Raw genomic sequence first — 140,871 nt, 5'->3', positions numbered from 1 at the left:
AGCAAAAGAGTGCATGAGGAAAGTAGTCAACACAGGTCCAGAAAGAGAAAGAGAGAGAGAAAGAAAAAGAAGAGAGCAGGCATTTTGAGGGGAAAACACTGACTGGAAGGAATTGAAAATAAAAACTCTTCTATATCAGAGAAACAGGACTTTATACATCTGTACATCTGTGGCAGATAAAAAGACTTGACTTAGACTTAGACTTGACTCCACCCTAGCTCATTTTCCTAGGTTAAACAACCCACACAAAACTGAGTCCCAGCTAGTTGGAGTTCCTTACATTGCTTATATTCTATAGTTCCTTGCTTGCATTGGACCAGTGGTGCTTATTTGGATTGCATGTCCTCAGGACATTTTCTGACTTACAAACATGGTAAAGCATGTTGCTGTCCATGTCCCAAAACCATAGCACAACCAGGTAAGGTAAGGGAACACACAGTAAAGAAGGACAGGCCATGGGTTTCAGTGGTCTGGAAGCTGGAGCGCTTGCCCCATGAGGAGATGCTGAGGGAACTGAGCAGGAGAAGGGAAAGCTCCAGGCTGTATAATGTATATCCTATATTGGGTTTGCCTGGCAAGGTTTTGGCGACATGATTGGCTTCTGTGAGAAGCTGCTGGAAGCTTCCCGTGTCCGACAGAGCCAATGCCAGCTGGATCCAAGAAGGACCTGCCACTGATCAAGGCTGAGCCCATCAACAATGGTTGTATCTTCTCTGGGATAACATATTTTAGAAGGGGACAAGTTGCTGAATGACAGCAATTGCAGCCAGAGCAGAGGAGCGGGAATGTGTGAGAGCAACAACTCTGCAGACACCCAGGTCAGTGAAGGAGGAGGGCAGGAGCTGCTCCAGGCACTGGAACAGAGATTCCCCTGCAGCCCATGGTGCAGACAGTGGTGAGGCAGGCTGTGCCCCTGCAGCCCATGGAGGTCCATGCTGGAGCAGATTCCACCTGCAGCCCATGGAGGTCCATGGTGGAGCAGAGGGATGCCCAAAGGAGGCTGTGACCTGTGGGAAGCCTGCGCTGGAGCAGCTCCTGGCGGGACCTATGGTCCCATGGAGAGAGGAGCCCACACTGGGGCAGGTTTGGTGGCAGGAGCAGTGACATCCCCAGGAAACCCATGCTGGAGCAGCCTGTTCCTGAAGGATTCCTGCCATGGAAGGGCCCCACACTGGAGCAGTTCATGAAGAATTGCAGCCCATGAGAAAGACTCGTGGGAGAAGTTAATGGAAAACTGTCTCCTGTGTGAGGGACCCCACGCTGGAGCAGGGGAAGTTCTCCCCTGAGGAGGGAGGAGCAACAGAGACAACCTGTGATGAACTGACCACAGCCGCCATTCCACATCTCCTGTGCTGCTGGGGGGGGAGGAGGTAGAGAAAATCAGGAGTAAAGTTGAGCCTAGGAAGAAGGGAGCAGGGGGGGAAGATGTTTTAAGATTTGGTTTTGTTTCTTATTATCCTACTCTGATTTGATTGCTAATAAATTAAACCCATTTCCCCAAGTTGTGTCAGTTTTGCCTTTGACAGTAGTTGCTGAGCAATATCCCTGTACTTAATCCGTGAGTCTTTTACTGTATTTTTCTCCCCTGTCCGTTTGAGGAGGGAAGTGATAGAGCAGCCAAGGTTAACCCACCACACTCCCCATACCTGCAAGGTGGCTACTGAAACAGGACAGAGTTAGCTGCTCACAGTAAGGCATTGCAGGGGAACAAGAGGCAATGGACATAAACTGAAGTAACAGTGACTCAGACTGGATATAGGACAAACTATTTTCATTGTGGGGACAATCAGGCATTTCAACAGATTTTATAGAGAGGGTGTGGAGTCTCACTCCTTGGAAGTTTTCAAGACCAGACTCTGTAAAGTCCAGAGTAACCTTGTCTGATCTCATAGCTGCTCCTAGAGACTAATTTTAATTAGGCTAGAGACTGTCTTAATTATTCTATGATCCTAAACCCAGACATCTGCTCTCAAAGGTGTCACAGTCTAGTAGGGGTTGGTAAGTATGACACAGTTCCCCCACAGCTGTTTGCAGGGGTTAGATAGGGGCTCACTCACAGAGCCCCGGTAGATTGTGATCTACTTTAAAAGGAAAGTAGAATTTCCTGTCTAGAGGAAATCTTTACATAAGGTTGATATTACTGGAAAAGGAAGCTAGTCAGCAACTTGTCAGCCATGACAAGCACGTCAGACCTTCTAGATGACATTGTGGGGCAATGTACAGATCTAGAGGGAGGATCTATTAAAGACATAAGTGTGTGCTAACCTCATAGGTAGGAAAAGGTTCATTCTGGCAACAATATGTTAAATGATGAAAATGGAAGTCTAATGAAAGAGAGCAGACAGCTATCAAATTGCCCATCCTTTTGTGTTGTTGGGCAGGTCCACCACCATGACAGGTTTCTTAGAGGAACTTCTGTTGGTTTGTCAAGCTATATCTTGGTGGATTACACCCTTCTTGGTGGATGAAAGCTTTGTGTGAAGACTTGCTTAAGTTTAAAGTGTAAAATAATCCAGCAAGACAAGGCAAATGTGCAAGGATGTTTGTTTCAAGTGAAATGATTGAATGTCTTAACAAATCTCAAGGATTTTGATTGAGATTAAGTGAGTGAGACTGAGTCTCTGAGAGAGACCGTAACCTGCTCTAACTTGTGTGCCCAGACCAGCCAGATGTCAGGTGGAGGTGACTTGTCTCCACAGACAAGCTGTTCAAGAGGAGGTATTCAATAAAGAACTTGAGAGAGAACTTTTCTTTCACAATTTTACGTGAAACGTCAGTGTAAGATTTACCATCTACAACATCTAATGCCAAGGAGTTCCAAAGCTTAATTGCATCTCAGATGAAGAACCACTTCTGTGTACTATTATTTGAATCACCACCTGCTAGATTCAGTTCCTAGTTTTAGTGCTGGAAGAGACAGTGGTAAAAATGTCCCTATTCACCTTCACCTTATCACAGATGGTTTTATAAATGCCTGCCATATTCCCTTCAATAACTTCTTTTTGTTTTGTTTTGGGTTTTGGTTTGTTTTTTTGAGGTTAAAGGGTCCTTGTCTTCATAGTTGTTCCTCACAGAGGAGCTGTTCTGTTCTTTTGAACATCCTTGTTGCCCTTCTCAGCACCTTTCCACTTCTGCTGCAGCCTTTGTGAGCCCTGTGGCAGGCTGCTCAAAGGATACACAATGTTGATGAGTTGAATTGAGTAGGTGTAGATCTCACTTGCAAAGAGCAATAGTCAGTTCAGATTGTCTTGTCTTTTCTCATCCCTGGTTAGAGGATGGTATTTTAAGGCCAGTCATTCACACTTCTCTTAACCTCTGCAGTTCTTCACAGTCAAGCCTCATCTTTCCTAACTTGAATAATCTTATTTCTCCAATATATTTGTTATTTTATTATTATTCATCCGTGGTGAATAAGTCAAACAGTGCAAGCCCCAGCACTGGTGTCTTACAACTCCACCGTGAAAACCAAGCATCTGCCTTCATTCTCTGTCCTATCTTGTAGGCACTTTTTATCCAGATAGGCACCTTTTATTTCAGTTTCTTTCAGCACCATTGGTGGAAAGCCCGTTTGGAAATTCACATGGGCCACTGTTCATGTGCTTGTTGGCTCCTTCAAAGAAGGACTGTGAGACACAGCATCCATTTATAAAAGCTATAATGACTCTTCCCCAGTAATTAGATGTGACTGCATGGCAATTGATTTTTCTCCTTTATTATAGCTTATAATTTTTTCAGCACAGACATCAAGCTCCCTGGTCTGAAATCCCTCAAGAGCCTTCTCTCAAACTCTGTCTGCAAGTGAGCTTTTAAAAGCAGTTTTAGGCAAATGTTTTTACACCACAGTTAGTGAGGTCATTCACCCTTCAGCTGCTTTCTGACCTCTGGGGTAGGAGCTATGGGGTTTCAGACACCGTTTAGTTCATCGTGCTGCTCCACAGCCATCCCTACCACCATATGATCAGAGAACACCCTTTGATTAAAGGAGTTAAGAGAGAGTTTCGGCTGTGGAAATCTCTCAGGCTTTCCTGCCATGAACACCAGTGCAAGAAATCTGTTCAGTGTTTTGCCCACCATCATCTTTTCTCTATTTTCTGGGTGGTCTTTCCTTACATATGAGCCCAAGCAGCAGAGTTCTAAACTGGCAGCAAAGATCATTGAGAGCAGAAAATAGGTTGGGGTTTTCAAGGGGATTTTTTTGTTGGTGGGTGGATTTAAGCACTGAAGTAAGAATCCTCTATGGTGGTGTTACTGACACTAAGCTGAGAGTCTCACATTTGACATAATGGATACTATAGTCAAGATCTCAGAGACCTGAAATGAGATGTGTACATACGCAGTCTTTGGAAAGACGAAGCTGTGGGAACAAAGCATTTCTCCGCAGAGCTCTGAAGGTACTGTTTTGACTGCCCTTTTACCATTAAAAGGTAATTGCTTTAAGCTAAAAGAGAGGGGAGATTGAGATGAGATCTTAGGAAGAAGTTCTTCCCTGTGAGGGTGCTGAGGCACTGGCACAGGGTGCCCAGAGAAGCTGTGGCTGCCGCATCCCTAGCGGTGCTCAGGGCCAGGTTGGACGGGGCTTGGAGCAACCTGGTCAAGTGGAAGGTGTCCCTGCCCATGTCAGGGGGTTGGAATTGGATGATCTTTAAGGTCCCTTCCAACCCAAACCAGCCTGTGAATCTATGATTCCTTCACTGAAAAAGAAAGCTAAGAGTAAAGCAGGTTGGTATCAAGGAGCTGAAACTGGTTGGATTATCCTTGTCGGTCAATGTCTGAGAGCCACAGGCCATGTTCTTTGTGTTTGGCTCTAAAAGAACCTCAAGTACTCATTGCTCTAGGTGAAAGCTGCTGAGGGGACTCAAGTCAGCAACTGTGTAAGGAGGCAATGGTACCACAATCCTTCTCTTCACGATGAGACACTGACTTGAGATCCTGAGGGAACTTTCTGTTTGGTAACTGACCTTATGTGGCCCAGAAGGTGGAGGAAGCATCTTTTTACCTCTCAGTGAAGATCAATATAAGCCCCTGAAGGCCATCTGCCAAGACCATGGTCTTCTCCAGCAGGGACAGAAAAGAGCAATTCAAACTTACAGATCCTGTCTAGGCCGATGTTTCTTTCTGATTTTAGGTAGAAAATGAATTTGCTGCCAATATTCTTGCCCTGGGAGGGGGGGCAGGGGGAATGACATAGACAAGACACATGCATGTGCACATGTGTGCACACAGACACACACACACCTCTGAGCAACTGCTGCAGGGGAGGAGAAACTAGAAGGAAGAAAAAACACCACTGCAGGAGAAAGAGGTATAGGTGTGAGATGGGGGCAATGTTGGCTGCTGCTACTGTGTGATGGATGAGGAGAATGTGATGCTGGAAGGTGGTCAGACAACCTCAAAACCACAGTTGAAAAGAATGCACTGTCCTCCCCTCCCACAGCTCCCTTCCTGTGGCCGCCCCACTTGAACAACAGTCACGTCAGAGGGATTGGAACTAGACGATCTTAAGGTCCTTTCCAACCCTAACTGTTCTATGATTAAATTCTGTGTGCCTCCTCATGGTACTTGGGAACTGCCCAGGGCCCTGACTGGTGTGGGGTGCTGGACTGAGACAAGCCAGAGATCGGGCCCAAGGTGGGCATCTCTCTCCAGAGGCAGCAAAAGAGGTGGCAGGCCCGGAGACCCCACAGGGCCTGCAAAACCCATGGGGATTTGGGTGAGCACATACTCACCCACCTCTACTGTACTTGCATACAGGATCCAGAACAGGCAGCGTGCCCTGAGGTGATGTGTGCCTGGCATCTCATTGTATGGTCCTGGGCTTCTTGTCTCTTGATACTATCTCACCTATAGACACTGCCTCCTAGCACTGCAAAAAGGAGCACAGTATGGTGGGACAGAGGGTTACGCACAGGGCTGAGAAATGAGGTGGAAAAAGACAGCAAGAAAAAGCTTGCTGAGCATGCCACAAGGTCAGTGTTTCTGAGAGAGACTTGTGTTTTAAACCCTGGACCTCTTTGGGGCTGCCCTTGGGATGCAGAGAGAGAATGTGACACTGGGGTGCAAAGCAGAGCAGCTGAAAACACAAACTGCATGATCTTGCTTAGTAAATCTGAAACCAAAAGGAAATAACAAAGAGTGCACCGAACCTCAAAACCACCCAACTTTGCTTTAGAAATTGAAGGTACATTTTATCATAAATGTGGATGCTTTTTATTTGCTGTAGGTGATATTTAAGCCCCACTTTTCACCTTTTTTTTCTAACCAAGGAATTAGATTATTGTGATAATTTATTGTGATGATTAGAACTGTGAAGACATTCAAGACTTAGGATGGCTGTTTTTTAATGAGAGATAGATGACATCAAAGCTGAGACCTCCATATTTAACTCACGAGGTCTGGTCACACTGCTGCTGCACACTGCTGCTGCCTATTCCCTAGAGGTGTCATCCCCCTTCATCTCCTGAGGGCCCCATGGAACAGGACTTCCATAGTGGGCACTTTGACAAGTAAGCTCTGCAGTCTGCCCATGCTTTTAGTATCACAGGATCCTAAAAACAGGATCCTCTGAGTAAATACTGAGACTTGCCTTGCACTTCTAGGTTCACCAGGCAACTGAAAGAGGTGTAAAGGGTTTCCCAAGGGCCCCATTGTCAGGTCTGGCAGCACACGTGCAGCTTCTCATGGAGACCAGTGCCCAGTGCCCCCACACCATCCAGCTCTCCAGGTGTTTCCATCTCACTTACCTCTGTGCTGGTGAAGAGCCAAAGGTGCATGCAGGCTTGCTCGATAGCGACTGCTGTCACTGCAGAGCTGTTGATCCAAGCACCAAAACTGAAAGCAGCTGGAATCAAAACAGGACCAGGTGGGCTCTTTGGCTACTTGTTCATCCAAATCACAGCCATCCTCTGCCTCACCATATCTAGTTCTACATCTGTCATGCTGCAGCTCATCTCCTCGCCTTTCTCACTTCCTGATGCACTTCTGGCTGGCCACAGAGAATGAACCTTGCTACCCAAAGCTGATTAAGATAAAACCCATCCTATGAAAACAAACGTAATCATGAAAGAAGCAACACCCAGATGTCCTTGCAAATGAGGAGACCTGCCCAGGGTCATAGTGCTGAACACTTGCTTGTCTTTGCTCCCATGCTAACACAGTGACCCCCAGGACTGACAGGGGAAAACTAAAACATCCCCCTCCCCAGAATACTGCTAAACAGGAGGTAGAAGTGAAATACGGGAAGTGAGAGCAAAGCTGATTTAGCTATCAGGCAGTGCAAAGGCTCAGGGTCCTGTCAGTCCCATGGGCTTGGGTGCTGTGGGACTGAGCTCCTGCCAGCTGAGCACAGCTGGCTTGTGGCAGGGACCCCAACAGAACTGAGCTCTGAAGAGGTGTCAGTGCCTGTGGCAGGCAAAGGCACGTTTGCCACAAATATCAGTCCCTGTAGTTTAAAGCTACAGGAGGCACGGTGCTAGGAAAGTACAAGGGCTGATTTAGCAGGACATCTGTGACCTAGCACTGCCAGGCATGTTGGGAAGGGATCTGCCCTTCTGCAGAGCCCATCTGGCATTCTGTTGCTTCAAGTCCTATTTCTACATTGCTAGTCCCAGCATACTTGGAAGAAGACAGAGGTCATGGGGACACTCCTAATCCTAACAGTAGTCCTTGCCAGAAGCAGCTGCCTTGAGAAGAAGGTGCTGTGCCTGTGGGATCCCGCTTTCTCTGCAGCCCTTGACCAACCCCTCCGCCTGCTGGCTGCTGCTGCTGCTGTTTGACTTTCTCACTGCCTGCTTCCCTTGTTCTGCCAACACTGCCTCCTCATTCAGGGAATGACACGCCAAGGGATATATGTTCCTGCTGCTCATAAGTCCTTGGAGGGTACAATAGCACCCAAACCACTGATCTCACCCTGCTCCTTTTTAGTGCTTCTCTTTTTTAACCGGACCCACCCTTTTTCATTTCCTAGTTGCTGGGATCTTTGTTCTCACAGCTTTTTGGGTCTCTCCAGTTCCTGTAGAGGCTTTGGTGTTGATAAAGGCTTGCAGATATACTGGGGAGGGGGGAGGTGTCCTCCCTTTGCAAAAGGAGTCTCTGATAGCCTCTATGGGAAGTTTCCCCTCCTCTGCGACCCTCACCCCTCACACATGTGCACACACCTGCCTGAGCCTGGCTTTTCCATGTGTGCCAGAAAAGGAGAACGTGGTGGCACTTAGCCCATGAGCCCCAGAGCATCCCTCATCCAGGTTCACTCACCTCACCAGGTCTCAGTGCATCAGCCCACGAACTCCATCTCTCCATGCCAAGGTGGGCTTACACCTCTGCCCCTCACTGTCCCTTGGAGGCTCAGCTCTTGGTGAAGAGCAGTGCAACCCCTGGCATTTCCTCACTGCTGAGTCGGTAGCAGGTAAGACCAGATTACTGGGGCGTGTGTCGGAGGCTACACCCTGATGCTGCAGATCCCAACATGCCTGCTGCCCTGGAGAGCTGACTCCAGAAAGCAGGAACAAGGACCCAACAGATCTAGGGATGCAGGTTGCTGGGAAGGCAAGGAGAGAGGTGGAAAGCATGCTACAACAGAGGGGCTGCTCAGGTTTGAAAGGATGACTGATAAACCCTAGTACTCTTCATATCTCTTTGTGCAGGGAAATGTGGAAGAGCACAGCAAAGGGGGGTCATGGTGGAAGAGCACCTGGCCAAGCAGACTTCCCTGCAGGTGCTCCTCCAGGACCCCAGGGGCTGCGAGGGCCTGGCGGGGCTGGTGAAAGAGCAGGTCCACGTTTGCCAGAGGGAGGTGGAAGCCATGGATGAAGTGAGGTGAGGCACGGAGCTGGCCATTGAGGAGTGCCAGCACCAGTTCCACTCCCAGTGGTGGAACTGCTCCACGCTGCAGGGGCTGCAGGTCTTCGGCAAGGTGGCCATCCAAGGTCAGTGACGGGGAGGCAGTGCAGGGGGTCCCTTCAGTATGTCCACGAGGTCTCCTTGACACACTGTCTCTTTTCCTGGGCTAGTGTACCCAGAGTGGCCAGTACCCTCCTCCACATACTATCATAGCTGTCAACATGCAGCAAATGGAACCAAATGCATATGTTATTACAAATATTAGTATTCTGGCTAAACTGCTTCCTCATTTGGCCAGATTTGGCTTTTTGGTCCCATATGGACTATTGTGGATACCAGCTGGTGCAGACTGACCAACCCAGCCCTTTGGAGTAGTAGCTCAAATCAAACCTTTTGCTCTGCAGTCCGTTTTTGTTGCAGGCCAGAAAAAAGGGTCTGCCTATGCCCCCGAACAGCACTGAACAGATTTTGCATGTGTTTGGGTGGGAAGAGCCATGAAAGAAGCTATGAGCAAGAATCTGGCTCCTAGACACAAGGCAGCAGGGTCCTCCCTGAAAAACCCCTCTGTGTGGGAGGCTCAGCCCCTGGCATCCCCCACCACGGTTCCTCTTTCACTTCTGGTGGCTGCTGAGTTGTCTTCCACAATAGGACACCTGGCCCAGGAATTGAGAGTGGTGTCAAAGGGTCCCGAAGGACCCCACAGAGCCGTCTACCTTAGTGGTCCAGAGCTTTAGGAACAGCATCACCAGGCAAGCGTCCTTACAGTGTCTCCATCAGAATACATCTTTCCTGTATGCAATCACAACCTCTTTTCCCCTGCAGCGTGTCCCATCAGTGCCTTCCCCCTCCGCAGACTGGTGGCATGTCTTCCCCCGCTGCAGGCACACGAGAGTCTGCTTTCATCCACGCCATTGCCGGGGCCGGCGTTGCCTTTGCTGTCACTCGTGCCTGCAGCCGCGGGGAGCTGGAGAGGTGTGGCTGCGACCGCAAGGTCCGAGGAGTCAGCCCCGAAGGTGGAGGCTGGTGACAGGGAGGGAGGGCAGAGGAGAAGGTCCATGTAGGAGACCCTCACCAGGGGAGGGGTCACCTCCCTTTTCCACAGCTCTCAGCCCTTTGGTTGCTCCTCCCAGCTCATGGCTGCTTTCCCTTTGCAGGTTTCCAATGGTCAGGCTGCTCTGATGACCTGCCTTACGGGATTACTTTCTCTCAAGCCTTTGTAGACAACCCAGAGAGGAGCCGCGGTGCCTCCTCCAGCCGAACGCTCATGAAGCTGCACAACAATGAGGCTGGGAGGAAGGTAAGGGCAGGAACAAGGGCTGGGGAACAAGCCTGGCTTCAGGGGCTTCTTCCTGGCTAGGTGGAGCTCGGTCCCGCCCCCTTACCTTGAGGAGCAGCTCGGGACAGCCGTGGGTCCCTAGAGCAGGTCTGTGTCCTGCTGCCTTTTCCCAGCCCAGCACTGCGCTGCTCACACCGAGCTGGCTTCTCTCCTGTGTGTATGTGGGTCCCAGCCTCACTAACCCACCTCTGTGCAGTCTCCTTTTCCTCACAGACCTCAGCTGTGGTTTACCTTTCTTGGCCTTTTTTTGCAAAGGAAATGAGTTTCTCCATCCTGCTCTGCAGGGCTTCCCTGCTCCTTCAGTCCCTCCTGAATAAAACCACCATCTTCTGCAGGGGACAGTGTTAGATCTGGTACTCTGAATGTCCTCTGGCTCTGAGCAGATCTGTTCCCATCCCCACAACCCCATGGATCACAGCAGGTCCCCATCTCTTCCTCTGCATCAGGGGTTTCTTTTACATGCCCATCCTGTTTCCATAGAGGGGAGCCTCTTCTCTTTCAAACTGGCCTGGCTTAAAGAAACTTTTTTACTCCCTTGCCTTGCCTTGCCTTCCTCTGATCCCTTCCCTTCACACTCCATGGAGTTGTGTAGGTACAGTGGCTGCTGGCACTAGCAGCCATAGGAACTATGGGTCAGGGTGTCCCAGGTCTGACTGGCAGCTGCCTCCTGCTCCTCAGGCTCTCCTGGCCCACATGAAGGTGGAGTGCAAGTGCCATGGCATGTTGGGCTCCTGTGAGGTGCGCACATGCTGGAAGGTGATGCCTCCCTTCCGCAAGGTGGGCAACGTCCTCAAGGAGAAGTTTGTGGGGGCGACAGAAGTTTACCCCAAACGGGTTGGTTCCCACAAGCTCCTGGTGCCCAAGAGCTCTTGCTTCAAGCCCTACACAGCTCACGACTTGGTCTACCTGTTGGCCAGCCCAGACTTCTGTTACTGGGACACCCTGCGCAGGGCCTTTGGCACCTCAGGCCGCCAATGCAACCAGAGCTCAGCGGCCATGGATGGCTGTGAGCTCCTGTGCTGCGGCAGGGGCTTCCGCACGACCCAGGCTGAGGTGGTGGAGCGCTGCAGCTGCGAGTTCTGCTGGTGCTGCACCATCAAGTGCAAGCAGTGCCGGCACCTCATGGAGGTGCACCGCTGCTGCTGAGGGACAGCCTGGGAAGGGACATGGGGAGCAGGGGAAGGCGTGGGGAGACACACAGCCTGGAGGGAGCGGAGGAGATGTGGGGTTCTGCTGTCGTGACAGAGAGGAGGCCCTGGATCCAGGGGTGCCACCAGCTTCCCTGTGCTCCCAGCATGGCACCACCTTGCCAGGCTCGTTGGGCTTTTTGTTGTTTGAATTGTTTTTCCAGGTGGAGGGTGGGAGAATGCAGGCCCAATAAACCCTTCAGCTTGAAAAATAAACCATCTGCAATGGAAAGCCAAAGGTGTATGTCAGCTCCTTCCTGAGGCTGCATTTGGGACCTGAGGGTACCTGGCTCTGCTCCTTCTCATGGGCTGGGAGGAGAAAAGGCCATGATGGAGTCCTCATGCTCAGGGGGATACCTGGGCTACAGCAAGTGAGAAACACCATAGTGCAGAGCAGGGGGCCATAGGGACCCACCTTGGACATCAGAGGGGTCACTGAGTGGTGCAATAGAGCAGTGGCACCAGAGAGAAGGGAGTGAGTTAGGTTTATGGAAACAACGGGCTCTTTATACATCATTGGGAGATCTACAAACTGGTATAGACCTGCAGGGAGGGAGGGAGGCAAGAGGTGGGTGGGATGTCAGACAAGGATGCTTGGGCCAGACTCTAAATCCAGGTTCCCAGGGCTGATGCCTTCTCCAATGCTCAGCTGCTCCTTTGGCTGGAGAAAAATGTTTCCAGGAGGTGCCACAGTGAAATGCTGTTGAGTGAGGCTCTCCTTATGGTGTGCTGCTGTCACTGGCACAGAGCAGATGCTCAGAGGGTGAAATCTGGCCATAACCAGCAAGGGGGCTGGGAAGAGCTGTCCAAGTCTATCCATGTTACTATGTCCCACCACAGCCCCAAAGAGCCTGATGGAGCCCTGCGCTTCCTGCATATGTCACCGCTACCACGCATCACCCCCTGGAGAGGTCGAGGAACCTCTGATGCCACAGCTCCACTTCCTCCTCTCCTTCCTTCTCACTCAGCACCCGGTATGTCTTGTTCCTGTGGCAGCTGCGGCGAAACACCTGCAAGGACAGCCTGAGTTCATGGGACTGATACCACTGCCCATCCCTCCCCCAGGAAAAGAGGATACCTGTGATGGATGGCATCTGGAGGCTGGGATGATGGGGGCACCAGGGGGAAGAGGGGAAAACCAGTTGGGAAGCAGGATGAGAGGCTGGTAGCTAAATGTGTGTTTAGCTGAGATATGGGCTAGTGCTCTGTGCTGCTCTTGTGTATTTGGGTTTTGTTACCACCTAGGAAGCACCCAGTAGATGAGGGAGACCTTCCCCTGAAGGGATAGACAGGGATACCCTGACAGATGGGGTCTCCCCACAGCTCCTCTGTCTCAACATTAGTGTCTGTCTCTGATGCCATCTCTTACAGCATCTGTGCAAATCCCATGGTGTCAATTACACGCCAGCTGCGCTTGGGTGACTATTTGTCACCCCCTCCAAACACATACAATTCTGTCCTGCTGGAGGGAAAAGCAGTGTGCCTGTGAATGCTGCAGGGACTTGGGCTGGCTGTGGAGGGAGCAGTGATGGAGAAGGCTGTGTAAAGGGAAGTTCAGGCTGCTTCTTACCCTCTGGTTTTTGAGGTTCTGCTGGAGACACTGATGGCTTTTGAACCCACAGTAGCTAGGGTGCTGTATTCCATCTGAGTCACAGATCTGGGGGGAGATGTGCATGAATGCCAGAGGAAGAAGAGGAGAAAGAGGGATGGGAGCATCCACTGGGCACCCACCTGGTTTGGGACATCTCCATCTTTGAAGGCACTGTACTCTGCCTTCAGCCAGAGGGCCACACGAGCGTCCTCACAGCCATGAGTGGCCATCCGGCTGCACCAGTACTCTGCCCTCAGCCCTCTGAAAACCTCCATGCCATAGTACTCCGAGGTCTCTGGGAAGCTGGTCTGCAAAAATGGGATAAAGAGAGCTATGCTTCCTCCTCTCCCCACCACCCAGCCTAGGCTTCTCCTCAGAGGCCAGCAGGACATGCAGCATGCTCAGTACCTGGTTGCTTGCAGCCTGGTGCTGGGCTGAGATCTGAGGGTTGATGTAAGGGGAGAAGCTGCCTGTCTCGCAATGAACACGGTTCAGGGTATGGATGTTTTGACATTGCTCCCTCTTCAGTGAGCAGAAAGCGCAGTCAGGACACAGGTCCATGTGATGCCGTCCAAGGCTGTCACACACCTAGGGTGGATGCAGTCAGGAGGTCAGCAGGGAAAAAGGAGACTGAGGAGCTCCCATGTCTCTGGCTTGGAGCTTGCCTCCCTGGTCACCAGGTCAGCTTCTCCCAGGAGGTGGCACCTGAAAGACCAGTGCTGATGAGCTCTGGCTGCCAGAGCAGTATGGTCAGCACTGCAGGGAGCCCTGCACACAGAGAGAGTCAAGGTGGACATCAACGTCTTTACCGAATCTCCAAACCCAAAGACTCTGTCTTCCATCTCCTTCCAAGCCTGAGCGATCACTGATGAGAGACAGTTTCCCTCCAGCATTGCATAGCACAGGATCAACACTGCCTCATCCGTCTTCAGGGCTAAAAGGCTGACAGAGGAAAGGACAGAGGAAGTCAAGTCTCGTCTCTTGTCACAAGCTGAAGAGAGACCTTTAGTTAAAAACTGAAGGAGGAAAAACAACCCCAAAGCATAGCAAAAAAAAAAACCCTTCCCAAAGAAACCTGGGACTCTTGACCAAGCTGCGCAGAGAAATGTGGGTATCTGCAGAATATGTGCACATGGAATGGGTTGCCCAAAGAAGTTGTGAATGCTCCATCCCTGGCGGTGTTCAAGGCCAGGTTGGACAAAGCCTTGGGTGACATGGTTTAGTGTGAGGTGTCCCTGCCCATGGCAGGGGGTTGAAACTGGATGATCTTAAGGTCCTTTCCAAGCCAAACCATTCTATGAATCTATGATTCTATGGTTCAGGAGTATGTGAGAGGGACTGGACAAGGAGCACAGCTTAAGAAACCTTCCCATGAGGTCCTTTTTTGTCCATGTGGGTGTACACCAAGGAAGTGTTAGAGGTCTGCTGAGTGTTGACCACGGAGCAGCTTCATTTGGGTCTGGAGTATGTAACTTATTAAGCCTCCCTCCTGCTTGAACCAATACATTTTTCAGAAAGGGGAAAAAATTGGTAACAATGAATTAACTGTTCATCCAAACCAACATGGGAAGCTAAAAGCAGAAGATTTAATGCCAGCAGGATAAGGACAATATTTCACATTTCTTAGGAACAGTAGAAATTGTAGACATGGTAAAATGGTGCCAGTTATCAGTAATGAAGCGTAAGAGGTAAAAATGCTCATTCAATATTTGTCTTCTGTGTCTGGAAACAAAGCCAGTGATAAATGAAGCAACCGGTTTAGTTTCTGATCTGGCAGAAAGTAAGAACAGCAATTACTTATGTTAAAATACTCTTAAAATCCATACATGGGTTAACCTGTATGGAGAAGTTTTCCTGAGAGTAGCTTAAACTTTCTGGAGACCTTCAGATTAGCATTAGATTTCCCAAGGCCTGGAAAACTTTCACCGAGTGAGAAGCTAAAAAAGCTTTACTTGGCTGAGCAAAGACACTAGTGGGTGGCCATTCAGGCAGTCAGTCGGTACTTCTACCAAGGTGGGGATCATCTGGAAGGCTCTTTTCGTTAGCAGATGGAACAGCAATGACTTTTGGTGACTAGAATTTAGGATGAGATTCATTCAAACCAGAAATTAGCTGCATTTTCCTGTCACAAAGGGTATGTACCATGGGAGCAACTGATGGGGTGGTTTCTCCACAGCTTGGAGACTTCAGAAAGGTACCCTAAATTTCTCTTAGTAGAAGGGCCACATGATACTGTTTTTTCTTCAGGGCTCATCAGGCAGGGCTCTCCATCCTGTACTGAGCAGGAAGGCCAGGGTGAATGATCAGAGTCGTAGTCAGGCCTGAAGGCTATAAGAGGTCAGCCTCCCCACTGTTAAGCCCTTGTAGTTATGTGGTGTGTGAAGAAATGGAGATGTAAGGAATGACTAGAACATGTGAGATATGTGGGAGTCATACACTGCGTGTACAGGAGCATAGAGATGTTTGGCATTTGCATTGAGTTTGAGTGTGCACTCATATAGGAGAACATGAGTGAGCATTAGGGTTACTAAGAAGTTTTGTGCACCTTCTTAGTGTGCACCTCCTTTTGTGCATACCTGCCATGCACCGTGGATGAAGGAGCTCACAGCATGTGCTCTGTACTTGCAGTGGGTCAGAAACAAGTGATGCTGTATCCAAACACTTCACACTAACCAGCAGCAAATGAGCGTGTCAGAATCTCTGAAAGCATCTCTCTCTACTAAAAGAGAACCTTGAAAGTCTTAGTCACAGAAAATATGAATATTAGTTTTTTCTTTAAAAAAGACATTGCAGTCAAGCTTGTTTTATCACAGTGCAGCAGATGCTGCTCTAAGCCTGCATCCAGGCAAGCAAAGACATTACTTCAGCACACCATCCTGTACTGTGCTGTGGACAGGCTGCAAGTGGTATTCTGTAGATACCGACATGTGAATAAATTACTGTGCTTCCAGCCCACAGCATGTCAACTGCATTCACTGGAAAAGTGAGGACAGCTGAATACCTGGAAATCTACATATCCCAACCCTGTGCATCTCTGACTGCAATGCACCACAGTGTGACCAAATTGGTCAGAGGTTTGTGAAAGAAAGTTCTGAGTTCAGAGGGGACAATAAAATGCAAACTGAGGAGAGCAGTGACACACACCAACTCTTTCAGGCCAAGTTGAAAAGAATTAAAATGTGCCAGTAAAAAACAGAAACAAAGCCCCCATATCTTGTGTCCTTCCACAGCCTATGAGATCCTTTATGTTCATTCCTCCATTCCATGGCTCCACGTGATACTTTTAATCTAGGGGGTATTTTTGTTCCCTCTGTATTCAGACCATTTAAGATACCAAGAAGAACAGGAAGTTTTACATTTAGACCAAAAAGTCTGTGCTGATCCCACACTAAAATCCTGTCTAAGCTCATTCAGTTCAACCCTCTCAGCATTTTTCTGTGACTGGGAGCTGAACATCACTGAGAGAAGAACCAGTGACAGCCTCCAAGGCACACGTAGCATTTCTCTTCTGTAAAGAATTGCTCTTTGTGTGTGGATTACCTGACACTGACAGTTTCTCTCTTTAAGCAGTTGTCACCCAGGAGAACACGTGCTCAGTCCATTTTGCTGATAAATCTGTGACAGCCAAAGGGAGTCCCTGCCACCACTCAGATGCTTGCCTGCTTAGGTGCGGTTGGATCTTTACCTTCAAGATAAGGTAAACTGGCTGAGACGTCTTGATGGGACTCACACATTTCAGTTAATGACCCTGATATTATTCCCCAAACTTCTCTGAAAGAATTTACCGACAAACATGTCACTAATGGCTATTGTTCCACTACTTGCTTGTTATTCCAATGGCATATTGTGGTTCGATTGCTTCTTCATCACAGCAGGATGATCGGGCCAGTAAAGCGAGAGGCATATTAACAGTGATTAAAGTGATATGAATGGCTCTGGTGTTGTCATCACTGAGGTATTAAAAAAAAGGAGAAAAACTGTCCAGCTTGCTGTACTTTTTAAAAAATAGCAAACAAATAACAACCTGAGGCATAGAAAGCAATTCCCAGTAAAAGGGTTTAACAGCCTTTGCTTTCTCCAATACACGTACTGGTCCAAGAAGTGCAGCCCAAACAAGACACAAATAGATTACAGGCAAAAGAGGCATAAAAGGGAACTTTTCTATAAAGAGCACTTCCATAAGTAGCAATGAAACATCTGCTGAGTGTTGATGACCTACTTGTTCAGAACAGATGCCAAGTCAGATGTGGGCAGGAGCCTCTGCTGCACAGCAAACTAGATTTGTAGACCACGTTTGGTATGATCAGCTCTTGCATTCCTACTCACTACCTACTGACACTTTGCTGTTGGCCCTATATGCAGATGCATACAGAATTGTGTCTGTAACATCCACTCACCCACCCAGGAAACTGAGTTATGCCATCAGGTTAAGGTTACCAAAAAATTCTGTTGCCCTCTCTGCCGCATCCTCCTCTATCTCTGTTCTCCATCTCTGCTGTGAGGCTTTCTGGCCTCCTCAAGGTTGCAAAATCAGCAGCTGGTTTACCACCTCTGGGTGAGTGAGATGCATCTGTATCATCCCCAAGTGACAGCCCATTCCTGAAAGCAGCTGAGAAGTGTCAGGAGAATGGGTCCCATCCCACATCACCAGACCCAAGGAGAGGTCCTGGGCTCCTCCCTTGCTTGTGGGCACCTGCAATCCACAATGCCGTGGCACTAGCTACACTCCAGGACTGTCCCTGGTTTCTCTCCTGGCAATGCCCAGCACCCTGGCACTGATCTTCGGTGTATCCAGCCACTCTCCCACTGCTGCTGCCTTATGGCAGTGCTGAGGCTTTGTGTCCCATCACAGTGGTATTATAGACAAATGGTATGGACCCTGCAGAGTATAACAGCACTGCTGTGGGTCCCCTGCACTCGTTGACATGGTGCTGAGTATGTCTGTGGATGTGCAGAACTTTCACCATTCATCAGGGAAAGTCATAGGTCTAAAGCAATTTTCTAATGCAAGTCCCTCCCTAGCTTAGTACCTCTGCACATTGGTGGCCTAACCTGGAAAAAGCCCAACAGTTACTTGGAGGCAATGTTTCAAAGGGAATGTGAAAAAATGTAGTTAAGAAGAATCCGTGGGCCAAGATCAGTCATTGCTCAAAGGCAAAAAGAGAAGAAATCAGGTAAAATCCTGTCTTGCTCTAACATTTCAAGACATGGAGTGACACACATGGAGCCTACTTCAGCATATCTCTGAAAAGTGCTAGCTAACAACATCCACCTTTTCCTCATCATGATGACAAGGATTTGGGCCATTAACTTTCAGCTGCTGAACCTCTCCAATATTGGCTGGCTGTGTGAGATGGAGTGAATACCTGAGGCAAGCAAGAAAGAAAAGGAGCAAGCAGCAGCTCTCTAGCACTTTGTAACCTCTGATTTAGGGCAGTTGCTGCAAGAAACTAAAACCACTAAGGAAATAGCCATTTTTAGCATTTTCAGAAACCAAAGAGATCTTGGCCTGCATACCAAGAAGATAGGCAGGCTGGCTAGGTACCTGACAGATCAAACCCAGAAAGTAACCTGACACAGGAGCTATTGGGAGAATGGGGATGTAAACACATCTCTCCTGCTGAGCTGTTCATATTGCAGTCCTTTACCTCTGTCCCTGAGACACTGAGAGGCCCCTGCTTTGAGAATCCCAGAAGCTTGGGAGCATTTGAATTTCATCTAGCCTGGTGGTGAGAGGCAAACCTGCCTTGTTACAGCTCCCCTTTCACAGTTAGTTGTGCACAGTAGCAGTAGTGAGACACTAAATTGGTCCCTGGACTCACTGAATGGTCAAAAGATACCACTACATAATCCCCAAGTCACAGCTAGTTCCTGAAGCAGCTGAGAAATGTGAGGGGAATGGGTCCCATCCTGCACCACCAGAAAAAAGGGGAAAAAATGAATTGCAGACAGGTGATGCTAAGTCAAAAAGAGTGTTTTTTTTTTCTGGGGATGGTATTTTTAATGAATGGTCTGATCTTAAAGCTGCTGGGGATGAAGTACGTAAGCGCCACAAGAACTGCTTGGAGGGGTAAAACAGGAGGAGGAGGGTGCAGCCACTGGGAGGGCTCAGCTCAGCCTTGTTGAGGGAGCTGGGCTCATGAGCATCCACACACCAACAGGATAAGGGCTGTATCCAGGACAGTTGTGACACTGCAAGAGGTGTAGGGGTCATACCAGACAAACAATGCACCAGCAGAAAGCCCTGGGAAAAAGGACAAATGCAATTCTTGTGTGCAAACAGAAGAGAAGGGGAAGGAGGTTGATCTCCTTCTGCATACCCAGCTGCCAAAACCCCTTGCTGAATGGTGCACGCAGAGCTGGGGCGTGTGGATGTTTTGAAAGGGCACTGAAAATTGCCACAGAAAATGAGAGTTGGATGGGCTTTAAAATGGAAGAGCTACAGAGCTCTTTTTAGCAAGGCTGAATCATCCTGTATAGGTAACTTTGTGGAGAGGAAATACTGGGAAATAAATAGTTCATTAATTGTGGGGCAGAAAGCACAATAAGGACTAGAAAGGGAAAGTAAGTGCACTAAGAGACATTTCCCTCCCATAATGATTCACTGCTAGCACAAAGACAACAAAACAGTGCTGCAAATTCCTCACCTTGTTATATTACTGCCTTTGCCCTGTCTCTCTCTAAAGGTCACAGCTGGCTTCATCAGGTACTATGAAAGCTGGTAGAGCTACCAGAGCAGCCGCCACAAGCAGGAATGAGCAAGAAGGGATCTATGTCCTGCTGGACATAAGACCTTCGGGAAGACACTCAGCCCTGGTTTGTGCCTGTCACAGCCGTGTGCACCTTCCGTTAAACCAGGCATTGAATGGCACCTCTGCACAGTGACCAGTCCCACCCAGCACTGCTCCTCTTGCTGGAATGGAAATGCCTCAAAGCATTTTGCCCCTTTTTTAGGTCATGCTTTGAAGTCCCTTTGTGAAGAAGCAGGATGTGGTGAGCAGCAAAGCCGACAGGCATGGTCTATCTTGCCTTTTAATCCTCACTTGGGTTTAAGCTTTGCTTAGCATGATTGATGGGGCTCAGCTGCCAGGTTACAGCCACACAGTCAGCATTAGCATCTTTGAGAAACTCTGCAGCAGCATAGTGAGTGTCATCTGCAATCACAGCAGACCCTCAATAATCCCAATGTAACTAAATCAGAGCAAGGCTCAATCTCAGAGTCAGGGAAAATGAACATGCCCTCAATGAAACGTAATTTTGCCTTGGAGTACATACACAAGAAGTTTGTCAAGCAGTAAATTAGGAATATAATAGGAATAATATTAGGAAGTAGGATGACATAAGTTACAGCTTTGCAGAAGGACAGTTATAGCTTTAACAATAGGATGCAATTCATTTTTACATGCAGAAGTGGGAGCTCTGGTTAACTGTAGTAGCATGCAGTGTGTTTAATAGACCCCACAGATGTACAATCATGCACAAAACGTGTGCTTACAGGAACATCTATAGCCAGCAACAGACTTGAAACAACATGATTTCTCCATGAAAAGCACACCTACACAGCATTTTTGTTTTTCCTCTTGGCAAGGAAAGTAATCTTTGCAACTCAGACAAAGCAAGTGGTCCTCAGCCACAAAGGACTAAATGATCAAAAAGTAAATTTGAATGAAAACAGTAATCCTTTTGCAGGTCTTTTCTGTTTGGACTCACCTCAGCTGCTTGAGAACAGAGGCAAATGGATCCTAGCAGATCAGCTGAGAAGAAATCAAGATGCCTGACAAGCTCCTAGAGCATCCCTAGACCAGAGGATCTAAGAGGGGTGTGTAAAGGGATTGCAGCAAGCTGGACTGACACAGGGCATGCAGCTGCTTTCAAAGCCAGAACCTGGAATCAGAAACTCCTTAAGAAGAGCAATGCGTAGATCCAGAACACAGAGACGTGCTCAAGGAGCAGTAGTGGTCCTGCACAGCCAGGAGCAAGGCTCTGTGCTCCTGGCTTTGGCTTCTATCCCAGGGCTGCTTTTGCTCTACCTGGGACAGAGCACTCTGCAGAGCATTCCTTGAGTCAGACTGTTTTGAGAAACATCTGGTTCACATTGCACAGTGAGATACGTTTACCCCAAGGAAGCTATTTCTGCAGGTCACCCAGATTGCCAGGAGTTGGGAGGAGGATGAGCGCAGGAGGTGATTGCACACTGTAGATGACCACAGGGTGGGGATACACGTGCAGAGGAGCCTTCCTGCCTGCAGGAAACGCCTAAACGCACTGTGTTTAGGATGCAAAGGCAACAGGATTGTCAGGAGCTAGCAGTGCTGGATCGCGCTCTCCCTACTCACTCTGTGCTGGACGGGGGGCTCCCCGGCTACAGTCCTGCTGTGTATGGGACAGCTTGCTCCAGAAAGCCTGCCTGCACTCACCAGCTGAAGGCAGGAGCGTGAATACCATGTACCGGCACGCATTAGGACAGCCCTGCAGGCGTGGCGTGTGGTACCCTGCCAGGCAGGGAGATGGGTCTTCCCCTTACCTGCCACGGGATGCCATTTCCTGCTCCTCCTCCTCAGGGCTGCCTGTTGTGCTCTCTGAGTCTGGCTGGGTGCTGGAGTTCAGAGAAAAGCCCTTCCTGCCCACTTGGGACGCCTCCAAGTCGAGGGCCATGTGGATCAGCTGCCAGATGCCCTTCTGCAGGCGCTGCTCCCAGGCTTGCTCTGGCTGGTGAGGGGATCCCAGCCAGGGAGGCACTGCGGCAGGGGTAGGTGGGACTGGCAGGGTCAGTGGGGGCACAGGCAGCCCCCTGCCTTGCTGGAGTCTCGGCAGCTTTGTTGTGCTCAGGGCAGGGTTCCTCCGTACTGGTTTCTGATTTGACAGTGCATAGGAGTACTTCAGGAGAGTGTCCACGCTGGTGCGAAGCAGGCTGTCAGCAGGCAAGAAAGTCGGCCCTGGAGCTGGGGAGAGAGTGGAACGGGGATGTTGAGCCAGCCAGAAAGCTGCTGTGAGGTGGGAAAACAGCCATGGGATATCAGCAGGAGAGCAATGCCAGCACGGATAAGTGCAGCCATACCTTCTTCTGCAGGGGAGCTTTTGCCCCTTGTCCAGAAGCCCACCACGTGGGTTTGTTCCGTCGGTAGAAGGCTTTTTGGAGATAAATTCAGGCATGAGATTCGCTGAGCAGAGGAGAGAGGGAGAAACATGAGTCCCACTGTGCTATGTTCCCTTCCTCCTCACTCCTTCCATCTCCCGAGAGACACTGCCCCCCACCCATCTGGAATTCTGCACCTCACCTTGATGTAGAACTGGCGTGTGAAGCAGCGGTACTGGGCGAAGTGGCAGAAGGTCTGAAACCACGGTGCCTCCCAGAAGTCAGAGCAGACTGGCCCTGGAGAGAGACAGATGTGGGTAGGATGCAGGCTTATTTGTCCCATTGAGCTGGGTGCAGCAAGAGATGGGGACCCCTGGACAGCTGTTTTCAGAGCAGCTTGTGCTTGAAGCTGTGCCTCCACTTGGAGACCACAGCCTTGTGCTATTGGAGCTCCCAATCCCAGGTGACACATGTACTTTCACTCCAAACTACCCAGCTTTTCAGTTCGCCCTTCTGCCCTTTTTCACATGGTTATCTTCCCTTTTACAGAGACTCAAACCTGCTGTTTCCAGTTCCTGATAAGGACTCTATTATCAGTCCTTGAAGGATTTAAAAAAAGAGAAAAGGCAAGCAGAGATGTGATGGGTTAAAAAGATGACTGGACCGGGCCTAGCAACACCGGAGGAGACAACCTCTTCAGAGCAAAATAGTTTGACATTGATTCCATCTGTGCAGGGGATGGAGCAAAGTCCACAGGGCCAAGATGCCACAGACAAAGTCTGTGCCTGTACACACATGCACCATAGTCTTGACCAGCACTGCTGACACTACTGGCTCAAAAGCTGCAGCTCTTCCTGCAGTGATTGCAGAATAGCTGAGGTCATGCAGGAGAGCTGAAAACCCTGGGAGGTTTGTGGAGGGGGTAATCTTGTGCTCTCTCTGCTCTACGAGTACGCAGCCCAGCTAGCACAGTCAGCCCGTTCCATACACCAAATGACTTAAGTGCTGGCTGAGGCAGAGGAGGTTAGTAGTGAAATTGCACTGCTCCACTCCTCTTAGTGGCTTGTACACCATCTTTTACACCGTATGCGCTTCTTTTGGGCTAAGCATATGGATTCACTAGCAGAAGTAGGATTTCAGGTATCCACCAGGATCCCAGCCCAGAAAAGTGCCCAGATTGTAGGGAACATGCCAGATCCCCACCGTGTCCTTTGGTGATGCTCTGTGGAATCTCTCCAGGATGTGGGGGACATGGACTCAGCCAGTGCAATGCTATTCCACATGAACTGGGAGCTGCAGAGTTACACTCCATCACACAGCAGCTACTTGCAAAGGAACATTGCTGCCATTGGGCAGGGCAGGAAGCCCAATCATTTGCTAACCCCAGTGTTAGCCTGGCTCTCTCAGCATTCCCAGCAGTCCACACCAGGCCAGGTTTTGAGTATTACAGCTCGCTATGTCCTGCCACAAACCATTCCTGTGATGATACAGAAACTTTCCATTTTGGCATGGGGGAAGAAGAAAAGTACATTTTCATTCCAGCGTCTGGGAAGCGAAGAAAAACTTGACACAGATGAAGTTTCCCGTGGGCTCTCTTTGCTGGTCTCTTCATTTCCATGATGGCTCAGCTCTCTCACAGTCTGTTGAACACTGATGACATGGCCTGACGAGCAGCTTGCCTCCTTTAGCACTGATCCCTCTTTTCTCTCAGCTCATCTCCCCTATGGAAATACTTGCCTGGCTTTGAATCCTCTGACTTCCCTGCCTAGAGCAGCCTTTCTCAGCAGTAGCTGCTTGGTTTAATCAATATTATCTTCCGCCTTCTTCCTCTGCTCCTCCTGCCCATGTGTTTGCTGGTTTGCTGCAAACAGCTACAGCTTCTGCTGGGTGTCAGAAAGCCTCTGGGCTTTGTGGCCAGCTCACAGGAGCTCCCAGCGTGGGGGAAAGGAAGGTAATTGGGGCAATTAATTAACAATCGCTAAAGAGATGGAACCAGGCAAGATGTTTGCATGCAATCATCAGGAAAGCATCTTCTGGACTCATCTTCCACAACAATGAGTGTTAAAAGGCTTCATGTAGGCTTCTCTTGTTTAAAACACAAGGTGACTGCTTTCCTCAGCACCACACCTGAAGAAGCTCATGAATATTTGGATATAGACGGCACTGCCATTTTAGCTGTGAGGACACTAGAGACAAAACACATGAGGGCATGTGCTCTGCTGTGTCTGCTCATCCTCTCAGCCCAGCCACAACATACGCTAAAATAGCCCCAAAGCCGGAAAAAAAAGGAACTATGGAGTGTAATAGAGTCTGCAGATGGGGGCATGGGGCTGAGGGATGAAGGAAAAGAAGGCAAAGAGGGCATCCTGCAAAATTTTCACATCTTCTGGAATTCCCAGGTGTTCCTGCTCTTGGCATTTGAATCTCTAAAGGCAGCAGCAGTGGGAATGTGGCTGGATATGCCAAAAAGCAGTGCCAGGGTGAAGAGCATTGCTGGGAGAGGAACCATGGACAGATGGTGCACCGGAACCCTGCGTGCACCTAGTGCCACAGCACTGTAGACTGCAAGTGCCCGCAAGTGAGTGAGGAGCCCAGGACTCATCCCTGGGTCTGGTGATGCAGAGTGGGACCCATTCCCCTGACACAGCTGCAGAAACAAGCAAGAAATAGTTGCCCTTAAGCTGCAGTCCAAATAAGCACAGTTGGCTGATCATTCAGTTCATTGACGTTCATAGCTAAATATAAAGACATATTTTTTATGAGAAAATTGTTCCTATTTTTTTTTTCCTCTGAAGAAAAATACAACAGAAGTAGTCCCAAGTTTTTCAGCTGCACAGATATAATTATGCCACTTAAATTCTCTGATGCAGGGGTGCAGGGGAAGTATCTCTGCAGAGATTTAAAGGGTGCTGTTGCTATGGCGCTTTCTGAACTGGGATGTTTCTTGGCTCCTGAAATGTTCAACACTTGAAAAAGCAGCTTATCAGCTCAAGCTTTCTTAAAGGCCCATGAGAGTCTATACACCAAGCTTCTGTGTTAAACCCCACATCAAGCTGGAAGCAGGCTGTCAGGTTGCAACATGAACTGTTGGGAAGAGATGATGATCTTCAGCAAGCTTCAGAAAACCGTGGCCAGTTGTTTTACCCCACCAGTGGAGATGTGGAGAAGACTAAGAGCTCAATGAAGGGCCAACAAAGTGGCCTTGGCTTTCAGCCCATGACCCGCGAAGAGAGTCCAGGGCAGCTGTGCTTCTTCAGCTGGGTGAAGAGGAGGTGGGAAGTTGCTGCTGAGTTAACAGCAGCCCACAAGGACCTGAAGGAAAGCTACAAGATGACAAAATCAATCTCTTCTTGGTGGTGCCAGACAACACAAGAGGGAAGAAACTGCAAATTCCTGTTTGAGAGGTTAGGAATGCCCATTAGGAAAAGCCTTTTTTTTATTTCAGGAGAGTGTTGAAGCACTGGAAGGGGTGCCCAGAGAGGCCACAAAACCAAACTCCCTTGCACACAGCCAGGGTGCTCAAGTGCTGGGAGTGTCCTGCTCCACACTGGACTTTGGGCTACAGACCCCAAACCAGCTCATTCCATCACCATTATGAACCATCCCTATCCCCTTTCCCTCAATCCTGGGGCATTCTGCGAGGCATAGAAATAGCAGGCGCTGCTCCAGGCAGAGCAATGTCCCTACCGTTGGGAACACTGCCATGGTTCTCCTCCTGGTCCAGCTGCAGGATGATGGGGCTGAGGCAGCCATGTACCTGGCGCAGCTGGCAGGACACCTCCGCCTTCCAGGGGGGCTGCAGGTGGGCAAAGAAGAACTGGTACTCTCTGTCTGACAGGGGGCTGCCTGGAACAGGACGCACTGGAGGGGCGACACAGGACATCAGCGAGGCCAGCAGACCTGGGGGAAAAGCAGGCTGTGCGTAACCCTTCTGCATGGGGACAAGCGGGGAGGGGAAATGGAAAGAGCAGCCTGCTCCTGTCTGTTGGTGGTGAGTGGGGCATGGGGTATCAGCTCCATCACCCCAGTTTGCAGGGCTCTGGGGGAACGAGGAGCCCTGGAGAAAATGAGAAAAAAACCCCCAAAACATCACAAACAACAAAAAACAAAAAGAAAGAAAAAATAAAGTAATTAAAAAAAAAAGAAAAAAAAAGAAATAAAAAAAGAGAAAAAGAGATAAAAAATGACAAAGAAAAAAGAAAAAAAGAGAAAAATAATGAAGGAAAGAGAAAAATAAGAGAAAAGGAAAACCTTTTAAAAGACAAAATAAAGAAAGAGAAAAAGAAAAAAGAGGAAGAGAAAAGAGAGGAAGAGAGGAGAGGGGAAGAGGAGAAGAGAAGAAAAAAGAGGAAAATTTTACAAGGAAAAAATAAATAAAGGGAAAAGGAGAGAAAAAGAGAAGAAACAAGCAAAGAGAAAAAAGAAGAAACAATAAAAATAAGAAAAAAAGGAAAATTTTAACAGAAAACTAAGATAAAAATTAAAATGTTAGAAGTTGGGGAGTTTGATTTGGATAGAGGAGAGAGATTTTTACTTTTGGTTTTGTTTAGCTTGAGGGGTTTTTTGGGTTCTTCCCCTACAGAAGCCTTACTTGCCTGGTGCCTCTGGAGGCACCCACAATGATGCAGGCTCTGCTCCCACCTCTGTGAGCTGCCCACTCCACCACACCACGTGCCTGAGCCCCTCCATGGGGACATCCCTCCATCTTCTCCCTTTTCTCCTTTGCCTTCAGCTGGGTCCTTTCCCACTGCCTTCAGCACCATCTACAGGGATGCTCTGCCCCAGCCCCATGTCCCTCCAGCCACCCTCCTGGGTGAGTCAGAGCCTGTGGTCCCAGTGGGAAGGTCTAGTGGGGCAGGAATGAGGGGTGGCATCAGCAGGGGCTTCCAGCCTCTCTCCAGCGCTGGCTCTGTGGTGGCCCAAGGAAGGTGGGCAGGGAGCAGGCAGGGGCACTTACCCACTAGGCACAGCAGCCTCAGCATGTCTGCCCCAGGCCACAGCACTGAATTCTCCTTGGTGGCCAGGGGCAACAGTGGAATGAGAAGGGGATGGTGATGGAATGAGAAGGGGATGGCGTCAGAATGAGAAGGGGACGACATCACAGCAGGGCTGGGGAAGGGCATGTGGAGGGGAGCTGAAGCACAGGGCTGGAGGGATATGGGCATCCCATGAGGAAGGCAAGCCTTTGTACCACTATGGGGACAAGGCAAGCAAGAGGAATGGGACCCAAGCAGGGAGCTTGCCCCTCTGCTCGCTGACATGGTGGTGGCTGGCAGCAACCTGCAACAGCATCTGAGGCCTGGCCAGGCTACTTCTGTGCTGAGGGTGCCCCAAAAGCAGTACCTTTGGGGTACCTTATATCCCAAAGCCTTTTGTGCTCTTCTGCAGGAGAAAGGTGACAAAATCGCTTCCAACTGCAAGGGATTGAGACACCCCCCCCATGCCTCCCCAGGGATACATCCCAGCACCGGCTTGCTTCGGGACGCAGTGGGAAGCTGGCTTGATCTTTTCTGGGCAGTCGTGCCACTTTCTGGACCCCAGTGAGTCATGGAGCACCCGCTGGTCTCCCTTTGCCTCCAGCACGGGTGCCCTGATCACAGCTCTCTGCATGGTAAAGCTTTCTCAGCAAAAGTGGGAACGGTGCCTGCAAAAGAGGCTTTGGGGCCACCAGTGCAGATGTGCCCAGAACCCCACAGGGCTGATTTTGAGGGACACCTGCACCCATGTGCCCAAGCTGGTTCTTACTGCGGAGACCAAAGCATGGGGCACAGACACAGTGACCCACATGTGCACTCTGTCAGTTGCCACCAACACAGCACTTCCTATGGCTGGGCACTTTGTGATGTGAGAGAGAAAGACACGACCATCACCACCACGGGCAAGCAGCTGTCAGGGAGGTTGGAAAGAAAATGCCTGGCACAGCAGCTACAAGAAGTGCAGCCGTAAGCAGAATGCAGGGCAGCACAGTGGCTTTGTGCAGCCACTGCATCACCCCACAGCCTCCGCTTGGCTGGGAATTGACACCCTTACAGAACCGAAGAGGAGCTGCAGGCAAAGCGAAGAGAGTTTTCACCATATGGCAGGGTGCTGCTGAAGGAGTCACTTCTATCATAAACCCCAGGAGACTGAAGCAGTATGCAGCGCATGCTGCAATACATGCAATGGCGGCAGAGTGCTGTGGATGACCTGGCTGTGATTGCAAGGCTGGCACATCACCGGCCAGTCCCCTGAGTAGCCATACAGGCTACCACGGTGAAAGCTCAAATCACTCCAGTCCATTAAAAAGGTGTCCAGCAACAGCCTGTGTCTTTGCTGGCCCTTGCAAGAGACAAGCTGTGGTTTGCTGTAAGATGTCTTGTTGGAAAGTAATGTGTCTGAGAAGCTTCAAGCCTGACCATTTATCCACAGCATTGAGCTTTAGGATTTTTTTGCAGCTTCTTAGGAAGACAGAGAACAGGAGAGATCACCCAGCCACCTCCTGCCACTCACATTAAACCAGGCAACGCTGCTGGGACTTGCAAATTATAGCCAGTTCCTAGTCTTCCATTGCTTAGCTTGAGATATATTGCTTATTAGCTGATGTTAGACAACTCCAGGTCCTTCAGTTGCCCAGCTCTGTTAATCCCTTCTGCTCCCGAATGACAACAGAGCCCAGGCTGAGTTCTGGTGTCCTGACTTGAGCAGCTTCCTAGGGTTGCTCAGTGCTGACCTCAGTAGCTGATGGAAATACATGATGTAGGGAAGCACACTAATGTGTCATGTCACACAGTGTTATTAATGTCTGGCAGGTGCTGGCTGCACAGTCTGTGTGTACATGTGCCAGAAAGAGATTTATGGCTTATGAAAACAGGAAACAAGAATGAATGGACCAGAGTCCCTGGACATACACTGAGAACTCAAACACAAGGCAGAAGATGAAGGAGCTGTCAGAGCTCGATGCTTGGTTGGTGCTCTAAGTAGCAATGCCTGGGGGAGCTACTGTATATTTGGAAAGAAAGTGGTTAGAGATGTGAGGACAGGTTGGCCACTTAGCACTTCTCATGCACTGTGACATGCCCTGGATTTGGTTCAGGTTGTCCAAATCCTTCAAGGAACTCTTACTGTCAATATACCACATGCATTGAGGAGCTGGTCTGCAGCATGCACCCAGCAGGGTTGGGAGACTGCGAGTGCAGAAGGCACTGCTGTGCTGTGTTGTTCAGCCTGGTTTGTTGCGGGCTATGGGGTACTTGTGTTTTAAGTCACCACAAAGAAAGAAGTAATTTCTGTGGAACAACAGTCCTTTGGACAGGACATATCAGTGCTGCAAGCTATGGGGGAGTCTGTTCCTTTCCGCTGCATCAAGCAATGAGAGGGGCTAGTAGTGCGCAGAACAGGGGTGATGTTAATTCCAGTATTTTCTGGTTCCCAAGGGTTAACTCGGCACCTTTAAGCCTCCATCCCTGATGATGCAGTAGAAGCTGTGTCATTTTTGCACTGAAGCAGTTTTGTACTCTTGTTCTCAGAGCCTCCATGAAATGGAGTTTCCTGCAGATGCTGTTCCTGAGCTGATGTACACAGCTGTAACCCCCAGGCCCACGGTGTACCTGACACCAGCAGCAGGGATGTGTAACAGCAGGATAACAACTCACTGGAGTTGTGTTTTCCATGTTGCTATCTGATTGCTGTGTCACTTCTGAGCTTTGGAAGGACCTGTCTGGTTTGTGAGGGACGATCCTTTGGCAAACAAGCTCCTCTTGCAAGTTAATCTTGGTCTCTTACTGCTGCTGTTTCACAGCAATTCCCACTCTGTGCGTTCCACCACAAACTCCACCATCAGCAGCAATGTCTGAAAACCAGGCCCCTGTGCACTGCCTCGTCCGTGTTCACAGCACAGGCCCCACCAGCAGCAATAAAGTCACAAGAAAAACCAGCTTCAGAGCCAGTGTTCAGCCATCTGCCCCCAAACCAAGCATCCTGATGGGGGAACCTCAAGGAGAAGCAGAAGATGGCAGTAGTGCTAGGCTGACATGTGGGACAATGAAGTCACTGGCTGAGACAGCAGTGCCCCCCCCAGCACCCACAAGAGGTGGATTGAGATGTCCTCCAGTGCTGCATCTGGAGGATGCAGAGCTGCTTCTCAGGAGCGTGCCTGGGCTGTAGACCAGCTGCCACCTGGTACTTAGGGAAGAGTGGACAGCCCAGCCAAGAAACCATCAGAGCCATTGCACAGCAGCTGAGTAAAGGTCCTCTTCCTTTCAGCTCTAGGTCTTTCATGAAGCAGAAACTACTTCAAGAGCCCAATTCTGAACACCTTCATCCTGGTAGCTATGGGCCTGTGTAAAGGGATGTGGGTACCAGCCCACTCAGACAAGGGCTGAGTTCTCCATTTCCACAGACAAAAGCATCAGAGTGTTCCGATTTCAAACAAAATGTTATGAATTGCTGACTTTAATCACAGGTTAAATAGTCCTTATTCCACATTTGTACTTTATTTTGGTAGGTTTACTGTCACTGGCTGAGAGCTATGTGATATGCTGATAAATATAGACTTTACATTAGAATTGGCACTCATTTTAATTTGCTGGATATGTTAATCTATTCACATTTATTCAAGCACTGTACAGTTATAACATGCATTAATTCAGACAATTTACATTTTATTTTGTTAGGAAATAGTGAATGAAGCAATTTTTTACTTGTCATTTAGAAAATTGAATATTTAATTGATTGCAAAACCAGCATTTAAAAATGGTTTCTTGAATTCGTGACACAACCTCTAATGGAGTGGATTCATAAAAGTATGCTCGAATGAACTGCTCTGGTCTTTTTAAGGACTCTTGTTTAGTGCAAGAGCAACCTGATGTAAGCACAAGGTTATCCCTAGTGAGAGCAGGGGCTTGGTCTACAGAGCTCCAGAGAGGTCTCTTCGCACCTAAATCTTTCCATGGTAACTGAATGGGTTCTTCCAATGACTGGATTCTTCAGGCTTTTGAAGTGAGGAGATCTCATGGGGTCAAACTTTCTTTTCTTGCTTGCTGTCGATGTGTAAAAGATAACTCCAGCCTTTTCTCCTCCCAGCCTGGTGTTGAATGAGTTATTCCTTCAATGGCAGCAACCCAAAGCACTGAAATTACATTGTACATCTGCAAAACCAGACTGAAGCGGGCAACTTGCTGAATACTTTCTCACACCAGGCTTTAGGAGCTGAGTGTTTGCCATGGGTTTGCCTGTCCTCAAGATTTGGGCAGAAACATAATTTTTAAACTAACTCTTCCATTTCTTTCATGTGCTTAGAAGAGGAACCATAAATTAGCAGAAATGAAGGTGTTTGGCTATTTTTATAAATGAAATGCATTTTATTTGATAAACCCAGCTATATTTCTTCTAATACTGTATCTGTGAGCTCCACTGAAGAAATGTTCACTTGCCTTTGGAAAGCAAGATGGGACATTTTGTTTCTTTCTATTAGTCCTTAACTGTTGTAATGCTGCAGCCTGCCTTGCCTTTTGCTGCTGCTTTAGAGCAGTGAGGGATTGCACGCACCCCAGATATTCCCACGCAACTTGCCAACGTCTCCACAGTTTGTCCTCCTGCTTCACACGGCAGAGAAAAAGCAGAGCTGTGGTTGATTATACAAAGGAGAATGGCTCAGGAGCTGTCAAACCAGCCAGGTCTGCGTCACACAAGGCCCTTAAGCTTGCTCTGGAGTTTGCATAATCACACTAGGTTGAGTGATTTACTGATGAGCACTTGGTTCATGGCCGCTGTGCCTTGCCCTGCTCCAGGAGATAGGAAACATTAATGTTCCTGTTGCCAGTTTGCCAAAGACTCTTCGCTGTGGCTGTCTCATGGTCTGGGCTCAGCCACCTTAGCGTCCTGCTGTGCTTTAGCTAACAATTCGCTTAGTTAAGAGAATAATTACACACGCTCCATATCCCTCCTTCCTGGGACTGGGAGGAACTGCCACTCATTGCTTAGCAGATGTGTGAGGGGAACAATCCTGCTGCCACCACTTCTCGACCATGTACATCTGCGTATCTTCAATGAGAAACATCCTGGGAGGGCCTGGCCCTATTTTCAGCCAGTATAAGCAAGTTATGTCTTAGGAATGTTATCCTCCTCTGCTGGATCTGGAGATCTTTGGACTGATTTGGCCAGCTCTTGAATCACGCCTTAAGATCTTCAGCAACATCACCTTTTACCTGGAGCTGCTTCTTATCCTAGCTTGTTCTGCCACAGAGTGTGTTGCTACTCAGCATATATCTGACCTGATTTAGGACTGACAGCAGCCCTACTTCGAAGGGAAAGCTGAAACAGACAACCTCCAGGAGTACCTTCCGATTCCAAGATATATGTATTTATATGCAGTAATTGTCTCACAAAATTGATCCCTCAAATTCAAGTGAGCATCACTGAAACACAGCCTATAATTGAGCCTAAAATAGCCTGCTTAAGCACAGAAGCCTTACTCAACCTGTTCAATAAACAGTAAGATACTGGCTACCACATGGCTCTGAGCATAGAGTTAGGTAAATAATACCTTAAGAGCATTTAATGACAGGCTGAATGTTGCTGAGCTAGGGTACTAGTTTAATTACTTGCTGTTCGGAATAAGAAGGTGGTCCCACTGGTGGAGGGCAACAGATGGTGCACATCACACAACGTACACGGTGGTGACAGAGCCCAGGGAACGGAGCTTGCTGAGTGCATCTGTTTGCTAGAAAGGGGAATACTTTGCTGAACAGCAGCATGAGCCACACTTGCCCAGCTTCCTAGGAATGATGCCCACAGTTGGGGCAAACACAGCTGGACAAGATAAACTGGTCACCAGAGTGCATGGTCAATTATTATTAATAAGAGGGTTCAAAGAGGCTGGCAAAAGTCTTCCCCCTTGTCTTCCTGCATGGCTCCAGCTTCCTGAAATCCAGACTTGACTTTACTCATCAACTAGGTTATTTCCAATCACTCTAAAGGGCAATTTTTTCAGCTCCATTTTAGAAAGTGTTTATGTTGTACTGACAGCTGTTCCAGAAATCTGCAAGCTAGCCAGTTCTTTAAAGGACTTCATGATTACTTTAACTTAGTGTATCCCCTCTTTAAGCACTTTGAGTCTAGAAGTAAACTTTTTCAGATCTCATACCACTGCAGTGAGACAGGTAACCATTTACAGTGATCTTAAAAATAAATCAAGTCATTTTTGACTGACCTTTTTTTGCTACTTCTACTCAGTCCAATTTTATTTTGCTATTGACCTGGATTTCCTGCTTGTTTTAGAAAGAAGCAACTTACTTCTCTGTTGTTTCAGTTTCACATCTGGACTGCAGTGGCAGCCTTCTTGACATCCATTGTTCACGACCACCACAGAGTTGGCTCTTTTCCAGCCTTGTAGGCTTTCCTTGGCAGGCCAGAGCCTGACAGGGAGCGGACCATAGATGCCTTCGGGTGGCTTTCACAAGCTGACAAGCGCCATTTACTGAAGACTGCTGATCAAAACGGCCTCTGCCCCAATAGATGCTATTTAAAATCCTCCTTACTGTTTGCCTAGGAAGTGCCTCATCCGCATAGGACACCAGCACCAACACAGAATAAATATTTACAGAACACTTCCCCCTCCTCTCATTAGAAACAATTATGCTGGCTGCAGTTGGTAATGGACATGTGCCATGTTCAATTATACCCAAAACAAAAGGCATTCTAAAAAAAGCGGCTTATGTTAGTAGCCTTGTCGCTTACAGGCTTTGTTCCCAATGGTTTCATTTTTGTACTTTGTAGTTTCTGACTTCTACTGATTTTCTTCCTTTGGTGATTAAAGATTGCACAGATACTGCTCTTATCCCCTCTCTTCCAAGGTTAGCTTTTAACATCCTTTCATTTGCATTTATACTTGTCCGCCATTTAAAAAGTCTCAATTTTTAGTCCAAGTTTCCTCTTCCTATGCCAGAGCATTCCCTCAGCTGCAGTAAATGTGTCCTCAATGCTGCTGGTTGAAGCACCCCCTTTGTTGGACAGAGGCAGGATGCAACAGCAGAATGGCAGGTCAGTGGAGCCTCCTCCCCAACATTTTCTGGCACTGAATCAGAACCCGGCCTAGATGTTCCTTGGGTGTTTCGCATCAAGCCATCATAATGTTCCAATTCTCAGTGTGCCAGGAAGCACTATAGTAACCCTGTGGCCAAGCTCTGGCCTGAAAACAGGAGTATTCTGGTCTAGCTCCCCCCTTTCAGCATCCTACACTGACTGTAGAAGACCCGAGACTTGTATTACTCTGGACAGAGTTAATCCTGCCAAGTAAGCAGCACCTGAATAGGCCATCACCTTCCTGGTGTGGCATGCAGCAGAGCCTTCATTACAGGGCCACCTCTTCAAACACCTCTCTGGCACACAGCTCCTAGAGAACTGTAGCCATTGCATTTGCTACTAGAGGCCATTACAATCCAGGGTCCATCAAAACCAAACCACTTAAGAGGAGTGCTTGCATCTGTTGTCACCCTCTCACTTTGCCCAAAGCCCATTTCCAAGTTCAGACCACATCCTCCATTTGCTGTTAGTTGAGCAGCCATAGGCTTCTCACCTATTTTAAGATGGCACAGTGCCTCCTGTTACAAAGACTGCACTAGACACACAACCAATGTCTTCCAGAATATACTTCCTGTTTCAGGAAGGAAGCCCCAGAAAAATGGTCTAAGACAATCTGGGGACTGGGATCCAGACTGTAGCACCACAGACTGTATGAGCTGTAGCCTTGGTAACAACTTACCTCTATTTTACTGCCGTGCAAAATGGGAAACCGAGCACCTCTCCTCGACATTTCAAAAGCTAAGACTGCCTGAATGCTAACTCACTTGAACAGAAGACTCAACACCAGCTTCTGAGCTGAAGGTTTGGGCATGGTTGCCTTACAAGGTTAGAGTAGCACTGCTCTTTACCTACACAGTCCTCTGACTGGTCTTAATAATGAACCCCTAGAACTTTGGCTTCATGACTGCAAGAAGAAAAATGCTCCATTAGTCCTCATACAAGTTAGCTATGAGGGAAACACTTCATCTTTCAGGTGAAAAGCTCAAACCCTCCTGAATAGCAGAAATGAGCAAGAAGGAGAGATTCAAGCTCATCAGCCTCCAGGCCATGCCAACAGAACCTATAAAGGGGAGCTTCAAGTACAGATCATCTCCTCACAGTCACCAGATCCTACAAAGAGACACTCATCTTCAGTAATTGTTTTGGAGCCTTACATTATCTTGGTAACAGCAGCTGGAGTTTCTCGCACCAAGGTGATACAAGGTGGAAGTTATCAGGATATCTGGAAAACCTATCCATGTTCTTGGATGTGTGTGGTTTGTGCTGCTGGCTTGTTTTCTCAGCTGTACTGCCCAACAGCCACAGTGAGGGTTGGCCTTCTATAACCTCCACCTCTGCTCAATTAAGAGAAGACAACTGATGAAGTAAACACCAACAGAAATGGGAATAAATGTCTACCCTCTTGTGAGGGCACAACTGAAGGGGCAGATATTTTTCACAGGCACTAGAAAGCTTAGTAACCTTTTACAAGTACATTAGGACATTTCCAAGCCTGACTTAGGCAGAATGTCACTTATTAACACTGTTCGGGATTATTAAATGAAAAAGCTGTACCACATTCATAATTTACAATAAAAGCAGAGCTGAGAGAGAAGGAATAACTGAAGAGACTAATTGCTGCAATTTTTTCTGGAGGTGACAGCAAGGCAAACAAGAGTATTTGTTTTAATGAACTTTATTTAACTCCGTATTATACAAGTGGGATCTGAATCCCCAAACTTCCCATCATCAACATAACGGAGAAGCACCACTGCACAATAAGGAAGGCAGAATTTTGGAGCTGGAAGACAGGCTAGATCAAGCCGATTCTCCCTGTGGGGTCAGAAATTCTTCCTTCTTCACACAATGTGATTCCCAGACCAGCAGGTTTTACCCCAGGAATAACAGAGACAAAGCTAGTTCTAAACACTCTCTCTTCCTCCTCCTCTCCCCAACAAAAGAGGCTGCTCAATGTCAGTAGTGGAATGGTTAAAGATAGGGAGTACATTAGGTTTGCAGTTTCTCAACCAGCCCACTAGATTAAGAAGTGGTCTGGCTACTCCCTCTCTCCTGAAAAAAATCCAGGAAAATCAAAGACCTAAAATGCTGAAGACTTACCTCCTTTCCTTCCCTCATCCCATAGCCTTGTTCTCTAAGCAGAGAGCAGGCAATGAACTCTGAGGAGGCTGAAGGAAAGCCAAGGGATTCAGGGGCTACCTGAATCCCTGGGAATCTGGTGGCTACCCTGGTGCCCTCATTCATTCCCTTTGAGGCTCAGAGACCTGTCTGGAATAGTACAGAGAGGGCCTCTCTTAGGGATTCAGAAGCACCCAGGGATACAGAACACAGAAGCCACTGTGAGGGTACACACCATTCCAGGGAGGGCCCAAACCAGAAACAGGGCAAGACTCCCCCCAGCCAAGGCCTCCAGGGCTGGGGGAGCTGGGACGAGGCCCTGACAGGGGGAAGAAAGCTCTTGCAGCAGGACTGAGGGCTCATGGGATTTTACTTCTTCTTCCTCTCCTGGGAACAGCGAGGGCAGAACCTGATAGAAAGGTAAGTAAAAGCCTTTAGGCTTTTACAGTATGACATGAACTTCGAACATACAGTCCCAAAGGACCTTTTCCAAGGTCCCTGACAAAGCCTCTCCCTTCTGCCACCCAGGACCTCCCCTTCCCAAAGACCCATGTGCTCTCCATGTTGCTTGTTCACTCACCATTTTCCTCTAGGTTTTGTTGTCAGACCCACACAGGCAAAATGAAACCATTCAATGGAACACTGTTGGAATAGCGAGCAGTCAGTTAAAGAACCATTTTCTTCTGAAATCATTGCTTCTGGGCTACCAGAATTTCCCAACATTAGATCACAGACTCTTAAATCCCTAGCAGTGATCAGGGAATGAAGACTCAAACCCAACCTATACATTGTTAGCAAGAACTGCCCTTTTCCCTTTCTAAGTGTGGGGGCAAGAAAATAACCTATCATTTCAAGGAAAACTTGAACAGGCACTTAACAAGTCCTGGTAAACCACCCCTCCACCCTTCTACACCACCTGAGGTAAGCCCTCTTCTTGTCACTGCTTGCTGTTATCAGGCCCTGCCCAAGCAGGACGAGACTTTCTGTGCAAGACTCTCTCCACCTCCTTCTCCTCCATTTACACCAGGAGCAGGCTCTTACATCTGGGTTGTCGCAGCCAATCATCTCCCCATAGGAGACCTGGTGGCAGAGGCAGTAAGTAGGCTCATTGGGGTCGACCGGCATATCCAATACATCCGAAGGGTGCACATTTCCAAAGGTGACTGAAGGCATCCCATACTCTGTGCTACTGTAGACAGGAATAAAGTAGGTCAGCAAAATAACTGGCTTTGTGTCCCTTCATTTCTCCCAAGACAATGCCCTCGTTTGCTAGACACAGTTCATACACCCAAGTTCACTGAAGTGACCTGCTTTCCCCTTCATGCCACACTCCCCTGAAAGAATGAAAAGGTCTCCTTCATCCTGCTTCCCAAAAATGGACAGGGGACACACTGTCTAGGCTGGGTGTGGGCCAGATCCTTCACAGGGAGGTTGGCTAGGCCTCCTTGGTCTGATTTGTAGTGCTGCTCCTCATTCCCACAAATCTCTTAAAACACTTACGTGCGGACAAGCTTCAGTTTCTTTTGGGCAGCTTTTGGTGCTTCCTCATCAGAATTTTTCCCTTTAGAGCGAGCACGGGCAGCTTTCTTCTCTTTTTGGGCTCGGCCCTCTGGTAAGAAGAAACAAAGGTGGTTCATCTGCCACCCTACGAAAATAGACACCTGATAGTAACAACCTCTCCATCACTAAAATACACTCCCACTTCAGAGCGTATATTGGCTTTGGGCCATGCACCCCATCTTAATTTTATCTAGTGGCCTTGAATATGCTCACACACAAGAAGAGCCCAGGTCACCATCTTTTTACCTGTCCTTCAGATTCCAGCGTAACAGTCTTTGATCTGTACCACTCCAGTGCCTGCCTTCATCCCCACCACTTCCATAGTCACTTGGCTGCCTCCTGTATCAATCTGCAGCCCAGTGGTGGTACTCACTCTTCTTGCCCTTGCTGGAAGAACTGTCATAGTCACTCGACTCTATCTGCTTCTCCTTCAGGTCTGCTTCGAAGCGAGCGAGATCTGTGTCCAGCCGACGGATGTGCTTATCAACCTGCAAAGATGAGAGTGACCACGAGTTACCACAGAACACAGCCCAAGAGGGCAAAGAGGAGAAGGCACAGGGCTTGCACTAAAAAGCTGAGAAGCAAGAGTGGGTACGGCCTAAAAAGAGATCAGAGCCTTCCAAGACTGGGGTCTTTAGCACAGCCTTTCACATGGTAAACACTAGACACTTCCCTCCATACCATCTCATAGGTCTGCATAGCCAGCTGAACCTTGTCGTCCCCAAACTCCTTGCATTTCCCATAGGCCTCCTGGATTTGCTTGAGAAGCCCCAGTTTTTCCTCCGAAGACAAAGTCCGTGCATTGCTGATATACTCTGTGGCCAACTTATCGATCTCCGACTTGAGGTCTGAAACAAGTTCACCATTAAATACCTAAGTACACACATATGCCCACATACTACAGCCCTCCATTAAGAGAGGCTGAAGGATCAGAGCAGCTGTAGGCTTCCTCCCCTGCCTTGAGATCTCCACCGATCAAGGCAAAGAAAGGAAAAACTGGCCAAGCTGCATCCTTCCTGTCTCACCAACAAAATCATCTCTAAGCCTCACCTTCCGTCCTCTGATCCAGGTCTCGCATGAGCTGGAAGTTTCTCTGCAATTCAAATGGCAGGTTCTCAATACCTGCAGGGAAAGGAGGATACACGGAGAAGTCACGTTCCTGTCCATGATGCGAAGGCAGGAACAAAGCTAACTGATATAACAACACATACTCTACTTCGGTGATTCCCAACACCCTTTCCTGGTGCACATTAGTATGCTTCCCTTTGTTGTCAACTCTAAAGGAGACAGATTATAAAAACATGATATATTTAATCCAGGAGCATAGTTCTATAATAAGTATAACGGAAAACTGCTGTCAAGCATAAAGGCCTACATTAGGAAAGCAGAAAATCAGAATTTGTAAAGTCAGTCACTATAATACAGAATCATAGAATCCCAGACTGGTTTGGGTTGGGAGGGACCTTAAAGTTCATCCAATTCCAACCCCCTGCCACAGGCAGGGACACCTTCCACTAGACCAGGTTGCTCCATGCCATGTCCAGCCTGGCCTTGAATACTGACAGGCATGGGGTACCCAGAGCTTCTCTGGGCACCCTGTGCCAGTGCCTCAGCACCCTCACAGGGAAGAACTTCTGCTTAAGAGCTCATCTCAACCTTCCCTCTGTCAGGTTAAAGCCACTCCCTTGTCCTGTCCCTACAGGCCCTTGTTCAAAGCCCCCCTCAAGGTTTCTTGTAGCCCATTTAGGCACTGGGAGCTCTAAGATCTCCCCAGAGCCTTCTCTTCTCCAGGCTGAAAAAGCCCAATGTATCCATCCGAGAATTCCATTCAATAATGGAAAAAATAGTACAGCAGCTGGTAAATAATGCTATTTAGTTATTTCTATACAGGGATGTACAAATTGAAGTTGACTGAATGCTAATTCACTGAAAAGTGAGTCCATTTTAGTGCATCCATTTTACATATGGGGACAGAGACACTTTGTGAAGAGCTAAAGAACAAGTTTGAGACAGGACAAGGAGCGGTGAGCAGCAGTTTTAACCCTCTGTCACATGTTCCTTGTTTTGCCTTCTGCACTGTAATCTCAGTGTGGGCTGTCCAACACCTGGAAGGATGCTACACATTGTGAATAATACATGTTTTTAGGGCTCCGAATGAGCAACATGAAGTTGATAGTCAGTTAATTTTCAGTGTACTATGCTACTCATGCCCTAGGCATCACCAGATGCTCAACTGACAAAGCTGAAAAAATCAATTCTCATTTTTCCATGCCTGTCTAATTAAAGCAAGATCTGGTGTCACTGCATTGACCTCAAGTCCAAGCTTGATTATTGTCACCTTTATACCTAATTTAAAAAAAATAAAATACAGAAAGGTTGGGGAAAAAGCTCTTCAGAAACATAAGCATGTCTGCTTCCTGAACCCACTCTCGAATACATAGGGAGTGTGAACGACAGTGTGTCTACCCAGCATCAAAACCATCTAAAACATCATTCCCAGCGGCAGTCTCTACTGTCCCTGCCACATGTTTCTACAGCAGAGGCACCTCCCTGAAAGGTCTGCATGCAAGTGGCAGGTTGTAACATGTACTACACACGGCCATGAGGTAAAACCAACTGTGGGCCTCACTCTGCTCAGAACCTGGTCCTTTAACTTCTTTTTTGCACAAACGGAACATACGAAATTACATACAGAATCCTTCTAAGTAACGAAGCTATTACTTCAACAGAGCTCTGTTGCCATTTCTAATGTAAAGATCTTAGCAATGCTCAGATAGCAGGTGTCCTCAAGCACACAATCACACAGCACATACACGTCGGCCCCTACATTCAAGGACAGTTAACAGCAAAATCAAAAAATGAGGAAGTGGCAAACTGAAGGCTGTGCATTCCCAAATACGATACTTCCATGTTTGTCCATGATGGACTTTACACAAGGTGCAACCGGCTGACTACCAGATCACATCCCTACGGCTCAAAAACACATCTCAGAAGACAACAGGGACACAGTGCTGAAGATTATCATTGCTTACAAAGGGAGCTTATGGCAAGGATGAAATTCAGTTTGGGAATCTCAAGACCATGCCTTTTTTCTTTCCTGCAATCCCCAGTCTTGTTAACTCCAAACCTCAGTGTATACAGCAAATGAAACATGTATCATACTGCAGCATGCTACTTTCCATTCCTCTCCAAAGCACCCCCTGCAGAAGACAAGACAGGTATTCTCTAGAGAAAAAACAGTTTCTCTTCTTGCACTGTACACAGTATGTCAAGTTTACACTGAGTTTATCAATCCTGGAAGATCCCAACTTCTAAATTCTTGACTTTGTAGTTTTAGAGAAGGATTAATGTAATTTCTTCTAAAAAGGAAAATCAGTAAAAGCACAAATTCTGCTGGGTGTAGTCAGTTTTCCCTCAGCCAGGCTAGAAACCTTTAGATAGTGAGTACCCGAGCCGGCACAAAAACCAGGAGGATGCTATTGTCCGAGCAGAACCACCCTACATGAGGTTATGGCCACATTTCACAGTGATCTTTTCACAGCAGAAACGTGGGCAGGACTTTGTTTCTGTGCCAGAACCTGAAAGGGACCAGAGAGGTTGGATGATCTTTATAGTCCTTTCCAACCCTAACCATTCTATGATTCTATGCTCTAGCTTTTCCAGCTATTAGTGTAAAAAATCTGCCACCAGCACATGCCCTCATCTGGGAAGCCTCTGTCTTCCCCTTTCCTCTACGTGCCTGGTCTCATCTTTTCAGCGCATGTCATCGATCCTTCAGAGCACGTGCCACCTATCCCAGTGCCTCCAGCCTGGTTACCTGCCTCCCACATGCAGAGCCCCCTGCTCTCAGCGGCTCTCGGCAGCACCAGAGAGGCTTCACCCAGCTCAGGCTCTGGCCTAGTAGACACTGAGCACAGACACAGTCAAACATGTATGAGCACTGATCTTCCAGACGCTCATTAGTTGGGCAAGGTTTCCACAGGGACTGATGAGACAAACGCCTGTCATTTGAATTCTTTCTCTGCTAAACCCAGCAAAACGATTTCCTAAAACTGCAGCAAAATGTTCCACCTGCAACTCTATTATTGGACCAATGTTCTGTAATTGCTTCATCAGTAAACTGGGAGAAAATGAAACAAGTGACAGTACAGTGACTTTACAATCAGAAATGGTATAAAGACACTTTATCTATTCAACTGAAAGAGGGAGGAAGCTGAGTGCACAACTACAAATTATGATCTGGAGAGTGTGGCAAGAACAAAAAGCACAGCAACATAAAGCTTCAGCTAAGCAAGTTTTAACTGAGCAACAAACTATTTGTATTGTATATAGTTTTGTCTAACTACGGGAAAGTTTTCTGCTATCTGCAGCTCAACTCAAAAGCTCTTACATACCCTTACACAGAAGGGATGCTCTCCATCACAGAATTCTATTATAGTAGTCAGAACACTTGCTGGAACTGCTTGGCTTGTGCTGTGCTGGACATCACCATCCTCACAGTCCCATTAAAAAAAACAAAGCAAACCTAAGAGTTAAGTTTCCATTTCCTCATTACTACCAGTGCAACACTTTCCTCAGTCTTTTTCAAAACATTCTTGTTACTTATGGAATTTTGCTTCCTCCTCTTCTTTTACAGTGAATATGCTCTTCTTACTGTAAGATGCACCTGAAATTTTAATGACTAAATACTATCTATCATAAAATACCCAAATAATTCTCACATTCTGAAATGGATCACAGTAAAGGAAAACGACCCTCGAGGCCTCCTTGATCACTACAGCAGGCAGCAGTCACTTTGTGCCAGACAGGCAACAACCCCACAGAAAATTAAAGAAATTCGAGGGCCTCTTTTTACATGCAATGGCAGCCAGAGAGGAAGAGGACGACGGTGAAGATGTACAGCGAAGAAAGTGGCTGGCAGCTTGGTCCAAAGCGTGGGCTGGCATCAATGCAACTGTGTCCATGTGTCCAGGTCCACACAGCCACGTGCAGCCCCACTGTGCCACACTCATTCCTTCCACGGCACGATTAGCCTGAAAATCATCAGCACAGGTCTCTCACTAAGGTTCTTCCTATTTCTTCCTTTTCTTACCCTGTTTTAAGTTGACACAAGCTAAAGTCTCTCTATGTACCTTCACCTTTCCTTTCCTGAATTCTTAACCCTTCACTACTCCCTTTCTTTTTTAATCTATTTTATTCTTTATCACTCCTTCCCTCATTCATTTCTCTGCAGGCATCCATACCCACGCTGCCTTGTCCCTTAAGAACCACACACTCTCACTCTCCAAAAGTCAGAATCCATCAACACCCTCCTTCCCCTCCAATTACTATCATTTTATCTATTTCTTTATAGAAACACATGTAGGGTGTCAAGTGTAGGCAACTGATACTTAAACTTCAGCTCCTTAACTCTGATGTCAACTCTGACACACAACACAGAAAGCAAACCCACCCAACCTCATAACTTCCACTCTGCTTCAGCCCTCCACAGCACAGCTGTTACCTCTGCCAGACAGCAGGTTTGTACCGTGACAATGTCCAAATTCCTAAAGAGAGATCCATTACACCAAGAACTATCCAAACACACAGTGCCTTTCCCGAGACATCTGTTCACCAACCGTGTTCAGATGCATGTTGAGATTTATTAAAAAACATGAAAATACATTCTGAAACATAGCCAAGGTTGCTGGGTTCAACAGTACAGATTTCAGCAAACACTTTAAACACCCACTGCTGAAGGCATAAAAATCCTGCTTGTGTCAGGGACTGCCACAATGTTCTTCACCCCCTCAGACAGGGAATCGCCTGGGATCTATCACTGGAAGCACACATGATGGTATTCCATACTTCTCCTAATTTTGTAGCATTTAAAGTATGCTGCAGGACAACTGGCTTACAGCAACCTTCAGGAGCTTCCTTGTTTCCCCATTAGGAGGCAGGATGTCTTTTATACCCCTCCATCTCTCCTTTTAGAGGCTATAACCCTTTTAAACTGCTGCTTCTACTCTGTCCAATGCCCTAAGATAATTATTTCTCTTCCTATGCACTAATATATACCTTTCTCTCTATTCACATATGGCTCAGTCCTACTGCAATATATGTGTCCTAACCTATAACATTATTCTTACAACACCTTTGTAAGGGATACTACTACCCACGTTTTCACAAGCAGAGTACTGAGGTGCATGGTAGACTGATTTAGCCACAGGCACCCAGGAATTCTGTGGCCATGTCATATACCCCAAGTTCTGGGCCACTGCACTGCACACTAGTCTATGAGGTGCATCTGCTTCAGGATCTGTCCAAAGAAACAGGTATCAGTCAGCAAGGACAGTCAATGTACCAGCCACAGAAACCTAATACTCCCCAGAGTGGACCCTTTTCTTGAGGAGGGAGGGCTCCTTTTGTCATCTTATTATTACATTAGTTTAATGCTACAGTATCCAAAGCCAAAACAGTAGACAATGTTGTTAAGTCTCACAAAAAGGATCTTTCTTGCTGTGTTAAAAGATCAACCTTTGATTTCAGAAGCTTGGAGGATTTGGAAGACATGTCAAATGAGACTTGCACCACCCCAGGCATTCCCAGCCTGTCACAGACCTCCAAAGGCAGGGACCACTACTAAAGAGATCACAGGGCTGTTTGCCAAAATGGTCACATCAGATTTGCTGTTGGGCAAGTGAAAAAATGCAGAGGAAATGCAGTATGCTTTGTCTTGTAAAGCCATCCTGTATCAACTCTGATAAAAACACTGGTCAACAGCAAAATCAATTCTAAATGAGCTGCTCATTAACAATAATAAATGTATTCGTTTAGCGTGGGCTATGCCACTCTATGAATCACCAAATTCTCTCCCCTGCATGAGATCTTTTGTAATTTCCCACAGATCATGTATGCTGCATTACACATGCAACTAATCAAAAGTCTCAGGAAGGTGAAAGGCATCTTTCACTATGCTAAAACAACTTAAGACATTTGCATATCTGCAGTATGGCATGAGAAACTGTAGAGGCACGAACAGGAGGGTATGGCTGCATGCTATGCTGCAGAGGGGATGACAGTAATGACATGAGGCAAAGCAAGGGATAAAAGAACTGCTGTGGAATTTGGAATGCAGCCAGGACTGGGAACAAATGAAGGGATAGCCTACAGCAAGTCCTGACATCACACCCATGCCCTCTCATCTTGTATTAAGATGAAATACACATCATACCCTCATTTGATGAGGCTCTACAGAGGAAAACCCAGACAGATGCAGCTATTCCAAAAGAATAATCCTATTTTACAGGGTTAACTAACGTTATCAAGGAATGAAAAGACATTCCCATGTCAGTTGTAGGAGAAAGAAGATGACTTTCAAGAGGGCATATGCTGCTTCTGTTGCTCTGTGCTTATGCTGACAGAAATTTCCTAGTATTGACAAGCCCTGGACTGGTGTAACACTATATGCCTATTGACATACGCAAGTAGAAGGAGCAAAGGAAACCTGATGCCTCCCTAGTCAGTATAAAAAAGGGAAAAAGTCTGAAAGAAAATTACTACACAGTACCATGTTAACTTACCAGCTGAGGACTCCTCATCTAAGTCTGTTGTCTCCATCATCCTCTTCACTGAGGCAGATATGTCCTAGTGTCTGCTCCTGGAACAGGTCCTGACTGGTGGCCTCCAAGACAATGGAATTAATATCAAGCAGCCATCCGAGTAGACAGGCCAGCAACATCCTTCTATTCCTTAAACTCACCAAGGTTACTAGCCCTCTGCTCACTATTCTCCCAAGCATTTAGGTCTAATTTAGACCAAACGTTGGCAGAATCTAGTTTCTCAGAGGTTTGGGGTGGAGGAAGATGAAAACACTTTTTATTGTTTTGTTATCGTTCCTTACCAACATCTTATGCTGACATTTATTCAGTAACAGACCAGTTCAGCCATAGGGAAATTTGAACTTCCTTCCAGTCAGGCACACACTTCCCAACTGGCACAATGTGTACTCCCCATTTAGCAAGGCAAATAAAGCAATAGCCTCATCAGTCCAAGCAGGTCTTATGTTGTGGACAGTGTTAACTGGAACCAGCAGGGAAGGTGCTGTTTGAGAAAGTGCACCCCACAAAAATGACCTTTCCATCCACCTCAGCTATGTGAGCAACTGGGCAGACATCCTCAGCAGTAGAACATAGGTAGGTGAGTGGAGATGTCACTTTGTAATAAATTCAAACACCAGACAGTTGAGGAGAGCTACATGCCTTCATTCGGAGGCCATAAAAAATAAACCTGTGTGTTGTCACTAAGTAAACTTACTTTATTCTAATACCCACTAGGTGGATAAACCTAGAAAGCACAGAGGGTAGAAAATACATGTGGTTGCAGAGCAGTCCTCTGGACTGTAAAGATAATCCCTACACTCGTAGCACATTCGCATATGAATACAGACTTGCAGAAAACTATTTGGGACTGTTTTCTAATATGTGTACTTCAATGGTGCCTAAAGAAGCTCTGCAATCCTTTCAAAAATTCCAAACATGAAGAAAACTCATCATCTGGAAAATCTGTATTAGTCACCCTTCCTTTCTCCCCCTGAAAGCCCCCACTACAGTATTTCTAAACCCAGTATGAGAGCAAAGCACAGTAACTCAAGTTTGAGCAAATACAAATTAATGAGTCTCCAGGCACATTCAAGCTTCTCATCACAAACCACTGTTTCCTTCCTTCTTATTCTTCCTCCATTCCTTTCTACATCTCTAACTCCTTTGCACCCAGTTTTTCCCCTACTAAAGCTGCACTGCTTTCTTGGCATGAGGAAAAGCCTTTTAGTATCTTGCTTTCTCCCCTCAGAAGCAGGCATAAAATGGTTTAGAGACCAGGAGGAGGACAATATTTGAAGGGATGGAAATCTTTTCATGCTTAACTTCAGCCACTGAAGAAAACTGAGGAAAAAGCCTTGCTCAAAGAAAAACACTGAGGAAGAAGGGAAAAAGAAACATTCTTTCTCTTCCCCTTCCCCAAATCCTTTGGCTCAGTATAGTCATTGAAGGGGCAGCTTCACTAGGATGAAGAAAGGAAGGTGATCAGAGTGGACAAGATACGGAGTTCCTGTTTCAGGATGTTCAGCACAGAATATGCATATTTTTCTGCTGCAAAAACATCTGCTAGGAGCATAACACATTTCAGACAGATACGCTTTGCAATTGAAAGCTTAGAGCAAAGGTAACGGCATGTTTAATCCTAGGTCTAAACCCAGTTTCAATTACAGCAATGACATGAAAGCTATTGACATATCAGACCCAAGAACCTGCCAGACACCTTTTACTAAGAGAACTGTTGTTAACTTGGCTATTCCACAAAAATCTCCTGGAAAAGAACTTTAGATGTCCAAAAGAGAGAACTCAGAATTTATGAACTGAGGCTGCATACAGAGCTTTGTCAGGCTGCTTGTGCATTGTGACATTTAGTTTTTAAGTACATAACCACATGAGATTTTCATACAAGGCGTTTCTCATTCCCTAGTGACTGAGCAGTGATTCAAAGTTTTATTTTATTCTCTTTGCTCAGTATAGAGCCACACATACACAGCCCAAAAGCCAAGCTGAAAATTGACCTAGTAATCAGCTTTTCAAGGTGCTTATTATTGTGACATTAGACTGCTTTTTCACAAGCTGCTGTGGAGCAGCCTGCTTCCCTTCCCAATAAAATGAAGGTCAAGAGATTTACTGAGGCAAAGAGATTAAAGCCAAGAAGACCAGCTAATTACAAAGATACCTCTTGAAATGTCTAAAAATGCTCCATAGCCTGACTTTTCAGAATTATCTGCTCAGAGCAGACTTCAGTTGCAGCTATGAACATTCAGCACATCTGCTCCTCTGACTACAAATTTGCACTCGTAATTTGAGGGAAGCAAAGCCCATGCAAAGAGAACCTGTAAAAAGCTGATCCCCCCAAATAAACAAACTCATCAAACTCACTTTGTCAGAGCGTTATTCAACTGCCTCAAACATGAGACCACCTTTTTTTCTTCCTACAATCTTCACTTAATTCATTATACACCTTCCTTTCTTCAAGGATATGAAGAGGTCATACAAACAACTGCCCTCTTTCATCACACACTCCTCATTCATTCCCTGAGCAGATCCAGCCAGTAAACCATATGAAAGAGAATCTCTGTGGGAGGAAAAAGAAAATCAACTGAAAATTGTGTCTGCATTAGCACTATGATACTAAAAGAATTCCATTCCAAGAAGGACATGTAAATATTAGACATTTTTAGAAGAGCTGACCAAAGGTTCTAGTCTATTTGCTTATTTCAATTTTCAGGAATTTTTTGAACATTAGCGAACTACTTTAAAACTGAATTGAATGTTTTTGAAGACTGAAATAATGTTTAAAAAACAAAGGGAAGGAATGAGTGAGGGGGAGGCTGAATGCTGTCAGGCAGGCATGAAAAGAAATGCAAGAGCTGATCTGAGATCACCTCAAAGAATTAAACAAGAGCGACAATTCAGACTAAGTGGTCAGCTTGCCTGACTGGACCTTTTGTAGTAAGAGTAAACATTTCATTAATGAATAATAAAAAATAATAAATAATAATAAAATAATAAAAATAATAAAAAATAACTTTTTTAAGTCATAAGACTACAGCTTGCATCAAATACTCGATGTAGTATCAGAAAGTATGGTGCATAACAAGCTAGAATAAGAAAACAAACATAAGATATACTAAAAAGACTTCAAACTGCTACGTAAGGCTTTGGAATGCATTACAGAGAACTATCAGCAGTGGCTGCACCACTCATGCAAGTCACACAGAAGCAGTTCTTGATCCAACAAAAGAAGAGTTAGGCACTTGGAAGCGAGTTGCAGACTGGAAGAACAAGAATGGAAGTAAGAGACCACTGGGACAGCAAGAGACAGCCTGACTGCAAGCAAATACTTTCCATCAAGTCTTACAGAGGGTAATACATTTAGGAGCAAGCAATACAAGTGATGGATAAAGGATGCTGGACCGTATTTCTAAGAAACAGAAAGACTGTATCATATCAGTATCATGGTAGACAGTTACCTGAATCTGAGCTTCCAGCTGAAACGCAGTAGGCAACAGAGATAAGGGCATAGCCAACAGAAGAACGATAACCTGACTTTAGTTAGTACCATGAAGAAGACTGGTTACTAAAGGAGTGTATGCATTTTCAGAGAGTCAGAACTTCAAGCAGGATATCAGAAGATTAGAGCAGGCTCGGAGAAGAACAACACGTGTTATTAGAAATCTGAAAAAGATGTTATTACAGGCAGCTCTTTTCTTTCTCCCCTCACTCCAAGTTACCAGAAAGAAGGTTCAGATTTCATCAACTGCAATTTACACAGAGAAGAAACTTTTAATAAGGGAACACTTCAACATGGCAGGTAAAAGGCTCTGTAGGTGCAATGAGTAATTATTGGAACTGCAAAAATTAACTACAGTCAAAAATCACAAAACCATGCCAGGAAAGCCTATCAGCAAACTAACTTACTGAATACTGAGAAAGATGTTCTTTGATTCTAAGTATTACAATTCATATGATGTGTTTTTCTGAAAGGAACCTTTTTTTTTTTCCTCAAAGAAGTACTTTTAGATTGTGCACATTACTTAAAAAAAAAAGAAGAAAGATACCTTAAAAATGACAGTCCATACCCCCTTATTAATATCCACACTTCAACAGGGCAAGAATCTCTAGCTCAACTGCAGGACCACACTTTTCAGCTGAGAGAGAAAATTTGACATTTTATTTGCATGCTTCTACTAGAGGGGAACAGAACAGTTTCCACAGGGGTCACTGCTCGTAGCTGAAGAGTGACAATAAAATCCAGAAGTGTCTGACTTTGGTGGGAGCACTCTATCCAGCAAGCTCCTCTACAACTTCCTTTTTCTCTGACTTGGTACCTACTGTACCCCTCCAAACTCAGTGCTGTACATTTCTCATTTCTGCCTAACATCTGCAAGCCCCTGTCTTTCAATCCTTTATCTCCATACTGCAGCTCTTACTCCAAATACACTTGTGCTCACTCAACAGCAAACCCCTGCATCCTCCCTGTACACTTATTCCTCACTCAACTGCATCTTTCTCCTCCTGCCTAGTCCCTGTCCTCCCAACTCTCGGCCATCTTTGCTAAGGAGCCTCAGTCAACTACATTCTTCCACAACAGAATGAGAAGAGCAGACGAATGTATGCTCTTAAACAGCAATCCCTGCTCCTCTCTTAACAATCTGCCTTCTCATCCACCTCTTCTTCCTAGCTTCTGCAGCCTCCTTCCTAGCTTTTGCAGCCTCCTTCCTAGCAGCTCCTAGATCCTTGCCTGTTCACTTCCAGCTTCCTTCAGCTTTCAATGAAATTTATTATTGTTCTTGAACTTTCTTAAATTAATTCTCGAGAGGTTTTTTTTCCTCATGACAAATGGAGCACTGCAGACACAAAGATTGAACCTCCTTGCCTCCATATCAATGCCGTGGTGTCTCTGTGCTGGAGGAAACCGCGTGCAGCAAAGTAACTGAAAGACCAAGCTCCAATGTTTCTAAGCATATACAAATAGATAGCAAGAGATTTAACGTGGCCAGATATGGTGAATTAGAAGACACGTTACCAGAACTACCACACTTTAACCACTGCACCCCATCAACATGATGCCCCCATCTCTAGTGCTGACGGCAGATCAGACGGGAAATATGAAAACAGCATTACTCAAGGCACAGGTTACTACATCTTAAACCGTTAGTTCATTCCTTCAAAAACAATTGCTGTGATTAGCCCACTCAGCTGTTTTAAGAACATAGGGGTAAAACAGTCATCGAAAGTCCTATCCCCAGAGTCTGACAAAGTTTAAGCACCTTAAGGCAGGAAGACGTCAAAGAAGGGCTCCGATAACGCTACAAACTCCGTTAGTGTTTAGAGAGCTCTCCTTCGACCAGCAAAACAGGACTGCATGTGTAAAACCACAGCGCAAGAAGCGAGCGAAACTACCTCCCGACAAACACGAAAGCTGTCTTTGCCTGGATTTCAACAGTCGGGCACTTTATCCCGAGAAAGCCACTGACAGCCGGGCTGCCGCTCCCGAGAGGAGGCGGCTAAGGCAGCGCAGGGCTTCTTCCTCCGGGGACAACCAAACGCTCGCCGCCGGTGTCAGCGGGGCTGGGCTACCATCGGAGCCGCAGCCGAGTCCGTCCCCGCGGCGGAGGAGCAGTCCAGACCACCTCCGCCGTTTCGCAGCGGCCCTGAGTCGCCTCTACGCGGCGGGCGGGGCCTCTCCGCAAGGCTCCAGGACGGGCCGGCCGGGCCAGGCCACCTGCCGCCAGAGGCTCCGAACAGGCCGCGGGCGCTCCGGGGGGGCGCGGCCAGCCCCCGGGCAGAGATCGGACCCCGCAGGGCCCCGCCCCGAGCCGCGGTCCGTCCGTGCCAGGGCGGCCCCAGCCGCGGCCCCCGGCCCCGCCCCCGGCGGCTCTTACTATCCAGGTAGTGCTCCAGGTACATCCCCGCCGCCATCTTGGGCCCACATACACGGGCGCTTCCGGCGGGAGCCGGACGCCGGCGCCCCCCCTTCTCCGGAAGCAGCGCTGCCCGGCTGCGGCCGCCGCTTCCGCCGGCCTGCCCAGGCACTTCCCCGCGTTCCTGCCGCCATTTCGGGTTCTGCTGGGTTGCCCCTTCGCCCGACCGGGTGTGTCCTGCCCGCCCGCCGCCGCCTCAGCAGCACCGGGGGTGACGGAGGCAGGGTGACCTGCGGGAGCAATCCGGGCCGCCCCGCTGCTGGTTGCAGGCGGGAGGCTTAGGAGGGGCGGCCGGGCCGCAGGGCACGGAGGGAGGCAGGGGAGCAGGCCCGGCGGTGCGGGCAGGTAAATACCTGCTGCCTTCATTTCCGCAGTAAAAGAAACGGGCTTCGTCTTTTGGAGGCTACGGAGGTGTCTCCTGGGCACTCCCGGCGGATAATCTGAGAAGGAAGTGCTGTTAGTTTGTTATGGCACTCTTGTCTCCATTCACCATGTAACTCGCCAGCGACGAGAACCTACTGCTGTGCTAGAGAGACTGCCTTTGCTGTAAAATGATTATGGCACAAACTTAACAACTGACAAACTGACGAAACAATGAAGTTAAACTCGTGGCTCCATGTTCTTTTCTCCACCGTGCCAGACCCACTTTCATGACCATCCAGCGTGAGCCACCTCTAGGTTAGAGATCCTCCTGTTCAGGAGTCATTCCTCAGCCTGTCCCTTACTAGTGAGTGCACATGCAGGGTACGGTGTCTGCCAGGTCTCTTCAGGAAGGAGGGTGAGGTCACACCTGATAAAGGAACCGAGACAAAATTACCTTATTTCTTTTTGTCCTTCAGGTCTAGAATATCCAGGATGGTTGTTTCAATAGGTCAGCATTAATTCTGCATCCCATACAGTTTAGGAGGCACTGGGTTGTTTTTTTTTTGGCAAATGTTACATTTCATCCACTTTCCTCCTGCCCGCTCCCCTGCATCTTTCAGTTTTCCCTAACAGACTTTAACGACAGTCATGGCTCAGGACTGGGTGCTGCTAGATTCCAGCCATGAGGAGAAGTGACCAGCCTTGTTTCTTTCCTCCCAAAGGTTTTCCAAAACGCTTATTTATATGGATATGCTGGGATTAAGTCCTCCATTAGCCTGCAATGCAAGACTGAGGTGCTCTTATAAAAACTAATCACAGCTCTTAGAACTACCAACCATCCACCTGTTAAAACTATTTGGTTAATTTAGAGATCCCTTGTGTTCTGAAGATTCTGTGTTTTCCAGTTCTATTCCTATAGCCATTTATATATGACATATGTTTAATGACTCAAAACATATTCCTTACTTATCTCGGTTCCTGTGTGAAGCAGCTGGCTTCAGTTACCAGAACATTATTGTTAAACCACACTTGGTTTTTACTTGTATAAATTGCCTTACACTCTTAATTAAGGAGAAGGATGTGGCTGTTACATTAGAAGAAATCATTCCCTATACCCTGTCACAGTAGTAAATCATAATTCCCCAAATGCATCCTGCTTGAAGCTACCAGGCTGAATGGAGCCTGTGTTAAGAAGCAGGCGTTCTTAGACATCGCCAGTTTGGTTAAGATGCCACCTGGGAATCCCACTTTATTCTCCAAGTCAAAGCTAGGAGGTGTCAAAATACTAGAGCCCTGAAATGCAAAGACAAGCTCCCTTTGGACTTGTTGCCAGTGCTGATAAAGACAGGGAAAAGAGAAGACTCTTGCCTAAAATCTAAATGGTAAACCTTAGTGGTGTACAAACGTGTCTAACTTCCGCTACCACTGTGAAGTAGGAAAACAAAGGGGAGAGGCAGTTTTGTTACCTGTGTGGTCTCATGGCAGTAGAAATTCTTCCAATCCAGCAAAAACTAGTTCCTGAGCTCTGAATTTAGAAAAGTTTGCTATTTTTGCTTGCTTTAGAAAACCAAGGCAGAGGTTCCTGGAGAAATGCATTGCTCAGAGTTCCACAAGCATCCTCACAGATGGAGTGTCTTAGTTCCTATGGCAGTTACTTGGTGAAGGGTGTAGTTTTTAAAGTAAAGACCTCTCCAAGCGCAAGTCCTAGAATGGGCACAGATGATTATGCAAGGAGATGCTTCCCCAACTGGAATATACTCTAGAGGTACATGCCTATTTACGTCTACCCTCCCCAGCCTCTTATACTGACACTTAGGTAACTGTTGTTACAACTTAGTAACAAAGCCACATAATGCCAACCCCAATGGTTATCACACACCACCCCCTCTACCCCGGAGTCTGCTACTTCAATTACATCCTATTGTTAAATGGGCCAATACCTCCTAGTCAGATGAAGAACCTGGCTGACAAGAGGGCCTACTGCCCAGAGGGCAAAGGGAAGCTAAACAGCCTACTGAAGTAGTCTAGAGTAGTGGTTCTCAACCTTTATTGATCTACAGATGCCTTTGTATTTTCCCTTGGAAATGTAAACATCTGCATACCAAATTTAAGCCTTCAGCTTTTGTTACCTTCCAGACCTCTTAAATGTTGTCCAAGGACCACAAGGTGAAGACCAGTACTTGAGAGCGATCCTTATGCAACAGGAGGCCTACAACTTCAGTCTTGTTTTTTCCCCTTTCTGCTGCAGTGGTACACATTCAGCTTTTCTCACTCTTTCAACATTCTCAGTTCAGAGGTCCCTGCTCTTCATTTCCTTCTCTTCAGGAAAGACCAGATGTACCCACACTTAAGTCTCACAAACATCAAACAATTGATCTGCAGCATTTGCCCCCAAGGTGGTAAATCAGCTTCACAAATGAAAAAGGATGCCAAGGGCCCCAGATTATAGCTGTGTCCGCATTCAAAAAACATATCCTAATTCAGGAGCAAAACTAGGCATACACTCTAGTTCTTTGGTGTCATGATTTCTTTTCTTGCAGTTTTTTTTTCATTACATAGACACTACATGAAATTGAAATGTTTGTTGGACCAAGTTACTATATCTCTCTAGTACTTTGGTGTACTACTATACAGAAACAAGAAACCATGCACACAAATGTAATCTGTTGTACCCGAAATGACGATTGAATAGGTACCTATCTTGTAGTTAAGGAAGTGTACAGAGCAATTTCGTTCTATGTTCTGAAATTGCACTAGTAAACTTGGGCAGCTTTCAGGTGCATTACCCGCAAAGTATTAGAAGAAAATCCAAAACATGATATATATCCTTTAGTTGATATAAAGATAAAATAATCAATAAAAATATATAAGACAAGCAGAATCTCATAATTATATTCTATATTGGGAAGAAAGTTGGATGATGTAGACACATCTGTGAAGTAACGAAATATTACCTTGCCAATCTAATGAGTTCTACTCATTAAATAAAACATCCAAGAAGTTGCATAGCTAGAAACTGACAATCAATAACTTTAAAAGAATTATCTGGCAAGCAGATGGAAGCAAGGGGCTTTCTCTTCCAAACAACTTTGGAGCTCTTAATGTGTTGCAGAAGACCAGCAAATACTTTTACTGAAAGTATTTGAAAAGTAAATGGGATCATCCAGGCTGCTGTAAGTCAGTTAACCTAACACTGATTTGGCAAAATCACAGTGTAACTGATACAGGTTGCACTCAGTTAAGAAAAGAAACATAATGCTGCTTTAATTTAGAGAAGAAGATCTAATTCAAAGAACTACACATCCTTGTATGGCAATGTAAGCCTGGTGGCTCAGGATAAGTCTAGGTGTAATGTAGCAAGACTTGTAACTGAGCATTACACAGCCTGGTCATTCACAAAGGAAAACGAAAGGCAATAGAGAAGAACTCCATGATGGAGTCAAGCCTTATTGTGAGACACCTAAACCAGCTCAATTTAATTAAGCCATTTGGAAAGATGAATACAGTGACCTGATCATGGTCTGTAATTCATTACAAAAGAAGAAAGACTTCTTATAGCAGAAGTCTTTAATGTACTGAACAAAGGCATAACAAGACTGTATGGATTAAAAAGAAAAAAAAAAAAAGTAGTAAAATAGAATGACAATTTCAGTGGCAGTGATAACCAACAAAAAAACTCTAACAGGCGACATGATTGACTGACCATAAGGCTTTAAATTATGAAAGTCTTAAATCTTTCTTGAAGATTTAACTGAATTATAGACCAGCAGTACTATCATTAGTCACGGCTGAGATTCAGTTACTGTTTGTGGGTGACTTTTCTAAATGATTTCCAGCCTACATGATGTTTCCTTTTAAAGCAACAATAATTTGCAAAATCCAGCTATGAACAGACAATGGATTCAGTAAAGGACAAGAAGAAAAAGTGCTAACACCTTCCAGCAAAGATGCAAGATGCAACCTAATACAGAACTCCAGAGTCATTGTCAAGTCTTCTTGCAGACAGACACAGAGAAACAAATGGACTGGCATCACAGAGAAAATTCAGGGTCAAAGAATTCAGGGAGCTGAAGAGGAAGGACCATAGGATCTTGTTAGAGAATATTCCACTCTTGTGAGTGGTAGTTAAATAATTGAACCATGGTTGGCTTAAGTGCACAAAGCGGGAAGCTGAAGACTGTGAAACCTGAGGCACCATCTCAATAGGGAAGAATTTTCTATAGATGTTAGATCTTGCATCCCGCAGGTAGAAACTATACTTTATAAACCACCTGAAGCATTCTGAATATGTTAGAATGGCCTTGGGAATTCAATGAGGAAGACTTAATCCAAACTAAGGTAAGTAACAAGGATGACAATAAGGTTTCTTCAATTGTTTCTACACCAGCAACAGGACTCTGGGTAAACAGACAAATAAGAAAGCCTCACTGATGAGAAAAACAAAGAGGCCTGGAATAAACTGGCATTTCTGAAACTCAGTGGGAATGTCCCTTGGGGAGAATATCATTAGCTTCTTCCTGGGCAAAAGTAAAAGCTGTAGGAGCAGCAGCAAACTACACAAACACAAGCAATAACAACTTTGAAATAACTGGTAATACATGAATGGTAGAGCCTTAAATACATACCTATGCTAGGTAGCAGATTCCAAGAAGGGGAAGGATAGCATACATCAGAAAACAACAGATCGAACCAGGGACCAGGAAAGGCAATTTCAAGCACCTTTAACGTACAAAATGAAAAGCCACTGCAAGGAATTTTAACTTGGGAGCCATTCCCCAGGGAATTCAAGCAGTTGGAAAAAACACCTTTCTGACTTTTTAAAAATGTATGTTTCCTAATACAAGACACTGCACCTAAAACAAGTCAATTTTTCAGACTTCAAGGTGATACATACAAGACATCATAGCTTGAGTGACACTGGGAATGTTGTCCTGTTCAAATGGAATATGGACATGCAAAAGAGAGTCACAAGCAGTAATAAACCTATGCTGATTTCCAAGGTGAGCAAAACTATAAACTGAGTTGTCCATGAGAAAAAGAAGTAAGGCAGGAAAAAGTTGAAACTCTTCTGTAAAAAAAAAAAAAAAAAAAGTATTATGTGGCCAAAAAAGCCTTAATTCCACAATCAAAGAGGAAAACTTTTGGTAAAAGCTCATCCTGGGTTCAGTGAGAAAGTGTGTGGGCAAGAAGGAACAATGTAAAAAAAAAAAAAACCCAAACCAAACCTGAAACGTAATATGTGGAAAAGGAGAAGGCCAAGACAGCACCCGACAGAAATAAGCCATTATTAGAATAAAGAAAACTGTTCAGGAAAGCTTTGTGGCTAGGAAAACCACTGGTAATAGCAAAGGGATTTTGGATCTTTCATTTCTTTTTTAAGTAAAAAATAAACAAAGAAATCTTACTAATCGTACTAATCTTACTAATTGTAATAAAAATGCTAGTGACACTTAACAGGGGAAATCTGGTCAACAGACACTTCCAGTTCCACTTCAGAAAGAAACAGGATGTGGCAGTCACCAGTACCTTAGTATCAAAGTAGGAGATTAGACAGCATCTACTAGGGATGTGTATTTTTAAGTCAGCAAAGAAACAAGAATCCTAAAAGAGATCACTAACAAGCTCTCTAGCCCGTTGGTTCTGATTTTAATTGAACTTGGGATATTAGAGAAACACCTTCAGACATTCATGACAGTGCTCCCAAAAGGCAAATGAAATGACTTCCATGTCAAACTTACAGAAAAGCTGTTGAGATGAAGAATTAGTGAATGAAAAATAAAACCTTTGACCCAAAGGTTTTATGAAATACAGATTTTGTAGAAAAAAAACCCCCAAACCCTAATTTCATCCTTAGGTGACATCATTACACATTTGGTTTAACAAAGGGGACTGCATAGGTGCAACATACTTAAATTTTTGTAAGGCATTGACCTAGCACCATAAGTCAGAAAGATTTACTGTACATAATCACATACTAAGAGGATTAAGAAATGCGTAGCCTGCAAGCCTCATAAAGAAGCTAATAAAAAGTTGCACTGAATGATGCTTTTCAAATTAAGGTAGGTCAGATGCAATATAGCATTTTCAACCTGGATCTGAAAGTAAGAAACAACTGATACAGTTTGTGGGTGACAAAACTGGGAGAGCAGTGAGTAACATGGTCCATCAGTAAGCCAGGTTGATTCACACAGACTGGCCTTTGTTAACAGCCTCATGTTAAGTATCTAAGAAATAAAAACTCAGATCATACCTGTAGAAAGGGAGAAAAGCTATCACAGAAAGCTGAGACTTCGGATGATCCAGGGACCACGCCACACAAGCAGCTAATGTGAGCTCCCATATAATGCTGTGAGAAAAGGGCAAAACGTAATCCTCTGCGGACTTAAGGCAAAGGGGCAGGGGGACCCTGGCCATGGCACTGGGGCTTGAACACCCCATTCTGAAAGGGACATTTTTACAAGATACTGAAAAAATTTGACAAGATGTAGAAAGAGAAGACAAGAATAATTCATGGGCTGGAGGAAATCCCTTACAGCGGAAGACTTCAGGAATTCTATCTATTTAGCTTGCCTAAAAAGTGGATTGAGAAGTAACATTATAGTGTTCAAATACCAGTCCAGGGGAAAAAGCCCCACTGTGCTTTAAGGCTCTCTGAATCCACGGGATGGATGTATCCAGAACTAGTTACTGGAAACCAAAGCCAAACAGATCCAAAGGAGAAATTGGGCTTACATATTTCAACAGCAAGAACACAAAGCCTGCAGTAGGCTACCAATGGAAGGGATTCTCTGTGTCCCAGTGCCTCAGAATCAAGACAATGCAATTTGTCAACACATACTTCAAATATACATTAGTTGTTGGGGCTCAATACAGGATAAACAGGTTGAAATGTCACCTGTGAAATTCAGAAGCCAAATCAGACAGCTTCTTCTGGCCAACCCTATTGATCTAACAAAACAACCATTTGCAGCCAACCCTGGTGACTAAATGCAGACAAAAAGGTTTCTGCCACAGGCTCTAGAGGTGCAGAGCACAGAGCTCCTCACTTTCCTTGTGTGAAGTGAGGCTGCCCAAAGGCAGGCTGCCCGCTCAGGACACACAGCAGCAAGATGCTCGTGCAGTGGTCTGGTGCAGGGGGAAGGAACACACGTCACAGGGGCAGGCTGCTCACAGCAGCACCTTCCAGGAGCCTTTTACACCAATTTATTTCTATACAGATGGTTTAAAAAAAGCCCCTATTGGTTGTTCATACAGAAGTCTGGGATTCTGTAGGCTTTGGGTGGGCGACTGATTTTAAATCCCAACAACACATGCTTTTTTTTCCTTTGCTTTCTCATTCTCTTCCGAGTCAGCCTCCATGATCCGAAGGAACTAACAAGTGACACACAAGACTAGTAGTCATGTGCACCAGTTATATATAAAAAAAAAGGGGGGGAGGGGGAGAAGAAGATGAAGAGAAAGGGAAAAACAAACAAAGATTGAAAATAAAAATTCATCAGGATAATGCGTTTTATAAACACAGAGATAGAAACAGTTACAGCAAGGACAGAGCGGGCCAGGGGTGGGGAATAGATATTTATATATATATATATATATATATAAATTCAAGGGGCCTTCAGTTTATTCTTGTTGGCTCCCCCTTCTCATTAGATTGGTCTCTCTGTGGGGATCTTCATCCCCTTCTCTCCACTGTCCACCTTTTGGGGATTCTCTCCCATGACCAGGGTCCAGAAGAGGCCACCACTGCCATGTGAGTCCAGCCCGTCTTGGCAAGAGGGAGCCTGGGAGAGCACTCCACGGGGAGGTGAGCAGGAGAAGCTAGCCTTTCCCTGCCTCCTGCTGGCTCCTTGAAAAGACTGGGCTATTCCTCCTCCTCCTCCTTCCCTTTGGGAACTGGGGCCAGGACAGGGGTATGAGTCAGAACTGCTGTCGTTCTGCCTTTCAAGAAAGGGAGTAGAGAGAAGGGTGATGATTATTTTGGCAGTCTCTTACCCTCCCTCCAGTTGCTTTTTGGTTTGTTGTTGATGCCTGCAGGCTCTTCTGAGTGGGGGTGTGGGGAAGCAGGCAGGAGGGAGAGGAGGAGGAGTACAAGTTGCTAGGACATCATCCACAACGGGCAGGAAGAGCAATGAGCAGGAATCCACATTCCTACGGGCCTTGGCCACCATGCTGCTCGGACAGCTGGGAGAGAGAGGCAGCAGCCAGTTCAGACAGACTCCTCTCTATTGCTCTCCACCACGGGAGGAGAAAGAGTGCAATACTCCACAGCCCTCGGGCAGTGTAGGCATGGTCCAGCCCAGAGATCATGCCTCACCTCTCCCCCCACACTGGTCTCACCTTCCTCTGGGGAGAAGGTTTCTCCCATCCAGTCCTTGGGGCAGGACGAGCAACCCCTCCTCCCTTTCACAAGCAGGAGGGACAGGAATGGATATTTCTCTCTTAGACACTCAAGGAAATCCTCAAAGAACGCCATCCAGCTATGAACCCTTTCACATTCTTCTGTGGCCTGCTGAAAACATGTGTCCAAGCCCCTGTACATACAAGGACCCTCTCTCCATCCCATTCACCATGCGTGTCTCAACAGGCACCCCCCCTTCATACACATCCTACAGTGAGAGAGAAGGCAAAACAGGGGCCTTTCTTTGGGTTTGAAAGGAGGGGCTTTTGCATGAGGAAGTGATCCCAGCACAGGAAAGGGGCTCTTGCACAAGGAAGCATCCTCCTACCGGGCAGGCTGTTGCACAGAAGGAGCACCCCCTTGAGACAGGCTGTTGTTCAAGGGGGTGCCATGAACAGGGTTACACGGCCAGAAACGGCTGTTGCAGGAGGAGAGGCCGGAGACTGTTGCACGAGGAGGGCCGCTGCACAAGCGGTGCCCCTGGGCGCAGGCTATGCACAAGAGGCTTTCTGCTCCCTGGGTTGAGGTCTCTCTAGGAGCTGGAGAGGTGCTCCACTTGGATGGCGCTGGTGCTGACAGTGAGGCAGATGTCCTTGTGATGCTCTGAAGTCTTGTAAGGAGTCAGGTCAAAGGAGCACTGGGGGGGAGGGTTGGGTTGGTTAGTGTCTCCAGAAGGGCCCCCTGCTGCCCCCCCACCCTGCGGCTGGAAGTGCTGCTGCTGCTGAGAGGCTTGGGCTTGCGCCTGAACCACCTGCTGCTGTGGGTCAGGGATGTTGTGTTTCCGCATGTGCTTCATCAGGTATGTCTCCTGCAACAGGAAGAATGACGGTCACAGGAGGGGAGGGTGTTCACCAAAGCCAAACCCAATGGGAAGGCACACAATAGCCCAGGTGGCTGCTCCCGTTGGATCTGGAGGAGCTACTCCCTGGGAAGTATGTCCACTCCTGCTACTCCCCAGAGCAGCAAACACTCACCGAGGTGTAGGCCCGGCTGCAGATGGAGCAGGTGTAGACCTTGGCATGTTTCACTGTGTGCGTAGCCAGGTGTACCTCCAACGAGGCAGCATCCGTGTATGCACGGTGGCAGTTGTGGCACTTGAAAGGTTTGTCTTTGTTGTGCTGCCGTCTGTGGGACTGGGAACCAGCAGCAGGGTGGAAGAAAGAGAAAGCAAGCACAGGAGAGGAAACAAGTATTAGTACTGAAGAAGGCTTTACCTCCAATACCCTCTTCCAGCCAGGCCCCAAGCTCCCTAGGTCTGCTGCCTGGCTCCTACTGCAGGGGACAGAGCTTCTCCCTCCAGCCCACCACATCTTCCCCACAGATGCCCTTTTTTCTCAAGCATATTAGGCATTTGAAGAGCAGAGTCTCCCAACTCCCGACAGCCTCCATCTTCTCAGCAACAACCCCCCCCCCCCCCCAACTTTCTCAGCCTGTTCCTTTTCTCTCTTCTGCCTCACTACACATTTGCTCCCAGCATCTGTCACTGCCCTTTAGGGCAGGATCTGCTTTAATTGCTCACAGTTTACAGCTCTTTGCCATTTGGCACATGCTACAATTCCCCTCCTCCAGGATACTGCAACAAGACACACCACCTCTGCTTCCCTAAATCCCTGAATGTCCTCCATTTCATTGTAAAACAAACAGGAAACCCAATCAGATACCCAGACTTTATTCAGAATGACATTTAGCAAAAGTCTTGCCCCAGCTAGGTTAGAAAACTCTGCACAATAGATGGGAGGAACTTTACCGAGGTCTCACTGCCTTCAAGTCAAGTTTACAATTTTACAGGATGTGACTTCTTTGGGTCACCAGTGCTTCAAAAGCCAGGAATCTCTCCCCTGCCTAGAGCTTCAACAGCTTTTCTGTATTCGTACACTCCTCCCAACTGCCCCCATTTCTCCATCCCCTCTACCACAGGCAAGTAGCCTCCCCTACCACTTGACAGCTACCCCTGCCACCCGCACTGGTGAGCAGGAGAAGCCCAGCCCCTTACCTGCAGGTTGGAAAGCTGGGTGAAAGCCTTTTCACACCCAGGGTGAGCACATTTGTAGGGCCGGTCCCCTGTGTGGATACTGTTGAGAAGGAAGAGCACAAAAGGGAGGCAGTGAGCAGGCAGGTACGGCAGACTGCCAGGGCCTGCTGCTATGATCAAATTTCAGAATCACTCAGGAAAGCAGGGAAGGGGATCACATTGCCTCCAGATGCTGTTCTACCTGGACAAAGAGAGCTCTGCCCAGCTCCTGTGTCCAGCTAGAAGTTAGAGAAGACAGGCAGTCAAGCAGATTTCAGACAGCAACTAGGACTGAGGAGCAAAAGCTTATGAATGCCTGGCCAGCTTGGCATTATGTGCCACCTGAAAATAGGTTGGGAAAGGGTCTGGAGGTCCAGGCTCCCTGCTCCAAGCTCAGGAGGCCCATATGGCCAAGAAGAGTCTGTTCTCTTGCTTCTGCAAGGCCAAGAAAGCAGCTCTGTTCCTTCTCAGGAATAGACACTCCAATGCTTTTCCCTTTACGTTATCAAACTGAGATCACCTACAGCATTCATCTGTCCCTGTCCCCCTGCAATGCCAGAAGAAGCTTCCACACACTCAGTCCAACCCCCGTGGTGCGAGGCTGGGATACCCTATGGCCAATGCCTCTCTTCTCTATGGCTCTCTCTCTCTGTGCCCCCCGCGGTGCAAGACCAAGGATCCCCAGGGCCAGCATGTGCCCACCTCCGCCCTGACGTGGTCAGTGTCTCCTGCGCAGCCTCCACTCCGTCCACTCTGGGGGGGTCACCTCCTTGCGAGGGCGCAGCCGGCCGCGTTCCCCGCCCGCCCCCCGCATGCTTGGCGCGCGTGCTCCACTGGTGCATGCCGGCAGCGCGGGGGGGCCAGGGCCAGGCCCCCAGCCTCCTCTGGCCCTTACCGTGTGTGCTGCTGCAGGTGGGAGAGCTGGCGAAAGGCCTTCTGGCAGTAGCGGCAGGTGTAGGGCTTGGCCCCCGAGTGGATGCGGAGGTGCTGGGCCAGGTAGGATGTGTTGGCGAAGCTCTTGGAGCAGTGAGGACACTTGTGCGGCTTGACAATCGCTGTGTGGAGCTTGGAGTGGATCCTGCCGAAGAGGAGGAGGAGCAGCAGCAGTTGGACATGACCGCCATCTGGCTAGTGCTGATGGAATGAGGGCATAAAGGGGGTGGGACAGCACCACTCTATCTACACAGAGGAACTCCAAACACAGCTTCAAACTCGGTTTCAAACCGTGCTCCTCTTGGATTCAAGAGACCATGGTCTGTCTGCACCGGGGGAGGATCCAGAGAGAGGAACTATAGAGTTTGGACTGAGGGGCATTGGCAGAGCTGTGTGTGGGAAGCCTACAGCTGTAATAGCAGGGGGGCTGCAAGCCTGGACTGAGACGTTTGGCAGAACTACACTGGGGTGACAGGGAACAGTCCTCTTACACCCACTCTCACTTTGCCACAATCAGCCCTACCCTCCATCAGAAAGCATCACTCCGTTGCAGATGCCCCTTAGGGTGAGCAGTGTTAACCTCTGTGCATACCCAGCCCCTCACAGAAAGTGACAAGTCTCACATGTCGGATAGCACTACTGCCCGTTTGTTGTGTATGAGACCTGACCAGCCTGTGGAAAACAAGCTTGGTCTCCCCAGGCAGTCGTCCACTGAGGGTGCTCACAGCATGCTGGGATGACAGCAACATGCAGTGTGGAGGGCCCCCAGCCTCCTCTGGCCCTTACCGTGTGTGCTGCTGCAGGTGGGAGAGCTGGCGAAAGGCCTTCTGGCAGTAGCTGCACGTGTAGGGCTTGGCCCCTGAGTGGATGCGAATGTGCTGGGCCAGGTAGGAGCTGTTGGCGAAGCTCTTGGAGCAGTGAGGACACTTGTGTGGCTTTGTCTCCGTGTGGGACTTGGAGTGGATCTGCATCTCCGACTTGGAGTAGAAGGTCAGCGAACACATCCGGCACCTGGGACCGGGGCGAGGGGAAGAGACAGTGTCACATGGGGGCGAGCCCTGCTATCTATCAACCCTAACTGGACGGGGTCTTCCACACTGAGTGAAAGGATGTTTTCTTGCTATGTGGCTCTGGGGAGGTTTCACCCGGGACACTGTGCTTGGCTGCAAGTACTCCAGTCCCAAGGGGACAAACTTAAGCTAGGAACTGGCAGAAGAAACCAAACAATACCTTGCAGCCAGACAAGTAAAGGTCTTAGAAGAATCAAAGAGGTTAATTTATTAGACCTACAAGGGAGACAGGGCAGCACTTCGGAAATTTTCCAACAGCAGTCTGAAGGGGACAGAATAATAATTCCCAGACAAAAAATCACTTTTTGTTCATCTATGATTTATTTCAGTCAAAAAAAGGTTGGAATACCTGGAAATCCCAGGTTAAGGTTCATTTTCATCATAAAAATTAACTCCATGTACTGCAAAGTCTGCAAAAGCAGTTTTGACCAAATCCACTTAACTCTGCTCCCATTTTTGGAGAAGACACATGAATATTTAAAACACAAAATGCTGACACTAACAACAGTGCTGCTTTCCTAGTGGGTCTCACAAAGATATTCTGGATATCAAATGTGGTATTTCACTGGTCTAATGGGCTTTCATAATTTCAACCTTACTGATGTGATGCAAAATGTTTTGTCTAGGAGTTTAGATCCATCTGTTCTCATAATGATCAGAAGTGTATTTGGTAACACACAAACGCTTTGAACAGGAAGAAGCAGTTGGCATCTATCTGCTACGGATGCTGCTGTTAAAAACTGTTCCTCCATCATTACACCACGCTGTTAAGAGAAGCTTGCACTGTTTTACAATTCAAGATAGTAAAAGCTTTTGTGGTTGATAATATAACAGAGATAGCAGCAGTAGCCAAGTTACTGGACTTTTTCTTATCCCCTTCCTCCCCACCACCCATATGTGTGCCAACCAATGGGCAGAGTTAAAGGTTTCTCTGAACTTAGTTTTTCCATTTGCAGACTTTTCAATTAAACAAGACAAAACTGAACCTGCACTTGGAACTTCCAGGGCCACAACTGAGAGTCTGGCTAACATGAATTCAACCTTCACAGCAGGCTGACTTCAGTTTTTGTCTGGGAATTTCCTCAGGCTTTCAAGTGTTTACAAAACTGCTCAATGACAGAAGTCTCTGCAGGTATTACAAGCCCCAGAGAATTATCCTGCTCTTCCCCATATTCACCTCCTCCCAGGAAGATACTTCATTACATCTGCTATTGTGACTATTTACACTGGAGCCAGAAGCTTTAGGAAGTGTGCAGTCTGATTAGCATGTGTAATGTAGGCAGTATTTATCCAGCACCTACTTTAACTTCCACAGGCCCTTCCGAGCCACAGCTTGATTTTAAGCCATTTAGGTGGAAGCTACGCCTTCCTAGCAAGCACTCTACCACACACTTGCCATAACACTTTCTTTCCATCCATCACTGTTCTTTTACATTCATTATCATCTCTAAGAGTTATTCTCATGTTTCCTACCTTCATCTTTCTCTTGATCCACTTTCAATTGCAAACCCTAACAGAACATGCAAGCTAAATGCATCCTTACTTAGATCCCACCTCACACACACAACAATCCCTTCCAGAATCAACAAAAAGCAGCAATTTAGCTGTTTAGGTCAATGCGAGATGCAAGGAGTAAAAAGGAACACCAGAATCATAAGGAGCTATCTTTAAACACTTGTGCAGTTTGTTCCAGACTTTCTGACATGTTTAAAGCTAGACTTGAATACAGCATATGCATTTTGCAGTTATCAAGTCGTACTTACAGGGTGAGGATTGTATCCTTGAAAGCAGCAACATTAGATAGAACTTTGAGGTGAATACTGAACTGAAAAACAGATCTGAGTGCCCAAGTCAAGTTCCCTGCTAATGCAAGCAATTATGGCATAACCCCATCCATGACTTTTATCAGATTCTTACTTCAGTTACTCTCAGTTGAACTCTGTTCCACAATACCAGTCCTCTGATAAGGAACCATTCAATCGAGCACAAGCTCCCAGTGGGATGCTTTGCTAACACGGCTAACCATACCAAACCAAAGGGGAATAGCAGGGATAGTTTTTGTAAACAGGACTAGTGTGACTATTCTTGCAACAACCTCTCTAGTCCTGAAGTCCAGGTAAGTCCACAAGTATTGAAAAACTCAGACAAATGCAGCAAACTTGCTGGCGTGTGGAAAATCAACTTCACAGTGAAGATTCACTGAGCCCAGCCTATCTAGGTTTGGAGAAAAGCTTGAAAGATAGCGCAGTCAATACCCATATAAATCTATGTAGGGAGAAAAATATCAGTTACTAAGGGCTTGTTTTATGAGCCAAGAAAGATATAATGAGAAACAATAACTGACACTAGAAGCTAAAAAATACAAGAGGAAACAGGATCTTTCCAACCATGAGAATAATGCATTTTTGGAACAATGCTCAGAGGCTATAGGATGGTCTTAATCGCTTGGCCCCTACAATCAGTAGTTTGAAAATCCAACGACCTTTCTGAGAGAAATACCTTTCTGAATGTTTCGCTGTAGTTTAAATACAACGCTGGGCACTTATCTCTTCTGTGCTGTACACGATTATATTTTAAACAGTCTATTCTGGTCTGAAAAATTCATGAACTTTACTATGTCATCAAGTCTAAGTAGTCCCATGCATGAAAACTGTAATGCCATAAAGCCATCTACTTTATGGTCCATAACTTCTTATGCATCCCTTCCTTTATTTATTTGCTTTGTCAGGTATCTGCCTTCAGGTCAGAAACTCCCCAAAATTAATGAAGAGAAATAGACTGAATGTCCTTTTCCATTTTCAGAATAAAAGGATAAAGAAGGTAGTTCAAAACCTCTCCTGCACTTGCACAAAAAAGGAAGATAAATCTGCCCGTTACCAAAAACACCCTCCCCCAGCTCCCCAAACCTGAACTCCTCTTGGCTGAATTCAGCCGCTATCGACATTCTAGTACTGTTTTTCAAACAACATTTAACAAGAAAATCTTGCAAGGACTCATTTTCCAATAATCTAATTAGCATCAGCCCTGAGAGGGCAAGAACCATTATGTAGCATTAACAAATTCATGAGCCTTATAAGTTAAAAAAAGCCCTGGAATACAGCAGAAAGCTGTATTTCAGAGAGTTTCATATTGTGTGGCATCAGGCATTTTCAAGGGAACAAATGATCCATTTAATTAAGGGCTTTGCATTCTGCCTCAGACAACATCAAATATTAAAGGAGAAGATGCAATCAGCCCTCTAGTGGGCAAATATGGATGCAAAAAAAAGTTAAATCCATACAGATAATGAGAACATTGCAGCTGACACTAAGCAGCGTTTCACTATTCTACTTCAGTGAAATCCTCCTGGCTGGGAAGAGGAGAAGTTGGAGTGCTCCTTGCTAAGCATGAGCAAAACGCTGTATGAAATAATTGATTTTTTTCCCCTCTGTTTAATATCCATTTTTAATCTTTTGTCCCCACTGTGCCTCTGAACTACCACTACTTTCACTGTATTCTTTCTGAGAGCAAGTAACAGAAATGACTGCAGCATTCCCATCGACAGTGGGATACAACATTCGTACACCTGCTAGTTATGGCTCTGCAAATTCAGACAGCCTAGGAGAACATAGTCTTAATAACACAGAGGTTCATATAAATAGTTAATTTAGTACCCAGCCATATGCCAGAGATCAAAAGTAACCCCTTCCAATGTTGATAATCCTTCCTTTTTATAGGGAATCTGCAGGGAAATAAAGTGAGATATTCACAGAATGTTCATGTTAGACAGAAACACCCTCAAAAAAATCATGAAATGCCAGTAAAAGGTGGATGTACAATTCTAATTCTGCTCCCATATGAAAGTCATCATGATGACTCATAAAAAAAATGATGCTTATAGCAACTAGACTACAATTCTGTGGCCCACAGTGCCATATTTTTTTCCACTTTTCATGGAATGTTCCGCTTCATTCATCAGATGCTGTTATGAGATAAAATATAATCTGAAATACCAGCTCATAGTAAAATTTGCCCGAAGTGGATTAACAGCATTCTTCAATCAAGTGCTTAATGAATCAGTATCACAGTTGTGAAAACTATATAAGCTTTTACATGGCTTTGAGAATTCAAATTCCTAGTATCTACTGAGATTAGTCTTAGAAGTTAATTGAGCCCCTGCTCCTTCTCTTAGGCTATAAATAAAAGTTTGTATTTGTATTTTTTTAACTCACAAGGGAAAAAAAAAAAGAAACAAATCAGGAAGGTCTGAATTTAAACTAGATGATAAGAGTAAGTTTAAGCTGTAGAAGTCAGCAGTTCATTTAGCAAGGAAAGAAATGTACTACCTTTGCAGTGCAGAGTTAATGAAGTAACTGATACAAGCAGAGCATAATAATGGATGCACAGTTCATGACAAATGCTATTTTAACCCTTACATTCCCTGATTTATTTTGCTTAAAGCTTAAGTTAAACATTTTCTTGCTAGTATTTTCAAAGAGGCAGGGGTAGAGGAGACAGAACTACACATAGCTAGAAAAAATTGGGTAAGACCTAAATAAAGCCAGTGAACATGAAGATGCCAAATGCAAGCACATGAGTTGTACCCTCTGCTTCCACACTTCTCCACCCAGCATCAACTCCTATTCAGAAGCTAACATGTGCTTTCTTTTACCATTTTACACTAATGGCATGTATACTGTCAAATCTATCAGCTACACTCAGAGATCTTAGTCAAACTTGCTTCCACAGTCCTTCAGTTGCTTGGTGGCTTGCTAAGGCTACAGAAAAGCATACTCTCCTGGCAAGGCAGCAAGTGTTTTTAAATGCTCTCACCATACAGCATTTTTCCTGTTCTCAGATTTGAGGGCATTCCTGCGTTTTGTCCATTTGTTCAAATGATCTTAAAAATACCAGACCCAGAATGTTACGGTATTTCAGCATGCCTCACAAGTTGCCTGTCTTCTTTTAATGACTCCATCTAAGCTTTTAACAGATGCATTTACCCTCTTCTGTCACAGTCTTGCTCTGGGAGCTCACATGATGTCACCCCATTCCTAAAAGTCTGTCACAGTCATTGCTTTCCAGGATACTGTTTCCCCATATTCCTTATCTTTATATCAAAGACATTCAACTGCATTCAACAGGCCACTTCTGTCTGACACTGCACTGTGTCCCAACACCTAGGCCTCCATCCCTGACTGCTGGAGAAGTCACAAAGTATTATCCAAAAGGCTGAGTCTTCCATTGGGCTGTATTAAAATACATTTTGCTTGAATAGTTCCAGTGTAGCAACCACATAAAGCTTACACATTTTTTTTAAAGCTATCCACCAGTGTTGCTTCCATCTGTAAATTATCAGCCATGACTTTCTGCTGACCTCCAAATCATTGAACAACATCAAGCCTAAACCCTTGTCTACCAATTTTAGAAATCAGTCACCATTAGCATAAAAGACCAATGAAACAATAAAACACAATAAGGTGTTTCCTAGTAGAGTGATAACATGCAAAAGCTCAACCTAAAGAATACAAAAGGCCCATGAGAAAGCACTAGCAAATTTGGAAATGCCAGAATTAACGTCACCTATGGCACCATAATTCGGCTCCGCAATGCAGATGCATTCTAATACAGCCTTATTGACTGTTTCCACAAAACTGCATCCTTACTGTGTTGCACAGATATTTAACAAGCAAGCATTCAGGTTCCTTAATCTCCACTGTGTGCAGCCTCAAGCCTTGTCGACCACATGCAATTCCAATCTCATGAAGCAGAATCACTTATCTGATGTACCCACCACAGAAATATCAGTGCTCCATAAGCACTCATCTACCCCCACAATGTCCCTGGGATTGACGAAAGGCAGGAATGAAACATAGACATACCCACTAATTCTGAGTGGCCAAACTGATACCTCTGACCACTTCCTTTCCTTTAAAGTAAAATTCATATTATATACATTCAAACCACAGCTCCTATCAATTTCTATGCTACAGCTATGACATGCAATGCTTCTGCGAAGCAAAACAGGGTCTGATGTAACAGAAAACTGTTCAACAATATTTGAGGAGAGATTAGAGTTTCGGGAACACCAAATGTTAATTATTTCAGGATAACTGTGGTCATTTTTAGCCTGTGGCAAATGCAAATCCACTGAAGACTAGACCTAACTCATATTTGCACACGCTTCAAGGCAAGATTATCTGCAGGCCTGAACCACATGGCTGTATGATACCACAGCACATCTGCAGCAGAGGCAAGCGGAATCTACAGTTCTTCAGACTAGCAGTCCAGTAAATGCCCTCCCCAAGATCATACTCCTCAATTCTGCAACCCCATGGTAATGGTTTGTGGATTTTTTTTTTTTTTAAATAAACCACTCATTTCATGTTCTCTGAGTAAATACGCAGGACTGACTGGCCTTCATATGCACACCAACTATGATCACACCATCAAGGATGGTATCAAGTACCTCGACTCAATAGGGCCAAATGAAGGTGTGATCGGATGTGCGGCAAGAGTTTTGAAGTTCTCCCTCCCAGATGAAACTGTAATGGTCTCCCTCATTCCATTGCACACACTCATTCCATTGACATGTGCTAAAATTAAAACTCGTGACTGCAGAACCTTTGCTGTTAATTCCTTCTGCTTGGCACTATGATGAACTGAGAGTGCATGCACACACACAGCTACAACATCCCAGCAGAAGGGAGAGAACTTACCATAACATAAGCTTTTACCTCATTGTACTCTGAAGCATGTGGTCAGTCTTAATTCTGACGTTCTCTAACCTCCAAGCACAGCATTCATATACAAAGCAAAGCATATGTGTACAAACTGCATGTGTGTATATGGATGTGCATGTGCACCTGTGCTCCTTAAAGCCAATTTCAACCAAATCTGGGAAAGGGGTAAGGATCTTAAGAGTCACCATAAGTCTCATAAAAACATACAGCTGAGGAAAGAAGAGAGACCCTCTTGGAGCCCCCTGCTGAGGGAAAGGCTAGTAAGCTCACCCTTGATTAGACATCAGAGAATCCACACAGGAGAGAGCCGCTGGAAACCAGGCTTCATTAGTTCCGCTGCTCACGGAACTACTTGTTAAAAAAAGCAAACAGAAATTCCAACATGTGGCATCGTACTGACACCCACGTTGGTCATCAGCAATCTTAAGATCCACTGCACAGACCTCTGCCACTGAAGCTAGGATGATAAATAATAGCAACGGGAGTTTGTCACCTTTTGCTAGCCTTAAGAGGTGGATGAGGTTCTTTGCCAGAGGAGGTCACATTCTTGTGCTGACATCAGAGACACGGCAAAATTTGGGTTTAATGTTTCTAGGCTTTGGAGGGAATGTGGTCAAACTTCCTGCTTGATACTTCAAACTTAATTCCCCCTTTGCCCTTAGCCTTCCAGCCTGTTGCAATCCCTTCTCCCTCCTGCACTGACACCCAGGCCCAAACTCTTCACCCACATGCACTCTTCATCCTCTACTGCAGTAGCTCTTGCCTATTTCATTCCCTTAATTACCTAACATGTCTCCTCTGCCCCACACTTCTATTTGTCTGTCCATATCCCATACTCTTGCCCCCATCTGTTTTGCTAATTCTAGGTATCTCCTCACTTTTCAGCCCCTAGCAGCTCTGGTTCTCTCTGCAATCACTCTTGGCCCTTTCTAGCTTATCTTTGTGTCGTCCCTCCCTTGCAAACAGGCTCCCCATCACATCCTCTGCTCCATTCCCTACTTTGTAGGCTCTTATGTTTTCTCCCTCCTCCCTTCTGATTCCCATCTCTGCTCTACCCAGTTTCCAGACTTCTGGACTCAATCAGCTTCAGGGTTATCTCAGTCTCGTCCCTACTACATTTGAATCAAGCAGTGTCTTCTCCCACCCTGCCTTTTGCCCATTGGTGGGGGAGGTTACTGTCAACACTGGGTGCAAAAGACTCTGTTCTGAAGCAGGAGAAGGAGCACTTGTGACTGAAGGAAAGGCTTGCTTGGCCCTTCAGCACTAGTCTAGATGATGCTTATTGCTGCAGAGAGAGTATACATGTAGTTCAGCCTCATACAGAAGCTGAGAGAGTTTAGTTTATTTATCTCTTCTGTAGAGATGGATAGTCTGGTCAGTGCCTGGAGTTACACAAGCCTCAAGAAATGTCAAGGAGGATAAAATCTTTGCATTTTTCAACTGCCAAACCATAAAGCATCGAAGAACACACTTAACAGATATTTTCCAAGCTTACAACTTGCCCAAATTCAACCACATTTCACAGATACATGTGGCTTACAAAAGCCATAGCACCAAATTTCAAATCTATTCATAACTACGAGAAGTTCAGCAAACAGCAATGCTAAATGCTGTACAGGGCAGAAAAAACAGGCTTCAAATGAGATATGTATGAGAACATACCCATCTGCTGTATTCAAACCACCCGCTCCCCTTCTGTGCCTAATTTCTTCATAAATCAGGCCTCCATCCAGCTTCTTCACCTTCTACAGCTCAGCTCTGCTTCTTGTTAGGACTTCTGTACACTTTTGTACCCTATACTCATCTCAGAAGCTTCCTATGATCCTCAGCTGCTTATTGTCTCCCGCACCCCCTGCTGTTCCCTCAACCTAGTGAAAGTAGGGAAATGCAGAACAGGGGTGGGGAACATAGCTTGCTGGTTACAGTGAGATGGCAAAGCCCTTCTCAAGCCTACAACCTTTCTGTTGGTATCCTAGGCTCTAAAGCACAGTTTACAAAACTATTCCAGACTGTAAACTGGTATTCATCCTAGTCTTTACAACCTTAATACTGGAACCAAGCAATGCATAAAGACAGCTCTCTTCCTCTTGCAAAGAAGAAACTACTTTGAGAACTGCTTGTCAGAGAGAGAGAACTGGTGATTTGGACCAAAAACGCTGAACCACTTCATCAGCCTTGAAGTCCACTGTTCACACCACACCACAAACTTCTAAAAGTGCACAGGAACAGGCACCACAACAGTACCAAGAACAATACCACTGTCTCCAGGACCTACACTCGCTCTCTTCCTCAGCATCTTTTAAAGTACTGAGGAGAAGCCATGTGCTTCACACTGCCAGCATCTTACTAGAAAGGCTCTTGACGCCGAGCTCATTTTCCACAGAAAAAGCTAATTCTACAAAGATGTCACGGATGATTAACAAATTGCTGACAACAAATCCAGAACACAGCTAAAGTGACATTATTTATGAAGGAAAATGCTTCCCAGGATTGGATTAGACACTGTCCCCTGGAGGTGCAAAGCATTTTTTCAATAGCATAAAGCAAAGCACTGAGGACTCTGCTAGACTAATCCTAAGGCTAGATGTCCATGATCTGCAAGCAACACCACCACTGGTAAGGCAAAAGCTTTGCACCTTTTCTTACAAGAAACCTGGTAACAAAGATTCTTGCACCACTTTCACAGCAGACTACTGATTCACTTCTAGAGATGATACAGAGGCAAAACAGCTGCCACTCACAGGAGCAGGAATCTCTACGTTCAGCAGAGAATAGGATGGGCCGTGATACGTGTATTGCCTCTGTGCTCCAATTCGTTCCAAGCCTGCCTTGCTGTGCTGCCCATTCAAGACCTTGCTGTCTTCACCAGCACACTAGGAGTCAGGAATTATGGCAACCAAGCACTTGCTCAGGCACTCAGGACAGGAGAGTTCACAGAGCTCAAAAAGAAATTTACAAGCAACAAATAATTAAATTTGACAAAATAATTGTGGCTTTAGCAATTGGGTATTAAAAAAAACCCCAACTCATATTGATCGATGTAGTACAACTCCTTCAGGCATCTGACTAGCTTGTCCTCAGTGCATCATCATAAGAATCAGTGAAATCATACAAATGCAGATGTATAAATACCACAAGCAACTCCTCCTCCAGCCTGAGAAGGAAGCAGGAGTAGATAAACCTCACCCAGTCTTAATTTAGCTCGGATATGCCTGCATACTGTAGTAACAGGAACTGCCCAAATCATCCTCTAGAATACAGCAGAAAGCCAGTAGTCCTCAAAGTTTTAACTTGTAAGTCTATTCATACACCTATTATGGAGATACAATTCCCTTGTATTTCACAAAGGTTTTCTCTGCCACAGCTCCAAGAGGAGATAGCATCTTCCTTTATTTTTTTCAACACTCATTTTTAGTTCCAAACTTGCACATAGAAAGCATCAGCTAAAGAAGAGATCCCAAGGAGGGCAAAAGTGGTCTTCCATAAATTTCAGTTTAGCTATCTTGCACCTCAGCACTGCTCAAAGGCTTGCTGAGGATGGTGGCTGGAGAAAGAGGCAGAGGTACCCCGCTCAGACTAAACATGAACACAGGAAATCTTCCTGATTACATGTTCCTAGATATAAACTCATTCGGTTTTTCCCTTTTCATGAGCTGTTACACAGATTAAGCATGTTCATAAAGTTTCTGCTGAGTCACTCCACCTGGTCTTGGGCATTTTTTTCCCCCCAAACTCACAAGTAAACAAGGAGCTATAATTAAAGCTTTGGTTCAGCTTTAATTCTAGTGTTCACTGCCAATTGTGTTCCCTGTAAATACATATTTAACAACCTAATTAGCAACCCAGACTGTAAGCAGCTTGAGTAGTGTGGAATTGTGGCTAAAGCCCAAAATAAATGGTGGGATTACAAATAGCAAGCTACCTAACACTCCCACCCCTCCTCACCATACGCTGATTATATTGTCAAAGTGGAAGAACTGGGACATTGGCTAAGAGAATAAAAAGGATGAGACAAGCTCTGGGTTTGTACTCATTTAACTGTATTGATTTGAAAATGTAAACATTGAAAAAAATGCTATAGTTAAAAATGAAACAATGCCTGGGGTGGATGCACTGATCCTGGGTAGATGCCTTCCTATTGTTATGATTTAATTCCAGAAACTTAACTAAATCTGTATGAAAAAAGAGGGTCTAGGAGGGTCAAAAGGAAACTGAAACAGGATCATGGTAACATAGCAGGGAAGTGAGAAGAGCTAGGGACCATCTTCTATTTCTGTTTCCATCTACAGAATGGCTACTACTTTGGCTCTTCCTGATCTTAATCATCACTCACTAAACACCCATTACTAAATCACCCATTCATGCTCCTGCTTCCCAACTAAGACATACCATTGCATTCCAACCCTAGCACTTGCCTGCTCTGTCCAGCTCCCATCTTCCCTAAAACACAGTCCACACGCTCTGGTTTAAGTATTCCCTCTTGGTTAATCTTTCCCTCTTCTACCACTCACCTGTAAAATCAAGCCACATCCCTCCAAGCTCAGAAACCCAACCTCAGGGCTCAGAACTCTCCCCCCTGTTACCTGATACTTCAGGGCTCCGAAACACTCATACCAAATTCAGAAATACACTTTTTTTTTTTCCCCTGTTCTGTTGGGAATGCTGAAATAGGAGATCACAATGCACACAGAAGCATCACAGTTCACTTGCTGCTCTGTGTGTCTCCAGTTTGTAGTCTTTACACTGGAGAGACGGGAGTCCTCATTCAGGATCACCCAGGGATGCCAGGGGTCTCAGCTGCACAAGCCAGTACTGCATTCTGCAGTACACCAGCCATACTACCTGGCTGTGGCCTCAAGGATATGGTTTAACCTCCATAACATCCTGGTCATTAACTAACCTGGTAACATTAACATCTGGATAGTCAGAAAATCAAGGCTGTCCACTAAGGAGATCTTTAGTTTTGGATCAACCCAACAGCTTGCAAACACTCATGATTAGAAAGAAAAACCTCAACTCTTTCTGCAGCTGAAAGATTCTCTACTCAGGGACACTATGGGGAAAAGACAGCTCTCTCTTCTTCCCCATGTAACCCTCTGAAGGGTAAAATACACCCCCATCCCCATGCAATGCTACTGTCAAGGTTTAAACCTGCTCCCACCTGTACGTCTTGCCATCCTTGTGCTGGTCCTCATCATCCTCGTTTGACAGCACAAAGGGGTCGCTCATCTCTGGCAGCCCCGACTCCTGCAATCGTTTCTTCTTCCGGCCCCGAGGCGGTTTGGGGGCAACTCCCCCACCCCCGCCACCCCCACCACCTTCAGAGAGGGTGGTTGTCCCTTTCTTGGACAGGTCAGGAACCACCTGGAGGGCTGCCTGGGAGCCAGGGGGTAGCGCAGAGACAATCATGGGAGCTGAGATGGGAAAGGTTTGGGCAGAGGCGGCTGTGGTCACTAGGGAACCTGATGGGGAAGTTATCACCAGACCAGGACCTGCAACAAAGGAAGATGGAGGAAGTCAGTTATTACATCTCTATTTATGTCCAACCTCATTATCCCACAGAAGCAAGCTTTATACACCTACTTTTGACTACAATGCAAACGGAAGAGTAGCTTACCCTCCCCAACACATTCCCAGTCTCCAATGCTGGAAGTCAAACTTCCAGAAAGAAGCTGGCTGAGTGCCTAGAGATTCACCACGAATCACAATGAAACCATGCCAAGGCAGTCCATACCATCAGTAAGGCTAGGAATAATCTACAGCCGCAAAATGTTTCTCCAGGACCATGTTTCCCCATCCCAGAGTCTCCTTTGTATGCTGCCAGAGTCCTTGGAGTCCCCTACCTGCTGTCATGAGCCCAGCAGACTGCACTGGTACCACGGTGATGTTCTGAGTCACAGGGGCTTGGCTGTGTGGAGTCAGCTGCTCCGGCTTGGTGTCTGAGTCCATGGAGATACCAGTGGGCAGGGCCACAGAGGTGGGTACTGTCAGCAAGGCAGGGTAGTGGGGGGGAGCCAGGCTGCAGCCCTTCTCTGTGGGCAATAGCTGCTCCTTCATCTTGTTAATAAACATGGTGTTCTCTATCTAAACAGGTGGGAAGGACAACTTTTAGCATACCCTGGCTGAGCAAGAAATGCAACAGAAATGCGTAGCATGCACGAACTTCTAACAGGAAGCAAGACCAGCAACAGAGGCTGGAAGACAAAGATCTTACCTGTCCCGAGACGGTGGGCACTGCTGGCCAGAAGTACGGGGAGGAGTTGAAATGAGATTCTTCCATCCTAGCTGGGCACAGAGGGGAAGAGGAAGGGGGAAGGGAAGAGGAATGGAGGAGAAGGAAGACAGACGGACAGACAGACAGACACACAAAAAGAACATTAAACCCAAAGAGACTCCAATATGGAACTGACTCAGTCTAATGCTGTGACAGTTCCTTCATCTCCCCTGTCTTACTTGAGCAACTTCTCCCCACTTTCGAGCTATCTGCCCAAATCCAAAACTAATTTTCAAGGGAAAATGATGTCTGCTATTCCCACAGGCTTGGGTCCACCTCGAACACCTCTTGCCCAATAGTCCTCCATGCAAAAAAGGGACTGACTACAAACCCAGAACACCACCAGAATTCCCCGATTATCATCCACCCAAGTACATGGCATCAATGATGAAGTCTGTGCATCTGCAACCAGGCAAATACAGCTGAAAACCATTTTTCACTGTCACAGACAGCCTGAGCCCACAAGCAGTGAAAAGTTTGGACTTTGCCTGTCCTTCCACCCCAGCTCAACACTAAGGGCCCAGATGCAGCAAGGGGACATTAGCATTATGTTATACAGGAAGAAAGACAGGCAGAGAGAGGAAAACAGACTTGCCCAAGATAACAAACAGCCACAGCAGAACAAGAAGTCAAACTTAGGTCTCCTAACTTCCAGCTGCTCACCGTGTTGCCCACCCCAGCCCCACTCTCAAAAGCAGCCCAGAAATATCACTTAATACTGCTGACAGGCAAGATCCTCCACTCTCATCCAATTGGATGAGACGAGGCAGTCGGAAAATAACCTGACAACCCTGCTCCTAAGATACCCTCTTTCCAAGTGAGAAGAGGGTATGCTCACATCACGACTCTCTATTGCCCATTTCCATTCCCTTCTTTGGGACAGGATTCTGTAGGATTCTGTCCTCAGTCAAGTGCCTACTGCTTCATCTCAACTCTTTATGCAGCCAGAGGACCAGTCAGACACCAAAAGTTAGCCCTCTCAATACAGAGGCATAATCTCTTTAGGAGCACCTGGCTGAAGAAGCCCTTTAATCCCTAATCCTTACATTCCTCTCTGTGATAGTTATTAGCAGAAAAGTTTGTTGCACTCATGAAAATGCTATTCAAAACCTAAAGAAATGAAAGAAAAAGGAATATTTCCTGAAGCAGAAGACACAGCTATTCCTGAGCAAGCATGGCAAAACTGGTAGGTACAATATGTATGATAAAAAACTATGCTCAGAGAACATCTGGCAGAGCAATCTGCTTAGAGAAAGCAGCCACTGTAGGTTTCTCATGCAGCTACCTGCAAATTGTCCCACTTCTATTCCTGCTCTGATGTGGCAGTAGTCTAATTAATGAGTAAATATTGTTTCTGAAGGGCCCATTTCAATCATCAGATAAGCTGAGGAGCATGCCCCGAGTAGCATGAAACACTTACTTTCCAGAAGTATATTAGGGCAGAATAAATACATGTGGAATTGCTGTGGGGGAGCCAAAATGCAAAGGTAATTTTCCTCTATGTGAAGCAGTATTTAAATGAACTAAATTACCTGATAATTTTGTTTTTATGAATTGCTCATGCAACAGCAAAGCCAAGTATTCCTGCCTCACTCACTCACTCCAAATCAACCCATAAACACACTTGAGGATGAATTATTTACCTTGCATCGGTGGCATGCAGTCAGACTGCTAGCTGCCTGCCTGAATTACTTTGGATTTACACTGCTGTGATTCAATCAGAACTTGGTGGGGCAAGACTCTTACCTTCCTTCCTCTGCTTTCTTTTCTCAGCCAAATTAATTATTAAGTACGCTGCCCACAGCAAGGCCCTGTGTATGTAATGCTTAATTACATGACTTTTTTCTTCCACAGGATGGGCACACATGAAGAGATAACACATTCTTGGCAATCGAGCACCTCCTGAATCAAGAGGGGGTTTTTGCTTGGAATGTCAAGTTTGGGTTTGGGGGTTTTACGGGTTTTGTTTGTTTGGGGTTTTTAGTTATTGAAATAAACAAGCCCTTACTTCCTTTACTTCCACGTCAAAAACATCAAAGCAAACCTGATTCTATAAAAACATAAAGTCTCATATAATCAGATGCATTTTCCAAATAAACTTGTCCAAGACTCCCTTGGATTCAACTGCAAACTTCAGGCACAAAACAAAGATGCCAATTCAAACACAAATCTCACAACAGCTTTCTTATTTAAAGAGTACAAGAAATGAAAGGCAACTCCACTTCCAGTTTCTAAAATCCATACTAGCATACGCCAGGGCACTCAGTGACTGCCTGTGTCCATTAGTCCTCTACCAGAACTTCACAGAACACCTAACTTGTGTTTGCCCAGTTTACAAAGTATGCAAGTAAAAATAAGGCTCTTATTGATTCTCAGAAGATGACTACGTTGTTTTCCTAAGTTAATCCACTTCCCCATCCAAAAATCTTCCTGCTAGAGCAGATATCAGGCCTCAAAACTTTTGGTGTGAAGGGCTGAAGTATGGTGAAGTTATAAGAATGTGGAGGAAAAGGAGAAATGGTGTAAAGGTTGAAGCTTTCATGCAATCTCACTAGCAAGCCAGTCTTCCAAAGGGAGAGAACAAAGGTAAGCTTCCTTCACCAAACGGCTGCCCCGATACCCACAGCCGTCCCTCCCCTACCCCGCCTTTAAGGCTAAAGGATGTTTTGAGAACATGCACCCCTATTTGCAGCCCCCACTTTCACGCTGCTCACACTTACTTTACCAGAACTCTGCACGTAACCCTTCCAATTGCTCTATAACTACCAGACATGGGCTGGAGCTTCAACCCTGTAACACCGCACGTTCCCACTGCAGGGCCTTCATCATCCCAGCTTCCACAAACAGGCCAGAGATGGGACCTTCTTCCTATTCACCAGTCTAGTATCAGACAGATGTCAACGTACCCTCCTGATATAAACCAAAAACACCTTCTATGTACAGACCACAAATGTACATACACCAAATAAACAACCAGAGTCAACCAGAGAACTCACAAGGGACAAGGAATCTGGAGGTTAGATCTCAGAGTACTTCACAGAATCACATACTTAATGTGCTGGACTTATACTTCTTTGCAGGTCATCGCTTTAATCATAAACAGAGATAAAAGCACGTGCAAGTATACAGTGAGGTAGAGGCTGTGTTTCTGGAAGGCACAATCAAGGTTGGACATATAGATTTTTAGAGATTGACTTGCAATGTTTTTTTTTATTATTATTCTCCAGATACCTATCTAGTATTTTCTATTGGATATGGAGTTTTCAGTTGACAAAAGGCACCGAGTATGACACTTGGGAATGATTTACAATGTCATTTTGTGTCTGTCCAAGATCTTTGTTCAATGACAAGGAGCTTTGAGGCTTAATCACTACAAAATACTAAGGATGCTGAAGGCCACACAGGCTGCTAGATCAAATGCAAAAATGCTTCCACGAAGCTCATAAGCACAAAAAAGTTCAAGCGCTGCTACATCTTTAGAACAATGTGTGGATGCACATCAGGCGTATCCCAAACATGCCAAACAAGCTCTGAGCCCCAAACCCGCACACCCGAGCTAGGACAACTTTGGTGCCGTTCCCTGACACATGCATAGCTTTCACCCCAACAGAGCAAGCCTCTGTCTGCCGGGACAGGGGACTGGCAGGGGATGTTCCCTGCACCTCAGCTCCTTCCTGGCAGTCAATCACCCCTCCAGCACCCTGCAGTACAAGCCACTTCAGGCTCCCAAGGCTGGACCTGTGTCCCACCCCACCCCACCATCCCTCTCCCCCCGCAGCACGGCCGGAAGGAGCCCCTGAGGGGGGGGTCAGTTTCTTACCCCTCTCACTCTCCCTCCTCTTGCATTTCTCCTCCTTCCAGGGTCGTCTCTGCAAACAAACCGCCAGGGTTACCGGGCCGCTCGGGACCCTGCATGACAGCGGGCGATGCAACGCCGGGCCCCCTGACCCGCCGGCCGCCTCCGGCTCCCAGAGGAGCGGCCATGGGCGGAGGAAGGCACTCCCCACGGGGACCGGCCAGGATAGGAGAGGGGGGGGCCCAGACCCACCTCCCCCGGCGGGGCCCCACGCACACACGGCGGCAGCGGTAGCCGAGGACAGGGCGCGCCGCCCGGTCACCCACCGCGGCTCGGGGCGGGGCCAGCCCGGAGCGCGGCTCCCCCCGGGAGCGCTCCAGACCCACCGCCGGGACGAGCGAGCGAGCGAGGAGACAGATAGACAGACAGACAGCCCTCCTCCGTTTCCGCTTCCGGATCGCCTCGGCCCCGGAAGTGTCGAAGACCCGTTCCTCCCCGTCCCGCACACACGCCCCCCAGCAGGTTACCGGGCACCACCCCCAGCGACGACCCCGACCCGACTCCAGCAGCGGCAGCGACCTCCTCACCGGAAAGAGGAGCGGCGAGTCCCTTCCGGGTCAGGGGGCGGGGCGCGCCTCAGCTCTTCCTGGGCACCGAGCCGAGCGGAACAGCGTCATCGGTGGCTTCGCTTCAAAAAGAGGCGGAGCGGCGGTAGCCACCGGCCTGGGGCAGGTTCTCCCTCAGCGGGGGGGAAGTGTGCACTGCCGGGACGTCGCGAGCCGGAAACAGGGACCGGGGCGTTCAATCCGGGGGGGTACGACGGGGGGTAAGCTGGCGCGCGCGCTTACCGGAAGCGCGGGGTGGTGGGAGCGTGGGCTGTAAGAAGGGCGGAAGTGGCGGGGTGCGCGGCGGCCCCGAGCCCGGCCGCGAGACCGCTTCCGGCCGGGGCGGCCTTCCCGGCGTGACGTGTGCTGCGCGGAGGGTGTGGCAATGGCACCGCTCATTAATATTAATGAACGCTCATAAATAATTGATTTCATACCGTCGCTTCCCAGCCGCGGCCCACCGCCGTTGCCTACCTGCGGGCGGGTATCGCTCTGGCTCCTAGCTGAGGCAAGCGGAAGGCCGTGCCCGAGGCAGCCGCTCTCTGGTTCGCTCCTCCTGCTCCGCGGCCGAGAGCTGTCGGAAAGCGCCGGCCTGGCCTCGGCGCGGCTCCCAGCCGGCCTGGTGTGCCGATGTGTCTGCGGCTGGGTCCGCAGGCAGTGCAGCGCAAGAGGGAGGCTCTGGGTCCGGCCCGGCGGGATGGAGCGAGTCGGTTGTTGCAGATGAGCTGACCCCAAGCCCGGCTTCCAGCACCTGGGGAGGGCCCGGCCCGCCTGCCTCTTGGTGCTTGCTGGCTCCGGCGCTTCCCTGGCCAAATGCTGAACGTGTTTGTTGTGCTGACCCAACAGAAAAGACTTGACCGAGCTGGTTCTCTGCCAGGGCGGTAAACTGGACCTGCTCAGACGCAGAAGGGAACAGGAGAGCAGGGCCAGGGCCAGGCACGGAGGGGAGCTCGGTAACCTTTCCACAGCCGCAAGCTGGTGGCTCAATACTAGTACACCCCAATGCTAATTCATTTTTAATTCTTCTATTTGTAACCGTTCAGAACTCGACCCCAGAGGGGGCTGCGACTCACCCTTGTTCTCACTCGTTGAGAATTCAGTTTCATAGATTCAACCCACCTCAGTTTTGGCTGGCAGTTTCCTGCTGTCTCCCGTACACTGGCGTTACCAGGCATGTTGCTGTGCAGTGAGAGTTGCTGTGCCTGAAGCAGCAGGCAGACCCTGAGCCTTGGCTGTGGGGCAGGAAAAGGCATGAGGCTGTTCTTGGAGAAGACAGATGTTCTGCAGGATCACCAAGCCATGCTAAATTGGAGGCACCCTACAAAATCCCCAAGCCAAGCTGGCTCTGTCTCTCTTGGACTCTTTAATGTAAAGAGATTTTTTTAGATACCATCTCCTTCATTCCATCATTTGTAGCAGGGCTAACTTTGGCACTGGACCCACCTCCTAGGTCAGGTCAGATTACCTTCCTCACCTATGGTGTTGCTCCCTGGGCATTTGGCTGAGCTGTTTAATTGCTCTGACTTAAGAGAAATCTCCTTTTTTAATCGTTGCATGAGTTTTCTGCCAATTTGGCAAGCTGGAACGGCTTCTCTGAGCCAGCATGAGTAAGAGGGTGGGACCAGGGAGAGCACAACTGGAGCAGCCAGCGGTTAGATCGGCTCCGGTGATCGTGAAACCGCAACATCCGGCGCAGTGGGCAAAGGGAAATGTGGCTGCCGAGAGCCGCAGCGCCCGCCTGTCCCCACAAGGTGCTGGGGTATTGGTCATCCCAGGCAGCACAAAACTTCCTCCTGGGAGGAGCCAGGATTAGCTCTAAGCTCTTCAGCAGGAGTCACATGAAGGCAATTGTTGATTTATTTAAATAAAAGGAGTTGGCAGCCTAATCAGTTTGGAAATTAATTTCCTTGTTAATTTGGGGGTTTTGACTTGCTCATGAATATTCACAAATGCTCATCTCTGTGTTTATGGTGGTTTGTTTTTTTTTTTTTTTCCTCTGTGTAATTTATTTTTGTGATTGTCAGATCACCTCTGAAGGTGACATTTCCCTCCTCGTTCTGCAACGCAGCAAATGTATTCAATCTTATGCCTTGGAAGAGGAACTCTGGCCTGGCACCGATGTCTCTTTTGCCTCTTTGCTCCTGTAGCCTCTCAACACTCCTTTTTCTCTGTGTGCTCTCTAGAAAGAAATGAGACTGAGAGCCTATTCCAAGAAGAGGGCTGGCCTGGCTTGGTAAGCAGGACAGCTTGTCAAGATGCCCTATGCTGGACGAGAAAAAGTGGTGCTGCCAGCTGAGGACTAAGTGCTTGATTTTTTCTTACTGTGCCTAGAGTTTCGTGCTCCCCCTCCCGCCCCACACTGCCAAGCACCCTCCAGCAGCACGTGAGGCAGCATGACTAACATCTGTCAGAGACACTTGATTTCTCTTATCTCCTTAGGAGGAGGCAAAATCAGAGAAAACACGGGTGTCTGTCTGTCTCTGGAGAGTACAGCTGATCTCTTCACCTTCTTTCCCAGCTTTCTTTTGCCTCCCTTTACTGATCCTGCCTGCCCTGCCTCCTCCTGCACACCAGGGAACAGCATCCTGGCCGCCACCACTGATTTCTTCCGGTGAGGTGTGCCTGTGTCCCACGTGTATATATTCAGGGCTTCTGGCATTTTATAACATCTACCAGCTGCACTTAACAGAGGACTGCAGCTGTTATAATCACTGCTGTTGAGGGCATGAGGAGCGGTGTGGGCAGCAGGGGAGTGAAGAGGTGCCCTCCTTACCCTATGCTTGTGCACAAGGGCAAGCGTGGCTGGGCAAGTGGCATGATGCATGCGATGGAGACCCCCATACCCAGTGGCTGCTTCCAGGCTGGCTTATTTCTTCAGATAAAGTCAGCTTTGGTACAGTCTCCACCTATACAACTTGTTCAGATTGTGCCATCGCAGGGCTGGGAGCTGTGCAAGCCATGGGGTTCACCCAGCGACACTGCCAGGCCAGGCTGGGAGCTGGGAAAGGGGTGACTGAGAGAAGTTTACAACTATGTGGCAAGAAAATAAGCCAGCAGCAACATAAAGTAACTACAGGAGGTAACTGAGCCCTGGAGGGGGTGGGTGGTAGGTGGAGGTTAGTGGGGCCTCCCTCTAGGGAGCTGGAGCATGCAAATAGCACCGCTGGGTGCCTGCTTCCTACTGAGGGCACCAGCTCCTGAGAAGCTCAGCTAAGCCCCAAGTTACCATGCCAGTTGCTCTCACAGCCTTTCTAACAAGCTCTTCTATGCATCTCTGACCCAGGAGGGTTGCAAACACACACCTCCACGCTGGCTGCCTGTTCCACCTCCCATCCTTGATACCTCCTCCACAGTCACATCTGACTGTCACGTTCCCACCTCAGCTGTTCCCTTCTTTTTCTGCTCATCTGATTTCTTCCTTTCTCTACTTGCCCACCACCTTAACACAGGGCATCCACCCCTGGACCTTCAATAATGATTACACACCATCCACTCGTGGTGCAGTTGTATTCTCAGCGCTCGAACACCTTTTGTTTGCTGTGTGTAAACTACACTATTCATGGTGGCCATCCCAAAGATAGAGGTGGCACTTTGTGTTGTGGGATCCTGCTTGGCTGGCTCCTAGGGCTGGGAGACCTGGCCTGATGTGTTCAGTAAATTGCATCTGAATTTGCTGGGAGTACCTGACCAGGAGGCAGAGATAGATGGGCTTATAAGGTGTGATGATGTAGTGACACATGTTTTAAGGATGGAGGTTGTTCATTCTTGCCCAAATTTTCATCTGCTTGTGGGACAATATTAGGTTTATCCTGAAGCTGATATTTCAATCTTGTGAGTACATTTCTTAGCAAGGCGTGTTGTCCTCACTCTTTCAGGGAACTGACATCTTTTTGGCAATGGGCTGATTAACTCCCCTGGCAGCACACAGCACACAGCATTTCAGCACATCATTCCTGCCTTTTTTTTCCCGCTGCATGGAAATAGATTGCATCTTGCTTAGTAACTTCTCTGCTTAGTGTTGTTTAAGGTTTGAGAAATACACGGTAACAGAGAGTTGTGCTGCACATGTGTGCTTGCTTGAATCATAGCATTATAGTGCATGAAGCAGAAACCACACACCTGGGATGCACTTTGGAACTGGAAGCATGTGCAGCAATGATCCAATGCTTTTGCACTGAAAGAAGTAGGTCGTGCTGGAACCAGGGACATGGGGGGTCCAGGAACATGGTAACTTGGGATTGATCAGCCTTAGCCACAGGCAGAGTTCATTTGGCCACTGCAGTAAGGACAATTAGTTACCTGACCTTCTGGCCAATGTGCCACGAATACAAATCCTATCGTTTGGAGGGAGGAAATAGTACCAGTGGATGTGTCAAGACAGCCGGAGGGGCTGTGCCTGAGGACCTTCAGCACAGGGCAAAAATCATAGTCACATCAGAAATGCCTGAGGGGAATCTCTCTTGAACGGTCGCAGCCAAAGCACACCACATGTGCACAGGCAAAACTTGCTCCAGTGGGGTGATAGCTTCTCTGTGGCAGTAATGACACAACAGGATTAAACCAAAATGGATTTTATTAGATCACCACAAAAAGCCTCAAGAAGCATTTTGAACATGATTCAGCAGTGAGCCCTTCCAGCAGTGAAGGATCCCTGCAGCCTAGGCTGCATTAGCAAAAGTGTCGTCAGCAGATCAAGGGAAATTATTATTCCCATCCACTTGAGAGGTATAGGGCCCCATCTGGAGGACTACACGCAGGACTGGCTCCTCAGTGTAAGATGGGTGTTGAAGAACTGCAGCATAGCCAGCAGAAGAGCCCCACAGGAGAGGGCTGGGGGAGCTGGGTTTGATGAAGAGAGAAGGTCAAGGGGGAACCTAATTGCTGTCTGCTCCTACCTAAAGGAGAGTTGCAGAGAAGACGAAGCTCACCAGCTCACCTCCATATCTGTGTTTGTTCAAAACTGGCTGAGGAAACTGCAGTTTTGGGAGCAAAGATTTGCAGCATATCCATCAAATTCAGGGTAAGCATGCCAGGGCTGGAAAAAGGGAGCCGTATTTCAGGAAGAGAGAAAACAAAGTACTTTGGGCAGCTGCAAACCCATTAGTCTAGTCTCAATAGAGCATAAGGTTAAGAACAAATTACAGAAGGAAAACAAAATTAAAGCTACAGCAGTAAGTGGAAAATGGAATCAAATGTGGAATGGGTTTATCAACAAAAGCACTGTGTGCCCTTAACTTGATCCTTTTCTTTACCTCCTTTCCCTTACCTGGATGAAAAAAAAAGAACTCAGAAATCTAATCTAGCTGGATTTCACTAGGGCATTTAATACAGTAAAGGCTGGAAGGCAGCTGGACCAGCTGAAGGGAAAGGAATTAGTAGGAGAAATTTAGGTGCGTAAAATGCAGGGAAAGGCAGATGATGTGTGGAATCTGAAGGGAACTGCCACCATGGAGGAATGTTACTGGCCTTGGGAATATTCTGTTTGCAGTAATGGCTCTAGCTCAGCAAAAAGCAGCGTGAAAAAGAAGTTTGCTGATTAAATGCATTTAGAAGAATTACAGTTGGGAGCGGGGAAGTGTGAGGTCCTGTTCTTCGTTCCTGCTAGCAGGCATGTCTTTCACACAGAGATTCACTGGCTAGAAATGACAGAAGGAAAGACAGATCTGGGTGCATTTATCATTCACAAGATGATTATAAAGCTCTGATGCGATCACAAGGACAACAGCCTTAAAGAGATCATTACGTTAATCTTATTTAGGATGCTATATACAATTTGTCATCCATATTTGGAAGCAGTCTGAGGACTGTAAGCAGTGTGGGGAAGCCAGAATAACAGAGTCTGTCTGCGTGCCTCCCCTTTCTCCCTGTGTGAGTGGACATGGAGGGGGCTTGGCTTCTTTAGCTTAGCAAAAGGCTGAAATGGTGAACTTCTCTCTAGAAATCCATTTTATATACAGGGCTGTGCCCAGCAAAATGAGCCATTAGAGAAGGGAAAGAGCTTGGCTATGACTGAGTTGCATAGTCCCTTTTTCCTCAGAGTTTGGCTCTTTTTAAGACACAGATTTACCTCTTTCTGCAATTAGCTTTGCTTTCTTGGCAGGCAGAGCAGGATAGCACAATGAGAAGAGGTGCTGAACACAGGCCCACAGGCCCACAAACCCACATTGTCCTACCCCATCTCCTAAAGAGTTTTTCCTTCAAGGGTAAGAAAATAGTCCAAATCTTAAGTTCTCCATGCAGGTGACTGTTTGGTGTTTCTCCCACATCATGCCCACTCCCATAAGCCCTCTGAGGAAGGAAATGTGAAACCCAGGAGCTCAGAAAAGGCTTTGTTCTTTGGATAAACAAGCAAAAGCCCCTCTGAACTACATGTACCACACAGGCCTGTGCAAACAGCAGAGAGCTGAAAGGGTTTCATCCTGCTGTTTTCATCACTGAGTGTGGGGAAAGGAGTGATAGGTCCTGAACGTGGTGTACACCTGGATGGGGTTAATGTCTGACTTGTGGGGGGATGCAGTGAGGACAGCTTGCTGGCGCTTGCTTCTGCCAATGGTTTCTGAGGTTTACTTAATTTAATTGGGGGACATGAAATTGGGACAAGACCTCGGGCAATCCTCTAATTCATCCTCCTGACCCAGCGACAAGATTAAGTAAGCACAACTCATCCCTGACAGATATCTGTTGAACCTGTTCTCAACAGCCTCCAGTGACAGGTCTCCCTTGGCCAATCTAGTCCAGCGTTTTATTGCTCGATCCTTTAAAAAGCTTTTCCTACCACACAGCTTAAGCTTACACTGATGAAAATGAATCTGTGGATTTCCACGGCCCCATTGGAAAGTGCCTTTCCACTCTGACAGCGCAATCTCCCCAAAACAGCTGCATATTCTTTTTGGCAATTGCATGCACCTTTTGCCCATTCTGACTGTGGGGTTTTTTCCACAGTTTGTTTATGAGAGTTTTGTGCCTTTTGCTGTATCAAAAGCCTCAAAGTCAAGACATATCACATCTTCTGCATCCCCCTGAGGTCCACGAGGGCAGTTACCCTGTCAGACAGTGAGGTTGGATGGGCCTAACTTGATCTTGATGAATTGACATTGGAGGGAGCTGTTTTCAGGTTTGAAGAACGTGTTGGAGGGGAAGTGAGTTTGTACATGCAGCTGCTGCCTGACAGGAATGAGAAAGGGGCTTGGGGTTGTGGGAAGGTGAAGGGGCAGGAGGCAAATCCTACCAGGATAAAATGCAGTGCTGGGATACTGGGCATAACAGGGTCTAGCAGGAGCCCCTTGGGTAAGCGCCAAAAGCGTGGAAGGATGGTCTGCTACAAGTGTTTTAACAGTCTGTAACATCAGACATGCATCAAGTCTGTGCACTGTGAACCCCTCTGGAATTCATTACGGTCTCAGACACACTGCCTGGTTTTTAGAGTAACAGGCTTGGGCTGCGTCACTCTGGGTGGCTTTACAGATTTCAGCAGCTCTTGCCCTTCTACTGTATCCCAGAGTTTTCCCAGCCACTGGAGCAGATCCCTTTGGGCAGGGCTTCCAAGTTTCAGGGGAACATACTGTTCAGGGAAATAATTTTTCACATATGTTTACAACATCATCAGGGAACACTCACCAGCTGCCTCGCTTCCTCTCGCTGCACCGTGGACAGCTTATCGCCCAGGATTACTTCATTGTCCTCCTCATGCTGTAGTTCCCACAGAGCTAAGCTCAGCAGCAGTGGTGTTACCCTGTCACAGCACATCTTGCAAGCTTTCCACTGCTTCTTAACCCGTATCACATATGTGGATGCTTCTTTTTCCCTAGTTGAGGCAAGGCGTGTAGCTGTATAGCAGGAGGGAACAGCTCCTGATGAGAAACAGAGCAGGTTACAGTTTTCCCACCATCACATTCTTCTTCCCCATGCCAGCTCTATCCTTCCCTCATTCCACCTCCACCGGGGCAGGAAGTCAGTCTGCCCCTACTGCAAGAAAGCACAACTGTGGGCAGCCTCAGACTGCCATCTCCTGAGCCATGACTGCATTAGTGCTGCAGAGTACACAGCTCCAGGACACCGGGCTGAGTGGGCACCACTGAAAAGAGCCCAGCTTCCTCCTCTTTGCAGCCTCCCTTTAGGTGTTTATAGACATTGTTAAGGTCCCCCTGAGCCCTCTCTGTTCCAGGCTGAACAGTCCCAGCTCTCTCAGCCTTTCCTCATAGGGGATGTGCCCCAGTACCTTAATCATCTTAGCAGCTTTTCATTGGACTCTCCAGTATGCCAATGTCTCTCTTGTACTGGGGAACCCAGAACTGAACACAAGACTCCACGTGTAGCCTCACCAGAGCTGAGTAAAGAGGAAGGATCATTTCCCTTGACCTGCTGGCAACACTTTGTCTAATTCATCCCAGGATACCATTAGCCTTCTCTGCTGGCTCCTGTTCAACTTGGTGTCCACCAGGACCCCAGGTCCTTTACTGTAAGCTGCTTCACAGCTAGGTGGTCCCCAGCATACCATAAAATCATAGAATGCTTTGGGTTGGAAAGGGCCTTAAGATCATCGAGTTCCAACCCTCTGCCACAGGCAGGGACACCTCACACTAAACCAGGTTGCTCGAAGGCTCTGTCCAACCTGGCCTTGAACACTGCCAGGGATGGAGCATTCACCACTTCTTTTGGCAACCTGTGCCAGTGCCTCACCACCTTCACAGTAAAGAACTTCTTCCTTATATCCAACCTGAACTTCCCCTGTTTCAGTTTGAACCCATCACCCCTTGTCCTATCACTACAGTTCCTGATGAAGAGTCCCTCTCCGGCATCCAGTCAGTGCATGGGCTTGTTCCTCCCCATATGCAGGACTCTGCGCTTGCTGTTGACCTTCATGATGTTCCTGGCAGCTGATTTCTCCAGCTTATTGAGGTCCCACTGGATGGCAGCATGGCTCTCTGGTGGATCTGCTACTCATCCCAGTTTGGTGTCATCAGCAAACTGGCCTCATCAGCCATCAGTGGAGATGTTGAACAGGACTAAACCCAGTATTGTTGAGCCCTGCTGTACAAGGGGTCAGTAGTAGTTACTGGTCTCCAACTTGACTTTGCACCACTAATTACTACTCTCTGGGCCCAGCCAGTTTTCAATCCACCTCACTCTCTGCTTAGCCAGGCCATACATCAACAGCTTGTCTGTGAGGATTTTATGGGAGTCAGTGTCAAAGGCCCGACTGAAGTGGAAGTAAGCAGTAACCCCAGCTCTCCCCTTGTCTACCAGGCAAGTCATTTCATCGTAGAATGTTATCAAGTTGGTCAAGCATGACTTCCCCTTGATGAATCCATGCTGACTATTCCTGATGGTTTTCTTGTCACCCACGTGCTTGCAAATGGTTTCTGTGATTATCTGCTTGATATCTGCCTGGGGATCAAGTTGAGGCTGACTGGCCTCTTGTTCACCAAGTCCTCCTTCTTGCCCTTCTTGAAGATAGGAGTGATGTTTGCTTTCCTCCAGTCTTCAGGTACTTCTCCCAGGTGCTATGATTAATGAAAGATTATTGAGAATGGCTTTGCAATGACATCTGCCAGCTCCCTCACCACCTGTGGGTGCATTCCATCAGGATCTGATGCGGTTCTTCTGCTTCAATGGCAAGCAAGTCCAGCTGCCTGTATCTATAAATGTGTTCTGTCTGTTTGACAGAGCACTGGCCTTTTCTCATTTTGTACACTCCATCTTTATGTCACTCACATTTCACAGTGCAGTCTGGTTTCCAGGTAGGTTTCCAGTATTCAAAATGAGCACACAGTTGCTGCAAACTTGTTCCTGGGGCCTTTTGATAGACCCAGAAGCTGAGCTCCTGGATTATATATTGTTTCTCCAGGTGAAAGCACCTCAACTTTAAATATGACTTTGGGGAATCCAGAAGTTGCCAGGTATTCTGCCTGGAGGGATATGAGACCCAGAGGTACACATTTCCTGCTCAATTCATCATTGGAAACAGCAAGGCCCTGGGTCAGACTACAGCAGTTAGAGCTCTGCAGTTCCAAGTGCCTCCTTCTCATTTGGCATAGCCAGCTGCTGGGTCAGCAAGGGCACCATTCTAGGCAGAGGGCAGTTCCTATGTGTAAAAAACTATGGAGAGTAGGCAATAAATGTAAGAAATGCTGCTTGACATCCCAAAACTGCCGGGGGTCAAGAGTCCAGCACAAAGTCTGGTTAGACAAAAGGACACTGAGCAGCCTGTCTAGGGCAGAACCTGATCTGTGGGCTGCACTTTGTACTGAACCTCCTGTAAGGCGCTGCTTAGGAAAACATATCCAGCAGCAAAGACTGTAAGAAACTTATTTAAACATTAGGAGTTTCTAAAGCACTAATGGTTTAATGCAGTAAAGAAGGTGAGCTGGAAAAGGCAGCAGCATGGATAATTGGGGAGAGGTGTAGAGAGGGAGTCCCTCTGGCCATTAAATAAAGGCTTCTGTGCTTGAAGTTTCTGCAATCACCATGTATTAAAACTGCAAAAATTTTCAGTCCTGGCTCTTGTGTGCATCTCTGTGGCCCTGTTGGTAATCCTGGTCTGAATTCCCTGCTCTTAATATGGAGAGCCCAGGATGGGGCTGAAGCTCACGGCAACCTCCTAGCCTCCTTCACCTTAGACACAGCAGCCTCCATGGTAGAAACAGCATGACTTCAACTGCTCAAAAGGGCAAACAGCTTGCTGCTGCCAGGGATCGCATGAATCCTCCTCAGCTGTGGGAGAGCCAAATCTGCTGGACTAGCTAAACTTCTGCTGGAGACTGCTGTCCCCCACTCCTGTGCCTTGCAGTGCAGTGGGTTGGGGTGTGCTCTCTCGGCCAACACTGGGGCTGTTCTTCCCAGAGCACTGATGTGGTTTTATGAGCTGATGCCTGCCTGCCAGTTCTTCCTTTCAGTGCTGTTGCAGAATTGCCTGGTGAAATCTTTACCCCAGGACATCCTTATCACATGTAACATCCTCTGTCCTTGGAAGTGCTGCACTGAAAAGTGCCTGGGTATCCCATGGACAGAAACGTTTTGCCTTTCATCATGGTGATGGGAGTCAGACATTCCCACATGCCTGCCCTCAAGAGACTGGCTCTCCCCTCCTTGCTCACCCCCTCCAGTGCTCACAGTCCTGCAGCGTGTCCCAGGTAATGCTGCCTCCAGTCATCAGAGAACACTCTATACTTGACTCAGTGAATGCAGAGGGAGAGCTGGCAGTCCCTGTGGCAGAAGTAAGTTTGCCTGGGCATGCACTTTAACTCTAAATGTCCTGTTTTTCCACAAGTTTGCGTTTTGATGAACATAATGTTCTGGGAAGGAATGAGCTATCACCAAGCAACATTAACTCTGTGTTAACAAAGGTTTTTGACATTGAATTTAAGCCTGAGGACAATGCTGGCACAAGAATAAATTCTCACAGGCTGGGCCATGGGTACACTGAGGTTGGAAATTAGAAGGAGCTTGCTTCCTGCCAGTGCAAGGATCTGGAACAGCCTTTCAGCAGCATCAGTGAGGCCAGGAGGCTGAACTTGTTTTGGGAAGACTGGAAGTCTCTGAGCAAGAGTGTGCAATGGGGCTCTCACAGGCCAGGAGATCTCTGCCAGTCCTCCTTATGCAACTGCAGGACATTTTCATGACAACTTTGCTCTTACAAGCCAAGCTTACAGCTTGCTTACAGCACAAGCCAAGCCAGGTGCCCGAGGCTCACCTGGAAATGTTGCTGGCTGAGCCTGTGGCGATGCTGTGCTGGGGACACTGCAGAGAGTGCTGCAGGGCTGCAATTACCCAGTGAGTGCTGGATGCACATCCTGGCCGCCTCCAGTGCACAGCACAGAGATTGGAGGGGACAGTGTGTGACAGGCAGGACCAGAACTGATTGCCTCAGGAGGTGGCTGGGTGTCTTGCAGATCTGAGGGCATTTCTGATGAGTAAAAGAAGGCTCCTCATCACAGAAGCCCAGGGGAGCGTGTGCCCTTATGAGCTGGGCACTCTGGGGCTTTGAGGCAAGCTCCTCTATTGTCTTCACTCATCTTTTCAACTGAGGCTTAGTACGCAGCCTGAGTACCCATCATTCACCCCCTTCCCAAAGAGGGCAGTCAGTTGGATGAGACCAGCTTGGCACAGGATGGCAAAAGGGGATGAAAGAAGGGGATCCCCCAGGAGCAACTGTCAAGGAAAGACGTCAGCAGCAGTCACAGGCCAGCCACAGGCTGGGTGCTGCAGTGAACCAGCTGCAAGTGCCTTGGAGCACCTCCTGCCTCGCTTCCTCCTACTGGCAGCTCTGGACACCAGCAGCCCTGGACACCAGCAGCCCTGGGACATAGCACACAGCTCCCAGCCATCCCTGCCTCTAAGCACCCATCTACACTCAACTGCCCAAAGCAGAAATCCTTCCATCCTTCACTGCCTGGTCACAGTGGATTATACAAGGCAGGGATAAAATGGGAGTTACAGTAAACTTGGTTTTGTTGAGAGTGGTTGACTCTCTTTTCTGTTCTTCATTTTAGTAGAAGATTAAGGCATTGCCAGAGTGATGTGCACATCTTCCTCAATAGTGAAGGTTAAGGGTTTCAAGCCTAGCTGCTGACTCATAACCAGGCAGAAAAGAAAAAATTAGCATGAAAAATGTTGCTGAAATGGCTTGTATGTGATCAGAGATCAGTGTAGATATTGTACTGCTGCCTGTGTTATGGCTGGTGCGTTTAGTAGATGTTTTTAATGAAATCTGATCTTTTAAGAACACGGAGCACCTGTAAGTAGAGCATTTGCCTGTATCTGCAGATTCACTGCCATAGAAGGCATGTCTTTAAGAAACAAGGTACTTCAGAAAGCAACTTTAATTCATGGAGTTATAACATTATACTTTTTTCTGAGCCTGGATGCTGTTGGACATTTTAGTTAGCTATTGATCCACTGGATGACATTTTGTTGTTCAGAGTCTAGCCTGGCTCTGCAGAGATTTAAAATCATCCCAGGACCCTTCTTGGACATGAGTTTGGTGTTCCAACTTCCCCATTAGATACTTGCTCTCTGACTGCACTGGCAAAATCAGCAGAGGCCTGGAATGTGACCTTCATCTAAGCCACATCACCTCCAGTGCACGCTGCCTCTGGATCAAGGCAGAGGCAGGCAAGTGAGGCTCAGGCTGATGCTCCAGAGATAGCTGGAAGGATCAGGAGAGTTGGTGAGTGCTCAGCCTAAACAATGGCTTCCGAGTGAGAGTTGTGATCAGACTCAAATTAACTTCAAAATATGCACAGGAACACAAGAAGCAATTTGCATAAGACGTCACATGGAGTCAGTCGCCTGCAATTTCACATATTTAAACAAAATACAGTAAGCACAGCTCGGGTGGGTATGTGAAATCAGTGCAGCAAACTGTGCAGGGAAATGACCTGGAATTACCACAGAAGAAAACAAACGGCAGCAACCACCCAGGATGCAAAGTCAGCTCAGAAATTGTGAAACACCAGCCTCTTTCTTCATCTGCCATCCTGATAGATGCTTGCATTCACATTATCATTACATGAGCTTGAGCTACTTTTCACCAGGCCCTTCTGGTGCAGAGGATGGTGCTCACTGTATCATGTCAGAGTCACTCCTTCACATTTGCATCCTTGGCTTCATCTTTGCAAAACACTTTTCTCATGCGTCATTCTTCCTGAGCTTTGCAGTGCATTCATCTCCGAGTCTGAGGAACTCCTCTCTCATCATGCACCACTCCAGGTGGTGCTGGTCTTGCCCTTTAGTGGTAATTGTCAAAGGCCAATATAATGGCTCTGGGAGCCCAAGGGCAGATACCAACGGCATCATTTTTGGTGATCTCAGCACTGTGTGTGGTCAGAGTGCAATCCCTGTGGCTTAGTTCTTGGTGTCTCTGTATATCAAATGACGTGGCCTCCACTCCAGCTCCTGGAAAATGACGACCAAAAAATTGACATTAGAAAAGGAAGTTGGCAAGAAAAGGGAACAACATCCCTTAAGTGGGAATGCATCATCCTTCAGGGCGAACATCAGGAGGGCTGAGACCTTTAAACCTGAAAAAGGGACTTTTACCCCTTGACTTACATTTTAGGACAATCCTGTATGCCTGACACATGGGCTGGATCCGCACTGCAGTAGTGAGGCTGAGCTCTGATGGCTGAACCATGAGCATGGACAGTTGCATCTGCTTACCCTTCCCTCCTGAGGTGGCAGGCAGGGGAGGATCCAGCTGCTGCTCCTGAGGCACCTGGAAGGATCAGGAGAGTTAGGTAAGTGCTTCAGGCTAAACCAGGGCTTCGGGATCAGCATCACTCCAGTCCCCATGGGCTCCCAGACCCCTGTTTCACCCATCTTGTCTTCATTTACCCTAGCTCTTTTAAAGCCTCCTTGTTCTCAATTTCCATCCTGATCCCTTCCTGTGACCCTACTTCCCATTCCTGTCCCTTCTTTTAATCCTAGCTACAATTTCTGGTTCTGCCCACTCTCTCTTCACCCTGCCTTTTCCTATCCTCCCTCATGTTCCCGCTCCCTCATAACTCTCTTTAGGTTTTTGCTCCACAGCTTCAGCTCTTTGTATTTTAGTTAGGCAATTTGCTTCTCTCTGCAGGACTGCCTGAGCATCAGCAAAGAACTGTCACCAAAACCCTGGAAGAGGCATTGTTGTGCTTTGTCACCATTTCATCCCAGCCCTCCTCTAACTTGCAGGTACTAGGGGAAAATCTGTCTCTTCCTCATTTGCTGCACTCAAAATTACTGCACCATGCAGTTAGCTACAAGTAAGCTGGCCCGTGTGAGTAGCTACAAGAAACCACAATTTAGCCAAGGACAGTCTTTTTGGTCTTCAGTTTTGTCATGGAGGCCATGGATGCTTGGTGTAAGAGAAATCTCACTGTAAAGGAAGGAATGACACCTCTCTACCACCTCTTACAGTTCCTGCTGTGTATCCAGCCAACACAAGGTAATGCTAAACAGAGCCTCAGCCTTCATTTGCTTGATGTTCACTCACATGCAATATGTCACACAAGAAAGGAGCTGGCAAAGCAGAAAAAGGCATTAGAAAGAACCGTTTCAGGCTTAATATCTCACATTTCGTCCTGGTATTGCCAAGTGGGTCTGAATCAATGTAATGAGACTGACACAAGCCTCCACTGTAGTTTAAGCACTGCAGGCATGTTTTGGTTAATAAATACATTCAACTATTCTGGTTTAGCAGTAGCAGTCACTTTTTCTCCTTCTTAGTAGCTGGTGCAGCGCTGTGTGTTTGACTTTTGGCCTAGGACAGTACTGATAAAACTGATGTTTTCAGTTGCTGGTCAAAATGTTTACTCTGACCAAGGACTTTGTGAGTCTCATGCTCTGCCAGGGAGTAGGGAAAGCCGGGAGGAAGCAGGGAGAGGACACCTGATCCAAACTAACCAAAGCAGTATTCCATACCACAGTACATCATGCCCAGGATGTAACTGAGAGTTACCCAGAAGGGCGAGAATGCTGCGGGGTGGGGGGTGAGATATCGGTCGGTGAGATGTTGTATTCTCTTCCCTTGTTATTTCCTTTATCATTATTATTATTGGTGGTAGCAGTAGTGATTTGTGTTATACCTTAGTTATTAAACTGTTCTTATCTCAACCCGTGGGAGTTGCATTCTTTCGATTCTCCTCCTCGTCCCTCCAGGAGCGGGGGGAAGAAAGGGTGGGGGGGGAAGTAGAATGTGTGGTTCTAATTTACAGCCTGGGCTTAAACCAAGACAAAGCTGTGTGCACTCACAGTGCACTAACCTGGCTAGACTGAATGATTCCCCTGACAGTAGCAGAGGACACCCTCCACTGACTGCCCCTTGGGTTGGGAAGGGCGCAGAAACCTCCTACTTTATGGGTCACTTTACCAGGTCTCAGATGGTACCTGAGAGAATTGCAATGCCTGTCCAAGCACCCTTCCTCAGGCAACCTAACTGGGGAACCAACCGTCTCTTCAGCCAGGCCAGGCTATAATGGAGATTTTACCAGTGCATGCTGTAGACATCAAACTATGCTCTTCTGACATTCAGAAAATGAGTCAGCCAGGCTTGCTTGCTTGCTTGTTTGTTAAACCCTTGTGGTATGTCCAGGCGTTGATGAAGTCTGGCCTTCAAACTAGATGGGCTGGCCTAAAGCATCTACTCTCCTGCCACTGGAACTCTAATTAGGAACCACAGAGATGCAGGACAGGGCCCCAGAGCAGAAACTGGCATTTCTTTCCCTGCCAGATCCCTTGTGGGGATTGATCTGAAGCTGAAGATGGTTTTGCTTGTATTCTGGTCACTCCCAGATAAAGCTGGGCTTTGGATCAATGTGGAATGCGTCACTGAATGGCCTATTATTCACTGAGTGCAATGTGCACTCAGAGACACAGCAGCCCTCAATAAAGATTCAATTCTGCCTCTGAGGATCAAAGCAGGAGTGAACCAAAGGAACTACTCAACTTCCTTTACATGATGCTGAAATGAGTGGTTGCTTGTTTCAGGGCGACTCTTTATGGCAGATTCAAGTTGTGCATTGCTCCTAATTAAATGGCCATCTACACAGCCACATCCCCTTAGAGGGTGTGGAGATACCTCTAACTTAAGCTGTCCATCTTCTCTGCACTGAGGCTTACACTTGAGTTAGCACAGCTTGTACATGCTGCCATGCCCAGTCCACACCATGGCTCCGAGGAGCACAGGGATGGCCACAGCTCCACGGTGCTTTCCCACACTGTCCTCATTGCCCATAATGTCAGTCTGGCTCTCTTGCAGGGTGCACTGCGATGGCACATCAAGCGTGAATAACCAACAGGACAGACCTGGGGAGTTGGGCAGAGCAGGAGCACACGGAGTCCTAACATCCAGCCCCAACTCTGGAGAAGCTCCTTGAGCAGGGGAGGCAAATGAGTGCTGAGCTTGCTGCCAAATCCCTGCACTGACAGGCGCTTTCAGCTGATAGTTGCCTGGGTTGGGTTTTTTTTCCCTCTCATAATGGGATAATTTATTGCAGGTTATAGAAGGCACTCAGCTGGAGGGAATCCCAGCTTTGGGAGATGTTTTCATAATGTTTTTTCTGAAGTACTTTCTTTCTCAGGAAATCACAGTGGTCAGCGATGCCTCATGCTGGTTTTTGACCATTTGTTGGGTGATTTTCATATGTCTTGATGTGGTTGTAGTTTTTAGGTGGTTTTCTTTTATTTAAATGGTTGCATCCATTTCTCCTATCTCTGCTCCCTTCATTCAGCATGCAGCTCTTCATTCTAGCTTCCTGCTGGAGAACAGGATGCTGGGGAGATTGCTAGGGAAGGAGACAAAACTGGAGACCAAGAAAGAGGGGAGATGCTGGGGAAGGAGGCAGGGCTGGGACCAAACTAGAAGGGTGGGCAACAGTGATGTAGAAGGGAGTGGTGATGGGAAGGGACTAGTCCAGGAACTCTGTGTTTCAGGAAGCCAGAAGGAAAAAGGGGCAGTTTATGTTGCTTCTCCTCTGAGGTATGAAGAGAGTCCTGGTGAAGAAAGGGAATGTCTGAGCGCCTGCAGCCTTAGCCTGTGCAGAGAGTGCATCGGAGGAAAAGCATCTGATGACAGAGAAATCAGCAGGAAGGGCTGAAGCTCTGGCTGGAAGCACATGAGGTTAGTGCAAGACATTTCACTGCACTGATGAGTACAGGAGTCTGTAATGTCAGCACAGTAAGAATTTATTGCCTCCTCACTGAAGTCTCTTCAGCCTACTCAGCCCCAGAGTTGCTGTATATGCTTGTCTGGAGAGGATCAGCCAGGGCAGCAGGTGACCAGCCACCTAAAGCAACAGGGGTGAGGGATTCCATCCTCACATACCTGACATAGGGGCAGAAGAGATGCCATTAGCCTCTTCAGCTCACAGAGATCATGCCCAGGGCACAGGGTGCCATGCGGAGGGGTCTGGCTCTCTGCAGGCAGTGGTCCTGGGTCCTTCCAGTGGGCAGAGGCTCCAGGACAGGGCTGGTCTGGGCACCCTTCTCCTTCCCTCAACAGTAAAGCAGAGGATCCTTCCAATACCTGAAGGACTTGGACACCAAGTGTGCAGAGGCAACATGGGCCAGGGACCATTCCCAGCACCCAGAAACCCTCCTGCCATTGCTGAGGAGTGGCCCTTCGGAGTGGCCACTGTGCCTGGTGCTGGTCTCCAGCATCCCCTCTGCACTCACCCCAGCACCAATCATGCCGAGGCTTGCAAAGTGGAGGAGTTGCAGGAGACAAGGATGCTTAATTACAGAGCAGCCCTGGAAACCAGCAGCAGCAGCAGCACTGTGGCCAGGAGGGGAGGCAGCAGGGCTGTAAATAGAAATTGCGGAGGCAGCCGCGGGGAACAGTGAGGGAGGCTTCTGCGCCTGCATTGCTCTGTCTCCCACCCTTCCCCTCAGCTTCTCTCACTCTCCTGGCCACCCTGGCTCCCAGCACGAACCTGCATGTGACAAGAAGCCCCAGAGCGTGGCTGGGATGCAGCAGCTCCGGAGGCAGAACAGCTGCTCCGGGTGGAGAAGTGGGTGTGCAAGGCCTCCTCCATCAGGGGCTACCTCCTGCGGAAATGTATGAGGGTTAAAGAACCTCCTTGGCCAGCAAGAAGACCAAGGCAAGATGGATGTGGGTCCAACTGGCCCTGCCCGCCACCGCAGAAGAGACTGTGGTGTGCCAGATATCTGAGCTCCCATTCCAGTGGGGTCTGCCTAAGGTGAAGTCCCTCTCATCCCACCCGGACATTGCAGCCTCTTCCACAGCAGCAAGAACTGTGCTTTCAGTATTTTGCAAAGGTTTATTTAAAAATGTTGAAACTAACATCCCACAAGAATTGAATATTTCACCACGAGGAGAAGAGAAATCCTACAAAAATATATATCACAGCACACAAGGGCAGGGGAGGGGGAAGAGCGAGACTGAGCGGGAAAGCAGGAGGGAGGACAGAGGGGAGGATGGGAGCCGCAGCAGAACGAGACTGAGTGGCAAAGGGAGAACAAGAGAGGAGTGAGGAGAGCGAAAGAGTAGGAGAGAGGAGATAACCAGGAGAGAGACCATGGTACAGGACAGGCATGGGAAGCAGGAAAACAGTGGGAGAGGAAAAACAACAGGAAAAAAGGAGTAGAGAGCAGCAGTTGGTGGAGGAAGGGCCCCCCCTCTATGATCTTGCCAAGGCAGGTCCAGGGCTACAGTGAAACATCAGCAGGGATGCAACTGGGGAGCTGGAGTTTGGCCCAGGGCTTTTGTGCTGCAGGACTCGGCTCTAAGGCTGTGCCATAGACGTGGTTTGTCAGAGCGAAAAAACAAAACCACAGTTTAATTCAAAACAGTCTGGAGGTGATTGTGTTTAAGAACTTGCAGGGAATGAACAAACCGCTCCTTTCCAAGCATTTTTCCTTATCTGGAAAGGGAGTGGGGAATGAAAGGACCAGATTTGCAAGGGCACTTAGGTGCCATTGAGGAAGAGGTAGATAGCCCTCTCAGAAGTTGTGGGGTACTTGGCTGGATGTGAGTCCCTGGAAACTGGACCAGAAGAGTGGTGCGGAAGCACACACTGGAGGTGTGCTCCCTTGCCTACCAGTTGCAAGCAACAAGATGGGAAAGCCCAAGCAGAATTTGGCTTTGTGACCATACCACTGCTGGATAAACAGGGGGAGACTCCAGTTCCTGCTCCAAAACAATACAGGGCAGAGTGGAGAGATTCTCCCTCAGGTCTTCCCACTGCACTCACAAGAGAAACCACCCTTGTGTTAACAAAGCCAGGACCCTCCAGGAGCTCAGCAGAGATATGGTTCTTTCAACTCACCCAGCCCACCTGGACGTTCCCTTTCAATTGCACAGAAATGTTGGGCAGGCTCAGCCCAAAGCCAAGAACATTTCCAGTCAGTTTTCCCACACACCTTTCTCTAAAATTTCCACTGGAAAAAATGAATCCAGATCTTTCTCCTCCAGTCAGGTAGAAGACAATGAAACCTGATGGGTTGTGACTGAGAAGGTGCTGGCCTCTGCCCTCGTTTGGTACTTGGTGCTGTCAATCCATCTGTGTGTGCATCTCACAGACTGTTAGCCTGTGCCAGGGAGGACACTGTGGGCATGCTCTGGCTCCAGTCTGCATAGGGGAAGATGGTTTGTAAAGCTCCAGCCATGGAGAAAACAGATCCAGTGAGATTATTTATTGACTGGAAGAAGCTGGTGTGTCCACATGTGTTTCGAATGTTTTGTTCCACAAACAAAGAGTAGCAATGGACATTTGGGCAGGACAATGAAGGTGTTTCCCTTACCTAAGCTGTTTTATGAGAGAGAGTAAATGACTCTCATAAAGACATATTTGACTAGAAAAAGTGGTCTTGGAAAAGATGTTTAGCATATCCAAGCTTCTGTCATTGTAAGAGTTTTCTCTACCGCATTCCCCAGCTTCCCCCTTACCACAGTATCCGTGAAAGGCTTCACTCCCTGAAGATACAAAAACAGAGACATGTTAAAGGGGGAGAAAAAAACCCAAACCACCAAAATCTGATTTGTTTGCGGAGTTCACAAAAGCCAGGCCAGCAGAGCACAGCGCTTCCCCACATCGAGTGTTGGAGAACGTTTTCACTACGCCTCCTGCAGTGCCCTGGCACTTTCTTACAGACCTTCTCCCCATTCAGCGTGTGGAAAGGGAAGGTCCAAGGACAGCCCTTGAAGTGGTAGAGTCTAAACTCTGGCCTTGTTTCAACAAACACTATTGATCAAAGAGCAATCTAATAATCTGGCCTGGAAGATTACTTAAACCAGTTCAAGGCATTATATTGTAAACTGCAAGCAATAAGCAGTGCAGCCTCTTGCAGACTGCATGCAGATATCCTTCCCCAATGCTGATGTGCCAGCAAGAGCGGGATCAGTGGGCAGGAACAGTCATCTGCCCCCTTCTTTGCCCATCCGCAGCTTGATTGCCCACCAAAGCCTTGAATGGAGCCTGAATAATGAAAAGGCTCAGTAATAGATCGATCTGCAGTAAAGCAATAATATCGCTTGCTACAAGTGGAGGCTCAACCTGAGCTTAGACTTGAGACCTCCAGAGTCCTTTTCCACCTACATCTTTCAGCCATTCTGTGCTTTTAATAAGCCAGTAATTTTATTTGACCTGTCATTTTCACCAAATCTCTACTGTTTTTTGCAAAGCTTATTGCAATTCACACTCTCATTTAAATGTCCTTCACGGTGAGTCAGATGAGACTGGAAATCACCTAAGAGTTCAGCTGGGTAAATGGGCAGAACCAGGCCTCTCAAGAAATTCCCTGTGCTTTGTCCTATAAAGAACAGGCTTTTACTGCAGAGATAAAAGATGAAAGAGCCATTTCCTTTTCTCCAAGATGACTTTTGTCAGGGATCTTGTATTAGAGCCTTCATATTGTGGGTGAGTTTCCTGTCTCTGGCCACATCAGTGCAGCAGCTGAAGGTGTTTGTACAGTATAGGGGCAACTTCACTAAAATCTGCATTGTATCAGTTCAGTGGCTGTCATTGTGGAGTCTGTGATCACAAAAGCTAAGGGAGAGCAACTATTGTCATTAAGCTGAAATTTGCCATTCCACCCCTCCTCAAAGTGACACCCATGGGTCCACACATTGGAAGAGGTTGAGACACACTGATCTTGCTCACACAAGTGACTGACAGTGTGACTGCTGGCCTTACAGACCACCACAGCCCTGAAGTACATGCCCAGGCAACCAGTTAGCACCGATACCTGTGCCACTAGTTTTGTTCCCCAACCAAATGGGGCATAACTTAATGAAGGTTGTCCTTTCTCTCATGCCCTTGGTGAGCGTTGCCTCATGGGTCTCCAGTCACCTTGCATTCCAGGAGAGATATACCAGCAGTACGTGGCAACCCTCCAAATGCTCCCAAGGTCAAGTCTAAACTGCTCTTTGTCATCCCAGGTGTAGAGAGTCACGGCTGCTGCTTGTTGCCTGTGGCATGAGTGTCTGAATGCAATTCCCTACCTCAGCCCATCAACCTTAAGTTCCTCATGCCCAGCAGCATCTGCATGCCATGCGCATGCCATGCTTCAGCTGCTTCAGCAGTATCCCAGTGTACAGGATGCTTCCTAAACAACATGCTCGGCAGAGGGCTTCGCTTGAGATTTTCTGAAGAACATCACCATAGAAGGATGCTCTTCAGGAAAACTTTGCTGAAGCAGACTGAGGGGTGGAAGGGGACAGCAAGGAGGCTTCCAAGAGATCGAAACATTTGGAAAGCTAAAGGAACCTTTTCCAACTTTAGCTGGCAAGAGAAGTCGCAGGGGGAGGAACTGAGAGAAAAAAATTTGGGACAGAGAGATGATGAAAGATAAAAGCTGAAGAGAAAAAACCTGAAGAGTGTTAGGCAGAAAAATGTGAATATCTTCCATCTAGAGGGGAGATAAAGTTTCCTTCAAGGAAGCGGGTTGCTGAGGGGGCCCAGGTGCTGTGTGAGCCTCTTCTGCCCAAGCTTCACCCCTTCTTGAGACCCTCGGAAGGGCCAAGGCCTCAGGAACAAAAGACCCTGCCACCAGCTGAGTCCCAGCTGAGCGGAGACCAAGCCCCAGGGGGCAATCCTGCAGCCACTGAACTCCAGACGTTCACTTCAAAACACACGACGTAGGAAGGGACACACAGAGGGGTTAGGGCCCATGGGGACAGGGGTACGCCTTTCCACCTTGCCTACCCCCAATGCCAGGCATGCACTGGTGAGAGAGTCATGGAGATCCAAGTGTTTGTGCTAGGAGACAGGCCAAGGAGGCTGAGATTTCACACCACCACCAGCTCTCTTCCCTCCCACCACCCTGCTCTCTCATCACCCTGTCCTAAGTGGGCTGGGGGGGGGTCCCCAACCTTCCCCCAGCAGGAGGCTAATGAGGCCCAGCTTGTCCATTTGCCCAGGCACATCCTGGTGGAGTTAGTTAATGATGGTGGTGGTGTGGTAGTGGTAGGCCGTGGCACAAGGAGGTTGTTTATTCCTGGGGTAGCAGAGGCGGCGGGAGGCTGTGCTCGCCAGCTGTGACAGGAGGTGTGGGGAGCCAGCTCTGCTTCTCCCGTGAGCATCACAGGTTCACCAGTGGGATTCTGGAGGGAAAAGGGAATCGGAAATGAATTAGCAACAGGCACTCACGCTGCTCCACCGCTAACAGAGCGGCACCTTTGTCCTGCTCAGCCTGCCTGTCCCCTGTCCCCTGCCGACACCTCCTGCCCTGGCTCACCGGCCACTCACCGGTTCAGCTGGAAGGCTGTGCTCTTCCCATGGCCCCCCAGTTTCTCCTGGCCCTGCCTGGATTCCTCCGCCTCTGGTGTGGGGGCCAGGGAATCACTGTAGGGCCCCAGGATACTGACGGTGGTGGGGGAGAGGTCTGCGAGGGGCTGCTGGCTCTCCTGCTGCCTCCCACTGCTTTGCTGCCCCGAGTGGCGCCGGCGTTTCTGGTTGCGGTCCCAGCTTTGGAGAGAGACAAGGGGTGAGGTAAAGAGTGCCTGTCAGACACTAGCCAGCCCTTGGTGATGGAGAGGTTCATGGGACCCCGCTATGCTCAGCGTTAGAGTTCAGCCATGTGCCAAACCTCCCAGGGCTTGAAGCACCAGATCTGCACCCTTGGGACAAATGTGTCCCAAGCCCACAGTCCTCCTGTCCACCCATCTGCAGACACCAGCATCATGACAGCCTCCATCAGTGCAAACCCCACTCACCAGAACTTGAATATGATCCCGGTGGCAACTAGGACAATGATGATGGAGATGGTGATGGTGACATACAGCTGGGGGTCCACACCTGCGAGAGAGAGCAGGAGAGAGGGGGTGTGACGGCCACTGCCACCAGGCCCTGGAGAGCAGCAGTGCAAAAGGAGGTTCCTACTGGGGACCCCATGAAATCTGCACAGGGACCTGCCCCTGCAGCGTGAGGGTGAAAGAAGCAAAAGTCAGATTTACCTTCCCCCCGGGGCCCAAACAAGAAGGGCCGCAGGGTGGCCGGTGTCTCACGCAGGTTGAGCCCCGCGTTGTGCAGGAGCGAGTGGGAGTTGGGCTGCGCCGTTGCCATCCCATGCGGCGAGACGAAGGTGTATCCCAGCGGCGGGAAGCCTGGGTTGGCAGAGTTGACGTCTCCTCCGTCCTCATCCGACACCGTGGGGCCCCACACAATGGCCCAGGGGTACTGGGAGGAGGGCATGCCGTCCTCAAAGCCGGAGGGGGTGGCCGGGCGGGCGCCCGCCGCCTGCCGCCTCAGCCGCACGACGTGCCGCAGCTCTCCCCCCCGCGGCGGCAGGGCTCGCTGGCGCGGGCCGAGGCGGGAATCCCTCTCCGGCAGCGGGGTCCTGTCCCAGATGCAAATGGACCGTGAGGCTGAGGTGCTCCGACGGGTGCAAAGAGGCCGAGGGGCTACGGAGCCCCGAGAGCGAAGAGACCAGACGCCGGGAGGAGGGACAGTCGAGACCAGGAGGAGGAGATGCCAAAGCTGCAGCGAGTGGATGCAGAAGAATGGAGGCATCCTGCTGTGGGGTCGGGGCAAGGAAGAAGAGAGCTATATCTGAAATGTCCCTCCTGTCGAAAGGACAAGCCCGGAGCAGCTGGGAGCATCCCACCACCCACACTCCCGTTGTCTTCCCGTGTTGCCAGTGAGCGTGGGAAGCTGTGAACCTACCAGGCACTGGGCTCCATCTCAGATGCCACAGCGTCTGTGCTCAGCGAGGATCCTGTCTCATCTTCTTCACTGGGAAACAAAAGTGCGAGGTGTCAGTGTCCCCTCACCCAGCAGCAAATGCTATCTCCCTGGAGGCAGTGTGTGCCACCATGTGCAAGCTCCCTGTTGGAAAGAGCACCTGGGCATCCATGCACCCACATGTGCACCCTCTCCTGCTTTCGTGCTCTCCTGCTCAGGGGTGCACCGTGCCCCTGACCCCAGTAGTGCACAGAAACACACACGTTAGCATATGCACACAAAAGCAAAGTGCCATCACCAGGGTACACGTGCAGAGGCACATGTGCAGCTTCCCCAGGGACTCTCCTGTCTGAGGGCTGAGAGGGGGATTCAGTATCTTTGTTTGCTTATCGCTGGAACAAGTTGGAATCTTAATTCCTGTATTTATTTATAGTGTAGAGCATGTAATCCATTTATTAAAAAAGAGCCTCTTCATTGTGTGCCAGAGTGAGGGAGCGAGAGGGGAAGCACGAGAGTGATAAACCAAGAAGACTGAGGAAGAGAGACTGAATCAGCGGGAAAAGTCCAGCCTTACTAAAGAATTTAAGAGCAAAATTATGCCTATCAAATATTTAGTATTTACTTACATCTTAGCGAACATGGAACTACCTTCCTGCACTCCTTATACTAGTGCCCTCTGTGCTGTTCCATCCCTCCCTTTCTCCCCTGTTCCTTCCCTTTCTCTCCCACTCTCGTGGCCACGCATCACTAGGAAGCATCGGTATCAGGGAGTTAAGGGCTGATTCCCCCTGCTGGATTTCTGCACCGGTTGCACGCCATCCTCTGGCATCAGTCTGGTGGTAGCACTGCTGCCCTTCATGATGCCTGCCCCTTCCTTTGGCTGGGCACAGCGCAGTGCCAGCCCTTCCCTGGTGAGCTCTTATATGCCTCTCCACAAAAAGACTTCACACATGCACACACATGCACAAAAATCATTCAAGATACTCGGCTTGCTCCTTCATCACGAAGGAGAAAGCATGGATGCCAACAACCCATGGTCATGCCCTTCTGTGGCTGCTGGGATGGGGAAGAAATGGGGATGCTTGGTCAAGGGAGTCAGCGCAGAGGCCAAGCCTGCACCTCCAGCCCTGAGCCAGCTGCACTGCACCTCCTGGCTCCCAAGGGGTTACTGCCATTCCCTCCCACTCAGCCCATGCCCTGAACTAAAACTGCAGCCCCTCCTGAGAGGGAAGCTTCCTCTTGCTGAAGGAAGAACTTGCTGTGGTAAGGGGACTCACAGCCCTGATGTATACCTGAGGAGAGGGGCTGGGAGGAAGGGCACCCAAGAGTAAGTAGCTGTCTAGCTCCTGCTGCATTAACCAGGGATATTTTTAGTTTCCTTCTGTTAAATATTTAAACAAAGTTCACAGAAAAAAAAGAATTGTCGGCTAATGTGCCCTGCCCTTCCCTCCAGGGCAAGATCAGTCTCTGGAGGGATCCTGAGATGAAGATGAGGAGAAAAGAGAGGCTATTCTCAACATTCCTTTGTACTTTGCTCCTGAACCTCTAAGCCTTGAAGGGGACTCTATTAAAATGCAGCTCTGCAGAGAGGCAGCAGAATGGAGCAAGTTTTCTTCCAAAGGCAGATGCTGGTGAGGCCTTGGCCATCTGGATTATGATCATGATACCATGGAAGACCATGTCTGGCAACACAAATTCATGACAGAATTTCTTTTGGACTTTGGAAAGGGAAGGAATTCCAAGCGTTGGGGAGCTCCATGAGTAAGTCCCTGGGCTAGAGGGCACACAAACCACCCAAGTGGTTGCAAGTTGGCCTGGAATGCCTGGGGCTATGCCTGGAACTCATTATGGGATAGTGGTTGATCAGGGGCTCTGGGGTGTTTTACATCAGGCAGCAGGAGATGTGGATCTGGACAGTGCCAGGAGTGGAGATCTCCAGGTGCAGGTAGGCCTCAGTGCCAGTCACGCAGGGAAGTGTGGTACCTTAGGGGTGTACATGTAACCACTAGCACTCCTCCTAACATGGATGGCTCTACTGACAGAAACGTGGGGGTTGCCCAGCTCACTCTGCTCTTCTCACTTGTTGGGATGTCTTATAATGGAGACCTTCCCAGCTGAGATTGTGAGCTCCAGCAACAGCACTCTGGACCATACATTCCCATGGTCTGAAGCCTGGGAATAAGAAACCATACAGAGCCAAATCCTGACTTGCTTTCACACACAGTGGTCTAAATTTCAGCCCTATGGAGCAGGTAACCGGAGCTGAGGGGAAAGAGTGAGCCACAGCACTGGCCTCCTCTTGGACACATAATGCAGTCGAAGCAACAGCTAGGGTATTGGGTGTACGCCTCTGACCCAAGACACTGCTGTGCACAGGTCCTGCTGCCAGCGGTGCAGAGCAGGTGACTCATGGTGTTCCTGCCCCAAAGGTGGCTCCAGGTGAATGCAGGAATGAGGCAATGTCCATCAGTCTCAGCCAACACATGCTGGTTTGCTAATCATATTGTGGCTGGAGACTGAGAGTGTGTCCTGCACTAGCACACCCAGGCGTGGTTGTGGAGGAGCTGAGAGAAGCACAGAGGTGTCTCCTACGGCATGAATGCTATGAGAGCAAAGGAAGGTTTCAGGTGGAAATGCAGCCAGTGAGGGCTGGACTCCACTGTGCACAGAGCGTTCATGTTTGAAACAGAGCATGAGTGTCTCTGAGGCTTATTGACAAAGCAGCAGATAGAGCGTGTCTGGGGCACTCTGCAGTTACCACTGACAGTGAGGATTGTGTCCTGTGCACAGACCCTGCTGCGCTGAAGGGCAAGTGCAACAAATGCCCTTCATTCAGCTCTGCATGGTGTGGATGCTGAATAAACTGGTAGATCTTCAGAGATGAGGAAGGGGTGCCAATGCTCTTACTACCTGGATGTATAATCCCAGTATCCATGTGCCTTAAACCATTCAAGAGGCCTTTGTGTGCCAGAGCAGAGAGTCTGGATTTCTGCACCAGTACCACATGGCATGGCTCTTGCCTTCAGATCTGTTTCTCAGGTCTAATCGTGATAAAAACAGACAGAGCTACTCCCAGGGTCCAAAGATGTACCTGGGTATTTTCACTGTAGGTACAGAGCCTTCATCGCAGTGTTCCAGTCCTGTGATGCACAGATGACAGAGTGTGAATGACAAAGCTATTTCCCCAGGGCACTTCATTGAGCTCAGTTTGTGAATCTTGGTGCTTGAAAGCTGTGAGTAAGAATTACACTGCTCTTGTACTGCGTATGGATCCCACTACTGATCCAGTCTAGAGATCCCTGGGGCTAACCTACTAGGAGCTACTCTCATTGCATTTGCAGGATGGAAGCACGAATCCTTCTGCTGTTGCCCAGTGTCAGGGACCCAGATGTGCTTCCTTCCTCTTTGTAAGTCTCCCACAGCACAAACCCACTGCTGCTGGGACATGAAAGGGCACATCTTGGAAACCATTCCCCAGAGCATGTATTCCCATTCACCAAGGGGGCTGGGAATTTACATCCTAACTAGTGGCTGGGAGCAAAGCCTGCTGCACTCCTCCTCTAAGTACAGAGCACAGACTAAACCCTGAATGTGACACTCTGAGCTCCAGAGTTCAGATCCTACCATGCCCCGGGGAAGGCCTAGGATTTGCTGACAATACCTCCTTCTCCATTCCCAGGACTCCTGTATACCATGGTTCCAAAGATAAATCCTATCCAAATATAAAAGCTGTTACAGGAATAAAAGAGCCAAGGTGCCAGCCGTGTGCCGGCAATATCTACGCTGTAGCTCCCTCACATCAAATGCAATCTGTAACCTTCTGTTACAAAATGCTGAAGTTTGACAAATTCAAATGAGGAACAATACTATTAATAAAGAGGGTCACACTCCAGCACAATTCACCAAGGCAGGTGGTGTATTCCCTACTGCCTGGAGCCTTCATGTGGCTCTATTTCTAAAAGGAATGGCACAGTTCCATCAGAAGTTATGGGCTTGATACAGAAAATGAAATCGGTGAAATTCTCTGGCCTGTGCTCTGCTGTAGGTCAGACTCAATGATCAAAATGGTCCCTCTGGCCTTAAAATCTGAGAATCTCCCAGCTTTCTTGATGCCTACCCGAGATCAGTTCTGACTGAAGAGCAATCGGATGAAGCCAAGCACACACAAGCCGTGTTAGTGAAAAGCGGGTAGAGTCTCCGTCCACCCAGGGATGGGGAAAGAGTTGCACCCGATTGTGGCTGGCTCGGCTGGTAGATGGTGATCTGTCTGTATTTTTGTAACATCTCGAGCTTGACTGCTGTGATATTGTGCCTCTAGGAATGAAGCTGTCTGCTCTCAGAGCGCTCCAGCTAGTTCAGAATGCAGCAGTCTGTTTGCTCGGCGACTCAAGCTGCCGGGAATGCATCACTGTGCCCCTCTGCAACCCCTATCACCTCGCCTTTGAGCACAGAGTCCAGTTCAAGGTCTCCAAGTCAGCATTCAAAGCCCAGCATGGGACAGGCCCCAGTGACCTAAGCAATCAATCACCTCTCCTTATGCAGCGATGATCTCACAAGATGGATATGTTCCACTGGAACAATGAAATTGCCAACCAGTTTGGGGAGAGGGGGAAGGGATGGAAGAAGGTGAAAGATGCTGATGACCCTGAGGAACAGAACATTCATAGGAGCAGGGCCAAAATTATGGAACTTAACTGTCGGCTGAAATAACGCTCGCCATTAGCAACCCTGCAGCACCAAGAGCTTCATGCAAATCCTTTCCTTCACCCAGCTCCCCCGCGGCAATGATCCCACTCGAAATAGTGATAACGAAATCAAAACAAACCTGAGGAGGACCCAGTCCCCCTCGCAGAGAAAGAACGCTAGGTTGGCTGTCGTTTTTAAACTCCCAGCCAGTATTAAAGGTTACGGTGACAGCTCTGATACGAGACTGCGATCTGGGACCATGGAACCTAGCAGCTATCTCCAAGCTTCTAGCAGAGCGAGCCCAGGCACTGGCAGTGAGACCCCCAAACACACAACCTGGCACCCCAGGCACCCCAAGCCTGTATTTTTCTCAGTGGTCATGAACATCCTGGAGTTCATGGTCCAAGAGGCACAGATGCAGTCATTACTGGTTTGGTAGCAGGAACCCTGAACCCCCAGTGCTGGTGAAAAGGAATTATATATACGTCCTGCTGTATTCAGCTGGGTGGGGATGGGGAAAGGGAGGAATCTCAGAGCAGCTGCCCCAGGGAGGTAATTCTGCTGCATTCGGAGGAGTTTCCTCAGCTGGGAGCATGAATCCAAATGCTGGTTCCCTGGGGTGGGAGATGCCAAGCCCGTCTGGGGAAGGAGTTCCTGCTGTGCACAAGGCCAGGGGTGACAGCTCGCAGATCAGGCTCAATTTGGGGGCTGGCAGCTTGAATGCAGTAGCTCACATCAGGCTGCACTACCTGGTGTCTGAGGCTGCGAAGGTTGGAGGCAGTGCCCAGGAGGATCTGGCAGGACCATGGAGGGACTGACACTGCTCGCCCTGTGTCAGTGCGGGTCGGGTAGTATTTGGTGACTGCCGGCGGGAATTCCTGTGCCAGGGGAGCTCTTATGGGCTGGGTACAGAAATCCTGGGCTGGGGCAGAATCCGAGGCTGGAAGGGTGATGGTGCTTTTGAACATTTTGGTAGCTAGGAAATGGGCGTGTGAAGCCCATCGATGGTCCTCTGAGCTTCAGTCTCCCTGCATTTGGGAACTGTGTGGCCCCATTCCAAGCAGCACTCTAGGATGCCGGTCCCCTGCCATCTAGCGCCTGCCTGCAATACATGTCATGAGTCTGCCAATCTTCTGCCTCCCAGTTTCCTACTGTTCCCGGGCATCCGAGTGCTTCACATGCTGAGTCTCCACGTCTGAATTGCTCTCTTGCATGTTGCACCCTTGGCCAGGCAGGAGGAGGGATTGACCCCTCCGTTTCCTTTCTCCAGCTGCGCCAATTTGGCTGAAGTCGCCTTCCTCAGCGCAGGCTCCAGTGCTCCAGCACAACAGGTCTGTGATGGAGCCCAGAGCTGGAGGGCAAGAGGAAGCGATGCTTCGGCTGTGTCCCCTCCCTCCCAGCCCTTCGGGCATCCCCTGCCCCAGACTGAAAGAGCGCGGGGGCTGGGGAGAAGAGGAGACAGCGGCTAGAAAGAGACAGAGCACCTAGATGGGGAGAGGGACAAGATAAAGAGGGAGAAAGGACACAGGGAAGGAGACGGGGAGAGATGACTTGGAGACGGGCACGCATTCCTTCCTGCCCCTGCAGCCCCATCCGTACCCCGTTCCCCAAGCCCGGTCTGAGAGGATGAACTTACCTTGCGGGCAGACGAGTGGGGCGCAGCCGGGGCGGCGGAGCAGGGGGCTGTGGGAGCACAGCTGCTGCTGCCGGTGCCTCTCATGGCCAGGACGAAGGAAGGAGAGGAGAAGGAGGAAGGTTTGATGAGGCTGAGCCCTGGCTGAGGGAGAGGGAGCGAGAGATGCCTTGAAATAAACAGCTGCCGAGGACTGGTCCAGCCCCTCTTTCTCTCTCTCTGTCTCTGTCTCTCTCGCTCGCTGCCTCCCGTTAACCCCATGGCTGCTGGCACGGGCGCGTCCGGCACCGTGGCCGCGCTGCAGCCGGAGGGGCGGCCGGGGGAGCCGGGTGAGGGCAGCGGCCAGGCTGGGGCACCGCGTCCCCCCGGCTCTGGAGCCCCCTGCCCCTGCGGCCGGCGGGGAAAGCTCCTCCCGCTCCCTGCCCTCCCGCAGCCCCGCGCTCGCCGGACCTGCCCCCCGCCGCCCGCCGCCGCTGCCCGCTCCGCTCGGCTCGGCTCCGCTCGGCTCTGCTCCGCTCTCGTCTCGTCGGTTATTTCGGGATCTTCACAGGAAGCGATTAGGTTGCCATGGAGAGAGGTGTCTCCAAGGGACCAGCCGCTCCAGCTCGATCCGGCGAATGCCACCCCCGGACGGGTCCGTCCTTGGGGGCGGAGGCCCCCCGGGATCCCCCTCCCCCGGGCCGCCCCCCGGGCTCACCCCCGCCACCGCCCCGCAGCAGTCCCCTCGGGGAGATGACACCCCCCGGCCGCCCCTCGCAGCCGCGCCGGTCCCGCCGCCCTTCCCCGCATCCCGCATCCCCCATTCCGGAGCTTCGGGGCCCCGGCCTCCCTGCGCACCGCGGTACCGGGCATGGGGTAGGGGGGGCGGCAGGCGAATGCCCCCGGCAGGGCGCAGCCCGGGCGGGCGGCCGATTTCCTTAAATCCTCAGGGGCAGAGCCGAGCTGCCCACGAGTGGGCTGAGTGGGACACAGGGGTGCTGTGGGAGCAATGGGGGGGGGGGTGGAGGGTATCCCCTCAAGGTGGGTGTCCCCGCTGAGGGATCACCCAGGTCGTCTGAACGTGTCCCCAAGCGTGTTTCTGCCAGGGATCGATGGGATGCGTCTGGAAATGGTAGGGATGTGACAGCAAAATTGAAGACAGAAGCAGATGTGCCTGTGAGGGGCTGGGTGTCTCACAGGGAAGATCTCATCCCACCATCAAGTACCAAACAGAAAGCACAGTCCAAATCAGATGGGAGCAGCTGAGCAACCAATGGGTGAGAGAAGTAAGTCAATGACAGAAAGACAGTTTCCACTCCAGGGTCTGAAATATGAGGAAGCAAGAAAGTAATTTCCTCAGATCCTCAGAAACAATCAAACTTTTCATCATAAAGCAATGAGGAAAGACTGAGACTGACCCTGAGAAAAAAGAGAGGAATAGTAAAGACAGTGCTGAGCTGTAAAGCAACCTGCCATTGTGTCAGGAATGGGCACAGATGACAAATAGACATACAGTACCAAACCTGAGCACAGCAGGATGCCCAGAACATATCGTACCAACTTTGGACAGACACCTGAGGGGTCTGAGTCTGTTGTTCTTCATCAGGCCTCCCACAAGCTCCTGTGCTAATGAATGTTCCTTTGGAACAGTTGAGTCTTGTGCGTGTTTCTGTGAGCATGTTTGGGAGAGTCAACAGGTTTTCACCACGTTTGGGAGTAACGTTGCTGTGCGTTTGGACATATTGCACAGGGATAAGGTTGTGTTAAGGCTTATGGTCACTGGGAGGTCAGGGTGTGGTACAATGGCAATGACAGAAGAGATGACACAGTCTGGGTTTTTGTGAGCCACGGTGCCATTGTGTGTCAACAGGTGTGCACATGGTTGAGCCTCTCGGCTTTTGTCCCTTTCACGTACATGGGGCTTTATGTCAGAGATTATCCAGGCTTCTGTTGCATTCTCCAGCCTTTTTATCTCTAGCCCTCCCGGGAGTTGTATCAGTGACCTGTGCCAAGCTTGCTCAGCAAGCCCTCGCACACTCATCCCAAGAAACCACCTGTACAGACATGGCTGGGGATGCAGCGGTACGTCACCGGCTGGCATTCAGCTTGTCTTGCCCTCTGCGCTTCTCCTCCTGCTTTCTCACCTGGGAGCAGCAGAGGGTAGAAGGCTCTGGAAGGGGCTCTACATCAGCCACACAGGCTCTTTCTGACCTTTTCAAATCCTGACAAATGTGTTTTGTATAATTGGGAAGCACAAAATAGACGAGAAAATTCAGGCAGGGAAAGGTCAGTTAAAGGGTGAAAATCCAAATGACGCAAACACTGAAAATCCCCCTGAAGAGCAGAACTACAAAAGGAAGCAAAAGGAAGCAGAGATATGAGAAAGAACAAGGAGGATGATGTTATAGGGGCAAAGAAAACCCTGAGGGATGGGGCTGGGGAGTCAGGAAAGCCATTGAGGTGACAGGAACAGCAAGCACAGGGGCTGATGTCACTCATATCACTCTTAAGTGATATAAGGGGAATGGCTTGTTTGGTTTGGAGCACAGGTTAGGGCAAGCATAGGTTTAGTGGCAACTGGAAGTGCTCTGGATGGGGTGGGCTCAAAAGAAAGCTAACATAAAATTACAGGGAAATTTGAGGGGAGAGATGGAATCAGATGGGCTGAAGGAGGACACATTGCGTAGCTGTGGAAAGAGGATACAAGAGTATGCCAAGGATAAAGTAGTAGTCTGAAGGTGTTCAAGTGAGGGTGATGTGGTGATGGAAAGAAGATGGAAGTATAAAAATGATGTCTGTTTGATCAGGATTTGGACCAGGACCAGTGCATGTCTTGTGTGGAAAATGAAGTACCTCCCTGCCCATCCACACCATGGAAGGAGATGAGGCTGTTATTTCTGTCATCATGTACAGAGCATTTACACCCACGTGTCCTGAGGTCAACAAGAACACTGCTGCTGTTTTTAGTGCTGTTTCCTGCAAACAGCGGGCAACTCGTGTGGTTGTATAGAGTATAGAACACATGGAAGAACATAGAGAAGTATAGAACATATGGGAAACAAATCCATAGAGAACCCGGTTTCCTCAGCCCTGTTGCTCACCAAACAACTGGTTAATAAGCTCCGGAATATCAGAGACATCCCAGAAGGCTGGAAGAGAGCTGTGCCCTGCCAATATTTGTAAAGAGCAAACAGAAGACCTGAAAGTTTCTCAGCAAAGCAACAAAGAGCCGATATGAGATTCTCCAGTTAATGCCAATCAGCCTGATTTGGAGGAAACTGATCTTGCCGCATAAACTTGTTTTGTTCTTGTCAGTCTTTGATGTGACTAGAGGTTTGTTTGGAAAAGGTGATGGCTTAGATCTATCCAGGCTTCTGGAAGCATTAATATCCCAAGGCATACCATGAGAAAAAAAATAGCATTATGCAATATTAACAGAGCAGGAGGTTAAGTGAGCTGGTTGCCTCCATTTAACAACCTGCAAACACAAAGGAGGTCATCCCCAGAAGTCCACTGTTGGGTGGCAGTGTTTCTTACATGGATGCCCAGGAAGGAGTCCGTGGTCAGATATGACTCACCATTTTATTCAGTGCCTGGTGAGCAGATACAGTTCATTCTGACACAATTTACTGAGGTCACAAATATTGTTAGAGTGTTAAAAATAATGAGGATGAGACCAGCACAGAATGACCTCCCACGTTCAGTAAGGTTGTCATTCTCATAAAACTTTTAGAAGATAGTTGAGAGCAAATTGCACAGCCATAGACAGGGAAAAGTGTCCATATCTACAGAGAAAAACTTCCAATCCTGAAAAGAGGTGATCTGGAAATGATTGAGAGATCTTAACAGGCAGAAAACCCGACATGAGGTCAGTGGGCCAGGCTGCAGCACTGGGTCTGAAGTGATCTCTGGCCATGCAAAGACAGAAGGAGATGATTAAACCTCTCTCTGTGTTTGGGTAAGTCCCATGCAGGAAAACGGTACCCGGCTTCATGCTCCATATTTTAAAAATAACTTTGAATCAAAGGTGACCTGAAGGCTGGAGATCTCAGCAATTTAAAGAGGTCAACCTGTTTAATGTATCAAAAAGCAGAGCGAGACATGACTTGCTTGCAGTATCGCTTCCTTCCTGGGGAAAAGTCTACCAGGTATTCTGGTAGAGAATAACAGGAGCCAGCCCGTGGAGAGTGATTAATCATAGAAACAAACTATCAAGTGAAGTGCAAGATCCTCTCTTCTGGAGTCTTTGACTCACAACTAGAGGCCTGTCTGGAAGAGAGCTGCTTGTCCGCAAAATCCATAGGGCTGTGAGAGTTAATAACCCTCAGGAGGAGGGAAGAGTTACCACGCAGTTACTCTCTCTTTAAAGTCCTCTGTAAGCACCTGATACCAGGCTGCCTTCAGGTGTAACTAAGTACAGGTATCATGACTTTGTGCATTAGCCCAGTACAAGTTACAGGGTTGAAAGCCTTCTGGACCATGTTGGTATTCTATTGCTTCACCCCAGCCTCTTTTGTCTTTTGTTTTTGTCTTGGAGTCTGTGTTACATACAGTTGTGAAAAATCATCTCAGAAGATGTGACCCTCGCTATGTTTAGAGAAGGACTGGGGAAAAAATACCACCAGTGTTTTGACAAGTTATTTGGATTCTGCGGTGGTGAGGAGAGAAACAGTCTAGAATGAGCCAATACAGCTCTACAGGCTTTAAAGTGGGACAGTGAGCACGTAGGAAAGAAGGTGGATCTATAGAATAAAGAGAATGGAGGTTTCTTTCTGGAAAGATCAGAGAGAGATCAGAAGAGAGGGATGATGCTAGGGGTGGTTACAGTGAGGATTAGAAATCCCAAACATTCAGAAATAACCATGCAGAGCCTCCCCATACCACAAGATTTATCTTAAGATTATGAAATGTAAAGACTTGCTTTCATGTGCACTCTTCGCCTCCTACTTTCAACTCTCTAGGTTACATGAAAACCACTTTCACAGTTCCCCTGTGACCATAAAGATAGGCGTTTGCTTTGTGAACGAAGTGAAAGCATGGGAGTTAACGGCTCCAGGAGTCTGGAATTTAAACTCAACCCCAGCACCCTGATCTAGGGAATGAAGCATAGACTTTGCTAAGTTAGAGGAATGTTACCATGCACTCGCACAAGAGTTGCATATTGTGGGAAGAAGATGACCTTCTTGTTTGGAGAGCTCAGGATCTGATGCATTCAAAGGATTTCCTGGTCTTTGCCCTTGTTTTAGCTCTATGCAGGACAAAAGGAGCGGGCAAAAATGTAGGGACCCAGCACACAGGACCTAGGGGTGGGAGTGGAGAAGGGGGACAGAGAGAGCATCATGTAGGATGCTCGGGCTGCCTGGCTTTATCTGCCTAATAATGAAAAGCAGCAAGCGTGTCAGAGAGTGTGAGGGAAACAGATCAATAGGGAGATAAAACTGACATGGAAGGAGCTGGCGAGGGGGTGGGGATGAGAGTAATAAGCCACTACAAATCAGGAGGGTTACATCTGAACCCGATTTGAATGCACTCTGAGCTGGTGTGAATACAGCAGGTGTAAGGCTACAGTGAATCAGACCTAAATACAGAAACAGAGAAGGGAAGTAGGAAGGAGGTAGTCCTCTTGTTAATACTGCCCTGTAACCTGCCTCCACAGTTCTGACCCAACCTTACAAGCCCTGCTTCTCCCCTAATCCTGCTGTACGGAGAATCCCAGACCTTGCTAGCTCTGAGAACAGCGACTGACAGCCTTTCCCTGCTCCCCTGGCCACCAATGACCTTCAGTATGTCTTGAAGACGTGTCTGTTGGGTAAAAAGTGTCTCAGTCACATTTATCCCACGACGTGCAATGATCGTTACCAACTTGTTCAGTGAGGACCCAAGGCTGGACAGCTTCTGATAGTGCCCTGAACCAGTGGGTTTGGGCACTTTCCTACGAGATAATACAAAAGCTGACCAGGGAAGCCTTTTGGTTCAGCTCTAGCTTTTGGAGGCACATGAGACTGAAACATCCCAAAGCTAAGGGGGCATCAGAGCATGTACATGAAAACGTGCTCTATCGGACCAGGGCTGAGGGTATGGGTGCCTTCCCTTGTTTGCCTCCCTTGCCCAGGCACTCAGAGCCATTTTGCTCCTTCTGCCTGGAATTAGTTTTGAGGGACATCTGCCTAATTCTTGTGGCATGACCATTAACGCTAGAAGTTCAGTTTTCCATCGCTGTCCACACTGCTCCCTTCTTCTGTCAGCAGCCTCAGCATGGAGGCCAAGCACTGAAGGAGCCTCAGGAACTGAAGGACAATACATATGGCTGTTCAAATGAGCTTGGATTAACCTCTCACTGGGAGACACAATGGCCTAACTCCCCAAGGCAGCCATGGGTTCTATTTTCTAGCTCTAAAATTGTACTGTACCCCAAAGGAGCCTTCTCCACAACTCAGCTACAGCAGCTGTGTGACAAGAGCTAGAGTCAAAGCAAGCAGCGAGAGTTGTTGATACTGGCAAGTAAAACCTTAACAAACTTAGATTTTACCCAGATGAATATTTCAAGATGTTATGCTTATTTCAAGATGTTACGCTTACAGAAGTCTGGCAAAGCACAAGTCAACTGCCTTTAATTACATGCTAAACCAATCAAGCTGAAGACCGATTCTCTTGCTGGCAATGACGGGCAGGAGTGCAAACTTGTCCTGGCAGCACTAGGATTTTAACATGCTCAGAATATGTTGTCTGTGCATGGTATGGGCTCCCCTCAATGTGTTGCCTCCTTTGCTTTCATGAAAAAGCAATGCTGATTTCTAAAGGAGCAAGCCATGAGGTTTGTGCTGGACTGGAAACTGTTGGCCAAACAGCTTAAATACTGCATATCAAAATGAGTGTTTGTGACACCCAGTCCCCCTCACAACTCACTTCCACCTACCGCATGATTTACGCAAGACAAGGAAAGCTAGGAAGGGGTTCTTATTTCCCAAAATGACCCCCACTTTTTATTCCCATCATTCTAAAAACAGCTCTTTCACGTAGCAGAGGGAAGTGTGCCCTTGGTGATGCCTTCTTGATCGCATTACACTAAGTCATTTGCCCACGAAGAGATACTTAAAATACACCATAAACATTTCTATGCTTGTGAAGTGTTTAAACTATCTTTTTATGGCCATGCCCTGCCTGCACCAGGGATGAATTTCTTGACAAGTGTGATGGTTAATGATTCAGCAGGTAGTAAAGCAATTTTTCCATAAGAATGAATGCTGTAGAGGCGGGGATGCATGCAGGGATTGATGAAATGCATCGTTTAAATACCCAAGTACGGCACTTTGCAGCATAAGATCTTTTACATTTACATATCCCCAAAACACTGCCCAAAATAGCGAGATCTGAACGGTGTGAAAGCAGAGCAAAGATTGCGTAGGCACACACAAGGTATTTGGTGCACCTCTTCATTCTGGTGTGGTGCTTGTAGGGTGTATCACTGAAACAGACAAAGATGGTGCCATGCACTAGTGTATCTCTTTTCTCACCGGTTATGTTGACACACTACAGATAAAGAGCAGACATTCACCAATACGTGTGGATAGACTCACAAACGCGGGGCTGGGACACGCGGCGGCCAGACACCGCTCCAGCAGGCGGCGCACACCCCGGCCGGAAGGGGGCGTCCTAGCGGCGGGCCCACCACTCTACTCGTCCTTCTGGCCTGCCAATGGGGAAGCGGCGGAGGCGGGTCGTGCCGCTGCCTCTACCAGTCGGAGGCGGGGTCGGGCAGCGTTAGCACCCGGAAGAGGCCGCTCTACGCTTGCGGTGCTATAGAGCAGTAGCGGCGGGGCGGGGTGGGGTAGGGGCTGAGCCCGGCGGCGGGGCCGACGCCTGCGTGAGGGCGACCGCGGCGGGGCCCGAGCCCCGCGGGGGGCGGTGGCAGCGCTATGGCGGCCGAGGGGAAGGTGACGGGGCAGAGCCAGGAGCAGTTCCTGCTGTTGGCCAAGGCGGCCCGCGGCGCCGCCCTCGCCAGCCTCATCCACCAGGTGCTGGAGGCCCCAGGCATCTACGTGTTCGGGGAGCTGCTGGACATGCCCGCCGTCCGGGAGGTGAGACCGGACAGGCACCACGGCGCGGCGCGGCCCGCACCGGGCGGCAGGCCCGCCGGGCCGGGCTCGCGGCCCGGAGCGCGGCGGAGCCTGACCGTGTGTCCCCGCAGTTGGCCGACAGCGAGTTCTCCCCCGTGTTCCGCCTCCTGACCATCTTCGCCTACGGCACCTACGCGGACTACCTGGGTGAGGCCCGGCCCCGGGATGGAGGGGGCACAGCGCGATTCACCCCGCCCCGGGGGGGTGGCCCTTCGGTGCGGAAACCGTGCCAGAGCCACGGGTCGTTGTAGGATCGCGTTCAACCTGCCCCCTCTGCAGCCAGGGCTGTGCCTCCTGCGCTACGGCACACGCCTTGCCGCGGTTTGGGCTGCAGACCACTGAGGTAGTAATTAATAGCACTGGCAGTAATTAATGCTGGTATTTGCCAGCTGAGTAGGGAGCTTTGGAGAACGTCTTGACAAAGGCATTTTTGAGAGGCAAGGGGAAAGACTCTGGGGTCCTCTGGGATGTGTGGACCTGCATAAATAAGGCATGGGACAGGTAGAGAGGATGCCTTGAGGCTGAGGGGAGGAAAGCTGCTCAGAAAACGTCTTTTGAGCCAAGAATTAATGGGGATGGCTTGGCAAGATGAAGCATCACTTGGAGGATTGGTGTGCATATGCCTTAAGAAACAGGTATGGTGCCGATGCTTCTGTGAAGGGCTGGGAAATGGAAAAAGAGGCATAAATTCTTATACCCTGTTCTTTCCCTTGCCAATAGCTGAAGCAGCAAACCTCCCTCCCTTGACAGAGGCTCAGAAGAACAAACTGAGGCACCTGTCAGTCGTCACTCTGGCTGCCAAGATCAAGGTAGTGGCCCTGTTTTTCCCCAGTTTCCCCTTCCACTGGATTACCTGATGCTAGTTACCACCGTGTTTCCACAGTGCATCCCCTACTCGGTGCTGCTGGAGCAGTTACAGCTGAAGAACGTCCGGCAACTGGAGGACCTTGTCATCGAGGCTGTGTATGCAGATGTGCTGCGAGGGAGCTTGGATCAGCGGAACCAGCGCCTGGAGGTGGATTACAGCATTGGGAGGGACATCCGGAGGGAGGAGCTAAGCACCATCACCCGCACATTGCAGGAGTGGTGAGGAGGAAGCCCCAAATACTAACACCCAAAAATGGTTGCAAGAGTGGCCGGTGGCTTCCCTGGGTCCTCTGTATGTTGCTGGGGGGTACTGTTGTAGGTGGCCTACTCGGTCCCCTTTCCCACACTATAATGGAAAGTAGTTTTCCAAAAGTAATTTTCCAGATTCCTCTGTTTGTGGCTAGAGGGGTGATGAGACTGCAGCAACCTTTGCACAGTCCTGGGGCTGCTGGCAGGAGGCTTTCTGAGCCTGCATTTCCTAAGCTAGTGTCGCCTTCTTCTCTGTCCCCCTCACAGGTAGTAACATCACTATGCACATTATGACACTGGACTCTTGCTCCCCTGTCCTTCCTGCGTGGTGTAGCTGACACCTTCTGGTCTTTTTGGCCTCTAGAGTTGAAAGCTGCCATCTTTCACATGTCTTTCTATGCCATGTAAATTACCCGGCCTGTTCAGTTCCACATCTTCTCTGCAGGTGCCAGGGCTGTGAGATTGTCTTGTCGAGCATTGAGGAGCAGGTTAGCCGGGCCAACCAGCATAAAGAGCAGCAGCTGGCACTGAAGCAGCAGATAGAGAGTGAGGTGAGTGGGACGAGGAGGAAGCAGCCAGTGCCCCTCACTTTAAAATAACTGGAACTGGTACCCTGTGGTTGTTACGGGCTTTGCTCAAGTAAGGCATTACCTTTTCCCTAGGCCAGACCAGCCTAGGGCATCATGCCTGAATAAGAGTCCTGAATCAGTGTAACATTCCTCTGCAGTGCAAGAGTCTGGGCAGCTGTTAGCTCTTTTGTTTGACCTGAGCTTTGTTTGACCTAAACTCCAGAACTTGGCTTAAAAAAACCCAAACAAACCAACCCAACCGTCCTCTTCCCCCACCCCCAGCTACTTCCCAACAAACTAAAACAAAAAATCACAACAACAAAACAAACTAAATACCTTGGGAAATTCCTTGGTTCTTTTTTGCTGCTGCAGGTGGCAAACCTGAAGAAGACCATTAAAGTGACAACAGCTGCCGCTGCAGCAGCCACATCCCAGGACCCGGAACAGCACCTAACAGAGCTCAGGGAGCCGGCCCCTGGCACCAACCAGCGCCAGGCCAGCAAGAAGACTTCCAAAGCCAAAGGGTGAGGAGTGGGGGCAGATGAACAGAGCCACTCTGTGTGTGTATGTGTTCAGGAGGTGAGCTGAGGGGAGCCCTGTTTCAGAGCAGTGAGGCTGCTGACTGCAGGGGTCTGCTCTCTGGACAGGCGATGGTCAGAGATGTAGTCCCAGCTGAGCTTTTCTCCTGCTCACTTGAAGGGAAATCTATGTAGCTCTTGATCTGAAGCAGAGTTCATAAGCTTTCCTTGTGTTCTCCTTTTGCTCTTTGTGTGCATTTAGAAAAGGAAGTTGGAGATCAGCCTGAGTGTCCATCCTGATTGTTTTTCTTTCCTCTTTCCACAGGCTGCGGGGCAGTGCGAAGATTTGGTCTAAATCAAACTAGTTGGATCTCCTGTCACAACTGGGAGGGTGAGAGGAAGAGATATGGGGGATGGAGGGGTAACAAAGGTCCCAAGTGTGATGTTTCTGAGCTCTTCTCTGAGATACATCTTGCCAGCTAATTCTCCTGCATGTTTGTTCTCTTTCCTATCTTCTTTACTGGCTTTCCAGGCAGCGTCCCCCTCCTTTTCATCACAGCATTTCACACTCAAAGCTTCCAGTTGTTTGTGTTGCTGTTTCCCCTACCACTCCTGCCCCCATCGCCTCGGCCATGTGTTTCTTTTTTTCTCTCTCCCTGTCTTCTGACAGGTCAATTTAAAGAGCCATAAAACCATGTCAGTCACCATTGCACCCACAGGGCATCACAGAAGCTTGGAAAGAGTGTGCTGGTGCTCAGCAATCATTTTGGCTTTGAGACCTCTGGGATACTTTGCTCCAGGTTGCAGCTGCCATCTTTGATTGTTTGATCTTTGTTTTGCTAGGTGGGAGGGTAGGTTTTGAAGGAATTCTTTTAAAAATATATAAATATATTATAAATATATATAAAACAATAAAAATATAGATCTATGGACATATCTGTACAAACTTCTGCTCCTGTAGTGGTGTCTCTTTGTCTTGTATACTGATTCTGAATGTTCCAAAATAAGTCATGATGTTGGAAGCCTCTGTCCCATTTCTGGTTGGTATATCCTGAAAACATTCACTTCCTTTTCCAAGGGCAATGCCAGGGTAGCTGTGCTGGTATGAGAGTCCATAAATCAGGAATGAATCATAAATTTTATTTAAAGAGTTTCTTGTGTGATTGATTTGCACCAGGAATGTTCAAAAGAACTTACAGCTTTTCAGGTAGTCCCAGAGACCAGTGCCGAGACTGAGGGGAAAATGAAAAGTGATGTGGGGACTTGGCCGGTATAGGTAAAGGTACCAGAGTCCATGCCCATCTGTTGAGGTTGCATAGTATTGATGTTTGGGCATTGATTGCTTTTGGGCAATGCTGGAGCCTGGCTGAAACAAGAAATTGTAACGAAAGTGGCTCCTGGGAGATGCCCAGGAAATCCAGCAGATTATCCAGAGGCTGCATCCTTGAGACTGGCTTGAAGCTGAGTCAGACAGACACGAGGGTCAGGCCGCTGGTCAGTGAGGGTGTACACTGGTGTGAATTGCCACTGTGCCTTCCACCCCTGCTTGGGTCCATCTCTTTTCTTGTGCCAATGCTAAAATGGATTCTCTGACTCTGTGTTTCACTGGCCTGGATGAGTTTTCCCCTGGGTCAGCTCCCAGTGCAGGCAGGTGAGAGCTTGGGGAGGTGGCAATGTCAGTAGGAGCCTTGTTCAGGCTGTGGGAAGGCGGGTGAGATGATGCTTGTTGCAGTGGTAGCCGGGTGTGAAGCCATCACAATATCGACCGCCCCCAAGTGCTGATTTGTGCAATATTGCTGTTTACTAATTCCAGGCTGCTGTCACAGCTCTGATGCTAGGTGGGAAGCCCTGTCACCTGAACCCATGAATTCATCCAGCTTTGAAGCAGCTTCCTTCCCTGTGTATAAAGTCACAAGGCAGGACACACCAGCCGGCTGTGCTGGGCAAGGCTATACCAAGCTGCTCCAGGGTTGCTGCTCTTACTGGCCGAGGTCTCCAAGAGCTACAGCAGCCCACGCATTCAAGGCTTTAGTTGTAGTCCTCTGGCACGAAAGTGCCAAGTAGGAGAGGTTTGGCATGAAGCTATCTGATGGAGAGATGCAAATCTGGCTGCAGGAGTACATAAGGGGGCAACTGAGCCAGGGCTGTCTTAACCCTTCCAGAGCAGTCTGACTGATTGGCTGCAATAGGGAGCCTACTCGATGAGTCCTGTTGTACATAAGTTGCAGGGAAGGGATTGTGACAACATTTCCAGCTTTTGTTTAAATTACCTTGAGCCTTCCTCCCTCTGCACCACATCACCTTCGTCTGTCTCTCTCAGTGAGGAAAGTCACTGTGCTTTCTGTGTTTGCGATTGTGAGAAGCAGTAAGGTCCATGCACATCAGATTGTAGCACTCCCTTGAAAGGCAGGTGCCAGCTGAAGAGGTGGTACCTGGCAAGCCCCAAGCACCTGCCAAATGTCTGGCACCTCATGCCCTTTGAAAGAGGAGCTGCTTGCAAAGCTGTTGGGGTGTGATGTGAAGGAGTGAGGAGAATCTGCTTGGTATGGAGCAGAGGAGCTGGACAAAGTACGTGTCCTAACCACCAGCTGTGGTCCAGTGGGAGCTGGGCTGGAATGGTGGCTGTAACAGGGTCCGGGGAGTTGAAGTTACCATTAATGGAGAAGGATTATCTGTGCCCCATAAGAGTCCTGTTGCTGAATAAAAACAGCTGTAACAGCTTTGTTCCAAGCACTGTGGCTCCCCTCTGACCTGTTGGACTTTGCTCTCTTTAATTGCACTGTGGCTATTGGGTACAAAGGGTCTTTTTAAATACCCTGAATCCACAGTTTAAATCTGGGCTGCAAATGCTGGGAGTGGAGTTGGAAGCACCCCTGAGCCAGTACTGAGATCTCTATGCCAGCTGTGTGAGTGCCCTGCACAGTGCATGGGAAGGTGGAGCAGTACCTGAGCTCTGTACACACACTGAGTACAAAACCCCATGAGCAATCAGTGTGGACCAACACGGGGTCCTGCGGGCACTCGCCACACCAGGCCTCGGCTGTGCTGAAGCCCCATGCTCTTCATAGCTAAACCACAGTCAGCACGAATCTGCTGCATCCTTCTGCCATAACCTCATTTTGCTGCATCTGGCTTGCGCCCCTCTCCGAGGCTCAGCTCAACTCTCCAGTAGTGTCATTTGCCATGTGCTGCCGTTGGCCTTGCTCTCCCTTCCCATCTTCTTATTTGCCCCTCTCAAGGCTTGTGGTGGTGTGGATTCCAGAAGAGTTTGGGATCAAATGTACTTGACTAAGGGGCATCTGCACAGCTCTCCCATTTTGCTCTCTTTTCAAAGGGAGCACCTTTTAAGACCTCCATTAAAAAAAGCAAGCAGCAGGAGGTAGCACATCAGATGCCTTCAGACCTTTGGTATGGTTGGAAAATAAAAGAGAGGTGTGCAGTGCAGAACGAAACCACTGCTGCAGATTGCTTTGTCAGATGGCAAACAGAGGGCAGGAGCACAGGTTTCCCTTTGCCCTTCATCTGAAAACCACAGTTTGTTTTCCTGCTCACTTCAGCCGTAATGCTGAATTTCAGTCAGAGATGTGAAGATTAATTCATTAGTTAACATTTATAAATCACTTTGAAGATGGCAAGAGAGAGCTAAGTACTGAGCATCATTATTATTAGTTTTCATTTTAATTTTAAATGTCTTTGTGTTTTAACCCTGTTTTATCCTAAAGAAAAGGCTGATAAGCAGAGCCTGAGTACAGCAGAATATTAATACCTGGACATGACAACCTAAGCCAAGGAATGAGGTTTAGGGGGTTGCAGAAGAGAGGGTATGGAGAAGTGTTGGTCCCAGCTTGAAGAGCAGGAAACCTGCCATCCCTAGCATGGAAAGTGTCATGACTTGTGCAGTGATTCATTGCAACCCCCTCTTTGGATATTTGGCTTCCACATTCAGATTGAGGAAAGGGAGGAAGCAGGACACAACTTGAATGGGCTCATCACTGATGTCTGACTTTTGCCAGCCTCCTCCGGCCATTCTGTGCCAAGAGGTAACCACGGATTCTTAGCTGGGGTAATGAGGGTAATTCCTTCTTACTGCATTACTGGGGTGCAGTTTCTTCTGTGGTGGGGGTGTCAGGCACCATGCACCGCTGCGGTGCCCATCTGTACTTGGTGAATGGGGGAAGCATACCTAGCAGGCAAGCACCCTGCAGGACTTGTCCCAAGGTCTCCCCATCCTCCAGTGCTTTGTGCTGAGGGACATTTGGAGGGAGAGGGGGGCTTTGTGCTTAACAGCCCTCAGCAATGCTCCCCTCAGACAGCCAGCATGTTGGTTGCTGGGGTTGCTGAGGCTGCCCTTGCCCCTGTTCCCCAGAGGAGACACATGGGGAGGGTTTGGTGTTTGTTGAATGGATGGGCTGGTGTGTAACAGAGTCTCTGTCAAATGTTATCAGGGCTCCTTTGTGCTGGACCCCTCTGGCTGGGGAAGGAGGGTGTCTCATGACATAGGTTTCCTTAGGCTGGTCTGGGGTGATGGAGCCCTGCCTCTGCCCAGCAGCAGGACACATACCCACTGCCTCCATCCTCCTGCAGGTCCCCAGTGCCAGCTGGGTAGTGAGTGCTGGGATCCTGCAGAGGTCATGGTGATGCCGTGCTCCCCTTCTGTGGGATGTTCATGCAGCAGCTTGGTCCCCCAGAGCTTCACGTGGAAAGGCATTGGCCCACCTCCCCTCTGAAGGCTTGCTGGGGGAGGTGGGTACCTGGCAATCTGGTCTGTTGGATGAATGGACACAGATGGATGTGCGCCCTGGTCTGCTTCCCGTGGGGCCATGCCTTCTCTCAAAGGCTCCTTGACAACAGCAGCCACTGAGGGTTGTGACTGTCCCTTGCCACGGCTGGACCAGCCCTGCTGGGATGAGGCTCTGGCTCTGCAGGGTAGTCAGAAGAATCCCACAGTCCATGTCAGCAGCTGCAAATGCATCTCAGATCACTGACATCCTTCTTGTCTCCTGATTATGCCCTGGAATAGCTGCTCATTTTCCTTCTATGACCCCTTTCCCTCCCTGCCATCCTCTCAACAGCTGTCTCTGCTCCCATCTGCAGGGCTCTTCTTTCCTCAATCCCTTTTCCTAGTATCAGTCACTGCTTAGCTGCAATACTCAGGAAACCCCACCTGCTTTCTTTCCTGGTTCCTCAGACACCCACCCTTTAGGTGTCTCTCTTTGGAACTGATGCAGTTTTCCAGGAGCATCCCTGCCGGCGCAAAGTGGAATGGGGCTGGATTTGTGTCTCCCTCCTCTACTGGTGGCAGGCTCTGCCAGAGAAAGGAGTTCATTTGTAAGAATTCCCTGTGCAACGTGTAATTATATTCATGTTGCGATGAGTTCAATAGATACTGAAACATCAGCTGGATTCAGGAGCAGTGACCATCATACAGGTAACAAGAACATCCAGGATTACTGGGGGGGGTGTGTGTGTGTATGTGTTAAAAGCAATTTCACAGCCTCCTGTTCGAAGGCATGAGTGAAACCCCAGCCCCTTTGAATTCTCTTGTGCCAGTGCCAGTGCAGCTTTCGCTCAAGCTGTTCTTCCTCCCTGATGTTTATTTCCCTTGAGTATAGACTTCACATTGCTGAACTAAGCAAACCAGTCCCCTCATGCACTGTGAGCTCTCCCTAGCTTGCAGGCTATCCTACAAGCTTGCTCTTACCTGCACTTCACATTAAGCTTTCTTGGTTAGATATGAGCACAGTTCTTTTCCACAGGTGAGGTCTGACCAGCATCTCGCACAGCAACAGCAATGCACATCTATAGCTACCAGAAATGCCTCCAGGACTGTGTGCATCTGCTCCTCCATGCCTCAGCAGGTGCTTAGCTATTACATGATTCACTGGTGACCCTGAGTCTGTCTTGTTTTCTGCTGTTTACAATCAAACTGGCTTCAGTTTACAGCTAAGAAAGTCTTGATCTTGGGTCCTGCATGCTTTTTCCCTTTTACTTTGTGCTACTCACTTTAGTGTTAATAGCATAAAGTAAACTAACAGAGTGAACTAGCAGAGTCCCTTTGCTCTTCCTGACACCTACAAGGCCATCTGAGCCCTTCTGTGCGATACCCACATCCAATTTGGCAGCGTCTCCGGGTTTTATTTATGTTCTTATGTACTTTTGGCAATCTTTGTTCTCCTTTTCCTTTACCAGTAAGGGATGGGTACTGTGAGGGTGGTACTTCTACTTCCAGCTTACCCTGGATCAATAAGGCACCAGCAGTTGGAGGCAGTCAGTGTCTATTCTATTTCCCTTCCTTTGTATCTCCTTGTTTATCTTCCTTTGTATCCCCCCCCTAAGTTTGTATTAAACACCCTCAAGATTTCTTAAACCCAGCAGCCAAACCAGGTATATGTGAGGAGATAGTGGAAGCAATAATAGCCTCAGTGGAGTTTCCTCACTGGGACGTTTTTTGATGTCTTTAAAAAAGTAAATTCCCAGGAGGAAAAATAAAAAGTTACATTTAAGAAAGAGACTTAAAAAAAAAACCAAAAAAACCCCAAAAAAACCACCACAAACAAAAAACCCAAAAAAACCCCAAACAAGTATTTTAGAGTATTTTGTAGACAAAAAGTTATAAAATCAAACAAGTTTTTAACCTAGACCCTGTATTGAGCTCTGCATCAAATCCTGTTGTTCTTCAACACTGGATTCAGTGCTGCGGGACTGGCATTTCCCGGTGGGATTTTTTAGTCCTGCCCCATGGAATCTCACATTTGTTTCCCCAAAACAGCATTGTGTTCGCAGAGAGCTCCCATGTTCGCTCTGTGCTTCCATGTGCTTTGAAGTCCCAGTCAGGTCACCAGGTCTCTTCTTTTCCCACCCTCCCCTGCAGTCTAGCATGGTGCCAGCTTTCCCCAATGATTCATAGATGTTAAAGCCTGAAGGGACAGTTATAACCACGTCATTTGGCTTCTCAAGTGGCCAAGAACGACCTCATCCCATTCCTCTCTGTGCCTGCTCTCGAACTTCTCTTTGAGGCATCCCAGCTAGGTTTGGAGCAGTGAGAGCTGGAGAAGCCAGGTGTGCTCTAATCATTATGCCCTCCCGTGAAGGTCTGCATCTCATTTCCAGCTCCATTATTAGGTAGCAGCAGGTTTTCTGCTAGGTTGAAGAGCCCTCTACTGTCAGAAGCCTAATTCCCACATAGGTAATACCAGCCTATGCTCACGTGGAATGAGCTCAGGCACCAGAGCCTTGATTTCATGTTATCTTGTAGTGCCGATTGGTGTTTCCAAGCTTCAAGTCATCCTTGTTGCCCCCTTCTCGAGTCCTTCTAATCTTTGCTGTCCTTTTTAGTGTTGTTTAATCGGATTTCACACAACGGATTCACTGCTGTGATACAGGGGGAAACTTCACCCCCCTTTTTGCTGAACACAGGCTAATGCATCCTAGCATGGCCTGTCTCCACAGATGAAGAATTATGCAAGCACCGTTCATTTCTTTGGTCATCTCCCAATCCTCTAATTCGCTGTAGATTTTCCAAAGTTTCCTCCAGAGTCTCCAGAAAACAGTCCAACATCTTGGAAGATCACAGACTATGTATGTTTTCCTGGATGCATGTCCTGCCGCTTCCAGTGCAGCCAGCAATACTGTTTATGAATAAGCACCACACCAACAGTTACGGACTGCTCTGTGCATCTCATCTTCTTCCATCATTTATCACTTTAATTGCTCCTTCGGTCCTCCGAAAGCTTCATCAGCTCTGGTTTAATGCCTTCTTTCAGGTCATTAGTCAAGTTACTAATAAGCATTAGTTTCACAACAGCATCCTACTAGAAATAATTTCATATTCTGGGGTCCTTCCCCCCCCCCCGTTACTTGAATTCTATCAGTGAGCTAAAATTTATAATATTGACTCTTTGGTTGTTTTAATAATCCTTTATTTATTTGAAATCAGCACATAGCCTTGTGTGGCTCAGGAAGGTACCTTGTGCCCGTGCTACTCTTCACTTTAGGTTGCTCTAGTGCCTTTGTTAGCCCAATTCATGTTTTAACCAGGAAATATTACAGCTGCTGGACATGACCAACTTTGAGAAAGTGAGATCAAAACCATTATAATGACTGATCCATACAATACATCCATTTGTATTTCAAAATGTCGTGCATTTTCCATCTCTCATCTTGACTTAATGCCTGGTTTACACCCGTGGATATCATCTTATTTGCTGTTTATAAGTCTTATCACACGGTTGGCTTTCCCCATTACTCTACAGTGCTTTCAGCAGTGCAGCAGAAGGTGCACAGAGCTTCAGGGCTACCAACAGAAATGTTTAAGGACAAAGTGCCCACTAACTCTAATGGCTCTTGTTTTCACCCTATATTTTCAAACATGGAAAACTGAATATACAACAAACAACCCCTCCGCTTTCTATTATTCTATTTGTGTAGCTGATGCACTCTCACCTGAGGATGTGGCATCCATCTTTCCAGGAGTATTTCCAGCCTTATTCTGCCTACATCCACTTTCCTACCTAACCCCATTATAAGCATGGCAGGCCCCTCCATCTCACTCCAGGGGTCTCACTTGCTCCTTAGGAAGATCCAGAAGCACCACTGAACTGCACTGCTTTGGTGCTTCAGCTGGTCCCATATGAAAGTGACAGCTGTGGGGAGGAGTGAGAATGGATTTTGCCTCCATCGGATGGATAAGGATGACTTGGAACCACTCCCCATGCATCTTAAACAAACACTGCTTTGACTTTCATGTTGGGAACATCCAACTTTCTCTTTCTCCACCCTGCTGGAAGAGCTGTCACGGACATCTCAGAGTCAAGAGACTCAGCCCTCACCTTCCCTTTGTCCCTACTTTCCATACTTACCTTTTAGTTTGGGATCTCTAAAACTCTTTACTGGGCTTCTGTCTTTGCTTCCCAACCTTAACACAAGGTTTTCCTTTAACTGAACCTCTTTTACTGTTTCCCTAGACCACCACAGCCTCATCACAGCTGGAGAAGGTTAAGATCTTGGAACCAAACCTACAGAAGTTAGCGAGGCTCAAGCATTGGGTAAATGACACCCCCCACCACAGAGTGGAAGAGCATGTGAGGGTCCCACATCTATAAGCAGGGCAACACCCAAGAGGGTGCAGAGGCTGGAGCTAGATAAAAGGCTTGGGGATTAGACTAAGATTAGGAATTCCATGCCCAAAAAGGAATGGATCCCCACATCTTAAACATCCAAGTTAATCCCCATCGCCTTCATGCCCATCTCTGTTCTCTTTCTCAGACATTGCCTCAAAGAATGGCCAGGACTTTCCAGCTAGTTACCACTACTGGTTTGATGCTGTGAGCACCTTCCTGAGCTCACCTGGTTCTTTACTGGATCAGAACACCAGGTCCTGCATCTTGTGCCAGCTTAAAACTACTACTGAGATGGCTGCTGTTGTTGCTCAAATTCTTTCTTTCAGAGTCTGGCAACCCCACGATGACTTGTCTGCCATTAAACCTTCCCCAAGCCCTCCTTTTGTCAGTGAAGCTCCATCAGCTACAGCTCTGCCCTGTTGTTCCTTGAAGGGTGAAACACATGCAAACTCTGTCCGAAGCTTTCAGGGGCTGGTTTCTGCATCCCTTTTTCAGGGCAAGTCCTCTGTCCCTGTTAGTGCCCACACATACAACATGGGGATACATGGCAAGATCCCAGCACACCGCTTCCAAGTGCAAGTCACCCATCCTGCCTTCTGTTCCAAATGAACCAATAGATTTCCATAGGGGCGTGTGATGGAGCATGAAACCAGCCCAAGAACCCAGGCGATGTCCCCTAGTCCTGTATTCTTAATGCCTCCCACTTCAGCTAATACTGAAGTTAAGAAAAGGTCATTGCTAACAATGTCAGCCTCAGTTGCAGAGAAATAAGGACAAAATAACAAATATTCCCTGGCCATAGAAGAGCCCCAGTGGCCCAATTCTGGGCTGCACAGATGGCCAGGCAGCACAAAAGACCAACCAATCTCCTTGGAGTGCACAGCATAACCACAGCTGTTAAAGGGTATTTTTGCCAGCGGTGGGTTCTTGGGTCTTCAATTTCCACCTTGAGCATTATCTCACTTTATAACTCTAGAGGAAGACTGTAAGGCTATTTTCCCCAAGAAAATTAAGCCTTAGAATTAAACACCAAGTTTCTCCTCAGCAATGTCCCAAGGACATGAAAGAGGTTACTCAATCCCACAGCAGGCTCCATTAGGTCGGCTGAAGGTAAAGAATGACACAAACAATTCTTTACATTTGTTTTCTTTATTCAGTAAACATCTAGTTACAAGTTTCACAAATTAAAAAAGTAGGGGAGCTGACTGAAGAGGCATCGGGGGCCACAGGCTGATCCAGCTTCTGTTCTGCTCCTCCCTTCTCTAATGCACACATCCTTCCATTTCTCCAGAGCTGCACCAAGGAGCAGGAGAGGAATCGAAGCCTCTGTCCCGGTGAGGGGACTGACATGGGGTTCTAGCAGAATTCCCTCCTATTTCTTTCACAGGGGACTAAACACAAACTTCAGAACCAGCCCAACCCAGCACAGAAGAGTGGAAAGGATGGAAGAGGAAAGGTGGCAGCTCCTCATGCCCACCACTACCAGCAGAAAGAACAGAAATGAGGGAGAGCAGGAGGGCAATGGGCAATGAATGCATTCCTTGCACATTGGTAAAATTCCCCATGCCCCACTGCAGCACCCAAATGGGACAAAGAAGAGCAATGCAGAAGATTAGTTGCTTTGTTTCAAATCTTTAAGTGGGAGAGAAGTTAATACTAAATTTGAATAGGGTCCGAGTGGTGCTTTGAAGGGGCTTCAGAGTTTCACTGTCTGTACCTGGGAGGAAGGGAAACAGAGCATGAGAAGAGTTAAGTGGCGATTAGAAAGCAGCATAGAATATCAGCACAGAATATAAAGACATGTTTAAAACTGATGTCTAGACACCAAGAAAGCCTCTTTTCAAGCACTTGATCACATCCTAGTGAACCCTATTCGAAACACAGGAGAGCAGACACTGGCACTTCTATTTCAAACCTGATTGGCAGCAAACGGTCTCTAAGTTCTATAGAGTGACAGTATAAACACTCTACAGATTGCGATCCTACATCATTTCATACCATTTCAATCACCAGTTAAGGACAACACCACATTTTCTTGCTGATGGCAAAGTAACTTAAACAGCTTCCACCATCCCTTTCATAAGTCATTTCTCAAAATTCACATGTTCCACTGCTCTCTAGATTAAGTGGGAAAACGCATTTCCAACCAACATTTCAAAGACCGGTGCCATAAGCAAAAATAATCACATGGCTGAGAAGCAACCACGCAGTAGAAGAGGATAAAAACGTGTGAAGACTTACAAGAGTGTGTAGGTAGATTTGGGGGTGGCCACACCGCACCCCCCACAAGGTCTGCTCTGGGTTCACCAGTCATATCGACGGGACTGTCTGGAGGGAGAATCCTCAGGGCCCTGGATTGCAAGACGAGTCCCTTCAGCCCGACGGCCGCTGCCGCCTTCGTGCCGCCGGTAATCCAGCCCCCGCTGTGCCCGGAAGCGGGATGTCTCCCGCCTCCACTCATCGTCAAATGCGGCTGCATCACCTATGTAAGGAAAAGTGGAGCTCAGGTGGGGACGTGGTAGGGAAGCGGTACCTGGGCTTGCTAGGAGCAGCACACAGGCAGTACTCACTTTCGTCCATGTTGATGTAGTCCTGCCTCTCCTCCTGGTCACCCGTGCGATGATTCCGAGACCGCTGCATGATGTGTGCCCGCTCTCTGATGTGGTGTCCAATTGACATCTGTTCCAAGCCGCTGTCTGAGTCCCTTACAGTCCGCCTGGTCTCACGGATCTGAGGGCAGATTCCTGGGTAGCATCACCATTTCAATTCATTCTCCCAGCCCCATACGTCACTGATTCTTGCCTGCACTATTTCAGTCATGTTGCACTGCCGCTACTCTCAGGATGTCAGACGCAACATAATGAAGAGGGGAAAATGGGTTCCCCCTGCCAGCACTTCCCATTCCCTCCCAGTGGCCCTCAGCATGGTTCAGTGAGTCACAACGCGCTTCTCAACTGCAACTGACTGCACAGCAGAAGTGCTGTGGGTGGCCAGCACTGAGCCACCAAATGAAGACTACCCACCCACAGCAAACCCAGCAGCCTCGTGCCTCCTCCTTACCCCGCCAGGTGCTGAACGCATCTCAGAGGTCTCTTGGTAGACCTTGGGCCCATCACCCAAATTGGAATACGAGATGACAGTTGAGGAGGTAAATGTCTGGCAGTTAGCACCACTTGTCATATGCTCCTGAAAAAAAGAAATGGGGAATGGTATAAAGAAGCAATGAGAGAGAAGAAGAGGTGGCAGTTAATTCTCTCCCTATACAACAAAGTAGGAAGAAATTCCAATAGGAGGAATACAAACCTCATGGGTCCAACTTTCTGGAGAACACATCTACCTTTAAATTAATTCCTGTTTCTTGCTAAAAGTCTACCCCCACACTTCCTTCCTCAGCCATCTCTCTGCACTCAGAGGGTACACTTCAGGAACAAGCTCCCTACCCTGAATCGAATACGACTGAATACCAGTCACAACAGAAAGCTTAGAGCCTCTGCCACCTTGGCAGCTTGAGCACAGCCCATACCAAAGCAGCACAGGAAGATGTGAGACATTAAAAGGGATGACAGGAGCATTTTCAGTACTCCTCCCAATACGAACTTATTTATGGAGGGTTCTTACCATGTTTCCAATCATGTCGTTCATCATCCCAAACATATCTATAAAGCCACCTGCCTGTTAAAAGAAGAAGAGAACACAAGAACATATGAAGTCACTTTGGAATAATACAGGAGGAAAGAACAAACTATCTGCAAGGGACAAGAAACTGCTGCCTAAGTAGGAAAACTTGATTCTTTTGCCTTTCTTTCAGTAGTGAATCAAAAAAACCCCATTTTTTTTCTGTTGCTGTTCCCTCAGGTTGCATTGCCCAAGTGTTCTGGCTCTCCAAATCTCTGGATACAGCAAGGGTTGTTCATTAAGTTCAAGCCTGACTCCTTATGCTCTCTGAGTCCAGGCACTCCACAAAGCTAAGAGAAGAAATCTCAGGATGTGCACTAACAGTGACCTTAACCATAGGACAGTCATCCTCAACGTTTTCACCTCATCACTGTCAACTCTTAAATCACAAGGAAGTTTCCATTGGTTGTATTTTTTTATAACATAATAACAAGTTTTCTTCTTTTCCCTACAAACACCTAACTTTTTAATCTAGTAAACCTAAAGGCTGCAGCAATCTACTGGGCCAGCAGGTCTCACAGGTTACTTGTGCAATATGTAAACAAAATTACTATGTCACTTTCAACTTGCTGATTTTTTTGTTTCCTCCAGTGGCCTCTTGTTCTCTTTTTCAGCAGAGCAGCACCCACAAGCACTGCTATTACCCTTTGAAGTCTATCTGTTTGTATCCTTATTAATCCTTTCCTGAGCTACAATAATGCCAGGACGCTGAGTTTCTTTCACTGAGGCAATCCTGTGGAGCGAGGCAGCTGAAGTTGCTGGATCTGGAATAACCTATTTCCACTGTATTATTTTAGTAGATGACGGAGATCAGTGTGCCCCAAGCATGGTGTCCTCACAGACACATAACCATTCTCATTCCAGTCCTGGTGACCTGAAGTATTCTGTAGTCTTCCTCTTCCGCCACTGCTGACAAAGGAGGTTCAACAATCACCTCTGCCTACTGATGACCAAGTCTCTTCCTCATGTCATCACAGTTCCTCCATTACCTCCAAACAGATCCAGAGCTTCTTTTTAGACATACGACGTTATTAAGAAACTATCTGCTCTTCTCAGATATTAACTGTCCCAATTCCTATGAAATACTGTGCTATAACAGCTTTAGGGCTCTTTTCTGGTCAAGGTGCAAATATAACCTCCTGAAACAAACAGCATTAGAATCTCTTCTCTAAAACAGCTCATGGACCAGATTAAAACATTAGAGGGGAAACAAGAGAAAGGCCTGAAGTCACACAGCAACTCAATGAGAGAGATCCAAGTGAGACCAGCTGCCTCCAGTTCCAGTTAAATACCCTCTTCTGTATTCTGTTTACTATAAATCTAGAGCTCATTCTGGTCTATTCACACCTTCCCACCCTCACTACTAGTTAGGATGGATGGTCTTGCTCACAGATGGGTACATTTTAGCACCAGCTGCACACGGCACTGATGAATCTCAGTATGGAACCACTAATTTGGAAAGCCTCTAATGTGACCCAAAAAAAAAAAAAAAGAGAACTTACCATGCCGAGCATCCCAAAGGGTGAAACAGCTCCTGCCTGCCAGGACAACAGAAAAACAGAACAGAGAATGACTTTGCAACAGCCAAACAACAGATTTTCCTCAGAACACCCTCATCCTTCTCAGAAACACAACTAGAAATGATTAGACCCAACAAACAGATCAAGGAAGTGCCCCACAGACTCACAGCAGTTCAAACCATATCATCCCTAACAAACGAGACAGAAGGTGATACTCTTAAATCTATATAAGTGGAAGAAATTTATGTCCTGGAGAAACAACACGCATTATTTCTTCCTGTCCTCCCATTCAATCTAGAATGCAGTTGTGTTTAATGTATTAACGTGGAGTAAAGAAAAGGAGAAGAGCACCACAGTTTTAGAGAGATCAATTCTGTGCCCACCACCCATATGAAGGCAAGGGGTGTGCCCAACCCAGTAAGGATGAAAGACAGAAGGTAACAAGGCAGTTTAGCAAATCCTGTCCTGTGCTCAGCACCCCTTTTACCTGCATCCTCCGACCAGGCTGGCGAGCCCCAGGGGTGGTGCCATCGGTGATGCCAAGGAGTGGGCCGAAGCCGAAGCTTCCCGAGAGCATGCGGTTCATGTGCTGCCGGTGGATGGCAAAAGGGTCCCTTTCAGAGAGGTGGAGAGAACAATGGTGAAGACAAAGCCCCAGATTATGGAAGTGTACATTCCTTTCCAAGTCGACAATCCAGAACCCCAAGAACTCAGTGTTGCTTATGGTGATATTTATTGCTGGAAGGGACTTCTGGATCCCATTTATTTCTTGAAATAGAAGATACTGCACCACAGAATCCCTCTCAGGCACTAACTGATGTCTGTTCAAAGTAGTTTGGTGTTCTGCTCCCACTAACGCTTTAGGGTCAGCTATGGCCGAGGCCATTCCAGAACCTCACTGCTCTAACAAATGAAAGTCACTTCTCAGACCTGCAGTCCACATACCACCATCATTTCACATTCATTTCCTCTTGTGCCATCAAACCCCTTTACTTTAACAGATTTGTGACACAACCACCTGCAGTTCTTCATTTTGCAGGGAGGTGCACAAAGACCCTCTTGGTTGCAAAGAGACGACTACACTGACTGGACCAGAGAGTATGTGACTCTAGATACTGCCCTCTTACTCTTCCACATACATGCAAACAAACATGCTCAAGTACAAGACTGAAACCTCCAGAAGGGGCTGTATGGCCAGACACTGTGTAACCTCTCTCTGTCCCAAGTAACCTTTATCTGCTATTTTCCTACAATGTTATGTGTACACCTAGCAAGAGATTGAGACCATGTACAGGTTTTGCAGATTTGAGAGGGAATGGGAAAAATAACTGGGGTCTCTAACTGGTTTTGCTTCCTTTGCAGCCTTCACTTTGAAGGCTGTACACATTCACATGCTGGAAGGTCAAGGAGAGAAAAAGGAGGATAAGGACAAATGGTCACAGAACACAGTGGCCACAGTCTGGGAAATACCATAGCATTTCCATGCGGATCTTACAGCCTGCACTCATCCCTCTAGAGTGCAAGCAACCTCAGCAGCATAGAATACTCCTGAGATCACAAAAGTGCCTCCTACAAACCATTACTTTTCTGTCTGTATTGGAAATGCTTCCCATAATAAAAGTCAGACTCATTCCTGCCACATCAATGAGAATACACAGTCATTCTGTGACTAACTGGGGCATAAAGGTTTCCTTTCCTGCTAACATGCTTACAGCTGATAAAATTCTTGCTTATTACCAATTTTACAAGCAAAACTCAAGACTTTGTTTTTCTACATATATTAATTCCACTAAATTTCTAGTAGTGCAATGCTTAACATAATCAAATTCTTACTGTGTTACAGCCTATTCCTTATCCGCTTTGGCAAGGACTGCCAACTTAGTTTCACTGCCAAAATTTATCAATAGCATCCAATTTCTGGACCGTGGTCAACAACAAAAACAGTCAGTAAAAGGAAACCCAGGAAGAGTTCTTGGGACCTTCGTTAGATTTGAAGCCTTGTATTTCAAACTGCTGGCTGTCTTCTCTTAACTTAGTTCCTTTCAACTTGACAACTGCTTTAGCACTCTTCTCCACATGCATTAATGATGCCCTCTGCAGAACAGCAACAAACACTGGATGGAACAGTAGATTTTATTATCTATCTGAACTGAAATCCTACTTGGCATAAGAAAGCACAATAATCCTTACACTAAGAAGAGGATCAGGTATTCCAGCCCTCTCTCCCTCAGACAGTTGCAGTGCCTTTTGGCCTACTTTATTTAATCACGCCTTCCTCCCAGACCATGCTCTAGTATTACAGAAACCAGACCAAGACGAACCAGGTTATTCCCTGCGCTGCCCCTTTCGCAGGGGTCATGCGTGTTTGTTTCCCTGCAGCCAGCCCGCAGCTGCTGCGCTGCGGCATTCCCGTCGCCCGAAAGGCCCTCTGCTCACCGCTCGGACGGGAGGGTAGCACACCTGCCCCCCCAACCCCAACACCCCAGGGCCGGCCGGGGCCGCAGCCTCCTTCTCCCCACCCCAGCGGGTGCCCAGTTCGACTCACATGGCAAACATGGGGTCCTCCGGCTCGCCATCCCTCATCAGCCGGAACATGCTTCCCTCAGTCGGAGGCGGCCTCTGCGGAGGGGAGAGAAGATGAACACAAACGAGGCGGAGGGCGGGGAAGGGAGGAGCAGCGGAGCCGACCCTCCCACGCAGCGCGCCCGCGTCCCCCCAGGCCGGGCAGGTGATGGCAGAGCTCCCCCCGCGGCGTCGTAGGCCGCGACCCACCCGCCGCGGCCCTCCCGGCACCGGGCCCAGGCCCCGCCCCCAGCCCCATTCCCGTGCCTTGCCTGCGGGCGCGCCGGTGGGTGCCGAGCTGCGAACACAACCCTTCTCCGTCCTCGGCAGCAGAACACCCGCAGGCCTATCACTCCTCCGCGCCCATCGCGGCCCTGGCCCGCATTCGCCGCTGCCGCCCCGCCCCGCCAGCCGGCTCCCACCACGCATGCGCCACAGACCCGGCGGCGACGCGATCACCGGGGAGAGGAGGGAGGGGGCCGGAAGGGCTGCTGTCTAGAGCGCCCCCTGGCGCCCGGCGAGGCCCGCGGTCCGCCGCCCCTCAGCCTCGTACAGCCCCGGGACCGGCACTGCAGGGCTCAGCAGGCGCAGGAAGCCCCGTGCCTCAGTGGGCGCAGGCCGGGCGGCGGCTTCCTCACTACGCCTCACCGTCAGGGAGGTGCCGGTAGCGCCAGCCGACCCAGCAGTGCCTGGTGGGTCCGGGAGCGAGCTGCAGCTGGCAGCGAGTGAAAACATGCCCCAGTGACAAGGGGCTATTGTTCCTCGAGCATAGGCGGTGGTGGATGGGCACCGGGGGTGTTTGCCAACCTCCCACCTCGATAAGATGAGGGCGGCTGAACGGGTGAGGAGAGTGCTTGGAGAGCTGGAATGAGAGGGAGCATGGCCATGGGTGCCTCTGCCATGCTCATGAGCCAGGGGACACCACAGAGGACATGGCAGTGCTGCGAGTGCTGTGGCTGTGGTAAACTGGCAGTGGGTTGTCACTGCCCCCAAGTAGCCGTCAGAGCCACAGCCAAAGCACAGGGACTCAGTGTGTGCGCAGGGAGTCACCATGCACCAGTGGGGTGACAGCCTCTGTCACCATTTCTGGGGAATGCTGGTTGCCTTCAGCTATCACCAGCTCTACTGGACTGAAAGGAAGAGAGGGAGCTGGCTTGTGGCTTCTTGAGACCAGGGCACACTTCCCTAAGCAAGGTTGAGTGCTGCATCTGTCCTGCTGTGTGCAGGGGCCAGGCTAAACCCATGCCAGAAGCTGCAGGCCATGGTTGAGAAATCGAACTCCTGAGTTGTGGCAGAAGCCACGTCCTTGGATTTCACAGTC

The 140,871-nt window shown here is 48.1% G+C and overlaps 7 protein-coding genes and 1 long non-coding RNA gene across 40 annotated transcripts in view; 3 read left to right on the top strand and 5 right to left on the bottom strand.

Annotated features, from left to right (window-relative positions):
* Window positions 1–8,671: 8,671 nt before the first annotated feature.
* Window positions 8,672–11,317, top strand: LOC308218517 (protein Wnt-4-like; the record flags this gene model as incomplete). Its single annotated transcript, XM_080612696.1, is given in 5 exon segments — window positions 8,672–8,812; window positions 8,816–8,921; window positions 9,717–9,848; window positions 9,990–10,132; window positions 10,850–11,317. Coding segments are annotated over 5 exon segments (990 nt in total).
* A 937-nt stretch (window positions 11,318–12,254) lies between these two features.
* Window positions 12,255–26,822, bottom strand: ACRBP (acrosin binding protein; the record flags this gene model as incomplete). The annotated part of the gene is made up of 9 exons (XM_080612695.1): window positions 25,713–26,822; window positions 22,228–22,322; window positions 22,008–22,110; window positions 21,474–21,891; window positions 13,759–13,891; window positions 13,358–13,537; window positions 13,090–13,257; window positions 12,929–13,015; window positions 12,255–12,368 (listed from the first exon to the last, which is right to left on the bottom strand). Exons 1-9 carry the CDS (start codon window positions 26,113–26,115, stop codon window positions 12,255–12,257), a joined length of 1,701 nt encoding a protein of 566 aa, XP_080468821.1. The 5' UTR covers window positions 26,116–26,822.
* Window positions 26,823–35,725: 8,903 nt separating this feature from the next.
* ING4 (inhibitor of growth family member 4) lies at window positions 35,726–60,381 on the bottom strand (the record flags this gene model as incomplete). 15 transcript variants are annotated; one of them, XR_013956352.1, is made up of 9 exons in its annotated part: window positions 35,726–36,350; window positions 36,436–36,609; window positions 36,781–36,842; window positions 37,242–37,389; window positions 37,701–37,809; window positions 38,134–38,248; window positions 38,442–38,608; window positions 38,811–38,882; window positions 59,965–60,190. XR_013956352.1 is itself a non-coding variant. In XM_080612097.1 (9 exons), 8 exons carry the CDS (start codon window positions 51,628–51,630, stop codon window positions 36,570–36,572), a joined length of 726 nt encoding a protein of 241 aa, XP_080468223.1. In that variant the 3' UTR covers window positions 35,727–36,569. The 15 variants fall into 15 exon arrangements, 13 of the variants coding, with proteins under 13 accessions (XP_080468223.1, XP_080468224.1, XP_080468222.1 ...); XM_080612097.1 differs by lacking the exon at window positions 59,965–60,190 and adding exons at window positions 51,618–51,704; window positions 57,878–58,985 and having other exon boundaries at window positions 35,727–36,609; XM_080612098.1 differs by lacking the exon at window positions 59,965–60,190 and adding exons at window positions 51,618–52,054; window positions 53,094–53,308 and having other exon boundaries at window positions 35,727–36,609.
* On the bottom strand, window positions 59,119–81,551 carry ZNF384 (zinc finger protein 384). 14 transcript variants are annotated; one of them, XM_080612088.1, is made up of 12 exons: window positions 81,419–81,551; window positions 80,856–80,904; window positions 79,756–79,945; window positions 76,976–77,042; window positions 76,605–76,845; window positions 75,923–76,253; window positions 71,032–71,109; window positions 63,756–63,980; window positions 62,932–63,114; window positions 62,019–62,097; window positions 61,000–61,158; window positions 59,119–60,833 (listed from the first exon to the last, which is right to left on the bottom strand). In XM_080612088.1, the coding sequence occupies exons 3-12, from the start codon at window positions 79,806–79,808 to the stop codon at window positions 60,558–60,560; spliced, it is 1,692 nt and encodes a 563-aa protein (XP_080468214.1). In that variant the 5' UTR covers window positions 79,809–79,945; window positions 80,856–80,904; window positions 81,419–81,551; the 3' UTR covers window positions 59,119–60,557. The 14 variants fall into 14 exon arrangements, 13 of the variants coding, with proteins under 13 accessions (XP_080468214.1, XP_080468210.1, XP_080468209.1 ...); XM_080612084.1 differs by having other exon boundaries at window positions 76,976–77,046; window positions 81,359–81,472; XM_080612083.1 differs by having other exon boundaries at window positions 81,359–81,472.
* A 15-nt stretch (window positions 81,552–81,566) lies between these two features.
* Window positions 81,567–83,322, top strand: LOC308218277. The gene is made up of 2 exons (XR_013956354.1): window positions 81,567–81,657; window positions 81,887–83,322. It is a non-coding gene; the product is annotated as an uncharacterized lncRNA (long non-coding RNA).
* A 21,133-nt stretch (window positions 83,323–104,455) lies between these two features.
* On the bottom strand, window positions 104,456–106,055 carry PIANP (PILR alpha associated neural protein; the record flags this gene model as incomplete). The annotated part of the gene is made up of 5 exons (XM_080613930.1): window positions 104,456–104,477; window positions 104,623–104,841; window positions 105,090–105,171; window positions 105,330–105,889; window positions 106,039–106,055. The coding sequence occupies 5 exons, from the start codon at window positions 106,053–106,055 to the stop codon at window positions 104,456–104,458; spliced, it is 900 nt and encodes a 299-aa protein (XP_080470056.1).
* A 14,110-nt stretch (window positions 106,056–120,165) lies between these two features.
* COPS7A (COP9 signalosome subunit 7A) lies at window positions 120,166–123,606 on the top strand. 2 transcript variants are annotated; one of them, XM_080614217.1, is made up of 8 exons: window positions 120,166–120,432; window positions 120,543–120,618; window positions 121,192–121,280; window positions 121,355–121,557; window positions 122,033–122,138; window positions 122,529–122,680; window positions 123,000–123,065; window positions 123,394–123,606. In XM_080614217.1, the coding sequence occupies exons 1-7, from the start codon at window positions 120,271–120,273 to the stop codon at window positions 123,037–123,039; spliced, it is 828 nt and encodes a 275-aa protein (XP_080470343.1). In that variant the 5' UTR covers window positions 120,166–120,270; the 3' UTR covers window positions 123,040–123,065; window positions 123,394–123,606. The 2 variants fall into 2 exon arrangements, with proteins under 2 accessions (XP_080470343.1, XP_080470342.1); XM_080614216.1 differs by having other exon boundaries at window positions 123,000–123,606.
* Window positions 123,607–132,923: 9,317 nt separating this feature from the next.
* MLF2 (myeloid leukemia factor 2) overlaps window positions 132,924–140,871 on the bottom strand; it is a 15,078-nt gene continuing 7,130 nt past the window's right edge. For 3 of the 5 annotated variants that reach the window (XM_080614333.1, XM_080614332.1, XM_080614331.1), the window contains exons 4-11: window positions 139,534–139,607; window positions 137,476–137,602; window positions 136,971–137,006; window positions 135,412–135,465; window positions 134,854–134,979; window positions 134,364–134,523; window positions 134,035–134,275; window positions 132,924–133,510 (exon numbers count right to left, since the gene is read on the bottom strand). In XM_080614333.1, coding sequence (XP_080470459.1) covers window positions 134,097–134,275; window positions 134,364–134,523; window positions 134,854–134,979; window positions 135,412–135,465; window positions 136,971–137,006; window positions 137,476–137,602; window positions 139,534–139,607 — 756 coding nt within the window. In that variant the 3' untranslated portion in view covers window positions 132,924–133,510; window positions 134,035–134,096. Of the gene's footprint in view, window positions 133,511–134,034; window positions 134,276–134,363; window positions 134,524–134,853; window positions 134,980–135,411; window positions 135,466–136,970; window positions 137,007–137,475; window positions 137,603–139,533; window positions 139,608–139,817; window positions 139,961–140,871 lie in introns of those variants that run through there. The other 2 variants (XM_080614335.1, XM_080614334.1) reach the window with 2 other exon arrangements.

Source organism: Psittacula echo (assembly GCF_963264785.1).
Source record: "Psittacula echo genome assembly, chromosome: 3".
Classification (NCBI taxonomy): domain Eukaryota; kingdom Metazoa; phylum Chordata; class Aves; order Psittaciformes; family Psittacidae; genus Psittacula; species Psittacula echo.
Note: the sequence above shows the minus strand (reverse complement) of the source record. Positions and strands in the feature narration are given on the sequence as shown.

Coding starts and splice junctions, on each gene's coding strand:
- COPS7A (XM_080614217.1), top strand. CDS start 120,271: ATGGCGGCCGAGGGGAAGGTGACGGGGCAGAGCCAGGAGCAGTTCCTG. Junction 120,433..120,542: donor ACATGCCCGCCGTCCGGGAG/GTGAGACCGGAC, acceptor GTGTCCCCGCAG/TTGGCCGACAGCGAGTTCTC. Junction 122,681..122,999: donor AAGACTTCCAAAGCCAAAGG/GTGAGGAGTGGG, acceptor CTCTTTCCACAG/GCTGCGGGGCAGTGCGAAGA.
- ZNF384 (XM_080612088.1), bottom strand. CDS start 79,808: ATGTCTGGTAGTTATAGAGCAATTGGAAGGGTTACGTGCAGAGTTCTG. Junction 76,254..76,604: donor TGCTGGGCTCATGACAGCAG/GTAGGGGACTCC, acceptor CCTTTGTTGCAG/GTCCTGGTCTGGTGATAACT. Junction 63,981..71,031: donor TCTCTGATGTCTAATCAAGG/GTGAGCTTACTA, acceptor CCCCGGTCCCAG/GTGCCGGATGTGTTCGCTGA.